General features: G+C 46.1%; 1 protein-coding gene across 1 annotated transcript; it reads left to right on the top strand.

The window, feature by feature from the left end:
• Positions 1–38,575: 38,575 nt before the first annotated feature.
• On the top strand, positions 38,576–122,651 carry LOC309553059 (uncharacterized protein; the record flags this gene model as incomplete). Its single annotated transcript, XM_082253957.1, is given in 9 exon segments — positions 38,576–39,881; positions 58,944–59,635; positions 59,639–60,509; positions 60,512–60,542; positions 61,179–61,272; positions 80,801–82,133; positions 120,996–121,687; positions 121,691–122,554; positions 122,556–122,651. Coding segments are annotated over 9 exon segments (5,979 nt in total).
• Between the last annotated feature and the right edge of the window lie 14,551 nt (positions 122,652–137,202).

Here is a 137,202-nt window from a genome sequence, read left to right as displayed (position 1 = left end):
TCCTTTTCCCTCTTCCTCTCCCCCTCCCCTCCTCTCTACCCCTCTTCTTTCCTCCTCTCCTCCTTGCTTCTCTCCCCCTCTTCTTTCCTCCTCTCCTTCTTCCCTCTCTCCCCTCCCCTTTCCTCCTCCCCTCTCTCCCCCTCTTCTTTCCTCCTCTTCTCCTTCCCTTTCCTCCTCCCCTCCTCCTTTCCTATCTCTTCCCTCCCCTCCTCTCTCTCCCCTCCCCTTTCCTCCTCTCGTCCTTCCCTCTCTCTCCCCTCCCCTTCTCTCCTCCTCCCCCCCTCCCTTCTCCTCCTCTTCTTCTTCCCTCTCTCTCCTCTCCCCTTTCCTCCTCTCCTCTCTCTCCCACTCCCCTCTCCTCCTCTTGTTCTTCCCTCTCTCTCCCCCTCCCCTTCCCTCCTCCTCCCCTCTCTCTCCCCCTCCCTTCTCCTCTCCTTCTTCCTCTCTCTCCCCTCCCCTATCCTCCTCTCCTCCTTCCCTCTTCTTTCCTCCTCTCCTCCTTCCCTCTCTCCCCCTCCCCTTTCCTCCTCTTCTTCTTCCCTCTCTCTCTCCCCTCCCCTATCCTCCTCTCCTCCTTCCCTCTCTCCTCCTCTTCTTTCCTCCTCTCCTCCTTCCCTCTCTCCCCTTTCCTCCTTCCCTCTCTCCCCCTCCCCTTTCCTCCTCCTTCCCTCTCCCCCCCTTTCCTCCCTCCCTCTCCCCAGCCTAGAACAGTATTTTGTCCTATGTGCTTTTAAATGGTAATTAAGGGGTTAAACAGGCAGCGAGGAAACGCAATATCCCCTCCTCACTGCATGTCAAATGCCTCTGAAAAGTGACCTGAGCATGGCTCACTTTTCAGTGCAGTCGTTTCTGACCATCTCGTGTATAATATCCACAGTGTCCGATCACCTCTTCTATCATGTTCGCAGTCTCTGACTGTCTCCTGTATCATGACTGCACATGTCCGCAGTCTCTGACCATCTCCTGTACTATGTCTGCAGTCTCTGACCATCCCCTGTACTATGTCCGCAGTCTCTGACCATCTCCTGTACTATGTCTGCAGTCTCTGGCCATCTCTTGTATCATGTCTGCAGTCTCTGACCATCTCTTGTATCATGTCTGCAGTCTCTGACCATCTCCTGTATCATGCCTGCAGTCTCTGACCATCTCCTCTATCATGTCCACAGTCTCTGACCATCTCCTGCATAATGTCCGCAGTCTCTGACCATCCCCTATATCATGTCTGCAGTCTCCTGACCATCCCCTGTACTATGTCCGCAGTCTCTGACCATCCCCTGTATCATGTCTGCAGTCTCTGACCATCCCCTGTATCATGTCTGCAGTCTCTGACCATCTCCTGTATCATGCCTGCAGTCTCTGACCATCCCCTGTACTATGTCTGCAGTCTCTGACCATTTCCAGTTTCATGTCTGCAGTCTCTGACCATCCCCTGTATCATGTCTGCAGTCTCTGACCATCCCCTGTACTATGTCTGCAGTCTCTGACCATTTCCAGTTTCATGTCTGCAGTCTCTGACCATCCCCTGTATCATGTCTGCAGTCTCTGACCATCCCCTGTACTATGTCTGCAGTCTCTGACCATCCCCTGTACTATGTCCGCAGTCTCTGACCATCTCCTGTGTCATTTCTGCAGTCTTTGAGCATCTTTCAGTTTAAATCTTGGACAATTTATCTTGGGGGAGGCCCTGATGTGTACCCCTGTAAGCATTAAAAGGTGACAAAACCTGAGCAGAAAAATAAGAAGTCATCCAGAGTCGGCCTCTATCTCCCTCAGTGTTCTCATCTCCTCACACACCACTTCCTGGTCACACTGTGATGACATCATCAAGCTCCACCCAGGTTTCATCATCACAGTGTAACCAGGAAGTGCTCCCCACATTCTTCTGTAACTCTCCTCTCCTGAAATACTCTGCACTGCTGGAGGACTCTGCTCCTTCCTCTATAACTCTGCTCTCCTGAAATACTCTGCACTGCTGGATGACTCTGCTCCTTCCTCAACTCTCCTCTCCTGAAACACTCTGCTCTGCTGGAGGACTCTGCTCCTTCCTCTATAACTCTCCTCTCCTGAAATACTCTGCTCTGCTGGAGGACTCTGCTCCTTCCTCTATAACTCTCCTCTCCTGAAATACTCTGCACTGCTGGAGGACTCTGCTCCTTCCTCAAATCTCCTCTCCTGAAACACTCTGCTCTGCTGGAAAACTCTGCTCCCTCCTCTATAACTCTCCTCTCCTGAATTACTCTGCACTGCTGGAGGACTCTGCTCCTTCCTCTATAACTCTCCTCTCCTGAAATACTCTGCACTGCTGGATGACTCTGCTCCTCCCTCTATAACTCTCCTCTCCTGAAATACTCTGCACTGCTGGAGGACTCTGCTCCTTCCTCTATAACTCTCTTCTCCTGAAATACTCTGCACTGCTGGAGGACTCTGCTCCTTCCTCTATAACTCTCCTCTCCTGAAATACTCTGCACTGCAGGATGACTCTGCTCCTTCCTCTAACTCTCATCTCCTGAAATACTCTGCACTGCTAGAGGACTCTGCTCCTTCCTCTATAACTCTCCTCTCCTGAAATACTCTGCACTGCTGGAGGACTCTGCTCCTCCCTCTATAACTCTCCTCTCCTGAAATACTCTGCACTGCTGGAGGACTCTGCTCCTTCCTCTATAACTCTCCTCTCCTGAAATACTCTGCACTGCTGGAGGACTCTGCTCCTCCCTCTATAACTCTCCTCTCCTGAAATACTCTGCACTGCTGGATGACTCTGCTCCTTCCTCTAACTCTCATCTCCTGAAATACTCTGCACTGCTAGAGGACTCTGCTCCTTCCTCTATAACTCTCCTCTCCTGAAATACTCTGCACTGCTGGAGGACTCTGCTCCTTCCTCTATAACTCTCCTCTCCTGAAATACTCTGCACTGCTGGAGGACTCTGCTCCTCCCTCTATAACTCTCCTCTCCTGAAATACTCTGCACTGCTGGAGGACTCTGCTCCTTCCTCTATAACTCTCCTCTCCTGAAATACTCTGCACTGCTGGAGGACTCTGCTCCTTCCTCTATAACTCTCCTCTCCTGAAATACTCTGCACTGCTGGAGGACTCTGCTCCTTCTACTATAACTCTCCTCTCCTGAAATACTCTGCACTGCTGGAGGACTCTGCTCCTTCCTCTATAACTCTCCTCTCCTAAAATACTCTGCGCTGCTGGAAGACTCTGCTCCTTCCTCTATAACTCTCCTCTCCTGAAATACTCTGCACTGCTGGAGGACTCTGCTCCTTCCTCTATAACTCTCCTCTCCTTAAATACTCTGCACTGCTGGAAGACTCTGCTTCTTCCTCTATAACTCTCCTCTCCTGAAATACTCTGCACTCCAGGAGGACTCTGCTCCTTCCTCTATAACTCTCCTCTCCTGAAATACTCTGCACTGCTGGAGGACTCTGCTCCTTCCTCTATAACTCTCCTCTCCTGAAGTACTCTGCACTGCTGGATGACTCTGCTCCATCCTCTATAACTCTCCTCTCCTTAAATACTCTGCACTGCTGGAGGACTCTGCTCCTTCCTCTATAACTCTCCTCTCCTGAAATACTCTGCACTGCTGGAGGACTCTGCTTCTTCCTCTATAACTCTCCTCTCCTGAAGTACTCTGCACTGCTGGATGACTCTGCTCCTTCCTCTATAACTCTCCTCTCCTGAAATACTCTGCTCTGCTGGAGGACTCTGCTCCTTCCTCTATAACTCTCCTCTCCTGAAGTACTCTGCACTGCTGGAGGACTCTGCTCCTTCCTCTATAACTCTCCTCTCCTGAAATACTCTGCTCTGCTGGATGACTCTGCTCCTTCCTCTATAACTCTCCTCTCCTGAAATACTCTGCACTGCTGGAGGACTCTGCTCCTTCCTCTATAACTCTCCTCTCCTGAAATACTCTGCACTGCTGGAGGGCTCTGCTCCTTCCTCTATAACTCTCCTCTCCTGAAATACTCTGCACTGCTGGAGGACTCTGCTCCTTCCTCTATAACTCTCCTCTCCTGAAATACTCTGCACTGCTGGAGGACTCTGCTCCTTCCTCTATAACTCTCCTCTCCTGAAATACTCTGCACTGCTGGAGGACTCTGCTCCTTCCTCTATAACTCTCCTCTCCTGAAATACTCTGCACTGCTGGAGGACTCTGCTCCTTCATCTATAACTCTCCTCTCCTGAAATACTCTGCACTGATTGATGACTCTGTTCCTTCCTCTATAACTCTCTTCTCCTGAAATACTCTGCTCTGCTGGATGACTCCGCTCCTTCCTTAATAACTCTCCTCTCCTGAAATACTCTGCACTGCTGGAGGACTCTGCTCCTTCCTTAATAACTCTCCTCTCCTGAAATACTCTGCACTGCTGGATGACTCTGCTCCTTCCTTAATAACTCTCCTCTCCTGAAATACTCTGCTCTGCTGGATGACTCCGCTCCTTCCTTAATAACTCTCCTCTCCTGAAATACTCTGCACTGCTGGAGGACTCTGCTCCTTCCTTAATAACTCTCCTCTCCTGAAATACTCTGCACTGCTGGAGGACTCTGCTCCTTCCTCTATAACTCTCCTCTCCTTAAATACTCTGCTCTGTTGGAGGACTCTGCTCCTTCCTCTATAAGTCTCCTCTCCTTAAATACTCTGCTCTGCTGGAGGACTCTGCTCCTTCCTCTATAACTCTCCTTTCCTAAAATACTCTGCACTGCTGGAGAACTCTGCTCCTTCCTCTATAACTCTCCTCTCCTTAAATACTCTGCTCTGCTGTAGGACTCTGCTCCTTCCTCTTTGACTCTCCTCTCCTGAAATACTCTGCTCTGCTGGAGGATTCTGCTCCTTCCTCTATAACTCTCCTCTCCTGAAATACTCTGCTCTGCTGGAGGACTCTGCTCCTTCCTCTTTGACTCTCCTCTGCTGAAATACTCTGCTCTGCTGGAGGACTCTGCTCCTTTCTCTATAACTCTCCTCTCCTGAAATACTCTGCTCTGCTGGAGGACTCTGCTCCTTCCTCTATAACTCTCCTCTCCTGAAATACTCTGCACTGCAGGAGGACTCTGCTCCTTCCTCTATAACTCTCCTCTCCTGAAATACTCTGCACTGCAGGAGGACTCTGCTCCTTCCTCTGTAACTCTCCTCTCCTGAAATACTCTGCACTGCAGGAGGACTCTGCTCCTTCCTCTATAACTCTCCTCTCCTGAAATACTCTGCATTGCTGGAGGACTCCAGGGGCAAGTTTCCGCGGTGCATTCTAGGATACTGTATAAAAGCCAAGAGCACATGTGCTGCGGGGTCTTTGGCTGGAGAGCAGAGTCCTGGAGGGAATGTGGCATCTGCCTCCTCCTCTGCAGCAGTGGCACGTGGCATCAGGAGGGTCGTCCTGAGGGCCAGAGGAACGGAGCTCAACCAAGAGGTCCAGGAGAGCTGACTGAGGGGGAAACACTGGAGACCCTGGAAAAACAGTATCGTTAGTACAGGGGCTCATGTCAAGGGGCCTGACCTGAGGGGGGGGGGGCACCTCAAGAGTAGGATAGTCAGTGAATGGGTGTCAGCAGTCAAGAAAGAGGATACTGAGGAGAGTGTCCTAAAGATAACCTTAGTTTATAAAGTCGTCTGAGGAAAGACTCTTAAAGCGGAGTTCCGGGTTTAAAAACAACTTTGGCCGATCCACTTGCTGTAAATCCCCTAAAAAACAAATGGACATTCCCGATTTTTTTTTTTCTTAACTTACCTTGTTTTTGAAGAAAGTATACTCACTTTCCTTCTACTTCCTCCCTCTTCGGCCGCGGCCCACGCCGTCACTTCCTGCTTACATTGACTCCTGGGAGCTGAACGTCATCGCTCCCAGGAGTCAATGCACCTGCACCGCCCCGCTCGTCAGTTCTGGTGCAGGTGCGTCATTCCCTGCTAAACAGCTTCTGTGCAGGGCATTCTGGGACGAAGAGGACACAGATGAGGACGTGCTGGCTTCAGCTGCCCACACCTGAGATGGCAGCGCTGGACAAGACATTTTCAAGGTAAGTATTTCTTCTAAAAGGTAAGTGCAACCCGGGACAGTTCAGAGGCTATCCATTATGGAATGTACTAGCCCTGACTGTCCCGGGGGTATTTATATTGAAAAAACATTTCCGAGGCCGGAACTCTGTTTTAAATTTAAATTCACCTCAGTGGCAAATCGGATCAACAGCCTGGCTGTACCAAGAGATAAAAGTCCTCCAGTATTGTGCATAGATAATTCAGAGTATCCCACTATTCCCTTCTCCCATCCAGTGGTGTATTTAGGTTTTGTGCTGCCCTAGGCCGGACTAAACTTGTGCACCCCCTAATTTACCTACAACCCACCCCTTCCTGTTTCAGACCCGCCCTATCTTCTGTAAACCACACCCCTTCCTATTTAGGCTCCACCTCTTCCTCTCTGTACATTAAAAGTGGGTACAAAGTGCCTACTTGTATGTTTCGTTGTTTTGTATGGGTACGTTGGCTCGTGGGAGCGCTCCTGGGGGGCCCCCACTAGGCAGCAAGGATGCCAATCCATGGGACCAGCGGCCGCAATTGCCGCCGGGCACCTGCGATCGTTCCCTGCTGAGAGAGAACGACGGCCTGGTGTTGTAAATACAGCTGACCGTTGTTCTCCCTGAAATGATCACAGAGCGCCTGTGATGCTTCTATATAGGAACACAGGTCTCTATGGTCATTTCACAAGCCCCTCCCCCATACAGTTAGAAAACACCACCTAGGCTCACACTTAACCCTTTGATCACCCCCGGGTTAACCCCCTTCCCTCCCAGTGTCATTATTACAGTAACAGGGCATATTTTTAGCACTGATTACTGTAGTAATGTCATTGGTCCCCCCAAAAGTGTCAAAAATGTCAGTTCGGGGTCCGATCTGTGCGCCACAATGTCGCAGTCCCACTAAAAATTGCAGATTGACGCTATTACTAGTAAAAAAACAATAAAATAATATAAATTACATAAATCTTTCCCCTAGTTTGTAGACACGATAACTTTTGCACAAACCAATCAATATACACTTATTGGGATTTTTTTGACCAAAAATATGTAGCAGAATACAAATTGGCCTAAAAGGATGACAAAATTAGATTTTTACATTTTTATGGGGTAATGTTATAACGCAGAATGTGAAAAACAATATTTTTTTTTTCCGAATTGTCGCTCTTTTTTGGTTTATAACGCAATAAATAAAAATCACACAGGTGATCAAATACCACCAAAAGAAAGCTCTATTTGTGGGAAAGAAAGGACATTCATTTTTTTAGGGTACAGTTTTGCACGACCGCGCAATTGTCCTTTAAAGTAACGCAGTCCTGAATCGCAAAAATGGCCTGGTCATTAAGGGGGAAAATCTGCCAGGGCTGCGGGCATAGTGCAGGGGCTGCAGACATGGTACAGGAGATGCAGGGGTTGCTGGCATGGTGCAGGGGCTGCGGACATGGTACAGGAGATGCAGGGGTTGCTGGAATTTGCAGGGGCTGCGGACCTGGTACATGAGATGCAGGGGTTGTTGGCATGGTGCAGGGGCTGTGGACATGGTACAGGAGATGCAGGGGTTGCTGGAATTTGCAGGGGCTGCGGACCTGGTACATGAGATGCAGGGGTTGCTGGCATGGTTCAGGGGCTGCGGACATGGTACAGGAGATGCAGTAGTTGCAGGCATATTACAGGGGCTGCAGACATGGAGATGTGGTGCTGCGGGCATGGTACAGGCATGGTACAGGAGATGCAGGGCTGTGGGCACTGGGCAGCATGGTACAGGAGATGCAGGGCTGTGGGCACTGGCAGCATGGTACAGGAGATGCAGGGCTGTGGTCACTGGTCACTGGCAGCATGGTACAGGAGATGCAGGGCTGTGGGCACTGGCAGCATGGTACAGGAGATGCAGCAAGGCTGTGGGCACTGACAGCATGGCACAGGAGATGCAGCAGGGCTGTAGGCACTGGGCACTGGCAGCATGGTACAAGAGATGCAGCAGGGCTGTGGGCACTGTGACTGAGCAACATAATATAAAAGATGCAGGGCTGTGGGCAGCATAGGCAGCATAGTACAGCCGATGCAGGTGCTGCGGGCATGGTACAGGAGAATATCCTGTACCATGCCCGCAGCACCGGCATCTGCTGCGGAGGAGTCCGAGTCACTTACCTTGAAGCGCCTTCCATTTAAAAATGGCGCCGCCCGGCGCCATTGCGTCACCGCGCAGGCGCCGCCTGCCCGGGAATAGCCGAACATCATGTTCGGGTTTTCCCGAGCGGCGGCGGCGGCACATGCGCAGTGCGCATGTCGGGCCGCCGCGGCCATTTTTTTTTCTTTCAGGTTCAGTTGCGGAATCGGGGGGGTTTTCATGCAGGGGGTCGGCTTTTTTGCCGCCCCCCCACAAAGTGCCGCCCTAGGCCTAGGCCTTGTCGGCCTAGGCCTAAATACAGCAGTGCTCCCATCCCTTATTTATAATAAAACCCAAAAACAACTGCATATCCCTGGACTGATTATTGAACGAGCCAAAGAGAAAAAATGTGAGAGACTGTGCATGTCAAGGTTGCTAATGGTAACTCAGGGGGACCTATAAGTGTGAAATCTGGCAGCCCTCTAGGGGGCAGTGCTACATTTGGGGGCTCGTCCGGGATGCACACCTGGGTTACAGCAACAGTTGCTAACGGCAATGGCCGAGCAGTCCCGCTAAGTAATCCTATACTGCCCCAAGTAATGTGCTGTAGTGTCAGTGAAGAAAGGAATGTCTGCTCTACAGTGATCAGAAAGTGAAAGTGTGCTGTCAAGTCACGTTTGGAACGATGGTTGCCATGGGCAACGAACTGACTTTTCCCCCCAAAAAAGTATTTTTCCAAGTAAAATGCAGGAGAGTTGATGGAGAAGAAATTCACTGTATTGTGCAAAGAGACTGTGTCTGCTTTACAGTATTCGGCAAGTGTGGATGAAGAGAGCAGTGACCCGGGACACAGGGATCGGTGTGTCGGGGGTCATGTCTGTACATGTGCTGTGAAGAAAAGTGTTGACCGTGCAAATCATGACAGCGGGACAATTTTCCTAAACAGTATGGGAGGTCAGTTGGCTTGGGAAGAAAGAAGTGCAGCTTAGGCCCAGGTACAGATGGAGAGGGCAGATGTGTGTGTGTCGGTGAACACAATCTGCCACGCAATGACATTTGAGCTGGCCAGGCAGAGTTGTAGCAGCAGAGGTTACTGCACCGTGCGGGAGAAGCGCGCACTTAAGAGATCTGCATTACAGGAGGAGCCACCGCCAGAGAGTCAGCTAGTCTGGAGTCGTGGCCACCCACGGACTGCCAATCTGAGTGGAGGAAGAAAGCCGAGACATCACTTCCACCATCGGGTGTAGCTGGGGAGCAGACACGTGTGTGGAGGAGCAAGATGGCGGGTGCCGGAGTTAGCCCACGTGTTGGGTGGAGTGCCTGGAGAGAAATGCCTCGTACACACGCAACGATTGTTGGCCGTGAATTTTCGGCCAACGTCCGATCGGCCGATTGTCGGCTTGTTAGTATGATGCTTCTGACAACCGACTGCAACTTTTCGGCCGAACAAAATCTGGTGTGCATGCTATAAAATTTTTGTTGGCCGTCAACACAATGGCCAATTGTTCGTCAGTCAGTACAGATTTCGGCAGACAAAAATCAGATGAGCAAGACTGGGCATGCTCAGAGAAGAAAAAACACACGGAAAGTAAACCAGCACATGACATTACCTCTGCAGTTGGTTGTTGTTGCCCGAAAAAATTTGTGTGCAGTCTAGAGCACATTTCAACCAACACCACAACACTGGACAAAAGACAGCCGATCGGTCGGTCGATAATCGTTGCGTGTGTACGAGGCTTTAGCAGAATCCCCAGAGTTGGTCCTGTGGGACACAGGAGTTCGATTGGTGCCCATCGGAAGACTGGCGCTGTGCAGCGGAGGGTTCAAGGAGCATTTCGGGCTGGTATGTAGCCAATGCTTGAACATGTCCATGCGGCTGCGGGCATGAAGTCAGTGTGGGCACTGTGGTGACATGCTTGTGCAGGCGGTGCGGTGTGATTGTCAGCCGAGGAAGCAGAGTGTGAGCTGGGAGACAGGATTCACCCAAGAGTTGCTGGTGCCTATGAGGATCCCTGTGGGCAGAGGAAGAGGAGTGTTAAAAGCACTGCTGGGACAGGGACCAGTGGATCAGACTTACACTACGGTATGCAAGGCAAGGGAGACTTATATTTCTAAGGTACAATGCACACAGATGGTGCAGGCCGAGTCGAGGCCAGAAGAAGGGCCAGCAATTCCTGCACAGGCAGAACCCCTCACTCTCATCAAGGCAGAGGGGAATCAATGGGCTCCTAGGAGAGAGGCCTCTAAAGTGTCTAGTGAAGGGGAGGCTGGAGCTATTGATTTAGGGTAGCCCCGCTTCCAGCATCGATTTGGGTCCTTGAAAGAAGAAATAGATTTGTGGAAGTCAGAAGTGGAGATAGAATGGACTGGGGAACAGAGGAGAGGAGCAGCTCTGCAAGTCCCAGTTCACTTGATGAGGAAACAAAGGAGGCTGTGGTGCACATAGTGTGCCAAAAACTTAGGGTTCTGTGAGGCCTATGCTACAAGGGTCCCAGATTTGTCCCCACCTCGTACCTACACCTGGGCTCGGGATCAGAACGAGGCCTATGCGAAGCTCATCATGAGGGAGGAGACCCTATACACCCCAACTGGGAGAGGGAATAGACAGGCCCTTCCCAGGTTCTCAAGATGCCAGCGTCTAATCCAGAGAAAGGTGGCCCTGGAGTATGGGTACGACTAACCCTACGCCCCTAGGGAGTTAATGCAGGAAGTTGAGGCCAAGAGAGAAGAGTGGTGTGACAAGGCGATTTGGGAGTTTCTATACATCCCCAAACTGTATCGGAACCAGGAAAGGCCTGAGTTGTGGGACACCTTTTCGCTCTGTGAAGGCAAACTGGAATTTGGGGCGGGCCATCCACATAGACAGTGTGGAAGTTCGCCACCCAAATGGAACAGGTCAGGCTTGGTCTGTTCCCATTCAGGGCTCTAAAGGAAAGACTGTCCGGATACCTCATCCCGACTACTACTGTTGAGGATGCAGAGTTCCCACCCCTGTAGAGAAGACGTTATGTTACAAGGCTGGCTAGCCTGGAAGTTGTTACAAAGGGGCTGAGAGCCTGAAGAAAAGTTCAAGTTGCTGTTGTTGGGGCTGAAAGCCCTATTTCCACATTCCCCTATCCCTTCTATCCTTGCAAGAAGAATTGGGAACCAGTAGAACTGCTACCACTGCGTGGTATCACCAAAGAGGGCCGGCCCTCTAACCCACAAAGACTTTCTGTTCAGAGAACTTTAGTAGTCACTTAGTTCTAGGCTTCAGTTGCTACAAGAAGCCATCTTATTGAATGTTTTGTCAAGGTCCTTTGGGCCAACGGGCCAGGATCACAGGATTAAGTTAAAGGACACTTTGCAAAGAAATTAGGGCAACGGGCCAAGAAGGTTTTTGTACAGAAGAAGAGGACCCTTTTATAAAGATACTTTGCTCAAAGGACACTTTGTGAAGATCCTGTTAGGCCAGTGGGCCGGTGGAAAGGATGTTGTGTGAGTTGCTACCTTGGGAGAGGAGGTAGTAACCCATTGTCTCTTCAGAGAAGGGGGATGTCAGAGTGAAGGACCCCTTGAAGAGACTTCCAAAACTCACAAGTAGACAAGTTGCTCAGGCTCCAGCAAAAAAGCTTGTCACAGAAGAAGAGATGTTGCCTCGTTGTTACAGAAGGAGAGGACACTGGGAACACCAGTCGGATGGACTCTGCATTTTTTCCTTCTGAACTTGTGGGTCTGACTAAAATAGGAGAGAGTCAGTGCCCTAGTGTTGGAGAGGGACTGTGCCTATTATTCAGTCTGAATGGACAAAGGGAGCCGTGGCTTGGCTCAGGTGACCCCATAGCAAGGTCAGGCCAGGAGCACCAAAAAGGGACCTGAGAAAAGGAGGATCTGGGCTGCTCTGTGTAAAACCATTACACAGAGCAGGTAAGTATAACATGTTTGTTATTTTTAAAATAAGTATGGGTTTCCTTTTTTTTGCTTAGTCCTATGAGCTGCTAGTATCTATTAATCTTTACTGTCCTCTGAGAAGTGCACCCTTTTTGTAAAAATAGAGGTAATTACCTGTGGGAGTGTCTACAGACTCTGTTGAAGTGTCATACCGACAATGGGAGTCTGGATCCGCCCCCTTCCTTCTCCTCTGTGTGATTGATGTCGGTGTTCTGCCGAAAACTCCAAAATGCCAAAATCTTCAACCACGTCACTTCTGGTGACTCTACACCAGGAATTGAGGATTTCGACCACTTGGGGTCTTCACAGACCACCTGCAGCCTATACACTCCGGCAGTGCTGTATTTTGGCCTAGGCCAACAAGGCCCAGGCCTAGGGCGGCACTTTGCAGGGGGGCAGCAAAGAAGCCGCCCCCCCCCCCTTCCACCTGAGACTCTATTGGTCACTGGTTGCTAGAGCCGCCTCTCTCACCCCCCCTCTCTTTCTCACGCCCTCTTTTTCACCCCCCTCTCTCTCTCGTACACCCCTCCTCACTCTCTCTAACCCCCCCATCTTTCACCCCCCTCGCTCTCTCTCATCCCCTCTCTCTCTCTCTCACCCCCCTCTCTCAACCCTCCCCCTCTCTCTCTCTTAACCCTCCTCTCTCTCACCCCTCTCTCTCTCTCTCTCTCTCGCACCCCCCTCTTTCTTATCCCCTCTCTTATCCCCTTCTCTCTCTCATCCCCTTCTCTATCTCACTCCCCTCTCTCTCTCCCTCACCATCTCTCTCACCCCCTCTCTCTCTCATCCCCCCTCTCTCTCATTTCTCTCACCCCTCTCTCTCACCCCTCTCTCTCTCATCCCTCTCACCTCCCCCTCTCTTTCTCTCTCATCCCCCCTCTCTCTCTCTCTTTCCCCCCTCTCTCTCTCTTTCCCCCTCTCTCTCATCTCCCCTCACCCGCCCCCCTCTCTCTCTCCCTCACCCACCCCCTCTCTCTCTACCTCACCCACCCCCCTCTCGTGAGATCTCAGGGGTTCATGCTGGCACTTGTAGTTCTTCCATTTTGGAGGGAGTCCCATCTGTTAAAAAAGGAGTGGGGCAAATTTGCATAGGAGGGGGGCGCCCAATTTTAGTCTTGCCTAGGGCAGCACAAAACCAAAATACACCACTGCACTGCGGTACACGCGATAATGAGTGCACATTGTTAGTCCGCCCATTAGTTGCCACCTTGGAGGCGGCCATGTTGTTGGTTATTAGTGGCCGGATATATGCGCTGCAGCCTGTTCTGTGAACACACCAAATGGTTGAAAACTCCAATTATTCATGGTGTAGAGTCACTGGAAGTGACGTGGTTGGAGTTCTCGGCAAGTTGGTGTTTTCGGCAGAACACCGGTGTTCTGCTGAAAACTCCAGCTCGTCGGATCTGTGACCGGAAGTGATTTAGTTGGGGTTTTCCGCAAGTTGGAGATTTCGGCAAGACACAAGCTATTGGCTCTCTGCTCGTTCCCGAGAGTTAACACAACACACAGAGCTGCTCTCCTCCCTCCTCCCTGTTGCAGACAATAGGAGCTAAGCACATATTCAGGACAGCAGAAGACTTCAGTGACTGTAGAAGTCACTGGCAATGCTCTGAATGTTATATTCTACTTTCCTGGTAAAAGTATAATGCAAGGAATACATTTGTAACGTAAAATACAATACTGGCTTTTGTCAGCATCAACTACCTTTACTGTAATGTAGCACTGCCCCCTAGAGGGCTGCTGAATTCTTCACCATTTTAGGTCCCTCTGGTTTACTGTTAGCAACTGCATGCACAGGCTTAACACTTTACTTTCCGGCTAAGTCAATGATCATTCGAGGGGTTTTTGTTGTTTTTTTTTTTTAAATAGGGATGGGAGAAGGGAAAGAGTGGGATACTCCAGAATTGAACTATTCACAGTTGATGAGGACTCCTATCTGAAGGTGCAGCCAAGCTGCAGATTCACCTTGCCACTAGATGAATTGAAGGTAAAGTCTATCTTCAGGGTACTCGCCTAGCACCGCCTTTCATTCCACCAGCTGACACCTGTCCTCTGACTACTCTACTCCGGGGTGGCCCCCACACAGGTCAGACCCTCTGACGCAATCCCCTGTACTCACGATACTGTTTTTCCAGGTTCTCCAGTGTTTTAACCCCTCTAGTCAGCTCTCCTGGACCTCTGGGTTCAGCTCCTTCCTTCTGGTTCACCAGGCCATCTGCTTGTGATCACGTGCCATCAATACAGAAGAGGAGACAGCCGACACCCTCCCTCCGGGACTCTGCTTACCAGCCAAAGACCCCAAGCACATGTGCTCCTGGCTTTTATATCACACCCCAGAATGCACAGAGACAACTAGTCTGTGCCAATCACCGAGGCTGTATCAAAGCCTGTGTACCCATTGGCCTGGTTTCCTCCACTGTCCAATATGCCTTTCTATTGGACCAGTGTGGACACTCCCTAGACCAGATGAATCACACACTGAGCACCATGAGCAGACCTAACTCAACACATCCTGCTCTCTGTTAAGCAGAAAGTAATATAAAATTTGCCTTATGCTCCTCTGATAGGCAGACAGAGCCAAAAATGATATTCACTTTCTAGCACCTACGTAGGAGGGTGCTACAGTAATAAAACATAGAGCCCATATTGTGATTTTATAATTTTATTGTTCTATTCAGATTGTTCTATCAGTTTGAGCCTTCTATGCAACTTTCCATGCACATATGCTTAGGCTAGTTTCACTGCTAGGAGTACAGGGGATAGGGATGACATCAGTGGAGGTGGTGATGGAGGGATAGGGATGAGATCAGTGGCAGTGGTGATGGAGGGATAGGGATGAGATCAGTGGCAGTGGTGATGGAGGGATAGGGATGACATCAGTGGCTGTGGTGATGGAGGGATTGGGATGACATCAGTGGCTGTGGTGATGGAGGGATAGGGATGAGATCAGTGGCAGTGGTGATGGAGGGATAGGGATATGATCAGTGGCAGTGGTGATTGAGGGATAGGGGTGACATCAGTGGAGGTAGTGATGGTGGGACAGGGATGACATTAGTGGCAGTGGTGATGGGGGGTAGGGATGAGATCAGTGGCAGTGGTGGTGGTGGGGATAAGGATGATATCAGTGGCGCTAGTGGTGGAGGGATAGAGATGACATCAGTCACAGTGGTGATGGGGGATAAGGATGACATCAGTGGTGGTGGTGATGGAGGGATAGGGATGACATCAATGGCAGTGGTGATGGGAAGACAGGGAAGACATCAGTGGTGGTGGCGGCGGGGATAAAGATTACATCAGTGGAGGTGGGGGGTTAGGAATTACATCAGTAAAGGTGGTGATGGAGGGATAGGGATGCCATCAATGGCGGAGGTGATGGAGGGATAGTGATGACATCAGTGGCAGTGGTGGTGGAGTGATAGGGATGACATCAGGGATGATGGTGATGGAGGGATGGGGATGACATCAGTGGCAGTGGTGATTGGGGGATAGTGATGACATCAGTGATGGTGGTGGGGATAAGGATGATATCTGTGGAGGTGGGGGAAAGGGATGATATCAGTGGAGGTGGTGATGGAGGGATAGGAATAACATCAGTGGAAATGGTGATGGAGGGATAGGGATGACAGCAGTGGAGTTGGTGATGGAGGAATAGGGATGACATCAGTGGCAGTGGTGGTGGAGGGATGGGGATGACATCAGTGGCGGTGGGGATAAGGATGACATCAGTGGAGGTGGGGGGATAGGAATGACATCAGTGGAAGTGGTGATGGGGGGATAGGGATGACATCAGTTGCAGTGGTGGTGGGCGGATAGGAATGACATCAGTGGAGGTGGTGATAGGGATGACATCAGTGGCAGTGGTGATTGGGGAATAGGGATGACATCAGTGGTGATGGGGATAAGGATGACAACAGTGGCATTGGTGGGGTTAAGGATGACATTAGTGGAGGTGTGGGGATAGGGATGACATCAGTGGAGGTGGTTATGAAGGATAGGGATGACATCAGTGGCAGTGGTGATGGGGGTTAGAAATAGCAGATCGCCGCCATTACTCGTTAAAAAAAACACCAAAAACGACAGAAATCTTTCCCTTAGTTAATAAACGCAATAACTTTTGCACAAACCAATCAAAATACGCTTATTGCAATTTTTTTTACCAAAAATATGTAGCAGAAAACAAATTGGCCTAAAATGATAAAAATTTTGATTTTTACATTTTTTTTGGGGGGAATTTCATATAAAAAATGTGAAAAATATTGTTATTTTTTCAAAATTGTCGCTATTTTTTTGTTTATAGCACAAAAAGTAAAAATTGCACAGGTGATCAAATACCACCAAAAGAAAGCTCTGTTTGTGGGGAAAAAAATGACATAAATTTCGTTTGGGTACGGCATTGCATGACCGCGCAATTGTCAGTTAAAATCACACAGTGCCGAATCGCAAAAAGTGGCCCAGACGTAAGACAGCAAAATCCTCCGGTGGTAAAGTGGTTAAAGTAACGCAGTGCCAAATCGCAAAAAATGGCCTGGTCTTTAAGGGGGTAAATCTTTGGGTCCAGAAGTGGTTAGGATTATAACTCAGTGAATGAGATAAACAAACTTCACATTGGTGCCATTTTGGAAGTATGCTTCTGCTCCTTATAGTTATTGTATTGGCATATCGCAGCATATTTGTATCCCGGATTGCAGAAATTGATGATGTGAACCGCTCACACCTGAAGTCTAGAGGAGGTTTTCATAAAACGTTGATGTATCCTGTTGATTAAATACAGGATGGAAACTCCACCTCCCTCACACAAGGTGTGTATCAGGTAAACAGTCCCAAAATGCATAAACGCATACCAAACTTGCATTATGTTAAACTTGAGTATATCTTGCCTATAACGTTTTTCGTGAACATATACAGTTGTGTTCAAAATTATTCAACCCCCAATGCTGTAAAGGGTTTTAGGGAATTTAGTGTACATTTGTAATTGTATTCAGAATGAAATCCTACAAGGACTTCTTAAAGAACCATATGCAACTAAAATGACATCAATTGGTTTTGTAATACAGTAGTAAATGTTTCTTTTGTGAATTCTTCATTGACACAATTATTCAACCCCTTAAAGACTACCACTCTGAAGAACAGAGGTTCATTGAAGTGTTTTCGATCAGGTATTGAAAACACCTGTGGATGTCAGGGAGCAGCAATAAAGCCTAATAAGCACCAATTAGGCAGCTTTAAAATGACTGTGATACTCAGCTCCTTCTAGACATTTACTGGTGTGGTTACAAACATGGTGAAGTCAAGAGAATGGTCCAGGTAGACAAGAGAAGAGGTGATTACTCTTCACAGGAAGGGAAATGGCTATAAGAAGATTGCAAAGATGTTAAACATACCAAGAGACACCATAGGAAGCATCATTCGCAAATTCAAGGCAAAGGGCACTGTTGAAACGCTACCTGGTCGTGGCAGAAAGAAGATGCTGACTTCGACTGCTGTGCGCTACCTGAAGCGTAGAGTGGAGAAAAGTCCCCGTGTGACTGCTGAGGAGCTGAGAAAAGATTTGTCAGATGTGGGTACTGAAGTTTCTGCTCAGACAATACGGCGCACACTGCGTAATGAAGGCCTCCATGCCAGAACTCCCAGGCGCACCCCCTTGCTGTCTCCAAAGAATAAGAAGAGTCGACTGCAGTATGCCAAAAGTCATGTGGACAAACCACAGAAGTTTTCTGTGGACTGATGAAACTAAATTAGAACTGTTTGGGCCCATGGATCAACGCTATGTTTAGAGGAGGAAAAACAAGGCCTATGAAGAAAAGAACACCTTGCCTACTGTGAAGCATGGCCGGGGGTCAATCATGCTTTGGGGCTGTTTTGCTTCTGCAGGTACAGGGAAGCTTCAGCGTGTGCAAGGTACCATGAATTCTCTTCAGTACCAGGAGATATTGGATGACAATGTGATGCAGTCCGTCACAAAGTCCGCCTGAGGCTTGGGAGACGTTGGACCTTTCAACAGGACAATGATCCCAAGCATACCTCCAAGTCCACTAGAGCATGGTTGCAGATTAAAGGCTGGAACATTTTGGAGTGGCCATCACAGTCACCAGACTTAAATCCGATTGAGAACCTCTGGTGGGACTTAAAGAAAGCAGTTGCAGTGCACAAGCCTAAGAATGTGACTGAACTGGAGGCTTTTGCCCATGACGAATGGGCGAAGATACCCGTAGATCGCTGCAAGACACTTGTGTCAAGCTATGCTTCACGTTTAAACGCTGTTATAACTGTAAAAGGATGTTGTACTAAGTACTAAGATTGAATGTCATTTGGGGGTTGAATAAAACTGATAATGATGTGAGCACAGAAAAGACATTTGTGGTTATTTCATTATAAATGTTATGTTATATTTGTCTGACCTACACGTGCCTCTTTGATTTAATTGTAAGCAGGATGACTGAATGATCAAAATCAATGTCAAACTGGCCAAAACAATCAATTTCAGTGGGGGTTGAATAATTTTGAACACAACTGTATGTGTTGTATACTATGCAGTTGCACATGGATCAATGACTAGTTCCGTGGTCATGAGACAAGTCCTCATCATCAATAATATAGACATACACACACACATACATGCACACACACACATATACATACATACAGTACATAATGAAAGGTCTGTAAAAAGTTGATCAAAAGGACCAAAGGAAATTGTCTACAGTAATGTGTTGATTTCTAGCTCCTCGTTGATGCCCCCGGGTGAGAAGACGTCGAGGGCATTAATCCAGTAGAAGCGGAGCTCCGGGTGTCCATACCTAAGCACTGTGGCCCAGAAGATTCCGGATGGCTCTTGGACGATCATGCCTTATGTTGCTCATGTCCCATCCAGCCCTATGTGAGTGTTTTTATACCTTTCTTTAATAAATGCTTTTAGTTACTGCACTTAAGCCTCGCACACAGGCACCGATTGTTGGCCGTCAATTTTCGTCCAACGTCCGATCGGCCGATTGTCGGCTTGTTAGTATGATGCTTCCGACAACCGACTTTTTCGGCCGAACAAAATCTGGTGTGCATGCTATAAAATTTTTGTTGGCCGTCAACAGAACGGCCGATTGTTCCTCAGTCAGTACAGATTTCGGCAGACAAAAATCAGATGAGCAAGACTGGGCATGCTCAGAGAAGAAAAAACACACGGAAAGTTAACCATCACATGACATCACTTCTGAAGTTGGTTGTTGTTGGCCGATAAAATTTGTGTGCAGTCTAGAGCACATTTCAACCAACACTACAACACTGGACAAAAGACGGCCGATCGGTCGGCCAACAATCGTTGCGTGTGTACGAGGCTTTAGAGGCGCCTTGCTTTTTTTGTCTTGATTATCTCCAGAGCAGCTTCTCCTCTCAAGTGCTGCCCAGGTGCAGCTACCTACACACTCCCTGACAAGATCCACGGAAACGCCCATACAAACACACTCATCAATAATATGCTTTACTGTGGCATTTATCAGGTTGCAGTCCCTGTGCCAATACTAGTGCATCAGGATCACTCAATAGTAATTCCATAGCAACAATTCAGGAAAGTACTTATCATGGCATGTATCAGGTTACAGTCATTATGCCAATACTGGTGCATCAGGGGGTACTCAATAGTAATTCCACTTCAACAATCCAAAAAAGTACTTACCATTGGGAGTCTTCCCTTATAGCCATTCTTGTACTGTAGATGGACCTCCATTCTTCCATATGTAACCCTCTGATTCATCGCAGATATAGTGCAGATATAGTGCCATGAAGGGGAGTCAGTAGTGGAATAAAGATGCACAGGGGCTTGATTGGTTTCGCCGGGCATCCCTACTGCTTCAGAGGCTGATGCGTGTCCCGTGTATTTTTTTCTGGATCTCCCGCAATGCCAGGACAATGTCACGTAATAAAAAAAATTTGTTGGAAGTGTAGCAGGAGGGAGAATGGCGGAGAGGCCATAAGGATGGACCAATGCAACCTCCCAACACAGAGTTTTTATACATTGAGGATTGCGATAACCAGTCCAATGCATATCTAAGGAGGCATGCTGAATTATAAGCTCTGATATCAGGGAAGCCAACACCACTGTCGTTTTTCAGGAGATACAGTACAGTTTGGCCAAATGCCAAGCATCTGCCATATTAACTGCGGTAATCATATGGAAAAGAGGGGGTGGGGGGCAGGATTCGCAGGGGACAAAGGAGATGGCTATCTATTCGATTTATGATCCTCGCTCACTTTCGTCACCGAATTAAAGCCCCCCCAACTATATGAAATGAACAAGGGCTCTTCAAAATCCAAGCAGTAGTAAATGAGCAGCCTCCCATGTAAGACTCAGGTCGGTAAATCAGTAGACACTTCCTGACTAGGATGCTCCATAGCGCACTTTCTTAGAGGCCTCTTTCTGAGGGCTGCATTGCGGTTTGCAAGAGATGGTAGCCTTCTGGGTAGGCGAGTCATCCACCAGCATCAAAATTTGAGCGGACTGGAGAAATTGCTCATCTTGCGCAGGTGAATGGAAAGTATGGTAGGTCCCTTCCGGAGTGGTCAAGTAAAGAACAGCTGGATATGCAAGCCTAAATTTAAAACACTCAGAGCACTCAGAGCATTTTTGCAATTTGTGACCATCAATGTGCAAAGCAGGTTAGCGATGTTATCGATATAATATCGCTTGTTTATCAGCATAATTTAGATATCTGACAATGATCGGGACTTTCTGGTGTTGCCCAGTTGACCCAGCCTGTGTGCTCTCTCAACCGTGCAGTGCCTCTCTATGCCCAGCTTCTGGTAATAGAACAGAGCTCGATTTATAGGATTAGGGCAGCCCCACAGTACACAGGTTGTTCAAGCATTTCCGGCTTCCAAGGTCATTTCATTGTTCCAGGATGGATCTCTGTGACTAGTCGTCAGTGGTGGCTGGTGCTTCATCGGTCGGGAGGGGGCTGACGGGGCGGGCGGCAGACGGACCAGACCCCCCATCACTCCAGCCCGCACCACCATATCCCCCCCGGTGCCAGTTTACTTACTGTCATGGTCTTACCTTCTTGCTGTTCTCCTTCGTTTGACATGTGCTGGCGGCCATCTTGGTTTCTGGGTTTCTTGTAGCCTCCCACTCTGCGGCTCCTCCTTCCCACTGGGAGGAGCTGGATGCCTAGCTCATATATATAGGAGGTCTGTGGCTTCAGTTCCTTGCTTGGTCCTCCTGTGTTCACATGCTTCTAAGACTGCTGCTGCTTCTGGTTCCTGATCCTGGCTTCGTCTGATTACTCTGCTGGTTCCTGATCCTGGCTTCGTCTGACTACCCTGCTGGTTCCTGATCCTGGCTTCGTCTGACTACCCTGCTGGCTCCTGACCTCTGGCTCCGCAAAGACTCTGCTTCGGATTTGCCATCCGTTTGGACTTTTGCTTTACAGCTTGATTTTCAATAAAGCCTTCTTATTTTCACTTATCTGTTGTTGTACGTCTGGTTCATGGTTCTGTGACATTAGGACCAAGCCATGAATTCTGACGGTACAGGGCCATCCTCGCTACCCACGCTGGTTGCCAGACTTGATCAGCAGGATCACCTGTTGGGTCAGTTCGCCGTGGCGTTGCAAATCCTGCTTGAACGCACGGCTTATTTCGCTCCCGTTGCCGATGGGTCAGTTGTCGCTCCTGGGCCCGCTCCTACTGCCGCTTCGGTTGTTGCGCCAGAGTCTACCCCGACACCTGTTGTTGCGCCTGCGGTGTTTCGGGGTATGACCGGTTCTGCCCCCCTTCCACAGCGCTTTGGGGGAGAGCCAACTCAGTGCCGAGGTTTCCTTAACCAGGTGGGCATTTATTTCGAGTTGCTGCCACATGCCTTTCCTACTGAGAGATCAAAGGTGGGCTTCTTAATTTCGCTGCTCTCGGACAAGGCCTTGGCCTGGGCCAGCCCTTTATGGGAGAACAACAATCCGGTGGTTGCCGAGTTTTCCGGTTTTGTTGCTTCTCTTCGGAGGGTATTCGATGTGCCGGCTCGTGCTGCCTCTGCTGAGAAGCTCCTTATGTCCATCAGACAGGGTTCACGATCCGTAGCTGAATACGCCATTGAGTTTCGTACCCTGGCAGCAGAGGTGGGCTGGAATAATGAGGCTCTGGTCGCTGCTTTCTCTCATGGTCTCTCGGATGCCTTGAAGGATGAGGTTGCAGCTAAGGACCTACCAGTGGAGCTCGAGTCTCTTATTTCTTTCCTGATTTTGATTGACACCAGACTCAGGGAGAGACCTTCCTTTAAGGAGAGTCTGCGGAGGCCTCCTAACAGATTGGCGCCTACCTTTGCTGTCCCACCCGTGCCTCCCTCTCCTCCCACGCCTCCTGGGGATGACTTGGCTGGGGATGAACCCATGCAGCTGGGCTTTGCTCGCCTGTTCGAGGGGGAGAGGGTACTCCGGAGACGCAAGGGCCGATGCATGTACTGTGGTCTCGGTGGGCATTTTCGGTTGGCATGTCCGAACCGTCCGGGAAACGCTCGCACCTGAGATCCTGTCGGGGGCAGATCTTGGGTGGAGTCTCCTCGTCCCCGGTTTCCCGTGTTGACAAACCACTGATCACTGTTGTCCTCTCCTGGGTCGGGGGCTCAGTGACGACCCAGGCGTTGGTGGACTCTGGTGCTGGTGGTTTGTTCATTGATAGTGTGTTCGCTGCCGCCAATTCCATTCCTCTGCAGGCCCGAGGTTCTCCACTGGCTCTTGAGGCGATAGACGGCAGACCCCTTCTGCCACCACACGTGACTCATGAGACCCTTCCAGTGGGGATAGCCATTGGTGCCGTTCACAGAGAGTCGGTCTGCTTCCAGGTTATTTCGTCTCCACACTACTCGGTGGTCTTGGGGTACCCCTGGCTCCAGAAGCATAATCCGACTTTCGATTGGAGATCGGCCGAGATCCTCTCGTGGTCACCACAGTGTGGGGCTAGTTGCATCCATGGGCCTGTCAAGTTGCTGTGTACTTCCTCGGACTCTCTGTTGCCTCCTGAATACGAGGAGTACCGGGATGTATTCGATAAGGTGCGCGCGGTTGCCCTACCTCCGCACCGCCCATACGATTGTGCCATCGAGTTACAACCTGGTGCCGTTCCTCCTCGTGGCAAGGTCTATCCACTGTCGGTAGCGGAGAATGAGGCCATGGAGGAGTACGTTAAGGAGGCGCTTTCACGCGGACACATTCGCAAATCCTTGTCCCCGGCAGGGGCTGGATTTTTCTTTGTGAAAAAGAAGGGCGGTGAGTTGAGGCCTTGCATCGATTACAGGGGTCTCAATCGCATCACGATCAAGAACGCTTACCCGATACCCTTGATTTCCGAGCTGTTCGATCGCCTTAAAGGGGCCACGGTCTTTACCAAACTCGACCTGAGGGCGGCATATAACCTCGTAAGGATCAAGGTGGGCGATGAGTGGAAGACCGCGTTTAACACCAGGACCGGTCACTATGAATCCTTGGTTATGCCCTTTGGGTTGTGCAATGCGCCCGCAGTCTTTCAGGAATTCATCAACGATGTTTTCCGTGACCTGTTGCAGCAGTGTGTGGTGGTCTATTTGGATGACATCTTGGTATATTCTGAATCCATGGAGACCCACATTCTGGATGTCAGACGAGTGTTGCAACGGTTACGAGAGAACAAGCTGTTCGGTAAGCTTGAGAAATGCGAATTTCACCGATCCCAGGTAACCTTCTTAGGTTACATCATTTCCGCTGAGGGGTTCTCCATGGATCCTGAGAAGGTTTCGGCTGTCTTAAAGTGGCCCCAGCCCAGTGGTCTTCGCTCCCTGCAGCGCTTTTTGGGCTTCGCCAATTATTATCGGAAGTTCATCAGGGACTTTTCCATGCTAGCCAAGCCTCTCACGGATCTGACCAGGAAGGGCAGTAATTCCCAGGTCTGGCCGCTCGAGGCCATCCGAGCTTTTGAGGCTCTAAAGTCCGCCTTTGTGTCGGCTCCGATTCTGTCGCATCCCAACCCTGGGTTGCCCTTTGTCCTCGAGGTGGACGCGTCTGAGACGGGAGTAGGCGCCCTTCTGTCTCAGCGTAGAACACCAGAGGGTCCTCTGCTTCCTTGTGGGTTTTACTCCCGGAAACTGTCTTCCGCGGAGTGCAACTATCAGATTGGTGACAGGGAGTTATTGGCCATCGTGCAGGCCCTTAAAGAATGGAGGCACTTGCTCGAGGGTTCGGTGGTTCCGGTCCTCATCCTGACGGACCACAAGAATCTGACTTACCTTTCTGAGGCCAAGAGATTGACACCACGTCAGGCCAGATGGGCTCTGTTCTTGTCACGTTTTAATTACGTGGTCTCCTACCTACCCGGTTCCAAGAACATCAGGGCGGATGCCTTATCACGGCAGTACTCCGACCTGTCCAGGGAGGAGTCGATTCCGACTTCGGTCATACCTCCGAATCAGATCCTGGCCGCCATTCGCACCAGCCTGACCTCTCCCTGGGTGAGCAGATTTTGGCGGCTCAATCTGGTGCTCCCTCTGGGAGACCCAATGGCAGATGTTTTGTGCCTGAGGAGTTGCGCACTCGGTTGTTGCGAACCTACCATAACTCCAAGACCGTGGGGCATCCTGGAAAGAATCAGCTGTCCTGGGCTGTTTCACATCTGTTCTGGTGGCCTTCCCTACGTTCCGACATCGCCGCATATGTAGCGGCATGCTCCGTTTGTGCCCAGAGTAAGTCCCCTCGGCACCTTCCGTTGGGCCTTCTGCAACCCATAGCCACCGGGGAGCGCCCATGGTCACACCTGGGGATGGATTTCATTGTGGACCTCCCTGCATCCCGAGGCCATACGGTCATTCTCATGATTGTGGATCGGTTTTCCAAAATGTGCCACTGTGTTCCTCTCAAGAAGTTACCCTCTGCACAGGAGTTGGCCACGATTTTTGCCAGGGAGGTTTTCCGGTTGCACGGTTTGCCCAAGGAGATTGTGTCGGATCGGGGGAGTCAGTTTGTGTCCAGGTTCTGGCGCGCCTTTTGCTCCCAGTTGGGGATTCATCTCTCCTTCTCCTCGGCCTACCACCCTCAGTCCAATGGGGCCGCAGAACGATCCAATCAGGCCTTGGAGCAATTCCTTTGTTGCTATGTCTCCGATCACCAAGACAATTGGGTTGACCTCCTGCCTTGGGCTGAGTTTGCCAGGAACACGGCGGTGAACTCTTCCTCTGGGACGTCTCCCTTCATGGCCAATTATGGGTTCCAACCTGCCGTGTTACCGGAGGTATTCTCTCCCCAGGATATTCCGGCTGTGGAGGATCACCTTTCCGTCCTACGTGCTTCTTGGGTACAGATCCAGAAGTCCCTTGAGGTCTCTGCGCAGCGCCAGAGACTCCAGGCTGATCGCAGACGAGCGCCTGCTCCTTCCTACCAGGCCGGAGACCGTGTATGGTTGTCCACCCGCAACCTCAACCTTCGAGTGCCCACTCCCAAGCTGGCGCCTCGCTTTGTTGGTCCCTTCCGAGTGCTTCGCAGGGTAAACCCGGTAGCCTATGCCCTTGCGCTTCCTCCTGGCATGCGGATCTCCAACGTGTTTCATGTCTCCCTGTTGAAGCCACTGGTGTGTAATCGTTTCACTTCCTCGGTTCCTCGGCCTCGTCCGGTCCAAGTGGGCAATCGTGAGGAGTATGAGGTGAGCAATATCCTGGACTCACGCCTGGTCCGCGGTCGGGTGCAGTTTTTGGTTCATTGGCGTGGTTATGGTCCAGAGGAGCGTTCCTGGGTACCCTTGTTATGGCGATTTTTTACCTACCACACTTATTCCTTTGATCCTTTCTGCGATTATAAATATAATAAGTGATCTACACCTTTTTATATGTCAATATCAACCTTATTATATCTCTTGCAGTAAAAGAATATTAATAATGAATAACCACTGTGCTTAAATAAGAGAAAACATTTATTACAGAAGACAAACTTGTCACTAATAACATTAAATAGAATGAACCGCAAAGTAAGTGAATACAATAACAAAAATGATGTTACAATGGAAATACAAATGCTATCAATATTATAGGACAAATTGCAAGATGGAAAGAGTTACAGGAGAGAGAAACAAATAAGAATAAAAGTGATACATTACATAGACCTCCCGATGGAGGTCTGTGCTCAGAGACTTCAGCCCATAGTAAGAGGATTTTTCTTGGGCTCTGGCTGTATATTTATGTACCTCACCAACCAACCCCCTTTCAGTGTTAACATGTTGATCAGGTTTTTAAATCAAGTTTTTTGAGTCCTTATCACAGCCCACACACACAGGTGATTCCCTCCCAGCATCGTTTATAGGTACCATAAGCAAGTTTTTTCCAGATAGCCAGTTCTGGCTGAAAAGACCTTCTCAGATAATGCCTCTAGCTACAATACAAACAATAGTAAAAAAAACTAGCTTTCCCGGTCTAGATACAACACAGCTTGTTTTATGATGTTAGCTGTGAACAATTGTCAGGTACACAGATGGGAGTCAAACAAAGTTCAATATATGATGTTCATTTCATATAAAAATATTAGAATTCAATATTTCCATTACATTTCCCCCTGAAGTTCATTCTTTGAACTTAAAAAATTTTTGTACCCACCCACAATAGCCCAGAAGGTCCAACCCCCCCACCACCACTGCGGCCTCCACTTCTTTTCTTGAACACGACGAAACTCTTATCTGTTCTTATGAACACATCAACATAGACTTGAGACTGAGAAGCCATAGAAATCCTGGTGTCTCTGAGAACTCACATCCAAACCATGAGTGCATGTACAGCGATGTTTACTCACTCCTCTGCCTTGGAAGAGTGGAACTCCAACATCGTCGATGGCGGGATCCTGGCATCTTTTAGCCCCATAACAGGGGAATGCTGTGTGATGTTTGCAAAGATTGGATCGGACCGCGAGATGGCACTTTTCAACATGGTTAAGGAAAGTCCAGTCTTGCACCTTTCTCTCAAGCTATGGCATGGTGGTCGTTGTTGCTTCTTCAGGTGGTAGTAGGGAAGGCCCCCGGACAGTTGTGCATGAATGCAAAAAGAAAAGGGAGAATTTCTAAGTACAGTTATTGGGGGGGGGGGGTCAAGATTGTTGCAGTTGTGTGGCCGTTAAGGATTATTTCTTATAAGGGTTATAATGTTAACAGGTAAAGTTCAGGTTAAAGCAGTAGGCAGGTTGAGGGATGTAAAATATAATAACATAAGACCTGGATTTACAGGGATACCCTGGTTTCAATGGTTGTTAAATATTATTCTGTGGGTTCCCACCTGACTCTTGAAGCTGAGTCGGGAAGAATGTTATAATTCACAACAAATAATTATATGGCTGTTGCCTTAGTTACATTATCTAAGAAAATAGAAGATAGAAATCAAAAGAACTACTTTGAATATTAAACAAGGAAAGGGAATTAAGATAGGTAAGTAATGAAAATGAACAAGAAGGATAATACGAATGAAAAAAAATTAAAAAATATAAAAAATTAAAAAATATAAAAACTACAGATTTAATGCTGCTCCAACTAAGATTTTTATTTAACACATTCAACTTTGGATAGTTACAGAGCATTAAATTGGTATAAAAAAGAAATTCACTAATACATAGTTGCCCTGAAGTCTATTGTTGACTGCACTGAAAAAGGAGAAAAAAAAAAAACAAAAAAAACAAAAAGCATTGCAGCAACCACTTTACAAAAAGGGCAACTCCTCTCCCGCGCTAGTGATCAGCGGTACAAATTTGCAGGTCAGGTACACAGTTATTAAGGAGAGAGTAAAAAAGTTGATAAAAATAAATAAATACTTTTTTAGAATTTAGATAAACCTGACTGCACTTTATTACTCCAATTTAGAGGCTTCTCCCAAAAACAGAAACAAAAAATACAGTATGTTGTTCTAGGGTCCTCTCTTAATTCTGTAAATTCTTTGTACTTGTCTGGATTGGATCAGGCTTTTTCAGAGATTAGTTTCTGAGTTAGTGGCCTCTTTGTTCCTCAAGAGGAGATACTTTGTTGAGGTAAACATTCTTATAGCTTTGGTGTTTGTTTTCCTGATAGTAATGCACATTATTAATTGTATCAGGAAAAGCAACAGGGATACACAAATCAGGACAATAACAGGGTGGAGTTCACTAAAGCTGTGGCCCTAGGACTGTATACAGTATGCCCATTAAAAAAAAAAAAACTTAACCTGAGATATTTGGATTAATCTATTTTGATCTCAAGATATCACCCAAATCATCCACTCCGCTCCTTCTAAGGCATCCTGATCTCCAGCTCCCATGTTACCTCCTCCCGGGTTCACTATCAGGACTTCTCCAGAATCTATAGAAGTCCATACTCTAGTATGCTCAGCCAGCTCCTACCCCTGTCCATCACTAGGTGATCCCTGAAAACTCATTTATTCACGGAAGCCTACTCTACTTCCACCAAGAACTTTACCTTAGCCAACTCCATCAGATCATTTCCCCCTGCAGCTATTATCTTTTTGTACAACCGCCTGCCCTTGGATTATTAACCCCTTAAGTAGGGCCCTTCTATTAACGCATGGCAGAAACTGCGGGCGCTATTCAAATCCTGTTGCCCAAGGTCTAACTACCAAACTTTTAACTCTGACCCAAATCCCAAAGGAAGTTTCTGTAGATGTAAAGGGGTGTCATGTTTGATATGAAGTATTTTCTCTGGGGTAATGGGGTACGTCCCGGTGTTCCTGCTATATCCATGCCAAGGACAAGAGAAGATGTGCAATAGATCCCCGGGTTAGTGTATCCTGCTGAGTACAATTTACCCTGATGCTGAACACAGCGCATCACTAGACATTTGATTGCAGCACCAGTGCCCTGGTCTCAAATAATTTTAACTTTGTTTAGGATAGGTTGGGACAATACCTCGGCATCTATGATACATGACCCCTTCCTGTGCCAGAATTGCTCACTCATGATTCTGTCTTATTTCCTTTGACACAACACAACACTTTCCTTTCTCCAGCACCCGTCAATATCAATCATTTGAGGTTTTCCAGACTCATAAACCATCAGAACATAATGGACTCTGGGGTGTAACACTGTAGAGTCAGATAGGATAGTACCCAAATTGACCAAGGTATACGCACTATGTTCAGTCCCTGCAATCAGGGATGAGAACAGTGCAAATCTGGTTTTGACAGCCATGGAACGGAGTCATCCACCAATCCATATGACTCATAGTAAACTTGGATACTACCCCCACCTGCCTGTCTTTGCAAAATGGAAATTGTCCCACTGAGGAAGAGGCAAACACTTTTCCTGGGTCCTGGAACACCTCTCATTGTACCTGGGTGCTGGACAGAGTAAGTGAGATTTTCTAACCCCTTCACCAACATGTAGTTCCAGACTCCCCAATGTGTTCCTGAGTACCTTCCGGTCGATAGTGTTTAAAGCACCCAGTGCCATGCCCCCAGCTCCTGCAGTCTCCAATAAACCTCTCTTTAACCGAACTATGGGAATAGTCTGAATACCCGGATTGAAATTAACCTTTCAACATGTACACCTGATTCTTTACAAAGGCTGCACACCTTGTGACCCCTTTGTCAATCCGGTAATCAGACAATGTTATCCTTCACCCATACAACATAAACTGCCTACACTATTCCGATAGGACTCACATGGAATGCAGGAGCATAGTACAGCACTGGGGCACTGGTCTTACTGGCATGCAGGACACAGAATACTAGTTAAGGTACACAAGGAGTCTAGGAGAGGAAGGACACCTATGGGCACCAACTAGGGAGAATACAGCATGCCCACACATAACAAAGGTGAAGGCCCTTTGAACAGCCAAGGCACAAAGTCCGAAGATGGCAACACACCATACAATTTGCATACAATTTTCCCATACAATGCTTCTTCAGAGTCATCAAAACCATACAATATGAGGTCAGACCTAAACACTCTCAAATTGTATGCATCCAGGCAGGCCCTTGTACCACCTATCCAAAGGTAAATCTAAAGGAAACTGAACAACAAAAAAAAGTGCATAATGTGTATCCATCTCAAGGAACTTCTGCTACTGGGCACAAACGACCAATATCGAAAAGCCACATAAAAACAAACAGAAAACTTTAAGAGCAGATAGTTGCATGGTGTCACTGGGCAGGAAATAAGGATTAAATTACACTTGGGGACACACAGAGAGACTGCTAGGAACAAAGTCACATTAGCCCAACGCCCTGAGGCAATGAGCGAAGTTTGAAAAGACCGGACTGGCTGGGTGTGTGGCTAATTGACTTAACAGCAGGGTGTTGTTGTCTTAAATACAAGTATATCAGGTATAACAGCAGACCCTTACAAGTTAGATCCATGGAGCTACAAGTATCAGCATAGCTACTGATCTTTGGGCATAGAGGAAACATATCTGTGACAGATCTAGTGCAGTTCCAAATCAAACTCTGGACAATTCAAAAATACCCAGGCCAATAAATGCAGTAACACTGACAGAGATTCATAACACCTCTTCAACCTAATATAGGTATTTAGAGTGACAATTATCCACTGCAGTCCTAATCAAATTCTCATCTATAGAACCTAAGCAATACTGAAGATGACCAATCATATTGTCAGAGGAAATATGGCATAGCAGACTTTAATTAGTTGGTTTTGCTTATCAGTTTAGGAAAGAAACGCATTAATACCAGGGCTCTACATATGTCGGATCCGAACATACACTACACAAGGTCTAGAACCAAGAACAGCCAAATGGACTGACATCAGAAGCCCCATCCAAATAAACCTAAAAAAGAAAAATTAATTTTATATAAAGTTGTCTCTGAAGGCTGTGATCTCCTTTTGGTTCTGAAAGCCATGAAACCCAATTATCGAATCTGAAGGATAAAACACCAATAAATTTAGAACTACAAATAAATATTACATTTTTTTTCTTCCTCCTAAAAATAAACCGATGGTTAAGTACATGTAACAAAAAATTAGCATATGAAACACACAATTATACAATACATTACATTCCATAAAGAAAGACTTAAACATTTTTCCTAAGTTGTTTTGTAACAGTGCACTTTTTCAAATACCAAAAATTGTTGAGCTCAAACTTATTACCACGTGGATTTTGTTTTATGGTATACCATTAATTCCCCCCAAAAAATTTTAACCATGGTCAAAAATGAGCAGCTCGTAAAAAAAAATATTTAGGTGGTACCATTCATTCACAAATCACAATACCTCTCCACAATGACACTTCTCAGACATGTTTCTCTGGAAAACAAAACACATGTTAGTGAATACACATCTCAATTCACTATTACAGAGATTTCACCTTTCACTTTAATGAATTACCAGGCAATTTACATGACAATACACTCACAGATCTGACTAGAAGGGAGGGGGGTCAGTGGGCTGTCAGCAACTGTGATAACAAACTTCAGAGCACACAACATATATAGTTCATTTATTTCACAAACCAAACTTACTCTCACAATTAGCTAGGTTAAAGACAACCTCTAGACACCACAAATACCGGCATGTTTTCTATAATAACCTGTACGTCTACCTTTCAATTCCTTAAAATCTGTTTTGTAAGTTTGAAATTCTTTCAAGGACCCATCCCAAGTCTTTTCCTCATTCTCATCCTGTATGGACGCATTCTCTAATTTAGGATTTTGGAATGGGACCCATGATCTAGGCTGTTCATACTTATTACACCTAGGCCATGTTGCAAAGCGCGCGGAGTACACTTCAAAATCACGTCTCGTTGTCCTGTATGGATTTTGTTTCACTACGTTTTCAATGGGACGTGATAGACAGAATCGAGCTATGTGGCCAAATAGTCCACATGCATAACATTTTATCTTATCTAGAGTTGTACTGCGTCTCTTAACATTAGGCTTCGTTTTAGATGACTGAGAATGTTCGATGGCTACGACTGGAAAGGTTCCAACTGGATTAGACGCTTTTTCAAATACTTTACAAGATATAGGGGCAATTTTTTGAGAACTCCTACCTTCCATGGATTTATCCCTATTGGTACAAACATTAGGTGTGGGTGTCCCAATGAATTCGGACATAACCAAATCAGTTGCTTTGTTATCCACCCTTTTTGAAGACTGAGCAAGCTGCTCCTGGCAGCTGACAGATAATGATTTTACTTCATTTTCTGCATCCTTCAGTCTTTTTACCAGCTGATGAACTTCTTCCTGTAATCTCTGGTTTTCTATTACTAGGTGACGGTAGCTAGCATCAGAATTTGACTTAAAAACTTCTAAAGTACTGATATCACTTTTGGCTGTTTCTAGCGCATCTTTTAGGGATGTGTTTTGCCGTTTCAAATGTTCATGTTGTACAATGCAGATCCTTTGGTGTTTCTGTGACTCCCAATCAGCTATATTCCTTTCAATAGCAGTTGCAAGTGACAACAAAGAAGAGAGGGGCTTATCTCTCCAGTCTGGATTTGCGGTCATCAATTTTTCCCTAATTTTTCCTCTCAACCCAGTAATGAAGCTGTGTATCAAAACAGGTGATAGGGCACTGTTAGTGATGTCCCCACCAGCCGATTCCACGGCTTGTTTAAAGTGATTGTAGTAAGTCATACAATCTTGCTTTGGTCCTTGGGTCACTCCTGACACCTTGGTCCAAGACTGGGGAGGATAGACTGTTTTAATCAGTTGTGCCAATTGCTTAGTGAGTATACACCCTTGATGACTGGAGTCAACATATAGGGTCTTTGGAATATTAGTTTTACTAAGGATTTCATCAAAGTCCCCGTCTCCACAAACCCTCTTCATTATTTGAAGCATATCACCCCAATTTGCATTGTAGCTCGCCTGGATGTCTAGCAGCTCTTTCGCAAATTTAATGGGATCAGTCCTTGGATGGGGGATAACACTCAGAAATCCCTTCATCTCAGAGGGAGTCCACGGTACGTGATGTGTCATCTTTCCAGTGGATCTCCCATTATAATCATAAACGACCTGCTCTCTTACAGGATAGACAGATATGTCATCTGAAAAAGATATTACCTGTTGATTCCAATAGGACTGAGAAAGATTGTTGCTGCCAGGTGGTGGCACTTTATCTAACTGAAAAGCGTCTTGAAGGGTGGCATTAACAGTTCCAGGGTATACAGGTGTGCCCACATTGGGTGTTACTATTTCCCTGTTAGAGTGACACCACACAGGTCCTTGCTGTGGAGTACTAGTAGTCACTCGGGGGCATAAAGGTACATAGGCAGTGTACCCAGTACCAGAACTGCCAGTGTTGCTTTCAGCAGCAGCACTGCTCTTTACCTGCTGTCTAGGGGAAAATGCTGGCTTGCAGTCAGTAAATGGAGGATTACTGTATTTGGGAGGTTCTTCCTTCAGAGGGGAAGAAAGTACCCCTTCTGACGGTAAATGATCTTTGGTACTGGGGAGACTTTTCTCCCTTAATGTCAGCCTTCCGTTCCCCTGTCTTGCTGCGCTGTCCCTCTCCTTTTGTTTCAGTGCTTCACAGAAAGAGTCTCTCTGTGATTCATCCAGGGTTTTAACTGGGGTGTCAAATTTAGCAGCAAGTTGTGGCTTTCCCTTCTTACCATCTGCTGAAAGATGACAATTCATATCATTTTTTGAGTATTTTTCTAACAAGGACCGGGCGATTGCATAAGGCCCTAATCCTGACAAATCCTCATCTTCCCCCTGTTCATCACTGTCACTACTCTGGGGTTGTGACTGGTGTGCCATTTTCTGCTTGTCCCTACATTGAAGTGTTGCTTGGAAAGATTTCTCCTTAAATCCCAAAGCAAAAACATTCCCTCCCTCTGCCCTGTTCAATGATTCTAGCATCCATATACTCCAAGCATCTCTTTCATTTGGGCGTGTCATCTTTTTGTGATGAGCATAACACAGCTCCTCCCATGCTTTAACCTTAAATGTACCTCTTTTATAATACTTCTTCCCAGTCCAGCGATTCCAATCACTAATATATTCTACCACCCAAGGTCCATATTTATCGATCATCTCTTCCCTTGGGGTCAGTTGGTAGGGTTTACCACACTTAGACTCCCTCGTTGAGTTGATACTGTTTCCCATAATTACGGATACTGGACCCTTAACTGATTTCCCAACCTTAAGCGGTTGTCCCCCAGAGGTAGTTAATCTCTGGCCAATGATTGGGTTGACAGGTTCCGCCCCTGTCACCGTTGCTGCATTTTCACTACTTGTCAGGATTTTTTTCCTATCTTGACTATAGTCCTTCAAAGTTAGCCTGGAGATTCCCTGAACTTCCTGCGAGTTCGATTCCCCCCGTGGACTTTTCCGAAGTATTCTAGAAAAAAAACAATGCTTAAAGTACGACTATTCTGTTATCTCAAGAAAGATTAGCACAAACTTGGATAATCAGAACCCTTTGAGTGCTTGGAGTACAGAAGGCAGTTAATAAGGGCACAATTATTTGCAAAACTATTTGTAGCAGTTACAATATAGCCAGCGTTCACAGGTCTATTTACAAAGCTTACAACCTCCAGTTAGTAGATTACAAAGAAAGATAGACCCATTACACATCAAGATCATTCAGTGTGACTTAGGCCCACAGTTGCGTTTTAATCACGAGGATTGGGAAGCGTCTTGACCAAATCTCATTCAAGGCTCAACTGAAACTGCTTTTTGGCAGAAAAACACTGATTGTATAGCCACTGCCTTCAAGCGTCCAATCAGAGCCCTTATCATTCACACTTGCACCCTCCTGCAATGAGGCGCAACTGAGCAGTTAGGATGTTTTCTCATTCACTCTCAGTACAATTTTATTTTAATTATACTGTTCATATCAGTCTCATCAAAGTATTAGCACAGACAAATGGTAAAATAAAAAGAATGAGTACTAAGAAGTTTGCTAGTCTGGGAAGACAGAGGTAAAGACAAACAAAGACATAAGTAACGGTTACCGTTTTTTGGAGTTGTAATTGTCTGTTTCAGCTCTGACTTACACATAGGAAGTTACACCCAAACGTTGAAAACTCCTCACACGGGGCACCATCTGTTATGGCGATTTTTTACCTACCACACTTATTCCTTTGATCCTTTCTGCGATTATAAATATAATAAGTGATCTACACCTTTTTATATGTCAATATCAACCTTATTATATCTCTTGCAGTAAAAGAATATTAATAATGAATAACCACTGTGCTTAAATAAGAGAAAACATTTATTACAGAAGACAAACTTGTCACTAATAACATTAAATAAAATGAACCGCAAAGTAAGTGAATACAATAACAAAAATGATGTTACAATGGAAATACAAATGCTATCAATATTATAGGACAAATTGCAAGATGGAAAGAGTTACAGGAGAGAGAAACAAATAAGAATAAAAGTGATACATTACATAGACCTCCCGATGGAGGTCTGTGCTCAGAGACTTCAGCCCATAGTAAGAGGATTTTTCTTGGGCTCTGGCTGTATATTTATGTACCTCACCAACCAACCCCCTTTCAGTGTTAACATGTTGATCAGGTTTTTAAATCAAGTTTTTTGAGTCCTTATCACAGCCCACACACACAGGTGATTCCCTCCCAGCATCGTTTATAGGTACCATAAGCAAGTTTTTCCAGATAGCCAGTTCTGGCTGAAAAGACCTTCTCAGATAATGCCTCTAGCTACAATACAAACAATAGTAAAAAAAACTAGCTTTCCCGGTCTAGATACAACACAGCTTGTTTTATGATGTTAGCTGTGAACAATTGTCAGGTACACAGATGGGAGTCAAACAAAGTTCAATATATGATGTTCATTTCATATAAAAATATTAGAATTCAATATTTCCATTACACCCTCCGCAGATGTCCATGCTCCTGCCTTGCTCCGTGCCTTCCACGCACGCTTCCCTCAGAAACCGTTCTTTACTCCGCGGAGGAGGGGCCCTTGAGGGGGAGGTACTGTCATGGTCTTACCTTCTTGCTGTTCTCCTTCGTTTGACATGTGCTGGCGGCCATCTTGGTTTCTGGGTTTCTTGTAGCCTCCCACTCTGCGGCTCCTCCTTCCCACTGGGAGGAGCTGGATGCCTAGCTCATATATATAGGAGGTCTGTGGCTTCAGTTCCTTGCTTGGTCCTCCTGTGTTCACATGCTTCTAAGACTGCTGCTGCTTCTGGTTCCTGATCCTGGCTTCGTCTGATTACTCTGCTGGTTCCTGATCCTGGCTTCGTCTGACTACCCTGCTGGTTCCTGATCCTGGCTTCGTCTGACTACCCTCCTGGCTCCTGACCTCTGGCTCCGCAAAGACTCTGCTTCGGTTTTGCCATCCGTTTGGACTTTTGCTTTACAGCTTGATTTTCAATAAAGCCTTCTTATTTTCACTTATCTGTTGTTGTACGTCTGGTTCATGGTTCCGTGACACTTACCTTGCTCTGCGGGACTGACAGGCAGTGGCGGCTTCTCCTTAGTCTCCATGTTCCCTCTTGGGACAGGCAGTGGCCATCTTCTCCCTACTTCGTGACTAATAGGATGCCTTCTCCTTTCGGCCAATCGGGAAACAGGTCTCAGGACCCACTTCCTGATTGGCGAGGAGGAGAATCAGTGTGGCAACTGGGTGGGCTCAGGGCGCAGTGCTCTGCGCCCCAAGCCCGCCCTTTTTTGAAACCTATTAGAGCCTCTGGCTCTAATCACGTGCTTAAAAAAGAAAAATCCCCCATTGGAATCCATGCATCCGGCACCCTGCATGTAGATTAGGTGGCTGGACGCATGGATAGGTGAGACAGCTGAAGATTTTTAGTGGCACGGTTAGGTTCATCCTCCAAAGATGATATCCTCTGCTCAGATTTGGCAAGTCTTTGTGCCCGCTCCCCCAGTTCTCTGTGCAGCTGTGCAATTCCCATAGACACTGCCTTATCTACTACAGTAAAGGTGGCCGTGAGGAGGGCAGGCACAACTTCAGCTATACGGGCATGAGATGACTCCAGATAAGCTGGGGAAGAAGCAGCAGGAGGGGGAGAGAGTGTGCCACCAGGCTGTGCAGCTACAGTGCTGCCCGCCATGCCTGTGTCCATGTGCTGCTCTGTGTTACAAGGCTGGTATGGCTGAGAGGTGGAGCGGGATCGTGAGTGATCCATGCACCTGCATCGACCTGTCAGCTGTCAGATCGCCGGCAGGGGAGGCTACTGTGCAGTTTTAAAAAGCTGGTTTCTGTTGGGCTCAATGGGAGCTCCCCTAGCCTACTGCCATTGCATGCAGCACTTGAACTGGAAGCAATAAGCTATTTTGAGAGAAGTTGATCATTAAATCCAATGGATGGGAATGACCATAAATAGATCAAAATGTGACTAATTCCTGCTGAATTTACCAAATTTTGATCCATCTATGGCCAGCTTTAAGGCTCCATGCACACTGGAAGCTTTTAAAAATGACAGAAAAACGCTGGTATAAAAATGCTAATATTTAGCGTTTTTGTACTGGCGTTTAGTAGCGACTAGCAGGTTGTTAAGGAGCGGGCGGCTGCTTCCTTCCTTAACAACCAATGACTCATCAGCTGTCAGTGGGATTCCCCACTGACAGCTACATTTAAACAAAAGAGTGCCGGCATAAAAAAAAGAGGAGGAGGAACAAAGAGATTTGGTTGGTATTTTGAGACCAGATTAGTGATGTAGCTGGGCACCAAGTTATGGATGCCAATGGAGGGATGGGCAAAGAAGGGTAGCAGACACAGAGCGGTTTGCAAGGTGGATGAACCTGGCAGCAGCATTCATTATGGACTGAAGGGGGGATAGTCTTTTTAAAAGGTAAGCCAATGAGAAGGGAGTTGCAGTAGTCAAGACGAGAGATGACCAGGGAGTGGATTAGAAGCTTTGTGGTATCATTGGTTAGGAAGGGACGTATCTTGGAGATGTTACGAAGGTTGAGGCGGCAAGCTTTGGACAGTGACTGGATGTGTGGCCGAAAGGAGAGTTCAGAGTCCAGGATTATACCTAGGACCTTGGGATGGGTGGGCGGTTTGATAGTTGTGCCGTTGATGTTGACAGAGAAATCAGGGGAAGAGCAACGTGGGGGAGCAAATATGAGCTCGGTTTTGGATAGGTTGAGTTTGAGGAAGTGATGTGACATCCAGGCTGATAGTAAGCTGGTGATGAGTGAGGAGACTGATGGAGTGATCTGAGTCTTTGGTGACATTCTTTGATATGCAGATGGTCATTCACATGGCTTGTCACTTCTAAGACTCGTTGGCTGAACAGGTCTTCAAAGATCGAGATAGTAATCTGTACAACTGGAGGTGTGAATGACTTTTGAACAGCTGTTATACAATATGACTTCTAACATATACATCCAATATATCTGCTTAATCATAAATACATGTTTGATAAATAAAATGGCTGTTCCCTTTTCCCCCTCAATCTACAAAATAAGCTTTTTTCCAGAACCGGGACATTGTTCTAAATGAGGCCCTCTTATTATCTGTGTCCCTCCATATAACGAATCCTATGAATAAAGTAGAAGTCACAGCCCAGCCTCACCCTGTGTAGGAGGAGGTCACCCCTCCCAACTGCATTCTTCCCCGGTGTCAGAGACATTTAGTTTCATTTCTCTCTTCTGCTGTCAGCGATGGCGTCTGCTGATCTGAGAGCGGAGCTGGAATGTTCCGTCTGTCTGAACATTTATACAGATCCTGTAATGCTGAGATGTGGACACAACTTCTGTCGGGTCTGTATTGATCGTGTGCTGGATACACAGGAGGGGTCTGGAGGATATTCCTGTCCTGAATGCAGAGAGAAGTTTCCAGATCGGCCTCCACTGCACAGGAACATAACACTGCGTAACATAGTAGAGAATTTCCTGTCTGCTCAGCCTGATCAGGAGGAGTCCGGGGTCTTCTGTACTTACTGTGTGGACTCTCCTGTACCTGCTGTTGGATCCTGTCTACGCTGTGAGGTTTCTCTGTGTGATAAACACCTGAGAGTCCACAAAAAGTCCCCAGAACACATCTTATGTGACCCCACCTTGTCCATGGAGAGCAGGAAATGCTCCGTCCATAAGAAGATCCTGGAGTATTACTGCACTGAGGATGATACCTGTATCTGTATGTTATGTGTGATTGGAGAACATAAAGGGCATAAGTTGGAGTTGCTGGATGAGGCTTCTGAAAAGAAAAAGGAGACGCTGAGGAAAGTTCTGCAGAAACGTCTGACAAAGAGAGAGGAGACGGAGGAAAGAGTCCAGAGTCTGCAGGAACACAGGAGGAAAGTAGAAGAAAAAGCAGCTGGTGACACCGAGAGAGTCACTGCCCTGTTTAGAGATCTCAGGAGACGTCTGGAAGACCTGGAGAAGAGAGTCCTGAGGGAGATCTCCGGGCGGGCAGAGCGGATCTCCATCTCCATCCGGGATCTGGAAATAAAGAAGGAGGAGCTGTCCAGGAAGATGCGTCACATTGAGGAGCTGTGTAACGTGACGGATCCACTGACTGTCTTACAGGAATCAGACACAGGTGACTTGTGTGATACTGAGGATGGAGATAATGAGGACAGAGAGAGACATGAGAAGCTCCTCCATGATGGAGGGGGTCTGGATGTGGCTGGGATATCACACACATTACACACATTATCTGATATAATAACAGAGGTAAATGTAGACTTCTATATACAGGGAGCTGCAGACATATTACTGGATGTAAACACAGCCCATAATTCTCTACATATATCAGATGACAGGAAAACTGTATCCAGGTCAGATAGAAAGCAGAATCATCCAGAAACACCAGAGAGATTTCATTATTATACTCAGGTGTTGAGCAGTCGGAGTTTCTCCTCAGGGAGACATTACTGGGAAGTGGATGTCGGGGGATCAGATGGGTGGATAGTCAGGATGTGTTACCCCAGTATAGACAGGAGAGGAGTGCAGTCAGGGATTGGATTTAATAACAAGTCCTGGGGATTGCACAGGAAAGTTAATCAGTATGTGTTGATACATGACAGTAAAGGGATCCGCTTACCCCCCAATATCCCCAGTAGAGTCAGGATATATCTGGATTATGAGGCCGGGCGGATCTCCTTTTATGATCTGTGTGACCCGATCCGACATCTCCACACCTTCACCACCACCTTCACTGAGCCCCTCCATGCTGGGATAGGTGTAGGGAGAGGTTGTATAAAGATGTGTGTTGTAATCGGGAGATGTGAGAACTCTGTCCAAAGGCTGGTGATGTCACAGGGAGGGGGGATGGAATAGTGGAACGATAATTTATTGGGGACACTTAGGTGATATTTCTTCTTACCTCACAGATCACTGGGATTGGATGGAATACCTAACCAAGATATCTATCTATCTATCTATCTATCTATCTATCTATCTATCTATCTATCTATCTATCTATCTATCTATCTATCTATCTATCTATCTATCTATCTATCTATCTATCTATCTATCTATCTGTCTATCTGTCTGTCTGTCTGTCTGTCTGTCTGTCTGTCTGTCTGTCTGTCTGTCTGTCTGTCTGTCTATCTATCATCAGTTTTCCTCTAATTTTCCAAACAGGAAGTTATCACAGTGAGTGACACTGGAAACCTTTCCTCTTCCCCTCCTCCACCCTGTGTCCCTCCCCACATGTGGTCTCTCAGTGTTGGGTGGCAGCAATAATCAGATTCGGAGGATGCAGTGTGGTCACTGTGATGGGATAGGATGTGGTCACCTCTTCTCTCTTTCCTCCTCTTATTCCATGTACACTAAGGAGTGGTGTCAGTGTTGGTGTCAGTGTTGGCAGCACTGAGATGGAGGTTGCAGTGCAGCATGTCCTCCGGTCTGTGTTCTACATAATATGTGAGGAGTTTCTGTAGAATATCACACTCACCGATCGGTGGGGAAGCCGAGGAGGGAGACTGAAGAACACGCTGTACATTTACGCTGTACATACATTTCAGTGCTGCTAACAGTGACACCGACACCACTCCTCAGTGTACATGGAATAGGAGGAGGAAAGAGAGGAGAGGTGACCACATCCTATCCCATCACTCTGACCACACTGCATCCTATGTACATCTAGGAGAGGTCACATGACCCCATGTAGGGGGAGGGGGGGGGACTGGGAAGGACAGAAGTGAGGTCTGGTAGATGGTGGTGGGTCATGAGCTCCGTCTGTACTGGGAGGACTCATTGATATTGGCTCCATCACACAACAAGAGGAGGAGGGGAGAGGGTCAGCGTCCTTTTCTGCAGAGGGGTGAAGGGTGACCATAGAGCAGGTTGGGGGTCAGAGGAAGAGGAGCGGTATAACCCGGTGTGTGTGTGTACAGAGCAGCATAGAGCTCTCACCTTCCCCAGGATGTACAGGACATAAAAAGGAGACACATACTGCTAATATATCATCACACACTAACCTGTCTGCACCCTACACAATTGTATTATAGGGGACATGTAGTGAGGAAGTATAGTAGCAAAACTTGGGAAATACTTCTTCCAAAAATACTAGTTCCCTGGCTGTCATGCTGATCCAATGGCTTCCATACTCTCTAGGTAATTGTCCCAGAATAAGTATTCAGTTTGGTCGTTTTAAAAGAACTTTGATTTCTTCATCTGCACGATTATTCTAGATCGGTGTCTCAAAGTACTGAGACAATACCAGAGACAGCCAGGCAAACAGCATTTTCAGAAGGGGTCAAGCATTGTCTTCTCCATAGTCCCCTCAGTACAAGTTTCCTTTAAAGTCTCAGCACGGGAGTCTCTTGTTGCATTTTTTTAATTTGTAAATTTCCAGAAATGCAAAATGCTTAAAAAGTACAATAATGTGTTTAGATCAACTTTATTTACTTTAACTTTTTTTTTTTGTGTTTGTGTTTTACATTTTTCTTTTTTTTCTCTTTTTTTCCTTTTATATTTCGTTTTATATATAATGGTTTAGAATATTAAACAAAGCTTAAATGTTAATGTCCTTATGAGTTAGATATGAGCTAGAAATGGTATCTAGTTTAGAAAAGCGATTCATGCATATGATTTCCCATATTCACACCCCTGACGAAGGATATTTCCCGTAACGTGTAGGGTGTCCACTGGAAACCAATGCCTCATCATCATATTTGCGTGATCATGACATGTTTTTATACGTCTTTTTTGTATTGATTTTCTCATTATGGTTTTTCTCTCAATATATATATATATATATATATATATATATATATATCATTGTGACTTTAAACTTTCTACATTAAATATATATTTTTTACATTATTTGTGGTGTTTCTTTTGACCTTAAAAGTCCCGTTCCCCTGGGGGGTTATCTTTTTTTTTCTCGCAATTGGAGATGTTGGCCAACTGACACTTCATTCTACCTAGATAAGTGTCCTCCAGATTTAGTATCTAGTTTTGGATGTCAATATGTTTAAACGCGGCCATTTTCGAGTTTTTTTTTGCTATAGGTAAATTTTCCGCCATCAATTGTTGGTGGATGGTTAAAAGCTACGAGATGTTTGTCGAAAATTGTTTGTATAATGATTATAAAAATAATAAAAATTGAAATGTTCAAAAAAAAAAAACTTTATAAAAAAGATTTTGAGAATATTTATTCATTTATAAATAATCTTTTTGTGTCACTTTTTTTCTATAACTTGTATGTATACTGGAAAAAATATTTCCATTGACCACAGGGCACTTCCATGACATGGTGTCACTATCAGACAGACCAGCAGCAGCTGCTGACTTTTTGGGTTGTTTCTCTCTCATTGATCCTCCACACAAATCTGTATGAACTAGAGGCAGGGAGGTGGGCGTGTCCTTCCTCTGACTCATCCAGCTGTGTGTGGCCTGAATAGCAGGAGATCAAATTAGAGACTTCACAGCACATAAGTCAGTAACTGGAGGAGTGCTGGAGAACTGACCCAATAGCACCACCTGCTGCCTGCACTTGGCAAATGTGAAATATTCTTTTACAATATTTTATACTTCCCTGGTATAAAAAATGGTTTACATTTTCTAATTAGACCTGAATTAGACCTAAACATAATCATTATACAATAAGAAGATTCATTACAGAATACATTCACCAACTCCAAGGAAGGAGCAACCAAACCTTTGGTCTCTGCAATTAAGTTTCATTGGGAGCTCAGCAAACGCATCAGAGGGAGGAGTTTGTGCAGATGGCGTTGTACCAATAAAGTTGTATGTCAGACTGGAAATCTGAGTATGGCTACTACTTTTGTGGAATTAGTGCATATTCGGCTTGGATGTGCCTAAAGGTCCCCCCACCAAATCCCGAGTCCTGATTTCACGATTTAAAGGAAAGTATAATGGTTTATGGTTCTATATTAAAACATTTTTCAATTATTTTTAAATTTGATGTATTTGTTTTCATTTATATAATAAATCCTAAATTTTAAAATTGTAAAGGGTGCATCCATGATACTCAGTTTATAAGGCATGCTGGTTTTTTGTTTGTGTGTTTAGAACGGACAAGTAGTCCGACTAGGCATAGTTTCTCATCCAAATGCTGTCATGCCCATCCTCCGATGTCGCATCCAGAGATTGATGGTACAAATGAATTAGGGTCGGAGAAGTTTAAACCTTCAGTCACCTCCCCCTATTACCAATGAATAGATTGCCCCCTCTGCCAACCCCTACAGCCCTGATCACAGACTGTTCTACAACCTGCTGCCACCATTGTGTCATCCTGATACCATATATACTATACTGTATACATTATATATACTCCAGTAGCTATCACTGCATACATAATTGAGATAAAATGGTCCCGGGTGCTCAGCAAACAATGAAGCTCATATAATCCAAAAGATAAGGCGGCACTCACGGGTCTTGAAAGGTGAACACTCAGTGATGAGGTTTTATTTTGATGTTTCAATGAGACAGAAGCTCGTCTTCCTCAGTACAACAGTGAAATGACACAAAACAACATATAAACCCTCCCATCATCACCACCCACATGTGATGACATCATCAAGTGCAAAGGATAAAATTCCCACAAAAAAAAATGGCAGCAAATGTCCAAATTAAAAGCACAGAAAAACATCACCAAAGTAGTCCATACAAAATGGTCATAAATGAAGGATAGAGCCAAACCCAGACACTAATGGCAAGTGCCAGAGACAAGAAAAAGACATGACTGAGCATCATGTGACCTAAGTAAGATTGCCGCCGAAGCCGGATCAGGGCCGGGATAGGAGAAAATGGTGGATAGTTCAACGTACAGGAACAAGTACAAGGAAGGCTCTGAGAGGAACCTGCAACACCAGTGTAAGAAGAGGTTTGCTGTTCAGAGTTGTGTTTCTGTTCAATCCGGGTCTTGGCGAAATGCGCATGCGCGAACGCACGCAAGCACGCAACGTGACAGATGCTGGCGCCAAATGGGCTATTTAAACCCAGCCCTTGCTCAGCTCTAGTGCTGCTTTGTCTTCAGCCTTGTTGACCTGAACCTGCTAACCTGTATCCTGTTTACCAGTACCAGACCCGGCTTGTCCTGACTATCCTCTGCTCTCCGCCTGCACCGACCTCGGCTTGTCCCTTGACCTCCGCTCCAGTCTGCTCCTTCTGGCTCCTGTATGACCGTTTGGCTTCTGACCCGGCTTGTCTCACTACGCTCCTGCCACCAGCATTAGTTGCCTGCATACCTGCTCTGGACCTACCCAGCTATCCCTGTCTGTGGACATCAGCCTGCTTCCAGCTACATCAGGCACTCGTGCTACTCTATACTCGGCGCCTCCTGTCTGCACTATCAGGGGTCCCGAGTCAGAGGCGTAAGAGAGGCCTTCCTCACCGTTCAGGCTCACCTCCAGGTATGTGATAACCAGAGATAGAGATGAAGAGACAAGTCCAGACACAGACATGAGGGGATAGGGACAATGGACTTTATTGGCACTGACAACCAGACAATTATGTCATAAAAATCTAAATATTTTATTGAAAAATCATTAAAAGACATATATACATATAAATACCACCACAGGTGCAAAACAAGAAAAATCAAAAAACATACACATACAAATTCAAAAAACACACATTAAAAGGCATATATAACCTTAATAGCCATAGCCTCTAAAAGCCCTCTACATAAGCCAAGTATACCGTGATGGAGCTGTACAAACTGAAAGCTGTGGAAAAGCCCTAGGGCTGTTTCTGGTATGGTCATATGAAGCTAGTAGGCAAATTCATCGACAGTAGAGGTAGAGAGGCTTGGTATTGGGTAATGGATTCGGTCAGAAACAAACTCTACATGTTTCGCGCATTTAGCGCTTCTTCAGGAGTTTAAATATTAGCTGAACAATTCAATATAACAAATGTTGATAACACAGTGCACAAGAGGCACTATTCCCAATTAAAAAAGGGGTTCGAATGCCTGAGCCTGCAAAGCAGACAGAGAGGAGCAGCCGTCCGAAAATTTTGCCTCAAGCCACGCCCCAAACACAACGGAGAGGGGTGTGTATGAAGGAGGTGGGGGGATATTTAGGAACACGGTCCTTAATCCATTTAAATAGGTAATGTGGGTGAGGTCACGAAATATACAGCTGGATGCTGTTTCGCCTAAATGTAGTCAACAAGCAGATTCCAGAAAGGGTAATTCAAAATTCCCTCAAAATATATAGTACAACGTAACCACCCCGGATGTCTAGGTAGATTATTATTCTGTGGCAGCTCTTCTGAGGTCACGGCCGTTCCAGCCGGCGCTCCCCCCGGATGCAGGTTAAGCTTTACCAATGTAATCACAGGAGTTGGTGCCCCACTTACTATTAAAGGGACTCTCCGGCACACAGAATAATAATCTACCTAGACATCCGAGGTGGTTACGTTGTACTATATATTTTGAGGGAATTTTGAATTACCCTTTCTGGAATCTGCTTGTTGACTACATTTAGGCGAAACAGCATCCAGCTGTATATTTCGTGACCTCACACACATTACCTATTTAAATGGATTAAGGACCGTGTTCCTAAATATCACCCCACCTCCTTTATACACACCCCTCTCCGTTGTGTTTGGGGCGTGGCTTGAGGCAAAATTTTCGGATGGCTGCTCCTCTCTGTCTGCTTTGCAGGCTCAGGCATTTGAACCCCTTTTTTAATTGGGAATAGTGCCTCTTGTGCACTGTGTTATCAACATTTGTTATATTGAATTGTTCAGCTAATATTTAAACTCCTGAAGAAGCGCTAAATGCGCGAAACATGTAGAGTTTGTTTCTGACCGAATCCATTACCCAATACCAAGCCTCTCTACCTCTACTGTCGATGAATCTGCCTACTAGCTTCATATGACCATACCAGAAACAGCCATAGGGCTTTTCCACAGCTTTCAGTTTGTACAGCTCCATCACGGTATACTTGGCTTATGTAGAGGGCTTTTAGAGGCTATGGCTATTAAGGTTATATATGCCTTTTAATGTGTGTTTTTTGAATTTGTATGTGTATGTTTTTTGATTTTTCTTGTTTTGCACCTGTGGTGGTATTTATATGTATATATGTCTTTTAATGATTTTTCAATAAAATATTTTGATTGTTATGACATAATTGTCTGGTTGTCAGTGCCAATAAAGTCCATTGTCCCTATCCCCTCCATAAACATTTTGAATAGGACGTGGCACATATTAATTTAAGTGTCCACAGTGTCATCCTGTGTTGACACTTCTTCTCCTTTGACAGACACAGACATGAACCCGGGATAAATAGCCAAATAAATGTGCTGAGAGTGAAAATAAACAGAACTGGGAGACAATAAACTCAGGCGGAGCACAGAAGGTTCCGGAACCCAGAGCAGAGCGCTCCCACAGGCAGCAGAAGGATCCATGGAAATGATGAGGAGAGAAATCTCCACAGATGCGTGATAGGGATCTCCATAGGGAAGATGACTAGAGAGGGAAGAGGCGGGACCAAGAAATGGAGGGAAGGCTCTGGAGTGGACAATAAACAGCAGTGGGTGGGGACAAAGTGTGAGAGGCGGAGTGAGGGAGACAGAGCAGAGAATGTCAGCAGATAAAGTCTACTGATCACATGGTAAAGGGACATGAACATTATAGACACCGTCACTGAACAGGAAATACAATCTCCACACAGAAACTGGGGCCAGAGATCAATATCTCCATAACAAGACCACAATAACAATGAATACATAGGATCAAGGTCAGGCAGATTGTACTGTGTGTGGGGTAATGGAGCAATCAGCACCTGAAAGAAGGACCACACACAGGACAATGGCTGCCACCAATCATCTCCATGAGGGATTATAAAAATGCTACAGCAACATCAACAGACTTTATAATAGTCGATAGGGAGCTTTTCTCCTCCACCCATAATAAAAAAAAACTCCAAATAAAAATAAAAACTGATGTTCTTCTGTGAAGCCGACCCATCCCCAAATTTGTATGAATTATCACCGGAGTCCATCGCTGGTCTGCTCTGCATACAGGAATGAAATAAACAGATTTGTACCCCTGTAAGCATTAATGGGGACATGCTGGTCAGGTCACTGTGCATTGATGGGGACATGCTGGTCAGGTCACTGTGAATTGATGGGGGACATGCTGGTCAGGTCACTGTGCATTAATGGGGACATGCTGGTCAGGTCACTGTGCATTGATGGGGACATGCTGGTCAGGTCACTGTGCATTAATGGGGACGTGCTGGTCAGGTCACTGTGCATTGATGGGGGACATGCCGGTCAGGTCACTGTGCATTAATGGGGACGTGCTGGTCAGGTCACTGTGCATTGATGGGGGACATGCCGGTCAGGTCACTGTGCATTAATGGGGACGTGCTGGTCAGGTCACTGTGCATTGATGGGGACATGCCGGTCAGGTCACTGTGCATTAATGGGGACATGCTGGTCAGGTCACTGTGCATTGATGGGGACATGCTGGTCAGGTCACTGTGCATTAATGGGGACATGCTGGTCAGGTCACTGTGCATTGATGGGGGACATGCTGGTCAATGTGCATTGAATGGGGACATGCTGGTCAGGTCAATGTGCATTGAATGGGGACATGCTGGTCAGGTCAATGTGCATTAATGGGGACATGCTGGTCAGGTCACTGTGCATTGATGGGGGACATGCTGGTCAATGTGCATTGAATGGGGACACGCTGGTCAATCTTGAACCAACTAATGATTGTTTGTTAACCTCCTCCCATCCGCGCTACAGCCGAAGGACGGCTGCAGCGCGGACTCACATTTTCGGGAGGCCGTTTTTAAATGGCCTCCCAGAAACAGTCTCCCCGCGCGCTCCCGCACGCACGCATCGGGGAAAATCTGTGTCGGCCGTGTCCCTTGGACACAGCCGATCACAGATCGTGGTGAATGGCCAATCACAGCGGCCTTTCACCACGTGATCGGACCGTCCAATGAGAGATGATCTCATATGTAAACATATGAGATCATCTCTCATCGCCAGCGCTCCTTCCTCACACGGAGCCTGCAGTGTGAGGAAGGAGGGAGAGCTGCCCAGCGCCAGGGACACAGAAAAAAGTAATCAGGGCACTGATCACCAGTGCCCTGATTACACAAGGTACACCAAACACACCATCAATGCCCACAGTGCCCGCCATCAGTGCCCCCCATCAGTGCACACAATCAGTGACCATAGTGCTGCCAGTCAGTGCCCATCAGTGCCTGCTCATCTAGGCACTGACTGGCAGCACTATGGGCACTGAGTGTGGGCACTGATGGTGCTGCCCATCAGTGCTCATCAGTGCCACCCATCAGTGTCAATCAGTGCCACCCGCCAGTGCCCATCAGTGCCGCCCGCCAGTGCCCATCAGTGCCGCCCGTCAGTGGCACCTCTCAGTGCCCGTCAGTGCCACCTCTCAGTGCCCAGCAGTGCCACCTCTCAGTGCCCAGCAGTGCCGCCTATCAGTGCTCATCAGTGCCACCTATCAGTGCTCATGAGTGCGGCATATTAGTACCTCCTCATCAGTGCCACCTCATCAGTGCCCATAAGTGCCACCTCATCAGTGCCCATCAGTGCAGCCTATCAGTGCCACCTCATCAGTGCACATCAGTGAAGGAGAAAAATGTATTTATTTTTAAAATTTTCTCGCAGAAAATAAGAAAAACTTTTTTTTTTTCAAAATTTTCTGTATTTTTTCTTTTTTTTTGTAAAAAATAAAAAACCCAGAGATGATTAAATACCACCAAAAGAAAGCTCTATTTGTGTGAAGAAAATGCTAAAAATTTCATATGGGTACAGTGTAGCATGACCGCGCAATTGTCATTCAAAGTGTGAGAGCGCTGAAAGCTAAAAATTGGTCTGGATGGGAAGGGGGTTTAAGTGCACAGAAGGCAAGTAGTTAAGTCACGCAATTTTTTTACCGCATCTTTTGCCGCAAAGCAATACCTATTACATTTTTTTTTTTTGCGCCCCCCCCAAAAATTTTGAGCACCAGCCGTCACTGGGTTTCAGTAACGTTTTGACTGTTGAAGCCAGATTGAAAAATATATTTATTTTACAAACATGTAGGAAGAAAGACTTATTTGGAGAGCAATTCAGTCACATTACATTCAGGGCCGGCGTTAGGGGGGGGGGGGCAACCTGGGAAACTGCCCAGGGCCCCTGAATGTCCAGGGGCCCCGGGCCCCGTGTCACTGTGTGTCAGCACGCAGCGGGCTCAGGGCCGATCCTAAGCAGAGCAGCCAGGCGCTTTAGTGTGTCAAAAAGGGGGGGGGGCGCCCGGCGCCGCCGGCCGGCCGAAGCTGCCAGAAACCCAGAGTTATTACTGTAATGTGTAAATTAGTAGGCCCGCTCCTCCCCTCTAACCTGCTTCCAATCCCAAGCAGCCTCTCTTCTTTCTCCTCCACTCCACCGTCCACGAATCCGATCCATCCAGACAGTCCCGACTCCCGGCCCCGGGCGGCCCTGCTCACTGGTTGCTATGCTAGGACCGCTTAGCGTCTAGCAACCAGTGACATCATATGCCCGGGCCGGCCCGCCGCCCCAGAATTCAGAGAGCGGAGGAGGAACCTATTCCTCCGCGTCCGCCGCCGCAAGTAAACTGTGGGGGCAGGCTGGCGCTCCACCCCCACCCCCTCCAGCAGCGTGCTATGCGTTGGAGGAGCCCCTGAGAAGACCGTATGACGTGCCTCCTCGGTGGTGCCTGGCCGGCCTGAAGAGAAGAGGAGAACAAGAAGTACTGTGCCCTGCTGCCCCTGAAGAAACTGGCATCTAGTGTGGTCTGCTGCTTCACTGCTTCAGGTAAGTAGGTACACTGACAAAGAAAATGACAATAACAATTTTATTGAAGCTCACTCACTGCCTCAGCCGCCCTCAGGCCTCAGCGACACCTGACAGATCCCACAGTGCCCTCTCCCCAGTCCGGCCCTCTGCCCACCACAGCACCTGCCCGCCTGGCGCCTGCCACCACAGGGCCTGCCCGCCTGCCACCACAGGGCTTGCCTAGTGGTGGCAGGTGGGCAGGCGCTGTGGTGGCAGGTGCTGTGGTGGCAGGTGGGCAGGCGCAGCCTGTGTTGGCAGGCGGGCAGGTCCTGTGGTGGCAGGCGCTGTGGTGGCAGGTGGGCAGGCGCTGTAGTGGCAGGCGGGCAGGTCCTGTGGTGGCAGGCGCTGTGGTGGCAGGCGGGCAGGCGCTGTAGTGGCAGGCGGGCAGGTCCTGTGGTGGCAGGCGCTGTGGTGGCAGGCGCTGTGGTGGCAGACAGTCAGGCGCTGTGGTGGCAGGCGCTGTGGTGGCAGGAGCTGTGGTAGCAGGCGCTGCCACCACAGGGCCTGCCCGCCTGCCACCACAGCGCCTGCCACCACAGCGCCTGCCCGCCTGCCACCACAGCGCCTGCCCACCTGCCACCACAAGGCCTGCCTGCCTGCCCTGCATGTAGATTAGGGGGCCGGACGCATTGATGGGGGGGCGGGGCAGCTCCCCTGCACCCCCAACACACCAGCCGCCACCGCCTGCCACTACAGCACTGCCAACACAGGGCCTGCCCGCCTGCCACCACAGCGCCTGCCCGCCTGCCACCACAGGGCCTGCCCGCCTGCCACCACAGTGCCTGCCCCTGCCTGCCACCCAGCTGCACACAGGCCCAGCACATTACAGGAGAGGAGCAGCCAGTGGTGGCTGGTGTGTTGGGGGTGCAGGGGAGCTGCCCCCCCATCCATGCATCCGGCCCCCTAATCTACATGCGGGGCGCCGGACACATGGGGTTCAATGGGTTTTTTTTTCTGAAGCACCTGATTAGAGCCAGAGGCTCTAATAGGCTTTAGAAAAGGGTGGGTCCGGGGCGCAGAGCACTGCGCCCTAGCCCACCCATTTGTGTGACAATTGTGTGAATATTCGCCATTGTCACACGGATCCTCCTCCTGGCCAATCAGGAAGCGGGTCCGAGACCTGTTTCCTGATTGGCCAAAAGGCAAACCCATGCCACACTGATCACTCTGCATTTATTGGGGCTGGGCCAGTACCACATTAAAAAAAAAATGTATTTATGCCTAGCTACCTATGATATGACCAAATACATATGGCTACCTTAGACTCAGCTAGAAGCACACAATGTGCTGTGCAGCTGTGGCAGGCAAGCAGGGCACTGTGTTGGCGCTGAGGGTGACTGAGCTTGAACTGGAATTTTTTCAAAATTGACGCTGTTTTTTCATTATTATTTTTTTAATATGGCACTGGCCCCCCTACTTTTAGTTTATCTGTGTAGCGCTCTAGTTAATATTATATAGCAAAAAGTGAGAAATACTACTGTTTTTTTTTTTTTCAAAATTGATGCTCTTTTTTCGTTTATTGCACATAATCGAAAAATCGCATCGGTTTTTCCTGAAGGGAGAAAGTGGCACCTCGGTCTCAAGTTCAAGGTCAGCCGCCCTCAGCGACAACACAGTGCCCTGCCTGCCTGCCACAGCTGCACAGCACATTGTTTGCTTCAAGGTGAGTCTAAGGTAGCCAGATGTATTTGGTCATAGGTAGCTAGGCATACATACATTTTTTTTATTTTTTATGTGGTACTGGTAAAATGGTTCCTGCCTTTTCAGTGAATAGAAATCTCTCCCGGTTACAGTTCATCTCCCCCTCTCTCCCTCTCTCTCTCCCTCTCTCTCTCCCTCTCTCTCTCCTTTCTCTCTCCTTTCTCTCTCTCTCTCTCCTTTCTCTCTCTCGCTCTCCTTTCTCTCTCTCGCTCTCCTTTCTCTCTCTCTCTCTCTCTCCCTCTCTCTCGCTCTCCTTTCTCTCTCTCTCTCTCCTTTCTCTCTCTCTCTCCTTTCTCTCTCTCTCTCCTTTCTCTCTCCTCTCTCTCTCTCTCTCTCTCGCTCCTTTCTCTCTCCTCTCTCTCTCTCTCTCTCTCTCTCTCCTTTCTCTCTCCTCTCTCTCTCTCTCTCTCGCTCCTTTCTCTCTCCTTTCTCTCTCTCTCTCCTTTCTCTCTCTCGCTCTCCTTTCTCTCTCTCGCTCTCCTTTCTCTCTCTCCTTTCTCTCTCCTTTCTCTCTCTCTCTCTCCTTTCTCTCTCTCGCTCTCCTTTCTCTCTCTCGCTCTCCTTTCTCTCTCTCTCTCTCTCCCTCTCTCTCGCTCTCCTTTCTCTCTCTCTCTCTCTCCTTTCTCTCTCTCTCTCCTTTCTCTCTCTCTCTCTCCTTTCTCTCTCCTCTCTCTCTCTCTCTCTCTCGCTCCTTTCTCTCTCCTCTCTCTCTCTCTCTCCTTTCTCTCTCCTCTCTCTCTCTCTCTCTCTCGCTCCTTTCTCTCTCCTTTCTCTCTCTCTCTCCTTTCTCTCTCTCGCTCTCCTTTCTCTCTCTCGCTCTCCTTTCTCTCTCTCGCTCTCCTTTCTCTCTCTCTCTCCCTCTCTCTCGCTCTCCTTTATCTCTCTCTCCTTTCTCTCTCTCTCTCCTTTCTCTCTCTCTCTCTCTCTCCTTTCTCTCTCCTCTCTCTCTCTCGCTCCTTTCTCTCTCCTTTCTCTCTCTCTATCCTTTCTCTCTCTCTCTCTCCTTTCTCTCTCTCCTCTCCTTTCTCTCTCTCACTCTCCTTTCTCTCTCTCTCTCCCTCTCTCTCTCTCTCCTTTCTCTCTCTCTCTCTCTCTCTCTCTCTCTCCTCTCTCTCTCTCTCCTTTCTCTCTCTCTCTCTCTCTCCTCTCTCTCTCTCTCCTTTCTCTCTCTCTCTCTCCTTTCTCTCTCTCTCTCTCTCGCTCTCCTTTCTCTCTCTCGCTCTCCTTTCTCTCTCTCTCTCCTTTCTCTCTCTCTCTCCTTTCTCTCTCTCTCTCTCCTCTCTCTCCTCTCTCTCTCTCCTCTCTCTCTCTCCTCTCTCTCCCCTCTCTTTCTCTCTCTCTCTCTCTCCTTTCTCTCTCTCTCTCTCTCTCCTCTCTCTCTCTCTCCTTTCTCTCTCTCTCTCTCTCCTTTCTCTCTCTCTCTCGCTCTCCTTTCTCCTCTCTCTCTCTCTCTCTCCTTTCCTTTCTCTCTCTCTCTCTCCTTTCTCTCTCTCTCTCTCCTTTCTCTCTCTCGCTCTCCTTTCTCTCTCTCTCTCCTCTCTCTCTCCTTTCTCTCTCTCCTTTCTCTCTCTCTCTCCTTTCTCTCTCTCGCTCTCCTTGGAATTGCATAGGTCTGATGTTGATGCAAGGATTTTATGCCTGATGGATCACTGTGGGCCTGTGCCCCGGATGTTTTAGGTCCCTAGCAACGCCCCTGAGTAAAGCACTACAATACATACACTAATACATACACATGACACACAGATAACCAAGGTGCGTCCCTGCAGCTGTTTGCAAAACTACAATTACCAGCATGCAGCCCAAACTGTCTTTGGCTGTCCGGGCATGCTGGGAGTTGTAGTTTTGCAATAGCTGTAGGACTACAGACTGGTCACCTTGGATGCATAAGGGTGCATTCACATGCTAGTAGCTAGCAGCGAGTTTCCCGCTATGGGAAATCTGCTGCAAGTTACGCTACCATTCATTTTAACGGGTCTGCCAGCAGTCTGCAAATCTGCCACTATTGGGGAATGTCCGCAGACCCGTTGAAATGAAAGGTAGTGTACGGGTGCATTCACACCATGTTTTTGCCGGTACGGGACCGCATATTGCTGGGGAGAGAGGGGAGGGGCAACCACACGCTGCCGTATTCGGTCCCATGTCTAATGTATTTCAATGAACCGACCGGAGTGAAACGCAGCCTCCTGTCGGCTCATTTTTGTCCCGTATGCGGTTTTACTGTTTAAGGTCCGGTCGGGAAACCGCATACAGGCTAAAATGAGCCGACCGGAGGCAGCATTTCACTCTGATTACCTTTTTGTATGATTAACCTCTACTGTGCTCATTCATACTAGCCTGTTAGACCAGTGGGTGTATTTTTTGACCCTGCATTGAATGCTACTTGTATAAAAACTACCGGTCATGGCAAATACAGAATTAAATTTGTTCCTCTCCATTCCACAAATGAAACATTTCTTATTTTTATTTTTACAACACAAAATATGAAGACTGCCGTTAAAAAGTACAAGTTGTCCTGCAATAAATAAAGCCTTATATGGCTCGATGGAAAAAATACAATCTTTATGGTAATATTTATCACCTATCCACAGGTTCAAAACTGAAGACAAATTCCCTCCAGGCTTACACACACACACACACCCATAACATTTAAACTGTCTTTATTTTATTATAATCAAGGGAAAGGAACTGAATTTGGCAATATGAAGCGTTCTTATCCCAGTGGTTCTCAAAAAAGAAAAAAAGCTGATGAAAAAAGCAAGATGTTGGATTTGTATCCGAAGCTAACAACATTCTTTAGAGCACAGGAAGAAACCAGTCAAGGTGAAAGTTCAACATCTAATGATGTCACTGAACTACCATCCTCATCTGTTTCTGAGGAAACAACCCATCCTTTACAAACAGACAAAGAGACACAGCAAATGGAATCAGCCACCTCTGAAGAAGCTGGGGAAACCACAGAATCTGATGCTTTGCTGAGCATCGATTTACCTATGGAAACTGTGAATGTTACTGAAGGTTTACCAGATGACCCAGCATTATGGCCTGTTACCATTTCTAGTGCCCATAGATGTGAGCTAGTGAAGAGAGGACCAAAGCAAATAATGGATTTCGCATTTCCACAGGATAAGTCAAAAATAGCAAGGCGTTTCACAGCTGAAAATTATTTTATTCAAGTGGGAAACTGAGACAAAATTCTACGCACTTGGTTGGTATATTCACAACAGGCAGATAAAATATTTTGTTTCTGCTGTACTCTTTTTGGAAAACGGGACATTGCGATCTCCAAAGATGGCTTCAACAAGTGGAAGCCTATCCATAGCCATTTGAAGGAGCATGAACACTCAGCTTCACATGAGAAGTGCATGCAGGACTGGCATTACTTGAAAAGGGGCATCTGTGAGGAAAAAACGATCGACAGTGCTAACATGCAGCAGATTGAAATAGAAAGAGCATACTGGAGATCAATCCTCAGCAGAGTCATACATATTATCTGTTATTTAGCTGAGCGCCACTTAGCTTTACGAGGAAGCACAGATCAATTGTATCATCCTAATAATGGCAACTTTCTTGGTCAAGTTGAATTTCTTGCACGATATGATTCGACAATGAACGAGCATGTGAGGAAAATACAAAAGAAAAAAATCAAAGATCACTACTTGAGTAAGGACATCCAGAATGAACTTATTAAACAGATGGGCAAAACCATACTTCAAGTGGTTGCACAAAAAACTTGCAGCGCAAAATACTATGGCGTCATCATGGACTGTACACCAGACACAAGTCATGTTGAACAATTGTCAGTCACACTTCGCATTGTCAAATGTGAACTGTCAGTAGGTGCATCAGTGTCTGAATACTTTGCAGGTTTTCTTGCTGTGGCAGAAACTACTGGAGAGGCATTGTGCAATGTATTCTTACAGCACCTTCAGGACCTACAGATCAGCATAGACGACTGCAGAGGCCAGAGTTACGATAACGGCAGTAACATGAAAGGTAAAAAACAAGGTGTGCAATCTAGAATTTTGTCCATTAACAAAAGAGCATTGTACATGCCCTGCAGTAGTCACTCACTAAATCTAGTCATTGTTGATGCTGCGAAATCATCTGTCCTCTCTGTTACGTTCTTTGGAGTGTTGCAACAACTGTATGTGCTCTTCAGTTCTTCAACACAGCGCTGGGCAATTTTGAAGAATAACGTGCCCAACTTGACACTTAAACCACTCTCTGATACACGCTGGGAATGCCGTATTGACAGCGTAAAGGTTGTTCGCTACAACCTAGGGGACGTTTGCTCTGCTCTTGAAGACCTCGTCATTTATGCTGCATCAAAAAAAGATGATGTGAAAGCTGCAGAGGCCAGGAGCCTATACAGGGAAATCTCCTCTGGTCAGTTCATAATTTGTATCGTTGTTTGGCACGATATATTGTACCACATTAACCGCACAAGCAAACTATTTCAGAATCCTAAAGTTGGTATGGACATACTTAAAAAAGAAATTGATTCCGTGATGCATTTTCTGAAAGACTACAGGGAAGGTGGATTTGAATCGGCCTATTCCACCGCAAAGGATATAGCTGATGAAACAGATGTTGAATTTTCCTTGCCCATCAGAAGAAGGCAAACAAAGAGAAGAATGTTCGATTATGAACATGTGGATGAAGAGCACAGCAATCCAGAGGAATTTGTGAAAAGGGTCTTTTTCTTGCCACTGATAGACACTGCAATTGTAGGCATAAATGAAAGGTTTTCACAGATAAATGACTTTTACCACCTTTTTGGTTTTCTTTTTAGCAAAAAGGAAATGAAATCTGCTAAAAATGAAGGAAGACTTGAAGATTGCTGCAGACACTTTGTTGAAACAATGGGCGATATTGATCCCAATGACCTCACATTGGAAATTTGTTCTGCAATAAGGAGCATGCCGGATGATGTATCGGATTCGCCAATTAATATTCTTAATCACATCTATCTTCAAAACCTACTAGATTTATACCCAAATCTGAGCGTAGCTTTGCGAATCCTCTTGACTGTTCCTGTGACCGTGGCTTCAGGAGAAAGAAGTTTCTCACGGCTAAAATTAATAAAAAATTATTTGAGGTCATCAATGTCGCAAGATCGCTTAAATGGTCTTGCAGAGATTGCAATCGAACGTGACATTTGCAGAAGCCTGGATTTTTCAAAAGTGATCGAAGACTTTGCCGCAGCAAAAGCCAGGAAGGTTCGCTTCTAGTATAGCATTCTTATTGTTTAGTTTAATAATAATTGTTATATTGTTCTTTAAAGCCTTGTCTACGCTGTCTACACTGGATTTTTTCTTGATGAAAAATTCATAGTTGCATTGATTTTGTTATATTTTATTCTATTTAATGTTATTTAATTAAAACATATTTTCATGTAGTTGTATGTTTTATTTGGCTAAATTGATTAAATGCGCCTATATTTTTGGTAGAATATAAAAAAATTTGGGGCCCCACTTTTAGGTTTGCCCAGGGCCACACTTTGTCTAAAACCGGCCCTGATTACATTGTGTTGGTTTAAAAACAATTGCTCTATCTGGCTAAGGACTTGTATCACAATTTATATTTTTACAAACGGTGGGACCTATCAATCTAAATTCTTGTGAAGTCCCATTTATTATTATTATATAGGATTTATATAGCGCCGACAGTTTACGCAGGGCTTTACAACTTAAGGGTATACAGTACAAATACAATACACTTTAATACAGTAGGAATCAGAGGGCCCTGCTCATTAGAGCTCACAATCTAAGAGGGAGGGTCAAGTGATACAAGAGGTAATAACTGTGGGGGATGGGCTGAAGGAGAAAATAAGAGCACAGTTGTTAGGTGGATGCCAGATAGGTTTCTCTGAAGAGATGTGTTATCAGGGATCGTCTGAAAGTAGACAAAGTAGAAGATAGTCGGACAGATTAGGGTAGAGCATTCCAGAGGATGGGAGAAGTCCTGGAGGCGAGCATGGGAAGTGGTTACAATGGAGCTAGAGAGCAGGAGGTCCTGGGAGGAACGAAGAGATTTGGTTGGTATTTTGAGACCAGATTAGTGATGTAGCTGGGCGCCAAGTTATGGATGGCTTTGTAAGTTATGGTTAGTAACTTGAATTTAATTCGTTGGTTGAGTGGCAGCCAATGGAGGGATTGGCAAAGAAGGGTAGCAGACACAGAGCGGTTTGCAAGGTGGATGAGCCTGGCAGCAGTATTCATGATGGTCTGAAGGGGGGAGGAGCCTTTTTAAAGGTAAGCCAATGAGAAGGGAGTTGCAGTAGTCGAGATGAGAGATGACCAGGAAGTGGATTAGAAGCTTTGTGGCTTTGTGGTATCATTGGTTAGGAAGGGACATATCTTGGAGTTATTGCAGAGTTTGAGGCGGGAGTCTTCGGACAGTGACTGGATGTGTGGCCGAAAGGATAGTTTAGAGTCCAGGATTATACCTAGGACCTTGGGATGGGTGGACGGGTTGATAGTTGTGCCGTTGATGTTGACAGAGAAATCAGGGGAAGAGGAACGTGGGGGAGGAAATATCATGAGCTCAGTTTTGGATAGGTTGAGTTCGAGGAAGTGATGTGACATCCAGGCTGATAGTAAGCTGGTGATGAGTGAGGAGACTGATGGAGTGAGCTGAGTCTTTGGTGACATTCTTTGATATGCAGATGGTCATTCACATAGGCTTGTCACTTCTAAGACTCGTTGGCTGAACAGGTCTTCAAAGATCGAGATAGTAATCTGTACAGCTGGAGGTGTAAATGACTTTTGAACAGCTGTTATACAATATGACTTCTAACATATACATCCAATATATCTGCTTAATCATAAATACATGTTTGATAAATAAAATGGCTGTTCCCTTTTCCCCCTCAATCTACAAGATAAGCTTTTTTACAGAACAGGGACATTGTTCTAAATGAGGCCCTCTTATTATCTCTGTCCCTCCATATAACGAATCCTATGAATAAAGTAGAAGTCACAGCCCAGCCTCACCCTGTGTAGGAGGAGGTCACCCCTCCCAACTGCATTCTTCCCCGGAGTCAGAGACATTTAGTTTCATTTCTCTCTTCTGCTGTCAGCGATGGCGTCTGCTAATCTGAGAGCGGAGCTAGAATGTTCCATCTGTCTGAACATTTATACAGATCCTGTAATGCTGAGATGTGGACACAACTTCTGCCGGGTCTGTATTGATCGTGTGCTGGATACACAGGAGGGGTCTGGAGGATATTCCTGTCCTGAATGCAGAGAGAAGTTTCCTGATCGGCCTGCACTGCAGAGGAACATAAAACTACGTAACATAGTGGAGAATTTCCTGTCTGCTCAGCCTGATCAGGAGGAGTCCGGGGTCTTCTGTACTTACTGTGTGGACTATTCTGTACCTGCTGTTAGATCCTGTCTACACTGTGAGGTTTCTCTGTGTGATAAACACCTGAGAGTCCACAAAAAGTCCCCAGAACACATCTTATGTGACCCCACCTTGTCCATGGAGAGCAGGAAATGCTCCGTCCATAAGAAGATCCTGGAGTATTACTGCACTGAGGATGAGACCTGTATCTGTGTGTCCTGCACTTTGGCTGGAGAACATCGAGGGCACCAGGTGGAGATGCTGGATGAGGCTTCTGAGAAGAAGAAGAAGACACTGAGGAATGTTCTGCAGAAACTTCTGACAAAGAGAGAGGAGACGGAGGAAAGAGTCCAGAGTCTGCAGGAACACAGGAGGAAAGTAGAAGAAAAAGCCGCTGGTGACACCGAGAGAGTCACTGCCCTGTTTTGAGATCTCAGGAGACGTCTGGAAGACCTGGAGAAGAGAGTCCTGAGGAAGATCTCCAGGCAGGCAGAGCGGATCTCCATCTCCATCCGGGATCTGGAAATAAAGAAGGAGGAACTGTCCAGGAAGATGCGTCACATTGAGGAGCTGTGTAACATGACGGATCCACTGACTGTCTTACAGGAATCAGACACAGGTGACTTGTGTGATACTGAGGATGGAGATAATGAGGACAGAGAGAGACATGAGAAGCTCCTCCATGATGGAGGGGGTCTGGATGTGGCTGGGATATCACACACATTACACACATTATCTGATATAATAACAGAGGTAAATGTAGACTTCTATATACAGGGAGCTGCAGACATATTACTGGATGTAAACACAGCCCATAATAATTTACATATATCAGATGACAGGAAAACTGTATCCAGGTCAGATAGAAACCAGAATCATCCAGAAACACCAGAGAGATTCCAGAATTGTCCTCAGGTGTTGAGCAGTCGGAGTTTCTCCTCAGGGAGACATTACTGGGAAGTGGATGTCGGGGGATCAGATGGGTGGGTAGTCGGGATGTGTTACCCCAGTATAGACAGGAGAGGACTGCAGTCACTGATTGGATGTAATAACAAGTCCTGGTGTTTGTACAGGAATGGTAATCAGTATGATGTGAGACATGACAGTAAAGGGCTCCGCTTATCCACCAATATCTCCAGTAACAGAGTCAGGATATATCTGGATTATGAGGCCGGGCGGATCTCCTTTTATGATCTGTGTGACCCGATCCGACCCCTCCACACCTTCACCACCACCTTCACTGAGCCCCTCCATGCTGGGATATGTGTATATAAAGGTTGTATAAAGATATGTGGGGGGAATCGGGAGATGTGAGAACTCGGTGCAGAGAACAGTGACATCACAGGGAGAGGGGGATGGGTTGGAAAGATACATTATTGGGGACACCTAAAGTGGTATTAACCTCACAAGCAAACAATTATTATATTGCAGTTTACCAATTCCTAAATGTGATAGCTACAATCATTTTCTTTTTTAGGCTTTCTTACTTCTAATTTCATCTAGTGATCTGGCCAGTAAGTCTGCTGTTTTTCAAATGAACAAGGTCCTCTGTATCAGTTTACAGGGATGAAACATTTGCCACTGACAGGGGTGTTTACAATGATCAGCTTTTATTTATTTATGGTAAAGTTTCATCCTAAAAGAAAAAAATAAAAAAATGTTGCTAAGGCCCCATTCACACTAGTGCGACTTGTCCGCGATTTTGGACCGCAAAATCGCATGACAAGTCGTTTCCCATTATTTTCAATGAGCCCCATTCATATTAGTGCGTTTTGAAGTCGCACCGACTTCAAAGTAGTTCCTGCACTACTTTGCTATGATTTTAATGCGTTTTGAGGCATATAGACTTGCCATTGCTCTCAAAATCGCGGCAAAAATCGCGGTAAAATTGCGTCGCATTAGTGTGAAAGGGGCCTAAAGTGTGAGCTGGAATTTGGCCTTAATTTGTTAGTGTACCTCAATCTCATAGTACATCTCATCTCCCCCTCACACTGATAATGCTGCTGTCCAAAAGGTGTTTCCATTGCTACTTCATCCAGAGTGGCGACTCCCTAATACAGGAGGTGTGTTACTGGCCAGATCACCAGGTGAAAAGAGGGAAAATAGCCTAAACAAACTAACATCTAATGATCGGTGAGCTGCAGAATATTTCATTTTTATTTTTGTGTTTAATTCCATTTTAACCACTTTAAGATCGGAAGGATTTCCCCCCTTAATGACCAGGCCCTATTTTGCGATTCGGCACTGCGTTACTTTAAGGGACAATTGCGCGGTCGTGCGACACTGTACCCAAACGAAATTGACGTCCTTTTTATCCCACAAACAGAGCTTTCTTTTGGTGGTATTTGATCACCTGTGCGATTTTTTGATCATGCGCTATAAACAAAAAAAGAGCGACAATTTTGCAAAAATAATATTTTTCAAATTTTTTTATATGAAATTCCCCCCCAAAAAAAATGTAAAAATCTAAATTTTTTAACATTTTCGGCCAATTTGTTTTATGCTACATATGTTTGGTAAAAAAAATCGCAAAAAGCGTATTTTGATTTGGTTTGCGCAAAAGTTATCGCATCTACAAACTACGGGAAAGATTTGTGTAATTTTTATTGTTTTTTTTTTTTTTTTTACTAGTAATGGCGGCGACCTGTGATTTTTTGCGGGACTGCAACATTGTGGCGGACAGATCTGACCCCTAACTGACATTTTTGACACTTTTGGGGGGGACCAGTGACATTACTACAGTAATCAGTGCTAAAAAGTATGCACTGTCACTGTAATAATGTCACTGGCAGGGAAGAGGTTAACATTGGTGATCAGTGGGTTAAATGTGTCCCTAGGGGCGTGATTCTAACTGTCAGGGGGCGTGGCTTGTGAAGTAATCACAGAGACATGTGATTCTATATAGCAGGATCACATAGCTTCTGTGATTACTTGAGGGAGAAGGACAGACAGCTGTGTTTACGTCAGCCATCTGTCCTTCTCTCTCAGCTGCGGGAGATCGCGAGCGGCCGGCGGCCATCGGAGCCGCCGGTCACACGCGCTGGCTCCCCAGGTAAAGAGTGGGGGTGGGAGCGCGCCACCGGCGGCGTGCGCTTGCCCCCTAGAGTCTCCTGAGCGAGCGACGTAACATAACGTTGCTTTGCCCAGAAACGGCTGCCTGCCGCAGTAAAACTGCGGCGGGCGGTCGTTATGTGGTTACGTGAGATTTCTCCCTCCCTCACAGATCACTGTGATTGGCTGGAATGACTAACCAACTACAGGGGTCACTGCTATTGGACAGTCACTTGTGATTCTATCTCCTCTAATTTTCCAAACAGGAAGTTATCACAGTGAGTGACAATGGGAACCTTTCCTCCTTTTTTCCCACTCCCCAGTGTACATGGAATAGGAGGAGGAAAGAGAGGAGAGGTGACCACATCCTATCCCATCACTGTGACCACACTGCATCCTATGTACATCTAGGAGAGGTCACATGACCCCATCTGGTGGGAGGGGACTGGGAAGGACAGAATTGAGGTCTGGTAGATGGTGGGGGGTGATGAGCTCCGTCTGTACTGGGAGGACTCATGGAGATCGGGGGAGGGGAGAGGGTCTGCAGAGGGGTGAAGGGTTACAATAGAGCAGGTTGGCGGGCAGAGGAAGAGGAGCGGTATAACCCGGTGTGTGTCTGTACAGAGCAGCATAGAGCTCTCTCCTTCCCCAGGATGTACAGGACATAAAAAGGAGACACATACTGCTAATATATCATCACACACTAACCTGTCTGCACCCTACACAATTGTATTATAGGGGACATGTAGTGAGGAAGTATAGCAGCAACCCTTGGGAACTACTTCTTCTAAAAATACTAGTTCCCTGGCTGTCATGCTGATCCAATTGCTTCCATATACTCTTGGTCAGTGATGGCGAACCTTGGCACACCAGATGTTTTTGAACTACATTTCCCATGATGCTCAACTACACTGCAGAGTGCATGAGCATCATGGGAAATGTAGTTCCAAAACATCTGGGTTGCCAAGTTTCGCCATCACTGCTCTAGGTAATTGACCCAGAACAAGTATCCAGATTGGTAGTTTTGAATGAACTTGAATTTCTTCATCTGCATGATTGTTCCAGGTCAGTGTCTTAAAGTACTGAGACAAAAACCAGAGACAGTCAGGCAAACAGCATTTTCAGAAGGTCCAGCATTGTCTTCTCCATAGTCCCCTCAGGATAGGTTTCCTTTAAAGTCTCAGCATGGAAGTCTTTTGTTGCATTTTTTCTTTTTCAATTTTCATTTTACTGAAACACAAAATGCCTAAAAAGAACAATAATGTATTTAGATCAACTTTATGATTAAAAGGTTTTGGGAATATTTCCTCATTTATAAATAATATTTGGTGTCACTATTTTTCTATAACTTGTATATATACTGGTTGTATCAAATGTGAGAATAACAAAATTTATAATGAAGGTATACTGGACAGCCCCTGAAATATCTAGTAAATAGGTAAAATGAACAGACACACCAAGAGCAGTTTTGATAAAAAGCATAAAACAAAACTTTACTGGACATCAAAATACATAAAGCTTCTTACACATAAAAGTTACCATAGACATTAATAAGACTCAAACATTCCCTCCTATTCCCAATATCCCAAAGAAAGGTCAAATAATACTTAACTCTGGCAACAGCTTGCAATCGATATCTTCAACAGGATAGCTCCATGCTTTCCTTCCACAGCTCGAAAAAACGAACCTCTCTCCCCCATTCTAGTGACTAGGCTTACTGACGCCGGAATCCCTGATTGGTGCGGTGAAGATGATGCGTTTCACCAGCCAATAAACGCTGGTTTCATCAGATCTTGATGAAACCAGCGTTTATTGGCTGGTGAAACGCGTCATCTTCACCGCACCAACTAGGGATTCTGGCGTCAGTAAGCCTATCTGCTTGGGTAGGAGAAACGTCAAGGAAGTCACGCTGAAGTGATGGCTTGCCGCTCGGCCCTCCTGCACATGCTCAGTAGAAGCACAGGAGGTAGCTGGAAGTCTCCAAGCGAGGCAAGGACGCCGCAGCTCTGCAGACCTACGCTGAACACCCGAATCCCATGATCACAGGTCAAGGAGGACGTAACAGACCGGTTTATTCTTAGGAGGTACGGTGCTTTATACATGGATTACACAGAGAACTCTGTTACTACACTTAACAGCCGCACAATTTAACCTCCATTCTACCGGTCTATGCTAATTACTCCACTACCGCTGGACTGTGTTTTTCAGGCCTTCAGTTCATATTGCCTATTTCTACTGTAGCGCTATTTTAATCACTCTTGGCGGCTACTGGGGTATGATGACGCCACCTGTGTAGTATTTAGGAGCAGAGTATATAATCTGTGTGATCAGGACAGGATTTATAGTAAGCGCCAGTGCCTCCACTCAATCAGGGCTTGTGATTAGCAAGTGAAATCCCAATTGAGAAAACATATCCATATAGACAATAATCCACACAGCAGAGTGTTTAAATGTCCATGTATTGAAGAAATAACATTCAGTGAACCATACAACATAAGATATTTTCCTCTCAGGAACATGAAATCATTAGCAGTGTCTCTGTGTGTCTCAGTGAGGGGATGTTACAGCACTTACAGTCTGTTCTCCAGCAGGAAAATGTCTGTGTGTCCTCATGTCTCTCTTTTTCCCAGTCTTACCCAGAAAACCTTTCTCTGCCCTATTTGATGACCTCATCCTTCTTGCAGAGAGAGAAAGAGAGCACAGCAGCCATATTGACAAAGGGCAAAACAAACACTGAATAACAGGAATACACACTTGAAAGATGGGCAAAGAAATTATCACATCACTACATTCTCCTCCTGCTGAAAATCCTTCCGACCCGGCAAGGATATACACATAAAATAACAACAAAAATTAACATCGTTGACGCCTTCTGCAGACCACTTCTCCAGAAGCAATCTATTACAGAGCTAGCTGCAAAGAAAGTATGGTTAGTAACAAATAGGCATCATGCTAACCAGTCTAGAATGAGCTGCAATCATGTCCGTCAGAACATGAGGTTGTACATAGTTCTGTACAGCATAGCAGGGTCTTCCCAAAGTGTCATAAGTAAACATCGGTGGAGGACGTCGAACACGATCTCCTCTCCTCAACCCCTCAGGCATAAATCCAGAGAACTCTTGGACAGCATTAGTGGGGAAACTTGGTGCTCCAACCATGCCTGGAACTGTAGGCACAACATTTTGGACTGTTGGTTCAAAAGCAGGAGTGGCTGGGTTCAAACCTCCCCTCTGAGGGAGGCCCCCATCAGTACTAGGTGAAGGAACCTGTACAGGAGACTCTGGTGGAGGCCCCCATCAGTACTAGGTGAAGGAACCTGTACAGGAGACTCTGGTGGAGGAGTAAACCAGTCACTGTCATCACTCTGGTCTCCACTGTTGCCACAAGGCACATCATTAGAATCTGTAGCAATGTCAGATTGTGGCTCCTCATCAACAGTAGCAACTTGTGGTACCGGAAGCAAATGATTCCTATGCTGCTACTAAAGGTCTTCTGCCGCCCATACATGGATTGGATTTTTGGACAAAAATATTTGCATCTATATTTATACAAAAATGATTTGTATATTTGTTGAATGGACGAGTGTTGTTTGAAAATTCCACTTGCTTTTAACATTTAATTTTAAAATGAATATAACTTCTGAGCAAAAACCACATACACTATTTAAAGATTCGTTTGATCGAGAAGTTTTCTATTCTGCTCCTTCGAATTTTCCTGTCACCGTGGTTAACAACGAACACCAAACGGACCCCACTAATGGTTGTAAAATCAGATGAATGTTTTTGAAAAATGTTCTAAAAAAATGTAGTTTGTGTATGGCCAGCATAAGTGACAGCAGGCGCAGGGAGCTTGTATCAAGCTACCTGCCTATTAATAAGAGAGTCTATCATGAATGTTCTATACCAATCCGGCCTGAAAATTAGCAAAACAGTGGTTTTAGGTCTTTTCAAATTTTAAAAATTTTGGTCTCTGAGTCTGATATGTACCACATTTAAACCTCCAATAATACATATATCTGTCTCAGAGTGGATTAGATAACCAACTATATAGCTGGATATTTATATTTACCACTGCATATAGATATTTAAGAATATTAACTAAAGTATACACCAACCTTTTTTTTGTTGACGTTTCTATCCGATTAGTCGATTAATCGAAACAATAATCGGCCAACTAATCGATTATGAAAATAATCGTTAGTTGCAGCCCTAGAGGTCACATAACTCCATCTGGGGGGAGGGGACTGGGAACGATAGAAGTGAGATCTGATAGATGGTGGTGGGTGATGAGCTCCATCTATATTTGGAGGACTCATGGAGATCGGGGGAGGGGAGAGGATCTGCAGAGGGGTGAAGGGTGACAATAGAGCAGGTTGGGGGGCAGAGGAAGAGGAGCGGTATAACCCGGTGTGTGTCCGTACAGAGCAGCATAGAGCTCTCACCTTCCCCACGATGTACAGGGGATAAAAAGGAGACACATACTGCTAATATATCATCACACACTAACCTGTCTGCACCCTACACAATTGTATTATAGGGGACATGTAGTGAGGAAGTATAGCAGCAAACCTTGGGAACTACTTCTTCTAAAAATACTAGTTCCCTGGCTGTCATGCTGATCCATTGGCTTCCATACACTCTTGGTCAGTGATGGCGAACCTTGGCACCCCAGATGTTTTTGAACTACATTTCCCATGATGCTCAACTACACTGCAGAGTGCATGAGCATCATGGGAAATGTAGTTCCAAAACATCTGGGTTGCCAAGTTTCGCCATCACTGCTCTAGGTAATTGACCCAGAACAAGTATTCAGATTGGTAGTTTTGAATGAACTTTGGATTTCTTCATCTGCATGATTGTTCCAGGTCAGTGTCTTAAAGTACTGAGACAAAAACCAGAGACAGTCAGGCAAACAGAATTTTCAGAAGGGGCCCAGCATTGTCTTCTCCATAGTCCCCTCAGTATAGGTTTCCTTTAAAGTCTCAGCATGGAAGTCTTTTGTTGCATTTTTTCTTTTTCAATTTTCATTTTACTGAAACACAAAATGCCTAAAAAGAACAATAATGTATTTAGATCAACTTTATGATTAAAAGGTTTTGGGAATATTTCCTCATTTATAAATAATATTTGGTGTGACTATTTTTCTATAACTTGTATATATACTGGTTGTATCAAATGTGAGAATAACAAAATTTATAATGAAGGTATACTGGACAGCCCCTGAAATATCTAGTAAATAGGTAAAATGAACAGACACACCAAGAGCAGTTTTGATAAAAAGCATAAAACAAAACTTTACTGGACATCAAAATACATAAAGCTTCTTACACATAAAAGTTACCATAGACATTAATAAGACTCAAACATTCCCTCCTATTCCCAATATCCCAAAGAAAGGTCAAATAATACTTAACTCTGGCAACAGCTTGCAATCGATATCTTCAACAGGATAGCTCCATGCTTTCCTTCCACAGCTCGAAAAAACGAACCTCTCTCCCCCATTCTAGTGACTAGGCTTACTGACGCCGGAATCCCTGATTGGTGCGGTGAAGATGATGCGTTTCACCAGCCAATAAACGCTGGTTTCATCAGATCTTGATGAAACCAGCGTTTATTGGCTGGTGAAACGCGTCATCTTCACCGCACCAACTAGGGATTCTGGCGTCAGTAAGCCTATCTGCTTGGGTAGGAGAAACGTCAAGGAAGTCACGCTGAAGTGATGGCTTGCCGCTCGGCCTCCTGCACATGCTCAGTAGAAGCACAGGAGGTAGCTGGAAGTCTCCAAGCGAGGCAAGGACGCCGCAGCTCTGCAGACCTATGCCGAACACCCGGATCCCATGATCACAGGTCAAGGAGGACGTAACAGACCGGTTTATTCTTAGGAGGTACGGTGCTTTATACATGGATTACACAGAGAACTCTGTTACTACACTTAACAGCCGCACAATTTAACCTCCATTCTACCGGTCTATGCTAATTACTCCACTACCGCTGGACTGTGTTTTTCAGGCCTTCAGTTCATATTGCCTATTTCTACTGTAGCGCTATTTTAATCACTCTTGGCGGCTACTGGGGTATGATGACGCCACCTGTGTAGTATTTAGGAGCAGAGTCTATATAATCTGTGTGATCAGGACAGGATTTATAGTAAGCGCCAGTGCCTCCACTCAATCAGGGCTTGTAATTAGCAAGTGAAATCCCAATTGAGAAAACATATTCATATAGACAATAATCCACACAGCAGAGTGTTTAAATGTCCATGTATTGAAGAAATAACATTCAGTGAACCATACAACATAAGATATTTTCCTCTCAGGAACATGAAATCATTAGCAGTGTCTCTGTGTGTCTCAGTTACAGTCTTTTCTCCAGCAGGAAAATGTCTGTGTCTCCTCATGTCTCTCTTTTTCCCAGTCTTACCCAGAAAACCTTGCTCTGCCCTTTTTGATGACCTCATCCTTCTTGCAGAGAGAGAAAGAGAGCACAGCAGCCATATTGACAAAGGGCAAAAACAAACACTGCATAACAGGAATAAACACTTGAAAGATGGGCAAAGAAATTATCACATCACTACATTCTCCTCCTGCTGAAAATCCTTCCGACCCGGCAAGGATATACACATAAAATAACAACAAAAATTAACATCGTTGACGCCTTCTGCAGACAACTTCTCCAGAAGCAATCTATTACAGAGCTAGCTGCAAAGAAAGTATGGTTAGTAACAAATAGGCATCATGCTAACCAGTCTAGAATGAGCTGCAATCATGTCTGTCAGAACATGAGGTTGTACATAGTTCTGTACAGCATAGCAGGGTCTTCCCAAAGTGTCATAAGTAAACACCGGTGGAGGACGTCGAACACGATCTCCTCTCCTCAACCCCTCAGGCATAAATCCAGAGAACTCTGGGACAGCATTAGTGGGAAAACTTGGTGCTCCAACCATGCCTGAACTGTAGGCACAACATTTTGGACTGTTGGTTCAAAAGCAGGAGTAGCTGGGTTCAAACCTCCCCTCTGAGGGAGGCCCCCATCAGTACTAGGTGAAGGAACCTGTACAGGAGACTCTGGTGGAGGTGTAAACCAGTCACTGTCATCACTCTGGTCTCCTCTGTTGCCACAAGGCACATCATTAGAATCTGTAGCAATGTCAGATTGTGGCTCCTCATCAACAGTAGCAACTTGTGGTACCGGAAGCAAATGATTCCTATGCCAGGCTTTGATCCGGTCCTCGAATCCTGTATACTGGAATCCTAGGCAGTTTTTCTACAACTTCAAACAACTCATTTCTCCAGCGATCAGCTAACTTATGTTTGGCTGAGGGTCCCAAATTGCGGAGAAACACTTTATCACCAGGTTGTAAGTCTTTGTAATGAACTTTGGCATCAAAACGCCTTTTGTTGGCAGCATTTAATTTCGCAGCATTTTCCTGATAGGCCTCTTTTAAACTCTGAGTCGTGCCACATACTGATAGTGATTCTTCTGTTCCACTCCATCAGTAGACACTCCCAACTGAATGTCAATAGGGAGACGGGCTTCTCTCCCAAACATGAGAAAATAAGGAGAAAAGCCAGTGGATTCATGTCTGGTGCAATTGTAGGCATGTACCATAGCTCCCACATGTCGGCTCCAGGTCTGCTTAGCACCATTAGGGAGGGTACCCAACATGTTCAACAAGAGCATCACCCTCTGGATGATAAGGGGTGGTGCGGCTGTTGTTGATGTTAAGCAATGTTAACAGTTCTTTAATTAGGCGACTTTCAAAGTCCCGCCCCTGGTCAGAGTGAAGTCGATTTGGCAATCCATAGTGAACAAAAAACTTCTCCCACAGCACTTTGGCTACAGTTACTGCTTTCTGATCTTTGGTGGGATAGGCTTGAGCATAGCGAGTATAGTGATCAGTCACAATCAAAATATTTCCCACACCACTGTTGTCATTGTCAATGCACAAAAAGTCCATGCACACTAAATCCATGGGACCAGAACTTTTCAAGTGTTCCATAGGAGCAGCTCGAGTAGGCAGAGTTTTCCATTGCAGACATCTCACACAACGGCGGCAATAGTTCACAACAGCTTCCCTCATTCGTGGCCAAAAGAATCGGTCTTGGATTAATCCATAGGTTTTTTCAACTCCTAGATGCTCATGTTGATCATGCAAACTTCTGAAAACAGAGTTTCTATAGAATTGAGGGAGCACTAGCTGTCTCCTTCCAGGATGATCATGAAACAAATGTACCCTGTATAAAAGTCCATCAATTATTTTGAGCTTATCCCATTCCTTAAGATAGTAGGTACTCTGCTCAGGTAGGTGTTTTCTCATGTAGTTAGGATCTTTGCGGAAAACAGACTCTCTGACATGTCTGATTATTTGATCTCTTTTTTGTAGAAGGATCATATCTTTCTTTTGCAGCTGGATGTTTTCTGGCACCCCTAAAGCAGTGGGGCAGCAATACATGTTTGGAATGCACTCTTCACCAGCTCCCAGGGAATCAATAGCTCGTAGGTAAGAGAAAACAATATTGTCTCCTTGTACAGCAGCTGTAGCACAATAGGCAGCCACAATAGGCCCAGGTACTTCCTCCCAGTCACTTTCTTCCAAGTTCATGGGTAATCCAGGGCGCCTAGAAAGAGCATCAGCCCCAATATTCTTGGGACCCAGCTTGTACTTGAGAGTGAACTGATAATTAGACAAGGCAGCAAGCCACCTATGACCAGTGGCATCTAGCTTAGCTGTAGTCAAAACATAAGTCAAGGGGTTGTTGTCGGTTCTCACCTCAAACTGAGTTCCATACAAGTAATCATGCAGCTTTTCAATAATAGCCCACTTCAGGGCAAGAAATTCCAGTTTATGAACAGGATAATTATTTTCTGCTGGGCTTAGACTGCGACTGATATAAGCAATAGGCCTTAGTCCTCCTGGGTACTCTTGATGTAAGACTCCTCCCAATCCATCATAACTGGCATCCACATGCAGAATGTATGGCTTTTGTGGGTCTGCATAAGCCAACACTGGTGCTTCTGTAAGACTTTTCTTAAGCTGTAGAAAAGCTTCCTCACAAGCAGAAGTCCATCTCTCACTGAAATGAGTTTTGCGGTTTGTGTCCATGCCAGGGGTTTCTTTGAGCAAGTCATTAAGAGGCAGTGCAGTCTTGGAATAGCCTCTAATGAATCGACGATAATAGCCACAAAATCCCAAGAAGGACCTCAGTTCTGTCAGATTTGTGGGACGGGGCCAGGTAACCACAGCCTCCACCTTAGCCGGATCAGTTGCTACCCCTTCTGCAGATACGATGTGACCCACAAAGTTTACTGAAGAACGAGCAAACTTATATTTGTCCAGTGAAAGTTTCAGACCTTCCTTCCTCAAACGATCTAGCACTTTAAACAGTCTCTGGTCATGCTCCTCCAGAGTGGAGCCAAAGACAATTATGTCATCAAGGTAGTCGATACATTGAGTGGGACAAAGGTCTCCCAGGGTCCGATCCATTAGACGCTGAAAGGTTGCAGGTGCACCACTTATGCCCTGAGGCATGTGAACAAACTGGAAAAACCCCCGGGGGCAAATAAAAGCCGTCTTTTCTTGATCTTCCTCACTCACTGGGACCTGGTAATAACCAGATCTTAAGTCCATTACTGTGAACCATTTACTGCCTTGCAGGGCATCAAGAGCTTCCTCAATGCGAGGTAGCGTGTATTGATCTGGGACTGTTCGCCAATTTAGAGTCCTGTAGTCAACACGTATTCGCACTCCACCATTTTTCTTTCTGACTACCACTATTGGGGATGCATACGGGCTTTTAGACTCAGCAATGATGTTTTCATCTTTCATTTTGTGCAAGCACTCTCGAACATCATCCAGATCTTTAAGAGGTATGCGCCTGGATCTTTCTCTAAATGGGGTGCTATCTGTTAGGCGAATACTGTGCTGAATACTTTTTGCACACCCAACATCCATGTCATCGGTAGAGAAAACATCATTGTATTCCATTAGCTGCTCTCCTAGTGCTTGTTGGTGCTCTGCAGGACTATCAGCATCATTCAAGTGAAAGTCTAATTTGGTTTCTCTTTCCTTGACTTTGGCAGTGTAGGAGCTAATGGTTTCCACTGGGTAACAATAGGCTACCTCTTTCCAAGCTGGTATTATAACTGGGCGTGTGGTAATGTTCCAGACAGTAACAACATCTATTCTTGGACATTTTACACGATAGTCTTTCCTTTCTGGTACTATCTCCCAGCCATTTTTTGCAGCCTCTTTTGTATCAGTCTCTAGCAAAAATAAACTACCATTTGCACTTGGTGAAATTTCCACATAAACCCGCAACACTCTTACTCCCCCTGCTGGAAGCTCTATGGGACGCCATGGATTTCCCACACACCCTCCAGGAAGATCAGGAGCAAAAGTTTGGCAGATATTTTGAAGTTCTGGAGCAACAGGCAGTGAAGGTAGGGGAGTTCCCCGTTGGGGTTGAAGAAACCGTATGAAAGCAGCCTCAACAGCTTCAACATTGGAACCCACAATCATAGGAGCATACTCATTACCCCCAGGTGGAGGGCTCACATAAGCAATAACTTTAAGTGGGGGATCCTCCTCAGCTATCACGCCAGGAATGCGAAGCTCAACTTCTAGGCAACCATCCATAAAAACAGGATTTTCTCCCACACCATAAACACGCAAAGTGTCCACAGTTTGCAAGGGAGGTGGTTTAAGTGTTGCTGATAGAAGGGCCTGTATATGGTCGTCAGCTGAGAACCAGTATCAAACAGAGCAGTAGTGGGTATATCATTAACAAACAAATTGAAAGTACATCTGCAGCCTACCCCAGGTAGCTTGGTAAACTTTTGTTTTCTTGATCTTCCCTGTTTTCTTTGGTACATATGTCCAGCTTTACTGTGAATTTCAGAACTGTCAGCAAGCAGTGGACACTGATGAACTGTGTGGCCTGCTTGTCCACAGCGGAAACATTTAATGTGGAAGAGAGGCTTATCACTGGAGGTTTTATCAGCAGATAGAGCTCTAGGCTGTGGGAGTCTACCCACTTCTTTGTTCTTAGCAACAGTCTCATTTGTGGGCTCCACCCCAGAATTCTGTTTAACTTTGCTCTTGGAAGGGGTACTAAAAAGAATATCAGACTCCTGTCTCTTTACTTCAGTCATAGTTTCAGTGAAAGTAAAGTTCCTCTCTCTCAAAACAACTCTTAGAACTGGTGATATTGGGTGATGTGGCAGGAGCCCCTTTATTATTTGAGCAGTCCTTAATCTGTCAACATCTGTAGGAGAGATGACCTTGTCATTGAGCAATCTCCCCAGTAGTACTTCTAGCCTCCTCACAAACACAGAAACATCCTCTCCCTCTTTATGCTTTGTCTGTTTAAAATCAGCAAGCATCTGATCAGCGTCACGGTGCCGTCCATAAGCATCTGTCAAAATATCAATATATTCTTGAGCACTGGTACTCACATGAGTCTCCTTGTAAGCTCTGATGATAATGGATGCTGGTGGTCTTAAACTTTCCATGATGCGCTGTTTTTTCTTTTCCTCTGAGCAGGTCCATTCCTCTATCACTTGCTGTGCAAAATCTCTCCACACCTCAAAGCTTTCTTCACCAGTGGGGACAGGTAGCACTCCTGAAAAAACCTTTAATTTGCGATAAGAATCAGCATGTAAATTCTGGGCAATGACTTCAGTGACTTTTAGCAGCAGATGCTCAATATCTGCTTCCTGCTTAACAGCCGCAGCAGACAACATTCCAGTTTCTCCTGATGAAGCAGTTGTATTCAATGGTTCACACTTATCAGGCAGGGCTGGTAACTTCCGCCTTACTGGAGGTGAACTTACTGGAAATACTACAGCACAACCAATTTCTTCAGCCCTTTTCGGATATATACAAAAGGGCCCTTTAACTGGATTTAAATCCACCTCACTGAGACAGAGATAATGGGTATACAGTTCATAACTCTCATCCTCCTCTCTTTTATCCACAGGAGCGGCATACCGCAAGGTTTCATTTGCTTTTAGCGCCTCCTGCAGTTTGTGGACGCTCACACGGATAGGTACATATGAAATAGCAAATGTCCTTTTAGGTGGCACTCCCTCTTCCTGGGCCCATTGCCTCACAGCTTCTGTAGATAACAATGACATGGTCATTCCTTAATGTCCTGATCCAAGATTTCTATCTCAGCAGTGCCTCCAAATGTAGCGCTATTTTGGTCACTCTTGGCGGCTACTGGGGTATGATGACGGCCCCTGTGTAGTATTTAGAAGCAGAGTATATAATCTGTGTGATCAGGACAGGATTTATAGTAAGCGCCAGTGCCTCCACTCAATCAGGGCTTGTGACAATTGAGAAAACATATCCATATAGACAATAATCCACACAGCAGAGTGTTTAAATGTCCATGTATTGAAGAAATAACATTCAGTGAACCATACAACATAAGATATTTTCCTTAGGAACATGAAATCATTAGCAGTGTCTCTGTGTGTCTCAGTGAGGGGATGTTACAGCACTTACAGTTCTGTTCTCCAGCAGGAAAATGTCTGTGTGTCCTCATGTCTCTCTTTTCCCCAGTCTTACCCAGAAATCCTTGCTCTGCCCTTTTTGATGACCTCATCCTTCTTGCAGAGAGAGAAAGAGAGCACAGCAGCCATATTGACAAAGGGCAAAAACAAACACTGCATAACAGGAATACACACTTGAAAGATGGGCAAAGAAATTATCACATCACTACAGTGGTAAAACTGTAAAACAAACATATGAAAGACAGGTATAAGTATGGCTATTCAAACATCATACATTATACATAGTTATACAGAAGATAGGGACTAACTAACATGTGCTTACTACATACTGGAACACATATTATCTATACAAATGTCTAACATCCCTCTATAAAGGCTGAACTGGCAAATCCTTTACTTACAGGCTTTTGGTGTTCATCAGGTTTGCAATAGATTAGTTTGAGAAGTCCTGAGGGTCTGGAACCTACGGTGGCTAAAGCTGGAATGCATAGACAAGTTCAGACTTGCCCAAAGCAGTAGAGAGAAGACCCGCCCCTAGGCTACAAGAAAAGGGAGGGTCTTAAAGGGACAGACACTGCTGAGTGCCAAGCATATGAAATACAGTGCGAAGGCAGCACACTGCCATTGCATGCAGCACTTGAACCGGAAGCAATAAGCTATTTTGAGAGAAGCTGATCATTAAATCCAAATCTCTGGAATGGGAATGACCATAAATAGATCAAAATGTGACTAATTCCTGCTGAATTTACCAACTTTTGATCCATCTATGGCCATCTTTAAGGCTCCATGCACACTAGGAGCTTTTAAAAATGACAGAAAAACGCTGGTATAAAAATGCTAATATTTAGCATTTTTGTACTGGCGTTTAGTAGCGACTAGCAGGTTGTTAAAAAGTGGGCGGCTGCTTCGTTCCTTAACAACCAATGACTCATCAGCTGTCTGTGGGTTTCCCCACTGACAGCTAAGACCCCGTTCACACTGGGGCGACCTGTCAGGCGACCTGGTCGCCTGACAGGTCGCCGTAGGTCACCTGCCATAGAGAAGCTGTGGACCCGTTCTAATAGGAGCGACACAAGTCACTCCGACTTAGAAAAAGGGTCCGGAGCTTCTTTGGGGCGACCTGGAGCGACCTGCATTGACTTCAATGTTATGAAGTCCAGGCCGGATGCTCCGAGGTTGCGGTGCGAGCTGCACGCCGCGACCTGTGAGGTCGTCCCGGCAAGTCGGATCGCCCAAGTGTGAACGGGGTCTTAATGTAAACAGAAGAGTGTCGGCATAAAATAAATAAATAAATAAAACATATGTTGGGTCCCTCCAAAATCCCCACCAGACCCTTATCCAATCATGCAGCCCAGCAGGCTGAGAAACGGGGGCGGACAAGCGAGTGCCCCCCCTCCTTCTAAACTATACCAGGCCCCATGCCCTCAACATGGGGGGGGGCTCTTTGGGGTAGGTGGGCTCCCCCCCCAAAGCATCTTGTTCCTATGATGATAAGGACAAGGGCTTCTTCCCCACAACCTTGGCCAATGGTTGTGGGGGTCTAGGGTCAGGGGGATTTAACAAGGGGGCCCCCTGATCCCAGCCCCACCCATGTGAATGAGTATGGGGTACATAGTAACCCTTCTCATTCACACACACACACACACACACACACACACACACACACACACACACACACACACAAAGAGTAGCATAAATATTAACAGGAGCCAGTTTTGACAAGTCCTTTATTAAAAAAAAAGTAAAAATCGTCCTGGAATATCACTTCCAAAAACGAAAACCAGAGAGTTTGTTTTTTTTTCTGCTCTTAACAGCTGAGCTTAAAAAAACGCCTCTAGCCTCCAAAGTGTGCATGGACACATAGGATAACATTATTTGCTTCTAGAGGCATACAAACACTGCTGGCAGGAGCATTGCTTTAAGCCAGTGTGCATGGAGACTAGTAGACAGAGTAATAAGGGAAGAGAGAGGTAGAGGGAGAGCAGGGTGTAGAGAGTGAGAGAGAACAATTGGAAGAGAGAGGGAGGGAGGGAAGAAAAAAGAGAGTTGGGGTGAGAGGAAGGAGAGAGAGGGGAGAAAGAGAGAGACAGAAAAAGAGAGAGGAGGAGAGGGAGTAAAAAAAAATTAGGGAGTTTAGAGTACAGAATGTGTTTACAGCTCACTCACCCGAGGGCTCAGGCTCACTCACCAAGCTTGGTCTCCCTCATGGTACGACAAGGTGCAAGAAGACAGCATCTGAGCTGACAACTGCAGGCTGTATTTATTTAAACAGCCACTGGTGCCCAGTGCCCACACAACCCCTCCAGAGTCCAGCAGCAAACAACCATTTAAACTACGCGGCAGGCAGCCCCTCCTGCACGAACCGACGTAGCTCTACGTTGGTCGCGCGCCTGCAGCTAGGGGGGCGAGTGCGCGCCGCCGACTGCGCGCTCCCGCCCCCATTCGGCAGCGGGGGACTCCGATGCACAAGGCAGGCGGCTCCAATTGCCGCCTGACACCCGCGATCGTTCCCCGCTGACAGAGAAGAACGGTCAGATGTTGTAAACACAGCTGATCGTTCTTCTCTCTGCAATGATCACAGAGCTCATGTGATCCTTCTATATAGGATTACAGGTCTCTATGATCATTTCACAAGCCCATCCCCCATACAGTTAGAAACACTCTAGGTACACATTTAACCCTTTGATCACCCACAGTGTTAACCCCATCCACTGCCAGTGTCATTATTACAGTGACAGTGCATATTTTTAGCACTGATTACTGTAGTAATGTCACCGGTCCCCCCAAAAGTGTCAAAAATGACAGTTAGGGGTCCGATCTGTCCACCGCAATGTCGCAGTCCCTCTAGAAATCACAGATCGGCGCCATTACTAGTAAGAAAAAAAAACAATAAAAATGACATCAATTTTTCCCATAGTTTGTAGACGCGATAACTTTTGCGCAAGCCAATCAAAATATGCTTATTGCAATTTTTTTTTTTACCAAAAATATGTAGCAGAAAACAAATTGGCCTAAAAGGATTAAAAATTTAGATTTGAATTTTTTTTTTGGAAATGTTATATAGCAGAATGTAAAAAAATATTGTTTTATTTTTTTTTTCAGAATTGTCGCTATTTTTTTGTTTATAGCGCAAGAAATAAAAATTGCACAGGCGATCAAATACCACCAAAAAAAAGTTCTATTTGTGGGAAAAAAAGGAAATCAATTTTATTTGGGTACAGGGTCGCACAAACGTGCAATTGTCCGTTAAAGTAACGCAGTGCCGAATTGCAAAAAAATGGCCTGGTCATTAAGGGGGGCACATTCTTCCGGTCCAGAACTGGTTAAATCTGTCACACTCACAACTCCATCACACAGGCTCAGTGTGCAGCAATGCTTGATATCACTACATTCCCGAGGGGGGCTGGAGTGTGGGTGGACAATCAGCTACTAGCTCCTGTCTCCACCTGACGCCTGTCAGACCTGCAGCACAAAGCTGAGGAGGAATTTCAGAGCACTTCAGTTGGCTCTGTAAAGTAGGTCTGACAGGTGGTACAATAGAGGAAATGGTATGTGGTCAGGGCAGTTCTGGGACTCTGGGCAATGAGCACTAGATATGGGGCATGTTTCTGGTAGAGATCGACCGATTATCGGCAAAGCCGATATATTGAGGGCCGATATTCACTTTCCCCGATATATCGGAATCGGCCTTTTGATTTACCAATATTGCAGATATTTCGGGAACGTGCTTGTACCGGGGTGATGCTTGCAGCTAGAGGAATCACCCCGGTACCGGTGTCCATAGCCGACAGTTGGCTGTCTTGTTATGACAACTGATGCAGCTGAGAAGCCGCTCGGCTGTCATTCCAAGGAGCGGGAGGGGACGTCTCTCCCCCCTCCCGCCGCCTTCCAGGGCTCGCCTGGGACTCCTGCCCCACCGGGAAACCCGGGCATCCTACCTTCACTGCCGCCGTCTGACCGGGTCTCCATCTCTTTTAATTCGGCGCCGCCGAGTACCCGGAAGTGATGTCATGACATCACTTCCGGGTACTGGCGACGCCAAATTCAAAAACGTACAGCATTCAAAACAGCCAAACTTGACGTTTTGAATGCTTTTAAGTGCAAAGGAGGGGTTTGGGGTCTTTTAGACCCCCAGATCCCTCCACCACAGTACCTGTAGATATATAAAAAAATAAATAAATTTTAATGTCTGAAAATATTGGCCAATAACGGCTGTTACCGATATCCGATGACCAAAAAATCAGTATCGGTATTGGCGGTAAAAAAACAATATCGGTCGATCACTAGTTTCTGGTGTGCCTGCCACTAGTTATGCCCCTGGCTATGAACACAGTGAGTATGCTATTGTAGGGGAAACCCCAAAACTTATGGGTTTCAGTAACATTTTGACTGTTGAAGCCAGATTGAAAAATATATTTAGTTTACAAACATGTAGGTAGAAAGACATATTTGGAGAGCAATTCAGTCACATTACATTGTGTTGGTTTAAAAACAATTGCTCTATCTGGCTAAGGACTTGTATTACAATTTTATATTTTTACAAAGGGTGGGACCGATCGATCTAAATTCTTTTGAAGTCCCATTTATTATTATTATCATATAGGATTAATATAACGCCGACAGTTTACGCAGGGCTTTACAACTTGAGGGTAGTCAGTACAAATACAATACACCCTAATACAGTTGGAATCAGAGGGCCCTGCTCGTTAGAGGTTACAATCTAAGAGGGAGGGTCAAGTGATACAAGAGGTAATAACTGTGGGGGATGGGCTGATGGAGAAAATAAGAGTACAGTTGTTAGGTGGATGCCAGATAGGTTTCTCTGAAGAGATGTGTTTTCAGAGATCGTCTGAAAGTAGACAAAGTAGAAGATAGTCGGACAGATTGGGGTAGAGCATTCCAGAGGATGGGAGAAGCTCGGGAGAAGTCCTGGAGGCGAGCATGGGAAGTGATTACAAGGGAGCTAGAGAGCAGGAGGTCCTGGAAGGAACGAAGAGAACGAGTTAGTTAGTATTTTGAGACCAGATTAGCGATGTAGCTAGGCGCCAAGTTAGGGATGACTTTGTAAGTTATGGTTAGTAACTTGAATTTAATTTGTTGGTTGAGTGGCAGCCAATGGAGGGATGGGCAAAGAACGGTAGCTGACACAGAGCGGTTTGCAAGGTGGATAAACCTGGCAGCAGCATTCATGATGGACTGAAGGGGGAGGAGCCTTTTTAAAGGTAAGCCAATGAGAATGGAGTTGCAGTAGTCAAGACGAGAGATGACCAGGGAGTGGATTAGAAGCTTTGTGGTATCATTGGTTAGGAAGGGACGTATCTTGGAGTTGTTGCGGAGGTTGAGGCGGCAAGCTTTGGATAGTGACTGGATGTGTCGCCAAAAGGATAGTTCAGAGTCCAGGATTATACCTAGGACCTTGGCATGGGTGGACGGGGTTGATAGTTGTGCCGTTGATGTTGACAGAGAAATCAGGAGAAGAGGAATGTGGGGGAGGAAATACCATGAGCTGGGTTTTGGATAAGTTGAGTTTGAGGAATTGATGTGACGTCCAGGCTGATATGTCTGTTAGTAAGCTGGTGATGAGTGAGGAGACTGATGGAGTGAGCTGAGTCTTTGGTGACATTCTTTGATATGCAGATGGTCATTCACATGGCTTGTCACTTCTAAGACTCGTTGGCTGAACAGGTCTTCAAAGATCGAGATAGCAATCTGTACAGCTAGAGGTGTAAATGACTTTTGAACAGCTGTTATACAATATGACTTCTAACATATACATCCAATATATCTGCTTAATCATAAATACATGTTTGATAAATAAAATGGCTGTTCCTTTTTCCCCCTCAATCTACAAGATAAGCTTTTTTCCAGAACTGGGACATTGTTCTAAATGAGGCCCTCTTATTATCTCTGTCCCTCCATATAATGAATCCTATGAATAAAGTAGAAGTCACAGCCCAGCCTCACCCTGTGTAGGAGGAGGTCACCCCTCCCAACTGCATTCTTCCCCGGTGTCAGAGACTTTTAGTTTCATTTCTCTCTTCTGCTGTCAGCGATGGCGTCTGCTAATCTGAGAGCTGAGCTAGAATGTTCCGTCTGTCTGAACATTTATACAGATCCTGTAAACCTGAGATGTGGACACAACTTCTGCCGGGTCTGTATTGATCGTGTGCTGGATACACAGGGGGGGTCTGGAGGATATTCCTGTCCTGAATGCAGAGAGAAGTTTCCGGATCGGCCTACACTGCAGAGGAACATAACACTGTGTAACATAGTGGAGAACTTCCTGTCTGCTCAGCCTGATCAGGAGGACTCCGGGGTCTTCTGTACTCACTGTGTGGACTCTCCTGTGCCTGCTGTTAGATCCTGTCTGCTCTGTGAGGTTTCTCTGTGTGATAAACACCTGAGAGTCCACAAAAAGTCCCCAGAACACATCTTATGTGACCCCACCTTGTCCATGGAGAGCAGAAAATGCTCCGTCCATAAGAAGATCCTGGAGTATTACTGCACTGAGGATGATACCTGTATCTGTGTGTCCTGCACTTTGGCTGGAGAACATCGAGGACACCAGGTGGAGATGCTGGATGAGGCTTCTAAGAAGAAGAAGGAGACACTGAGAAATGTTCTGCAGAAACTTCTGACAAAGAGAGAGGAGACGGAGGAAAGAGTCCAGAGTCTGCAGGAACACAGGAGGAAAGTAGAAGAAAAAGCAGCTGGTGACACCGAGAGAGTCACTGCCCTGTTTAGAGATCTCAGGAGACGTCTGGAAGACCTGGAGAAGAGAATCCTGAGGGAGATCTCCGGGCGGGCAGAGCGGATCTCCATCTCCATCCGGGATCTGGAAATAAAGGAGGAGGAGCTGTCCAGGAAGATGCGTCACATTGAGGAGCTGTGTAACATGACGGATCCACTGACTGTCTTACAGGAATCAGACACAGGTGACTTGTGTGATACTGAGGATGGAGATAATGAGGACAGAGAGAGACATGAGAAGCTCCTCCATGATGGAGGGGGTCTGGATGTGGCTGGGATATCACACACATTACACACATTATCTGATATAATAACAGAGGTAAATGTAGACTTCTATATACAGGGAGCTGCAGACATATTGCTGGATGTAAAAACAGCCAATAATAATCTACATATATCAGATGACAGGAAAACTGTTTCCAGGTCAGATAGAAACCAGAATCGTCCAGAAACACCAGAGAGATTTCAGGATCCTCAGGTGTTGAGCAGTCTGAGTTTCTCCTCAGGTAGGCATTACTGGGAAGTGGATGTCGGGGGATCAGATAAATGGATAGTCGGGATGTGTTACCCCAGTATAGACAGGAGAGGAGGGCAGTCATGGATTGGAAATAATAACAAGTCCTGGGGATTGTACAGGAATGGTGATCAGTATAAGATGATACATGACAGTATAGTAATCCCCTTACCCACCAATATCTCCAGTAACAGAGTCAGGATAGATCTGGATTATGAGGCCGGGCGGATCTCGTTTTATGATCTGTGTGACCCGATCCGACATCTCCACACCTTCACCACCACCACCTTCACTGAGCCCCTCCATGCTGGGATATGTGTACTAGGGAGAGGCTGCATAAAGGGCCTGTGGGGGGAATCGGGAGATGTGAGAACTCGGTGCAGAGAATGGTGACATCACAGGGAGAGAGGGATGGGTTGGAAAGATACATTATTGGGGGACACCTAAAGTGGTATTAACCTCATAAGCAAACAATTATTGCATTGCAGTTCACCAATTCCTAAATGTGATAGCTAGAATCATTTTCTTTTTTAGGCTTTCTTACTTCTATTTTCATCTAGTGATCTGGCCAGTAGGGATGATCGAACTTTTGAAAAGTTTGGTTCGGCCAGAACATCCGAACTTCCCGAAAGTTCGGCCCGGATTTCAGAACCCCATTGAAATCAATGGGACCCGAACTTGGGTAATCAAAAAACACAATTTTTAAGCCCTAAAACCCAATAAATGCCCCTAAAAAGTGCCTAGGGTTCTGGGTCATGCCCTATTAACTATTAATCACACAAAAAAAAGTTCTTAAAAATTGTCATTTTTGATAAAAAAAGCCAATTATTGAAAAAAAAAAAAAGAGAATGATTTTTTGATTTTGACTTTGGATTTAGTATCTGGGGGGTCTAAAATGTGTACCTGTGAAGTTTCAGCTCTGTAGCATGTCCAGAACCATAAAGAAAAAGATAGTTTGTATTAGTGCAATTATAGATCTTCTGGAGTATGGCTTCTTGCTTTTCACAGCACCTTGCCGGTTTAATAACAGGCATTTTTTTGGGTTCCTTGGAGTCAGAAAAAACATCTGATCTTATGTATAGTGGTACTGTGCACAAGTTCAGATGTTTTGCCTGCCTCCAAAAACCCCCAAAAAATGCCTGCTCAACACACCTGGGCATTTTTTTTTTTTTTTTTTGGCTCTAGCGTTTTTTTGGGCATTTTTTGGGGTTCTTTTGAGGCAGGCAAAACATCTGAACTTGTGTATAGTGGTGTATATACACACATACTTATATGTATATACACACCTAGCCATATATAGGTGTGATAGTAGCAGAAATATATTAGTGTAAATGATTTCATTAGTGCAAGCATATATTTCTGCTACTATCACACCTATATATGTCTAGGTGTATATATACAGACATGGTTGTGCATATATACCCCCTATACACATGTTCAGATGTCATGTCTGACATCAAACATGTCCTCAAAAAAAGCACTGGCAGTGGCAACCCCTGCAGCATAAAAAATGCTGGCTGGTGAGAAGCCATATTCCAGTTCCGAAGCAACTCAGAGAAATGATCATTTCTCTATAGCGGTCACCCTGCTTTGGAAGGGTTTTGTCACCCTGCCATAGCAGTCACTGTCAGTTAACCCTACACTACACTACTGTCTCCTTACACTTAACACTTTCCCTACAGAATCTGAATAAATTAAAGCTAACTAAAGTGTAAAAGAGCACTCTAACTACACTAGATATCCCTTTCCTCACACTAATAAATTTCAAATGACACTTTGTAACACTTTGTAACAGAAGTAAAAGAACAGCATTCCACTCTCTTCCATGTCCCGTATAAGAATGCTAGGAATTTGGCGGGGGCTATCTTATATACTGGGGGGCGTATTCACTAATGATTGGACTATGGACCCCCTAGTCACTCCAATCACATTTCTAGCATTCTCCTGTCCCCTCAATTGGCTTTTGCTAATGGTTCTGGTCCAATCACGGGCTTTTAAAGCCCATTTCCTGTCCCATTGCATTTTGGTCGGTTCTGGTTGCCGAATTCCGAACTTTTTGGGCAAAAAGTTCTAAATTCGGCCGAACCTCAAACACCCAATGTTCGGGCCGAACCGATGGTCGACCCGAACCGTTCGATCATCCCTACTGGCCAGTAAGTCTGCTGTTTTTCAAAAGAACAAGGTCCTCTGTATCAGTTTACAGGGATGAAACATTTGCCACTGACAGGGGTGTTTACAATGATCAGCTTTTATTTATGGTAAAGTTTCATCCTAAAAGTAAAAAAAAAAAAAAAATTTGCTAAAGTGTGAGCTGGAATTTGGCCTTAATTTGTTAGTGTACCTCAATCTCATAGTACATCTCATCTCCCCCTCACACTGATAATGCTGCTGTCCAAAAGGTGTTTCCATGCTATTTCATCCAGAGTGGCGACTCCCTAATACAGGAGGTGTGTTACTGGCCAGATCACCAGGTGAAAAGAGGGAAAATAGCCTAAACAAACTAAAGCAGCCACCACATCTAATGATCGGTGAGCTGCAGAATATTTCATTTTTAGTTTTGTGTTTAATTCCATTTAAACCACTTTAAGACCGGAAGCATTTCCCCCTTAATGACCGGGCCCTATTTTGCAATTCGGCACTTACTTTAACGGACATTTACACGGACGCTGTACCCAAACTAAATTTACATCCTTTTTCCCCCACAAATAGAGCTTTCTTTTGGTGGTATTTGATCACCTGTGCGATTTTTAGTTTTTGCGCTATAAACAAAAAAAGAGCGACAATTTTGGAAAAAAAAACAATATTTTTCACATTCTGCTATAACATTCCCCAAAAAAAGTAAAAATCATAATTTTTTAACATTTTAGGCCAATTTGTTTTCTGCTACATATTTTTGGTAAATAAAATCGCAAAAAGCGTATTTTGATTGGTTTGAGCAAAAGTTATCGCGTCTACAAACTACGGGAAAGATTTATGTCATTTTTACTGTTTATTTTTTACTAGTAATGGCAGCGATCTGCGATTTTTTGCGAGACTGCGACATTGCGGCGGACAGATCGGACCTCTAACTGACATTTTTGACACTTTTGGGGTTACCAGTGACATTACTACAGTAATCAGTGCTAAAAATTTGCACTGTTACTGTAATAATCACACTGGCAGGGAAGAGGTTAACATTACTAGTGATCAGTGGGTTAAATGTGTCCCTAGGGGCGTGATTCTAACTGTCAGGGGGCATGGCTTGTGAAGTAATCACAGAGACATGCGATCCTATATAGCAGGATCGCGTAGCCTCTGTGATCACTTCAGGGAGAAGGACAGACAGCTGTATTTACGTCAGCCGTCCGTCCTTCATTCTCAGCTGCGGGAGATCGCGAGCGGCCGGCGGCCATCGGAGCCGCCGGTCACACGCGCTGGCTCCCCAGGTAACGAGCGGGGGTGGGAGCGCGCCACCGGCGGTGCGTGCTCGTCCCCTAGAGTCTCCTGAGCGAGCGACGTAACATAACGTTGCTTTGCTCAGAAGCGGCTGCCTGTCGCAGTAAAACTGCGGCGGGCGGTCGTTATGTGGTTAAGTGAGATTTCTCCCTCCCTCACAGATCACTGTGATTGGCTGGAATGACTAACCAACTACAGGGGTCACTGCTATTGGACAGTCACTTGTGATTCTATCTCCTCTAATTTTCCAAACAGGAAGTTATCACAGTGAGTGACAATGGGAACCTTTCCTCCTTTTTTCCCCACTCCTCGGTGTACATGGAATAGGAGGAGGAAAGAGAGGAGAGGTGACTACATCCTATCCCATCACTGTGACCACACTGCATCCTCTGTACATCTAGGAGAGGTCACATGACCCCATCTGGTGGGAGGGGACTGGGAAGGACTCATGGAGATCGGGGGAGGGTCTGCAGAGGGGGGGAAGGGTGAAAATAGAGCAGGTTGGGGGCAGAGGAAGAGGAGCGGTATAACCCGGTGTGTGTCTGTACAGAGCAGCATAGAGCTCTCACCTTCCCCAGGATGTACAGGACATAAAAAGGAGACACATACTGCTAATATATCATCACACACTAACCTGTCTGCACCCTACACAATTGTATTATAGGGGACATGTAGGGAGGAAGTATAGCAGCAAACCTTGGGAACTACTTCTTCTAAAAATACTAGTTCCCTGGCTGTCATGCTGATCCAATGGCTTCCATACACTCTTGGTCAGTGATGACGAACCTTGGCACCCCAGATTTTTTTGAACTACATTTCCCATGATGCTCAACTACACTGCAGAGTGCATGAGCATCATGGGAAATGTAGTTCCAAAACATCTGGGGTGCCAAAGTTCCCCATCACTGCTCTAGGTAATTGACCCAAAACAAGTATCCAGATTGGTGGTTTTGAATGAACTTGGATTTCTTCATCTGCATGATTGTTCCAGGTCAGTGTCTAAAAGTACTGAGACAAAAATCAGAGACAGTCAGGCAAACAGCATTTTCAGAAGGGGTCCGGCATTGTCTTCTCCATAGTCCCCTCAGTATAGGTTACCTTTAAAGTCTCAGCATGGAAGTCTTTTGTTGCATTTTTTCTTTTTCAATTTTCATTTTACTGAAATACAAAATGTCTAAAAAGAACAATAATGTATTTAGGTCAACTTTATGATTAAAAGGTTTTGGGAATATTTCCTCATTTATAAATATTTGGTGTCACTATTTTTCTATAACTTGTATATATACTGGTTGTATCAAATGTGAGAACAACAAAATTTATAATGAAGGTATACTGGACAGCCACTGAAATATCTAGTGAATAGGTAAAATGAACAGACACACCAAGAGCAGTTTTGATGAAAAGCAAAAAAACAAAACTTTACTGGACATCAAAATACATAAAGCTTCTTACACATAAAAGTTACCATAGACATTAATAAGACTCAAACATACACTCCTATTCCCAATATCCCCAAGAAAGGTCAAATGATACTTAACTCTGGCAACAACTTGCACTCGATATCTGCAACAGGACACTGAGGAGGTTTTTTGCTCCATGCTTTCCTTCCACAGCTCGAAAAAAGTAACCTCTCTCCAACCATCCTAGTGACTAGGCTTACTGACGCCGGAATCCCTGGTTGGTGTGCGGTGAAGATGATGCGTTTCACCAGCCAATAAACCCTGGTTTCATCAGACCTTGATGAAACCAGCGTTTATTGGTTGGTGAAATGCGTCATCTTTACCGCACCAACCAGGGATTCCGGCGTCAATAAGCCTATCTGCTTGGGTAGGAGAATCATCAAGGAAGTCACGCTGAAGTGACGGCTTGCCGCTCGGCCCTCCTGCACATGCTCAGTAGAAGCACAGGAGGTAGCTGGAAGTCTCCAAGCGAGGCAAGGACGCCGCAGCTCTGCAGACCTACGCCGAACACCCGGATCCCATGATCACAGGTTCAGGAGGATGTAACAGACTGGTTTATTCTTAGGAGGTACGGTGCTTTATACATGGATTACACAGAGAACTCTGTTACTACACTTAACAGCCGCACAATTTAACCTCCATTCTACCGGTCTATGCTAATTACTCCACTACCGCTGGACTGTGTTTTTCAGGCCTTCGGTTCACATTGCCTATTTCTACTGAAGCGCTATTTTAATCACTCTTGGCGGCTACTGGGGTATGATGACGCCACCTGTGTAGTATTTAGGAGCAGAGTATATAATCTGTGTGATCAGGACAGGATCTATAGTAAGCGCCAGTGCCTCCACTCAATCAGGGCTTGTGATTAGCAAGTGAAATCCCAATTGAGAAAACATATCCATATAGACAATAATCCACACAGCAGAGTGTTTAAATGTCCATGTATTGAAGAAATAACATTCAGTGAACCATACAACATAAGATATTTTCCTCTCAGGAACATGAAATCATTAGCAGTGTCTCTGTGTGTCTCAGTGAGGGGATGTTACAGCACTTACAGTCTGTTCTTCAGCAGGAAAATGTCTGTGTGTCCTCATGTCTCTCTTTTTCCCAGTCTTACCCAGAAAACCTTTCTCTGCCCTATTTGATGACCTCATCCTTCTTGCAGAGAGAGAAAGAGAGCACAGCAGCCATATTGACAAAGGGCAAAACAAACACTGAATAACAGGAATACACACTTGAAAGATGGGCAAAGAAATTATCACATCACTACATTCTCCTCCTGCTGAAAATCCCTCCGACCCGGCAAGGATATACACATAAAATAACAACAAAAATTAACATCGTTGACGCCTTCTGCAGACCACTTCTCCAGATGCAATCTATTACAGAGCTAGCTGCAAAGAAAGTATGGTTAGTAACAAATAGGCATCATGCTAACCAGTCTAGAATGAGCTGCAATCATGTCCGTCAGAACATGAGGTTGTACATAGTTCTGTACAGCATAGCAGGGTCTTCCCAAAGTGTCATAAGTAAACATCGGTGGAGGACGTCGAACACGATCTCCTCTCCTCAACCCCTCAGGCATAAATCCAGAGAACTCTTGGACAGCATTAGTGGGGAAACTTGGTGCTCCAACCATGCCTGGAACTGTAGGCACAACATTTTGGACTGTTGGTTCAAAAGCAGGAGTGGCTGGGTTCAAACCTCCCCTCTGAGGGAGGCCCCCATCAGTACTAGGTGAAGGAACCTGTACAGGAGACTCTGGTGGAGGCCCCCATCAGTACTAGGTGAAGGAACCTGTACAGGAGACTCTGGTGGAGGAGTAAACCAGTCACTGTCATCACTCTGGTCTCCACTGTTGCCACAAGGCACATCATTAGAATCTGTAGCAATGTCAGATTGTGGCTCCTCATCAACAGTAGCAACTTGTGGTACCGGAAGCAAATGATTCCTATGCTGCTACTAAAGGTCTTCTGCCGCCCATACATGGATTGGATTTTTGGACAAAAATATTTGCATCTATATTTATACAAAAATGATTTGTATATTTGTTGAATGGACGAGTGTTGTTTGAAAATTCCACTTGCTTTTAACATTTAATTTTAAAATGAATATAACTTCTGAGCAAAAACCACATACACTATTTAAAGATTTGTTTGATCGAGAAGTTTTCTATTCTGCTCCTTCGAATTTTCCTGTCACCGTGGTTAACAACGAACACCAAACGGACCCCACTAATGGTTGTAAAATCAGATGAATGTTTTTGAAAAATGTTCTAAAAAAATGTAGTTTGTGTATGGCCAGCATAAGTGACAGCAGGCGCAGGGAGCTTGTATCAAGCTACCTGCCTATTAATAAGAGAGTCTATCATGAATGTTCTATACCAATCCGGCCTGAAAATTAGCAAAACAGTGGTTTTAGGTGTAGCGGGGTCTTCCATTATACAAGTTCTAAAAGACTGCTGCTTGACATTTGAGAGGAACTCGGCTCCATCTAGTGGCCAAAAGGACACATTGCAGCGGCTATGGAATGTCTTTTGATGTTATTTTCCTTTCAGGAAGTTGAGCAGTCTTCATCGCCCATAGTGCTTTGAGAATACCAGGGTGCACTGCTGCACCGCACAGCCTTCTGGGGGAAGCTTTATAAAGGAAGGGAGGAGCCAGGCTCACTCTCTTGGGAAAGACACAGTGAGACAAGCAGGATGCCAGCGCTGTGGGCTGATGCTGTATGCTAGGCCGAAACTCCTGGGCCTTAAGTGACTAAGATGCAGTGTTTCATCTCCAGTAGAGGATCCCTCCTGGAGGTCCCATCGATGTTCTACAGAGACCAGACTCATCCACCCCAAATACCTAGCGCGGCTGGTGACAGAGGCCGGAGACTGAGACAGCAGCGGAGGCTCCCTGGGAGACAGTCCTGTTGGTGAGAGGGCACCTGCCCAAAAACTGACTCTATCTATCAAAGAAGTAACTTTAGTCAGGATTAGCCTTAGAGTAGTAGAAGGCAATATACCAGGTGGCCCAGTACATCTCTCACAGAAGTTTTACCGGCAATCCTGCACAGACACCCCGCGGTGATTACTAACTGTTTGCTGCCATTCTCTCTATTGATCACCCATCCTCAATGTGGATTACAAATTGCGAGTGCACCAACGTTGCTAGCGAAGATATAGAGAAGAAACAGCGGACTCAGATAGGTCTGACATTCTGATACTGTGTCTAACTGAATGCTGAGCCTTATCTCCAAAAGCATAATAGTGATTAAGATGGTGGTCCTATAGGCTCTGAGACATTTCCTGAAACAATTAATGTGCCCTTGAGGAGTGATATCACAGTATTTATCTTATCTTTGATTAATTAATTAGTATATCCTTTTACAAAGTCATATTTTACTGTATCGAAACTGTTTATTTGATTCACAGTAAATAACTTTCCTGTTTAAAAGCAAGCTTGTGTGTGGTCACCTTGTATTACCCAGAAGGACTGCAGCTGGAGAGAGGTAACAGGTCATTATTATTTATTGAAGTGTTATATTCCCATCTGTGTAGCCATTTGGTATTCCAGTCCTATTCTGGGTCAGTTGTGCCTAGGGAGGGTTCGAGCCAATTCTGTGGGTTGTTAGGCAGGACGTAGACCCAATAATCTAATCAGCAGCTCCTGCGGGGGTGGTGCTACACGTGGGGGCTCGTCCGGGATCATCTACAGTCCTGCAACACAACCCTCTCAGCCACAGAATCCCCCTCAACGCAGAAATGGATCCTACCGCTGCAGCCGAGTGGTGCAGGGAAGAGAATGTCGTAGTGGAAAATGGCCTGGTGGTTGAAATCAAGGGAGAGGTCTGGACTGAGGAAAAACTCCTCCCAGTTTTAAGGGCACTGTCCACAGACAGGAAATTCTGGGTGACTGACATAAAGACAGACACCACCGTTCCACACACGTATGCATTGTGTGAGTGGAGGAAGGGGGTCCCTGATTACTTTAAGGGAACCAGTGTAAAGACTACTGACCAAACAGAACTTTTCTTAATACATCCAGAAGTCCTTACTGAAGGTCCCTCATCCACCACTCCTGGGGGATCCAGCAAAGAAAAAGGTGTCCAAGAAGGGAGTCCAGAGTCACCACCTTTGTCTACCTTTAGCTCAGAACTGTGTGCTGTTCTCGGGGAAATCGTAGCAAAATGTAGTAAGGACTCCCCAAACTATCTGATGACTGAATATAGGAAGCTCAGGACATTCTCTGGGAAACAGCCTGTGCCTTCGACAGAAGATGGGTTTGAAGAGTGGTTAGATACCGCCACTCAGGCTTTGGAAGAGTGGGAGGTACCAGAACAGCACAAGAAACAGAGAATCACAGAAAGTTTAAAGGGACCTGCACTAGAGGCCGTACGTAATCTCAAGCTAAGCAAAAAGAACTGTACTGCACAGGATTATCTAGACATTCTACAAGATGTATTTGGTCGGACGGAGAACGTGGCTGAACTTCTTTACCAGTTAGACCACTGTTACCAAGAAGAGGAAGAGAAGTTGTCCGAATTTATTAGACGCCTAGATAAGATCATCCACCAGATCTTGATAAAGAAAGGGATAGACCCCCGGAAGGTAGATGAGACTCGTGCACGGCAGGTGCTGAGAGGGGCTCAACCCTTAGATCCCATTGCCATACTGTTGCGAACTCGCCAAGATGGTGGCATTCTGGAATACCCTGACCTGATCCGAATGGTCAGAGAAGAAGAGGTCATGTTAGACAACAAAAGGAAGAGTCGGCAGTTTGACTCAACTGCTCGTGTCAGAGTGATAAGTGCAAAAGAAAGTGACTCGCAAGTTGAACTCCTAAAGACCCAGGTGTCCCAGTTGATAGAAATGGTGTCCATCCTGACTAGTCAGGCATCTACTCTACCTGATGGGAACGTGTCAGAGAAGCCGGATAAACCTTCTAACCTTAGAGTAGACCCGGAACCGAGACCTAGGAGATCGCTAACTTGTTTCAACTGTGGGGGAGTAGGACATGTTAGAGGAGTATGTCCCAGCCCAGGAAATGTCGCCTCAGAACCTCGCAAGCCAGCGGAAAAACTTCAGAGGGCACCCGTGAAGGAGTCGACCGGGTGCCCGCCAGTTTCAAGGGAATCCAAGAGACTCAATGATTCAGGGAATCTGAGTCAGGGAGTCAGATCCAGGTACAACGCCCCTAGTTCTATACTCCAGGCTACTGAGAGAAGGAAAATCAATGCACACCGGGCCCAGAGGGGACTGAAGTCCAGAAGAAAAAAAAAGAAAAGAGCCTGGGTGCAGAGAACTGAATCAGACAACAAGGCCACTTCAAGAGAATTCCCAACTAACTTGGTCGGGCCTTCCCCTGTAGTCTCTGTCCAGGTAGAAGGAATTTACACAAGAGCCCTCCTTGACACTGGGGCCCAAGTGACTCTTCTGTATAGAGACTTCTATGATAAACACCTTACCCATCTACCTCTGCAGAAGTTGGAAGATCTGGAGATATGGGGTATCGGGACTCAAAGTTTTCCCTATGACGGGTATCTGCCAATCAAGTTGACCTTTGACCCATCAGTGGCTGGTGAAGCTGAAACCTTCGACACCCTAGCGGTGGTCTGTCCTCGTCCGCCAGGGGCCAACAAAAGCTCTCTCATCGTAGGGACCAACACTGACCTAGTAAGGCGCCTCCTGACACAACTGGTCCAGGGACAGGATGCTCCAGCGCCAAGGATTCACCCCATGCTACGGCAGGCCTATCAACGATTAGTATTGGAGCAAGAGACTCCTGCAGAAGGAGTTGGAAGACTCTGGAAGTTGGACAGAACGGAAAAGGTTTTGCAGCCAGGAGAGGTGGCTTGTCTGAAAGCTTCCGTTAAACTCACATGGAAACAGCCGGGCCCTTTTATCATCTTTGAATCAGGTCCACAGGAAGAGGAGAGAGGGATAGAAGTAATCCCTGAAGTGATCCCTTTGAAGGTGTTACAGAAAAACCATGGAAGGGTTTTAGTGAGTGTCAGAAACACCTCTACTACACCGGTGAAGGTACCGGCCAGAGTGCTGTTGGGCCAAGTTAACCCGGCTACCCCAGTTGTCCCATCTGATCTTAAAGAGGAGGGAAGGGGTGAAGATGTTATAGAAGAGCTCTGCTCTGGAAACGCTGCCCTCCCACCAGAATGGGTGAAGAGGGCCAAGGCACAACTTGCTGGATGGCGAGGAATATTTTCTAGGGCTGAGTTCGACGTGGGATGCGCCAGGAGTGCCACTCATAAGATCCGCCTGAGTGAGGACAAACCTTTCCGAGAAAGAGTCCGGCGAGTTCCCTTAGGTGACTTAGAAGATCTACGTCAGCAGCTGGCGGAACTCAAGAAGACTGGGGTTATTCGAGAATCCAGGAGCCCATATGCTTCTCCGATAGTGGTAGTCCGGAAGAAAAACGGATCTCTGAGGCTTTGTATCGACTACCGAACACTGAACAGAAGAACCATCCCAGACCAGTATACCACTCCTCGAATCGAAGACGCCCTACAGAGCCTGTCAGGGGCGAAGTGGTTCAGTGTGATGGACTTAAAGAGTGGGTATTATCAGATCCCCATGCACCCTGAAGATCGGGAGAAGACAGCCTTCATCACCCCTGTGGGGTTCTTTGAGTTCAATCGCATGCCTCAGGGATTGTCAGGGGCCCCTGCTACCTTCCAAAGGCTGATGGAAAGGACCGTTGGAGATATGAATTTGATAGAGGTACTGGTATACTTGGATGATGTTATCGTGTTTGGCAGAACTTTGGAAGAACACGAGGAGAGGTTGGAAAAGGTCCTGAAGAGGCTACATGAAGAAGGCCTGAAACTTTCTCCTGAGAAGTGCCAATTCTATCAGTCCTCGGTCCATTACCTGGGCCACATCGTGTCTGAAGAAGGGGTGGCCACCGACCCGGACAAGCTGGATGCTGTCGCCTCCTGGCCGAGACCTACAAATGTGACCGAACTTCGGTCGTTCCTGGGTTTTTGCTCCTATTACAGGAGGTTTGTAGAGGGGTTCGCCAAGATTGCCCGACCCCTCAATGAGTTACTAAAGAACGAAGAAGATGACGTTCCTGAACTGGTCAAGCCAATGAAGTCCACCATGGGACCCCGGAAGGCCAAGGAGTCCATCCAGGATCAGTGGACCCCAGAATGTGAAGTGGCTTTCATTCAGTTGAAAAAGAATCTAACCACTGCCCCTGTGTTGGCCTACGCAGAACCCACGAAACCATATGAACTACATGTCGATGCCAGCCGAGATGGGCTGGGTGGGGTACTCTACCAGGAACATGGGGGCCACCTGCGACCCGTAGCCTACGTGAGCAGGAGTCTACTACCTGCTGAAAGGAATTATCCTACCCACAAACTTGAATTCCTGGCCTTAAAGTGGGCAGTGGTCGACAAACTGAAAGATTACCTGTACGGAGCTGAATTCATTGTCAAGACGGATAATAATCCCCTTACCTATCTGTTGACTACAGCTAAGCTGGATGCAACAGGACACAGATGGTTGGCTGCCCTCTCTAGCTTCAACTTCAGCCTGAAGTATCGGCCAGGAATCGGGAACAGGGATGCAGATGCCCTATCCAGAAGGTTGCATGCACCACACGAACCTGATGAAGAATGGACCCATTTGGCTCCAGAAGGGGTGCGTGCCCTATATCAGGGAACTGAACTTCGATCCAGAGGAGGATCAAGAGCCGAAGAGATTGGGGTTTCGGCTGTCGGAGTACCCAAATACTATTGCAGGGTGACCCAGGTTGAAGGGGAAGATTTACCCCGGCTGTCCAAAAGGGACTTGAGGAAGGAGCAGCTGGAAGACCCTCTGGGAAAACTTCTTTTGGAAGCCTTGGAGATCCAGCGCCCTGAGTTGCTTCTCACCGACTCTCCTCAGGGGGCCCGTCTGTTGCATAGAGAGTGGACCCGGTTACAGATCCGAGAAGGGGTGGCCTACCGAAGAGGCCCATCTGAAGACCTGGAGGAGAAGTGGCAACTGTTCTTACCAGCTAAATACAGGGAGAGAGTTCTGGCTGCTCTTCATGATAATCATGGCCATCTGGGACCTGAAAGAACTTTTCAGCTTGTCAGAGACAGGTTCTACTGGCCCTGTATGAGGGCCGAAGTTGAAGGATACTGTCATTCTTGTGTCCGATGTATACAAAGGAAGACTCTGCCACGTCAAGCAGCCCCAATGGGCCATCTGCAAAGCCAGGGACCCATGGAACTGGTGTGCATTGATTTCCTTTGCCTAGAGCCTGATCTGAGTGGCCAAGGGAATGTCCTTGTGGTAACAGACCATTTTACCAGATACGCCCAAGCATTCCCAACAAGGGATCAGAAGGCCTCTACAGTAGCCAAAGTTCTTGTAGAAAAGTTCTTTGTACACTATGGGTTACCACAACGCCTCCATTCAGATCAGGGAAGAGACTTTGAAAGCAGACTGATCAAGAGACTGTTAGATCTGTTAGGCATCCAAAAGACTAGAACTACTCCCTACCATCCACAAGGGGATGCCCAGCCGGAAAGATTTAACAGGACTCTTTTGGACATGTTGGGGACTTTAAGCTCAGAGAAGAAACAGCATTGGGGCAAACATGTAGCTGCCATTGTGCATGCCTACAACAGTACTGTCAGTGATGCTACTGGATATTCCCCTTATCGTCTAATGTTTGGACGAGAGGCTCGATTGCCAGTGGATTTGGCCTTTGGCATCTCGCCCGATCACACCTCTTCAGCATCGCACAAGGGATATGTGGACCGACTGCGGAAGAGTCTGAAATCGGCCTATGATAAAGCTCAGGCCACATCTGATCAACGTGGACTGAGGAATAAAAGGAATTTCGACTTAAAAGTTCGGATCCAAGACTTGCAACCAGGGGACAGGGTATTGTTGAGGAACTTGGGTGTCCCGGGAAAACACAAGTTGGCAGACCGCTGGAAGTCCCAACCTTATGTTATCTGCAAGCAACTACCAAACCTCCCTGTGTATCAAATTCGGCCTGAAGGAAGTGTGGGTCCATTGAAGACTTGGCATAGGAACCATTTACTGCCTCTCTCTGAAGCAGTTCGCATGCCTCCTGTCGTAGATTCGCCAGAGACCCCTTCGACCTCTCGCCTGTCCAGACCAGTCACCAGATCTCAGTCGACACTCCCAGATGTGAGGGAGGGAAATTCTCCATCTGAAGATCTGGAAGATGAAGAGGAGGTACCTGACTGGATGTGGTCGTCTCAGTTATCAGAACCCACACCTGCCTCCCTGTCTTCATCCGAATTGGCTGACAGAGGAACCCTTCGGGCGGAAGCCCCCGAATTCATACCTTTCCACATGCTTCCAGAAGAAGTAGTTGATGATGAAGATCCTGAGGAGGAGGTTGCACCTTCCTCTGAAGAAGAACTGACCGCTCTTGAAGCATCAGATTCCTGTGTGTTGGAACATGAGGAGGAGGACATTGAAGAATCCCCAGAAGTGGCTGGTCCTAGTACCTCTGAGATCGTGCATCCCAAAGAACAGAGGGAAAGAAGAGTCATTCACCCGCCCAAAAGACTGACCTATGACCAATTGGGTGAATGCTCAGAAGAGGCTATCTTTACTTCCAAACGAACTCTTGATCAGCCTAGTTCTTCCACCGCAGATTTGGTGGAGGACAACCCTAGCTCACCCCCAGGCACATCTGTACAAGCCACTCAAGTGTCAGGGGTCTGTGAACAGAATTACCTTCCCTCCCCTGACAATTGGTGGGAGGTTCCTATGTCGAACCTGTGTTGTAATATGCAGTTGTTAAGTTTGAACTCTGCTTATGAAAAGGAAGATGATTCCCTGTTATGCATATGTTAATGTTTTTTTTTGTGTACTGCCAACATATGCACTGGAGTACATGCTGTTGTCCTCTTTGGGGACCAAAGTTTCTCAAGTGGGGGGAGTGTGTAGCGGGGTCTTCCATTATACAAGTTCTAAAAGACTGCTGCTTGACATTTGAGAGGAACTCGGCTCCATCTAGTGGCCAAAAGGACACATTGCAGCGGCTATGGAATGTCTTTTGATGTTATTTTCCTTTCAGGAAGTTGAGCAGTCTTCATCGCCCATAGTGCTTTGAGAATACCAGGGTGCACTGCTGCACCGCACAGCCTTCTGGGGGAAGCTTTATAAAGGAAGGGAGGAGCCAGGCTCACTCTCTTGGGAAAGACACAGTGAGACAAGCAGGATGCCAGCGCTGTGGGCTGATGCTGTATGCTAGGCCGAAACTCCTGGGCCTTAAGTGACTAAGATGCAGTGTTTCATCTCCAGTAGAGGATCCCTCCTGGAGGTCCCATCGATGTTCTACAGAGACCAGACTCATCCACCCCAAATACCTAGCGCGGCTGGTGACAGAGGCCGGAGACTGAGACAGCAGCGGAGGCTCCCTGGGAGACAGTCCTGTTGGTGAGAGGGCACCTGCCCAAAAACTGACTCTATCTATCAAAGAAGTAACTTTAGTCAGGATTAGCCTTAGAGTAGTAGAAGGCAATATACCAGGTGGCCCAGTACATCTCTCACAGAAGTTTTACCGGCAATCCTGCACAGACACCCCGCGGTGATTACTAACTGTTTGCTGCCATTCTCTCTATTGATCACCCATCCTCAATGTGGATTACAAATTGCGAGTGCACCAACGTTGCTAGCGAAGATATAGAGAAGAAACAGCGGACTCAGATAGGTCTGACATTCTGATACTGTGTCTAACTGAATGCTGAGCCTTATCTCCAAAAGCATAATAGTGATTAAGATGGTGGTCCTATAGGCTCTGAGACATTTCCTGAAACAATTAATGTGCCCTTGAGGAGTGATATCACAGTATTTATCTTATCTTTGATTAATTAATTAGTATATCCTTTTACAAAGTCATATTTTACTGTATCGAAACTGTTTATTTGATTCACAGTAAATAACTTTCCTGTTTAAAAGCAAGCTTGTGTGTGGTCACCTTGTATTACCCAGAAGGACTGCAGCTGGAGAGAGGTAACAGGTCATTATTATTTATTGAAGTGTTATATTCCCATCTGTGTAGCCATTTGGTATTCCAGTCCTATTCTGGGTCAGTTGTGCCTAGGGAGGGTTCGAGCCAATTCTGTGGGTTGTTAGGCAGGACGTAGACCCAATAATCTAATCAGCAGCTCCTGCGGGGGTGGTGCTACATAGGTCTTTTCAAATTTTAAAAATTTTGGTCTCTGAGTCTGATATGTACCACATTTAAACCTCCAATAATACATATATCTGTCTCAGAGTGGATTAGATAACCAACTATATAGCTGGATATTTATATTTACCACTGCATATAGATATTTAAGAATATTAACTAAAGTATACACCAACCTTTTTTTTGTTGACGTTTCTATCCGATTAGTCGATTAATCGAAACAATAATCGGCCAACTAATCGATTATGAAAATAATCGTTAGTTGCAGCCCTAGAGGTCACATAACTCCATCTGGGGGGAGGGGACTGGGAACGATAGAAGTGAGATCTGATAGATGGTGGTGGGTGATGAGCTCCATCTATATTTGGAGGACTCATGGAGATCGGGGGAGGGGAGAGGATCTGCAGAGGGGTGAAGGGTGACAATAGAGCAGGTTGGGGGGCAGAGGAAGAGGAGCGGTATAACCCGGTGTGTGTCTGTACAGAGCAGCATAGAGCTCTCACCTTCCCCAGGATGTACAGGACATAAAAAGGAGACACATACTGCTAATATATCATCACACACTAACCTGTCTGCACCCTACACAATTGTATTATAGGGGACATGTAGTGAGGAAGTATAGCAGCAAACCTTGGGAACTACTTCTTCTAAAAATACTAGTTCCCTGGCTGTCATGCTGATCCATTGGCTTCCATACACTCTTGGTCAGTGATGGCGAACCTTGGCACCCCAGATGTTTTTGAACTACATTTCCCATGATGCTCAACTACACTGCAGAGTGCATGAGCATCATGGGAAATGTAGTTCCAAAACATCTGGGTTGCCAAGTTTCGCCATCACTGCTCTAGGTAATTGACCCAGAACAAGTATTCAGATTGGTAGTTTTGAATGAACTTTGGATTTCTTCATCTGCATGATTGTTCCAGGTCAGTGTCTTAAAGTACTGAGACAAAAACCAGAGACAGTCAGGCAAACAGAATTTTCAGAAGGGGCCCAGCATTGTCTTCTCCATAGTCCCCTCAGTATAGGTTTCCTTTAAAGTCTCAGCATGGAAGTCTTTTGTTGTATTTTTTCTTTTTCAATTTTCATTTTACTGAAATACAAAATGCCTAAAAAGAACAATAATGTATTTAGTTCAACTTTATGATTAAAAGGTTTTGGGAATATTTCCTCATTTATAAATAATATTTGGTGTGACTATTTTTCTATAACTTGTATATATACTGGTTGTATCAAATGTGAGAACAACAAAATTTATAATGAAGGTATACTGGACAGCCACTGAAATATCTAGTAAATAGGTAAAATGAACAGACACACCAAGAGCAGTTTTGATAAAAAGCATAAAACAAAACTTTACTGGACATCAAAATACATAAAGCTTCTTACACATAAAAGTTACCATAGACATTAATAAGACTCAAACATTCCCTCCTATTCCCAATATCCCAAAGAAAGGTCAAATAATACTTAACTCTGGCAACAGCTTGCAATCGATATCTTCAACAGGATAGCTCCATGCTTTCCTTCCACAGCTCGAAAAAACGAACCTCTCTCCCCCATTCTAGTGACTAGGCTTACTGACGCCGGAATCCCTGATTGGTGCGGTGAAGATGATGCGTTTCACCAGCCAATAAACGCTGGTTTCATCAGATCTTGATGAAACCAGCGTTTATTGGCTGGTGAAACGCGTCATCTTCACCGCACCAACTAGGGATTCTGGCGTCAGTAAGCCTATCTGCTTGGGTAGGAGAAACGTCAAGGAAGTCACGCTGAAGTGATGGCTTGCCGCTCGGCCCTCCTGCACATGCTCAGTAGAAGCACAGGAGGTAGCTGGAAGTCTCCAAGCGAGGCAAGGACGCCGCAGCTCTGCAGACCTATGCCGAACACCCGGATCCCATGATCACAGGTCAAGGAGGACGTAACAGACCGGTTTATTCTTAGGAGGTACGGTGCTTTATACATGGATTACACAGAGAACTCTGTTACTACACTTAACAGCCGCACAATTTAACCTCCATTCTACCGGTCTATGCTAATTACTCCACTACCGCTGGACTGTGTTTTTCAGGCCTTCAGTTCATATTGCCTATTTCTACTGTAGCGCTATTTTAATCACTCTTGGCGGCTACTGGGGTATGATGACGCCACCTGTGTAGTATTTAGGAGCAGAGTCTATATAATCTGTGTGATCAGGACAGGATTTATAGTAAGCGCCAGTGCCTCCACTCAATCAGGGCTTGTAATTAGCAAGTGAAATCCCAATTGAGAAAACATATTCATATAGACAATAATCCACACAGCAGAGTGTTTAAATGTCCATGTATTGAAGAAATAACATTCAGTGAACCATACAACATAAGATATTTTCCTCTCAGGAACATGAAATCATTAGCAGTGTCTCTGTGTGTCTCAGTTACAGTCTTTTCTCCAGCAGGAAAATGTCTGTGTCTCCTCATGTCTCTCTTTTTCCCAGTCTTACCCAGAAAACCTTGCTCTGCCCTTTTTGATGACCTCATCCTTCTTGCAGAGAGAGAAAGAGAGCACAGCAGCCATATTGACAAAGGGCAAAAACAAACACTGCATAACAGGAATAAACACTTGAAAGATGGGCAAAGAAATTATCACATCACTACATTCTCCTCCTGCTGAAAATCCTTCCGACCCGGCAAGGATATACACATAAAATAACAACAAAAATTAACATCGTTGACGCCTTCTGCAGACAACTTCTCCAGAAGCAATCTATTACAGAGCTAGCTGCAAAGAAAGTATGGTTAGTAACAAATAGGCATCATGCTAACCAGTCTAGAATGAGCTGCAATCATGTCTGTCAGAACATGAGGTTGTACATAGTTCTGTACAGCATAGCAGGGTCTTCCCAAAGTGTCATAAGTAAACACCGGTGGAGGACGTCGAACACGATCTCCTCTCCTCAACCCCTCAGGCATAAATCCAGAGAACTCTGGGACAGCATTAGTGGGAAAACTTGGTGCTCCAACCATGCCTGAACTGTAGGCACAACATTTTGGACTGTTGGTTCAAAAGCAGGAGTAGCTGGGTTCAAACCTCCCCTCTGAGGGAGGCCCCCATCAGTACTAGGTGAAGGAACCTGTACAGGAGACTCTGGTGGAGGTGTAAACCAGTCACTGTCATCACTCTGGTCTCCTCTGTTGCCACAAGGCACATCATTAGAATCTGTAGCAATGTCAGATTGTGGCTCCTCATCAACAGTAGCAACTTGTGGTACCGGAAGCAAATGATTCCTATGCCAGGCTTTGATCCGGTCCTCGAATCCTGTATACTGGAATCCTAGGCAGTTTTTCTACAACTTCAAACAACTCATTTCTCCAGCGATCAGCTAACTTATGTTTGGCTGAGGGTCCCAAATTGCGGAGAAACACTTTATCACCAGGTTGTAAGTCTTTGTAATGAACTTTGGCATCAAAACGCCTTTTGTTGGCAGCATTTAATTTCGCAGCATTTTCCTGATAGGCCTCTTTTAAACTCTGAGTCGTGCCACATACTGATAGTGATTCCTCTGTTCCACTCCATCAGTAGACACTCCCAACTGAATGTCAATAGGGAGACGGGCTTCTCTCCCAAACATGAGAAAATAAGGAGAAAAGCCAGTGGATTCATGTCTGGTGCAATTGTAGGCATGTACCATAGCTCCCACATGTCGGCTCCAGGTCTGCTTAGCACCATTAGGGAGGGTACCCAACATGTTCAACAAGAGCATCACCCTCTGGATGATAAGGGGTGGTGCGGCTGTTGTTGATGTTAAGCAATGTTAACAGTTCTTTAATTAGGCGACTTTCAAAGTCCCGCCCCTGGTCAGAGTGAAGTCGATTTGGCAATCCATAGTGAACAAAAAACTTCTCCCACAGCACTTTGGCTACAGTTACTGCTTTCTGATCTTTGGTGGGATAGGCTTGAGCATAGCGAGTATAGTGATCAGTCACAATCAAAATATTTCCCACACCACTGTTGTCATTGTCAATGCACAAAAAGTCCATGCACACTAAATCCATGGGACCAGAACTTTTCAAGTGTTCCATAGGAGCAGCTCGAGTAGGCAGAGTTTTCCATTGCAGACATCTCACACAACGGCGGCAATAGTTCACAACAGCTTCCCTCATTCGTGGCCAAAAGAATCGGTCTTGGATTAATCCATAGGTTTTTTCAACTCCTAGATGCTCATGTTGATCATGCAAACTTCTGAAAACAGAGTTTCTATAGAATTGAGGGAGCACTAGCTGTCTCCTTCCAGGATGATCATGAAACAAATGTACCCTGTATAAAAGTCCATCAATTATTTTGAGCTTATCCCATTCCTTAAGATAGTAGGTACTCTGCTCAGGTAGGTGTTTTCTCATGTAGTTAGGATCTTTGCGGAAAACAGACTCTCTGACATGTCTGATTATTTGATCTCTTTTTTGTAGAAGGATCATATCTTTCTTTTGCAGCTGGATGTTTTCTGGCACCCCTAAAGCAGTGGGGCAGCAATACATGTTTGGAATGCACTCTTCACCAGCTCCCAGGGAATCAATAGCTCGTAGGTAAGAGAAAACAATATTGTCTCCTTGTACAGCAGCTGTAGCACAATAGGCAGCCACAATAGGCCCAGGTACTTCCTCCCAGTCACTTTCTTCCAAGTTCATGGGTAATCCAGGGCGCCTAGAAAGAGCATCAGCCCCAATATTCTTGGGACCCAGCTTGTACTTGAGAGTGAACTGATAATTAGACAAGGCAGCAAGCCACCTATGACCAGTGGCATCTAGCTTAGCTGTAGTCAAAACATAAGTCAAGGGGTTGTTGTCGGTTCTCACCTCAAACTGAGTTCCATACAAGTAATCATGCAGCTTTTCAATAATAGCCCACTTCAGGGCAAGAAATTCCAGTTTATGAACAGGATAATTATTTTCTGCTGGGCTTAGACTGCGACTGATATAAGCAATAGGCCTTAGTCCTCCTGGGTACTCTTGATGTAAGACTCCTCCCAATCCATCATAACTGGCATCCACATGCAGAATGTATGGCTTTTGTGGGTCTGCATAAGCCAACACTGGTGCTTCTGTAAGACTTTTCTTAAGCTGTAGAAAAGCTTCCTCACAAGCAGAAGTCCATCTCTCACTGAAATGAGTTTTGCGGTTTGTGTCCATGCCAGGGGTTTCTTTGAGCAAGTCATTAAGAGGCAGTGCAGTCTTGGAATAGCCTCTAATGAATCGACGATAATAGCCACAAAATCCCAAGAAGGACCTCAGTTCTGTCAGATTTGTGGGACGGGGCCAGGTAACCACAGCCTCCACCTTAGCCGGATCAGTTGCTACCCCTTCTGCAGATACGATGTGACCCACAAAGTTTACTGAAGAACGAGCAAACTTATATTTGTCCAGTGAAAGTTTCAGACCTTCCTTCCTCAAACGATCTAGCACTTTAAACAGTCTCTGGTCATGCTCCTCCAGAGTGGAGCCAAAGACAATTATGTCATCAAGGTAGACGATACATTGAGTGGGACAAAGGTCTCCCAGGGTCCGATCCATTAGACGCTGAAAGGTTGCAGGTGCACCACTTATGCCCTGAGGCATGTGAACAAACTGGAAAAACCCCCGGGGGCAAATAAAAGCCGTCTTTTCTTGATCTTCCTCACTCACTGGGACCTGGTAATAACCAGATCTTAAGTCCATTACTGTGAACCATTTACTGCCTTGCAGGGCATCAAGAGCTTCCTCAATGCGAGGTAGCGTGTATTGATCTGGGACTCTTCGCTAATTTAGAGTCCTGTAGTCAACACGTATTCGCACTCCACCATTTTTCTTTCTGACTACCACTATTGGGGATGCATACGGGCTTTTAGACTCAGCAATGATGTTTTCATCTTTCATTTTGTGCAAGCACTCTCGAACATCATCCAGATCTTTAAGAGGTATGCGCCTGGATCTTTCTCTAAATGGGGTGCTATCTGTTAGGCGAATACTGTGCTGAATACTTTTTGCACACCCAACATCCATGTCATCGGTAGAGAAAACATCATTGTATTCCATTAGCTGCTCTCCTAGTGCTTGTTGGTGCTCTGCAGGACTATCAGCATCATTCAAGTGAAAGTCTAATTTGGTTTCTCTTTCCTTGACTTTGGCAGTGTAGGAGCTAATGGTTTCCACTGGGTAACAATAGGCTACCTCTTTCCAAGCTGGTATTATAACTGGGCGTGTGGTAATGTTCCAGACAGTAACAACATCTATTCTTGGACATTTTACACGATAGTCTTTCCTTTCTGGTACTATCTCCCAGCCATTTTTTGCAGCCTCTTTTGTATCAGTCTCTAGCAAAAATAAACTACCATTTGCACTTGGTGAAATTTCCACATAAACCCGCAACACTCTTACTCCCCCTGCTGGAAGCTCTATGGGACGCCATGGATTTCCCACACACCCTCCAGGAAGATCAGGAGCAAAAGTTTGGCAGATATTTTGAAGTTCTGGAGCAACAGGCAGTGAAGGTAGGGGAGTTCCCCGTTGGGGTTGAAGAAACCGTATGAAAGCAGCCTCAACAGCTTCAACATTGGAACCCACAATCATAGGAGCATACTCATTACCCCCAGGTGGAGGGCTCACATAAGCAATAACTTTAAGTGGGGGATCCTCCTCAGCTATCACGCCAGGAATGCGAAGCTCAACTTCTAGGCAACCATCCATAAAAACAGGATTTTCTCCCACACCATAAACACGCAAAGTGTCCACAGTTTGCAAGGGAGGTGGTTTAAGTGTTGCTGATAGAAGGGCCTGTATATGGTCGTCAGCTGAGAACCAGTATCAAACAGAGCAGTAGTGGGTATATCATTAACAAACAAATTGAAAGTACATCTGCGGCCTACCCCAGGTAGCTTGGTAAACTTTTGTTTTCTTGATCTTCCCTGTTTTCTTTGGTACATATGTCCAGCTTTACTGTGAATTTCAGAACTGTCAGCAAGCAGTGGACACTGATGAACTGTGTGGCCTGCTTGTCCACAGCGGAAACATTTAATGTGGAAGAGAGGCTTATCACTGGAGGTTTTATCAGCAGATAGAGCTCTAGGCTGTGGGAGTCTACCCACTTCTTTGTTCTTAGCAACAGTCTCATTTGTGGGCTCCACCCCAGAATTCTGTTTAACTTTGCTCTTGCAAGGGGTACTAAAAAGAATATCAGACTCCTGTCTCTTTACTTCAGTCATAGTTTCAGTGAAAGTAAAGTTCCTCTCTCTCAAAACAACTCTTAGAACTGGTGATATTGGGTGATGTGGCAGTAGCCCCTTTATTATTTGAGCAGTCCTTAATCTGTCAACATCTGTAGGAGAGATGACCTTGTCATTGAGCAATCTCCCCAGGAGTACTTCTAGCCTCCTCACAAACACAGAAACATCCTCTCCCTCTTTATGCTTTGTCTGTTTAAAATCAGCAAGCATCTGATCAGGGTCATGGTGCCGTCCATAAGCATCTGTCAAAATATCAATATATTCTTGAGCACTGGTACTCACATGAGTCTCCTTGTAAGCTCTGATGATAATGGATGCTGGTGGTCTTAAACTTTCCATGATGCGCTGTTTTTTCTTTTCCTCTGAGCAGGTCCATTCCTCTATCACTTGCTGTGCAAAATCTCTCCACACCTCAAAGCTTTCTTCACCAGTGGGGACAGGTAGCACTCCTAAAAAAGCCTGTAATTTGCGATAAGAATCAGCATGTAAATTCTGGGCAATGACTTCAGTGACTTTTAGCAGCAGATGCTCAATATCTGTTTCCTGCTTAACAGCCGCAGCAGACAACATTACAGTTTCTCCTGATGAAGCAGTTGTATTCAATGGTTCACACTTATCAGGCAGGGCTGGTAACTTCTGCATTACTGGAGGTGAACTTACTGGAAATACTACAGTACAACCAATTTCTTCAGCCCCTTTCGGATATATACAAAAGGGCCCTTTAACTGGATTTAAATCCACCTCACTGAGACAGAGATAATGGGTATACAGTTCATAACTCTCATCCTCCTCTCTTTTATCCACAGGAGCGGCATACCGCAAGGTTTCATTTGCTTTTAGCGCCTCCTGCAGTTTGTGGATGCTCACACGGATAGGTACATATGAAATAGCAAATGTCCTTTTAGGTGGCACTCCCTCTTCCTGGGCCCATTGCCTCACAGCTTCTGTAGATAACAATGACATGGTCATTCCTTAATGTCCTGATCCAAGATTTCTATCTCAGCAGTGCCTCCAAATGTAGCTCTATTTTGGTCACTCTTGGCGGCTACTGGGGTATGATGACGGCACCTGTGTAGTATTTAGAAGCAGAGTATATAATCTGTGTGATCAGGACAGGATTTATAGTAAGCGCCAGTGCCTCCACTCAATCAGGGCTTGTGATTAGCAAGTGAAATCCCAATTGAGAAAACATATCCATATAGACAATAATCCACACAGCAGAGTGTTTAAATGTCCATGTATTGAAGAAATAACATTCAGTAAGCCATACAACATAAGATATTTTCCTCAGGAACATGAAATCATTAGCAGTGTCTCTGTGTGTCTCAGTGAGGGGATGTTACAGCACTTACAGTCTGTTCTCCAGCAGGAAAATGTCTGTGTGTCCTCCTGTCTCTCTTTTCCCCAGTCTTACCCAGAAATCCTTGCTCTGCCCTTTTTGATGACCTCATCCTTCTTGCAGAGAGAGAAAGAGAGCACAGCAGCCATATTGACAAAGGGCAAAAACAAACACTGCATAACAGGAATACACACTTGAAAGATGGGCAAAGAAATTATCACATCACTACAGTGGTAAAACTGTAAAACAAACATATGAAAGACAGGTATAAGTATGGCTATTCAAACATCATTAGGGTTGAGCGAACACCTAGATGTCCGTGTTCGACGGGTTCGGCCGAACTTTAAAAAAAAGTCCGGGTCCGTGTCCCGGACTTTTACCGAACTTTTCCCGGACACCGAACCCCATTGAAGTCAATGGGGACCCGAACTTTAAGGCACTAAAATGGCTCTAAAACACCAAAGGAAAGGGCTAGAGTGCTGCAAATGGCAGCAAAACGTAATTAAGAGCATGGCAAGTGCTCTGCAAACAAATGTGGATAGGGAAATAACCTAAAACAACAAAAAAAAACAGAAAAATAAAACAATGTTCTTCTTCATCTCTGAAGGACGAGGCCCATATGGAGTAGGAGGGAGGTTAAGGTGGTGGTGGATGTGGCGGTGACATAGCCGTGCGCACAGGGTGTGCTGGGTGTGCCTGGGCACACCCTAATCACCTAGGGCACATAGCATTGCCAGTGAGGAGATGGGAAAGATCTCCCTGGGACCTGCTCTGCTCTATTTCTCCTTGCCTACAGGTACATGGCCCCGATACATTACTCTCCCTGCTGGCAAACACATGCATGTGTATTTCAACTTTGGGGTGCACACCTTAATGCAATAGGCTGCGCACACCTATGGGCGGTGTAGGTGGAAGCGGCGGTGGAGGAGGACCAGGGCCGGATTAACAGCATCATGGGCTTGGTGCTGAGGATTTTGAAGGGCCTTAGGGCCGTGCCTTGCCATGCACCCAGAGGAGGAAGGGTGCAGCCATGCATGCCTAATTCAACATGGGATGCTGTCTCTGAAGCCCATAAACACATCCATGCATCGCCAACTGTCCCTCCTTGTCCGGCCTTCACGCTGTGTGGGGAGGTTCTGAGGGTGCTGCCTGGGGAAGCGAGCATAGAAGCCAGACTTCTGTGTTTACAAGTGACAGAAGAGCGGTAACAGTGAATATGGCCAACCCGGGGCCTATATAAAAGGTAGGGGCCTGGAGCTGCAGCTCCAATAGCCCCTACATTAATCTGGCCCTGAGGAGGAGGACGAGGTAGCCAACACTGCTTCTTTTCACAAATTTTAAATGAGGGTACACCCCAAAAGAGTGAGAAAGAGCAAAAATGGAACAATGGGTGGGTAAGGTCGGTATCCATTGCTATTCTGCATAAGGTACGGAAAAGTCCCGTGGGATCCATGCCTGGTTCATTTTAATGAACGTGAGCTTGTCCACATTGTCTCTGGACAGGCGGCTGCGCTTGTCTGTTATAACGCCCCCAGCCGTGCTAAATACCCGTTCAGATAATACACTGGCTGCAGGGCACGCCAGCACCTCCAAGGCGTAAAGGGCAAGCTCAGGCCATGTGCCCAATTTGGAGACCCAGAAGTTGAAGGGGGCAGACCCGTCATTCACTACATGTAGGCGTGTGCACACATACTGCTCCACCATGTTGGTAAAATGCTGCCTCCTGCTAAGACGTTCCATCTGAGCTGCTGGTGCTGCTGTTTGTTGTGGCGTGCTGACAAAGCTTTTCCACATTTCGGCCATGCTAACCCTGCCTTCTGAGGTGCTGGCGGTGCCCTGGTTGCGTTGGCGACCTCCTCCTCCTCCTCCTCTGCCTTGTGCTTCCACTGTGGCCCCGCTGTCAGATGGGAATGCCAGCAGCATGGCGTCTACCAGCGTGCGCTTGTACTCGCGCATCTTGCGATCGCGCTCCAGTGAGTGAATTAAGGACGGTACGTTGTCCTTGTAACGGGGATCCAGCAGCGTGGCCACCCAGTAATCAGCACAAGTTAGAATGTGGGCAACTCGGCGGTCGTTGTGGAGACACTGCAGCATGTAATCGCTCATGTGTGCCAGGCTGCCCAGAGGCAACGAAAGGCTGTCCTCTGTGGGAGGTGTATGGTCCGTGTCCTCTGTATCCCCCCAGCCACGCACCAGTGATGGCCATGAGCTGGCCTGGGTGCCACCCTGCTGTGAACATGGTTCCATCTCCTCCTCCAGCTCCTCCTCCTCCTCATCCTCCTCATCCTCCAGAACTGTGCCCCTGCTGGACAATTGCGTCCCTGGCGTTTGCGTGTGCAGGAACCCACCCTCGGAGCCCCTTGCGAATGACTGCCCTGAAAGCCTTGGAAATGTTACCTCTTCATCCTCCTCCTCCTCCTCATCCTGTGCCACATCCTCTTCCATCATCGCCCGAATTGTTTTTTCAAGGAGGCATAGAAGTGGGATAGTTAAGCTGAGAACGGCGTCATTGCCACTGGCCATGTTGGTGGAGTACTCAAAACAGCGCAACAAGGCACACAGGTCTCGCATGGAGGCCCAGTTAAATTAAATAGCGGAATAGAAAATATGATCCAAAAAAAGTGTATGTATATCACACGTACACAACCACACTAGGCCCCAATTACTATTGTTTGTACCCCTAAAAGGCTAGATGAGGAGTAGGGGGAGTATGGAACAGGCAGCACCCTCAAACCTTCAGAAGTATGAGATGAACCCCAACAACTTGGAAAGGTGGATCTCTCTCACACGTACCGACACAGACTATCCCGCAATTCAATTGATCCTCAAAGGTTTTTATTGAATAGCGGAATAGGAAATATGATCAAAAAAAGTGTATGTATCTCGCACGTACACAACCACACTAGGCCCCAATTACTATTGTTTGTACCCCTAAAAGGCTAGATGAGGAGTAGGGGGGGTATGGAACAGGCAGCACCCTCAAACCTTCAGAAGTATGAGATGAACCCCAACAACTTGGAAAGGTGGATCTCTCTCACACGTACCGACACAGACTATCCCGCAATTCAATTGATCCTCAAAGGTTTTTATTGAATAGCGGAATAGGAAATATGATCAAAAAAAGTGTATGTATCTCGCACGTACACAACCACACTAGGCCCCAATTACTATTGTTTGTACCCCTAAAAGGCTAGATGAGGAGTAGGGGGGGTATGGAACAGGCAGCACCCTCAAACCTTCAGAAGTATGAGATGAACCCCAACAACTTGGAAAGGTGGATCTCTCTCACACGTACCGACACAGACTATCCCGCAATTCAATTGATCCTCAAAGGTTTTTATTGAATAGCGGAATAGGAAATATGATCAAAAAAAGTGTATGTATCTCGCACGTACACAACCACACTAGGCCCCAATTACTATTGTTTGTACCCCTAAAAGGCTAGATGAGGAGTAGGGGGGGTATGGAACAGGCAGCACCCTCAAACCTTCAGAAGTATGAGATGAACCCCAACAACTTGGAAAGGTGGATCTCTCTCACACGTACCGACACAGACTATCCCGCAATTCAATTGATCCTCAAAGGTTTTTATTGAATAGCGGAATAGGAAATATGATCAAAAAAAGTGTATGTATCTCGCACGTACACAACCACACTAGGCCCCAATTACTATTGTTTGTACCCCTAAAAGGCTAGATGAGGAGTAGGGGGGGTATGGAACAGGCAGCACCCTCAAACCTTCAGAAGTATGAGATGAACCCCAACAACTTGGAAAGGTGGATCTCTCTCACACGTACCGACACAGACTATCCCGCAATTCAATTGATCCTCAAAGGTTTTTATTGAATAGCGGAATAGGAAATATGATCAAAAAAAGTGTATGTATCTCGCACGTACACAACCACACTAGGCCCCAATTACTATTGTTTGTACCCCTAAAAGGCTAGATGAGGAGTAGGGGGGGTATGGAACAGGCAGCACCCTCAAACCTTCAGAAGTATGAGATGAACCCCAACAACTTGGAAAGGTGGATCTCTCTCACACGTACCAACACAGACTATCCCCCAATTTAACTGATCCCCAGAGGTTTTTGATTAAATAGCGGAATAGAAAATATGATCCCAAAAAAGTGTATGTATATCACACGTACACAACCACACTAGGCCCCAATTACTATTGTTTGTACCCCTAAAAGGCTAGGAGTAGGGGGAGTATGGAACAGGCAGCACCCTCAAACCTTCAGAAGTATGAGATGAACCCCAACAACTTGGAAAGGTGGATCTCTCTCACACGTACCAACACAGACTATCCCCCAATTTAACTGATCCCCAGAGGTTTTTGATTAAATAGCGGAATAGAAAATATGATCCCAAAAAAGTGTATGTATATCACACGTACACAACCACACTAGGCCCCAATTACTATTGTTTGTACCCCTAAAAGGCTAGGAGTAGGGGGAGTATGGAACAGGCAGCACCCTCAAACCTTCAGAAGTATGAGATGAACCCCAACAACTTGGAAAGGTGGATCTCTCTCACACGTACCAACACAGACTATCCCCCAATTTAACTGATCCCCAAAGGTTTTTGATTAAATAGCGGAATAGAAAATATGATCCCAAAAAAGTGTATGTATATCACACGTACACAACCACACTAGGCCCCAATTACTATTGTTTGTACCCCTAAAAGGCTAGGAGTAGGGGGAGTATGGAACAGGCAGCACCCTCAAACCTTCAGAAGTATGAGATGAACCCCAACAACTTGGAAAGGTGGATCTCTCTCACACGTACCAACACAGACTATCCCCCAATTTAACTGATCCCCAAAGGTTTTTGATTAAATAGCGGAATAGAAAATATGATCCCAAAAAAGTGTATGTATATCACACGTACACAACCACACTAGGCCCCAATTACTATTGTTTGTACCCCTAAAAGGCTAGGAGTAGGGGGAGTATGGAACAGGCAGCACCCTCAAACCTTCAGAAGTATGAGATGAACCCCAACAACTTGGAAAGGTGGATCTCTCTCACACGTACCAACACAGACTATCCCCCAATTTAACTGATCCCCAAAGGTTTTTGATTAAATAGCGGAATAGAAAATATGATCCCAAAAAAGTGTATGTATATCACACGTACACAACCACACTAGGCCCCAATTACTATTGTTTGTACCCCTAAAAGGCTAGGAGTAGGGGGAGTATGGAACAGGCAGCACCCTCAAACCTTCAGAAGTATGAGATGAACCTCAACAACTTGGAAAGGTGGATCTCTCTCACACGTACCAACACAGACTATCCCCCAATTTAACTGATCCCCAAAGGTTTTTGATTAAATAGCGGAATAGAAAATATGATCCCAAAAAAGTGTATGTATATCACACGTACACAACCACACTAGGCCCCAATTACTATTGTTTGTACCCCTAAAAGGCTAGGAGTAGGGGGAGTATGGAACAGGCAGCACCCTCAAACCTTCAGAAGTATGAGATGAACCCCAACAACTTGGAAAGGTGGATCTCTCTCACACGTACCAACACAGACTATCCCCCAATTTAACTGATCCCCAAAGGTTTTTGATTAAATAGCGGAATAGAAAATATGATCCCAAAAAAGTGTATGTATATCACACGTACACAACCACACTAGGCCCCAATTACTATTGTTTGTACCCCTAAAAGGCTAGGAGTAGGGGGAGTATGGAACAGGCAGCACCCTCAAACCTTCAGAAGTATGAGATGAACCCCAACAACTTGGAAAGGTGGATCTCTCTCACACGTACCAACACAGACTATCCCCCAATTTAACTGATCCCCAAAGGTTTTTGATTAAATAGCGGAATAGAAAATATGATCCCAAAAAAGTGTATGTATATCACACGTACACAACCACACTAGGCCCCAATTACTATTGTTTGTACCCCTAAAAGGCTAGGAGTAGGGGGAGTATGGAACAGGCAGCACCCTCAAACCTTCAGAAGTATGAGATGAACCTCAACAACTTGGAAAGGTGGATCTCTCTCACACGTACCAACACAGACTATCCCCCAATTTAACTGATCCCCAAAGGTTTTTGATTAAATAGCGGAATAGAAAATATGATCCCAAAAAAGTGTATGTATATCACACGTACACAACCACACTAGGCCCCAATTACTATTGTTTGTACCCCTAAAAGGCTAGGAGTAGGGGGAGTATGTAACAGGCAGCACCCTCAAACCTTCAGAAGTATGAGATGAACCCCAACAACTTGGAAAGGTGGATCTCTCTCACACGTACCAACACAGACTATCCCCCAATTTAACTGATCCCCAAAGGTTTTTGATTAAATAGCGGAATAGAAAATATGATCCCAAAAAAGTGTATGTATATCACACGTACACAACCACACTAGGCCCCAATTACTATTGTTTGTACCCCTAAAAGGCTAGGAGTAGGGGGAGTATGGAACAGGCAGCACCCTCAAACCTTCAGAAGTATGAGATGAACCTCAACAACTTGGAAAGGTGGATCTCTCTCACACGTACCAACACAGACTATCCCCCAATTTAACTGATCCCCAAAGGTTTTTGATTAAATAGCGGAATAGAAAATATGATCCCAAAAAAGTGTATGTATATCACACGTACACAACCACACTAGGCCCCAATTACTATTGTTTGTACCCCTAAAAGGCTAGGAGTAGGGGGAGTATGGAACAGGCAGCACCCTCAAACCTTCAGAAGTATGAGATGAACCCCAACAACTTGGAAAGGTGGATCTCTCTCACACGTACCAACACAGACTATCCCCCAATTTAACTGATCCCCAGAGGTTTTTGATTAAATAGCGGAATAGAAAATATGATCCCAAAAAAGTGTATGTATATCACACGTACACAACCACACTAGGCCCCAATTACTATTGTTTGTACCCCTAAAAGGCTAGGAGTAGGGGGAGTATGGAACAGGCAGCACCCTCAAACCTTCAGAAGTATGAGATGAACCCCAACAACTTGGAAAGGTGGATCTCTCTCACACGTACCAACACAGACTATCCCCCAATTTAACTGATCCCCAGAGGTTTTTGATTAAATAGCGGAATAGAAAATATGATCCCAAAAAAGTGTATGTATATCACACGTACACAACCACACTAGGCCCCAATTACTATTGTTTGTACCCCTAAAAGGCTAGGAGTAGGGGGAGTATGGAACAGGCAGCACCCTCAAACCTTCAGAAGTATGAGATGAACCCCAACAACTTGGAAAGGTGGATCTCTCTCACACGTACCAACACAGACTATCCCCCAATTTAACTGATCCCCAAAGGTTTTTGATTAAATAGCGGAATAGAAAATATGATCCCAAAAAAGTGTATGTATATCACACGTACACAACCACACTAGGCCCCAATTACTATTGTTTGTACCCCTAAAAGGCTAGATGAGGAGTAGGGGGAGTATGGAACAGGCAGCACCCTCAAACCTTCAGTATGAGATTGTGTTCACTGTACCCCACAAAGATTGAGTTCACTGCACCCCACAATGATTGTGTTCACTGCACCCCACAAAGATTGTGTTCACTGCACCTCACAAAGATTGTGTTCACTGTACCCCCCAAAGATTGTGTTCACTGCACCCCACAAAGATTCTGTTCACTGTACCCCACAAAGATTGTGTTCACTGCACCCCAAAAAGATTGTGTTCACTGCACCCCAAAAAGGATGTTGTTCACTGCACCCCAAAAAGGATGTTGTTCACTCCACCCCAAAAAGATTGTGTTCACTGCACCCCACAAAGATTGTGTTCACTGCACCCCAAAAAGATTGTGTTCACTGCACCCCAAAAATGATTTTGTTCACTGCACCCCAAAAAGGATTTTGTTCACTGCACCCCAAAAAGGATGTTGTTCACTCCACCCCAAAAAGATTGTGTTCACTGCACCCCAAAAAGATTGTGTTCACTGCACCCCACAAAGGATTTTGTTCACTGCACCCCAAAAAGATTGTGTTCACTGCACCCCAAAAAGGATGTTGTTCACTGCACCCCAAAAAGGATTTTGTTCACTGCACCCCAAAAAGATTGTGTTCACTGCACCCCACAAAGGATTTTGTTCACTGCACCCCACAAAGATTGTGTTCACTGCACACCAAAAAGGATTGTGTTCACTGCACCCGATTTTGTTCACTGCACCCCAAAAAGATTGTGTTCACTGCAGCCCAAAAAGATTGTGTTCACTGCAGCCCAAAAAGATTGTGTTCACTGCAGCCCAAAAAGATTGTGTTCACTGCAGCCCAAAAAGATTGTGTTCACTGCAGCTCACACACAGAAAAATGGATGTGGATCACTGACACCTGCCTATCTCCAATCCCACACCACACAGCAATATCGATTGTAGTTTGTAGAACACAGTTTCCCTAAAATTCAGCAGACTCTGTCCCTAACAGGATTGAGAAGAGATCGTAGATCAGGATTGAGTGCAGACCCCACCCCCCACACAGCAATATCGATTGTAGTTTGTAGAAGACACTGACCCTATATAATTCAGCAGACTCTATCCCTAAAATGCCTACAACTCGCCCTGCCTAAACACTCCGACCTGTCCCTCAATTCTATCCGGACACAAATGGTTTTTTCCTGCCTATCTTTCCCTAATCAGCAGCCAGCACGTTGATGTGTGCTCTGTCCCTGAATCTAAGCAGCATAATGACGCCGCTGCGGCTGCCTCGAACTTATAAAGACTTGGTCACATGCTTCAGACGGCCAATCACAGCTACTGAGACATTTGCAGGCATGGCTGGGATGGCTTAAGGCACACCAGTTAAACGATTGTTGATTGGCTGTTGAAAGCCCGCCATGAAAAGAGCGCCAAAGCATGCAAAACCCGGAAATAAAACGACCGAACACGGATTTTTACCCGAACATACAGTAAAGTGTCCGTGTCCGTGTTCGGGTACAAAAAATCCAATTATTCGGTACGAACACGAATAATACAGTCCGTGTTCGCTCAACACTAAACATCATACATTATACATAGTTATACAGAAGATAGGGACTAACTAACATGTGCTTACTACATACTGGAACACATATTATCTATACAAATGTCTAACATCCCTCTATAAAGGCTGAACTGGCAAATCCTTTACTTACAGGCTTTTGGTGTTCATCAGGTTTGCAATAGATTAGTTTCAGGATTCCTGAGGGTCTGGACCCTACGGTGGCTAAAGCTGGAATGCATAGACAAGTTCAGACTTGCCCAAAGCAATAGAGAAGAGACCCGCCCCTAGGCTACAAGAAAATGGAGGGTCTTAAAGGGACAGACACTGCTGAGTGCCAAGCATATGAAATACAGTGCGAAGGCAGCACACTGCCATTGCATGCAGCACTTGAACCGGAAGCAATAAGCTATTTTGAGAGAAGCTGATCATTAAATCCAAATCTCTGGAATGGGAATGACCATAAATAGATCAAAATGTGACTAATTCCTGCTGAATTTACCAACTTTTGATCCATCTATGGCCATCTTTAAGGCTCCATGCACACTAGGAGCTTTTAAAAATGACAGAAAAACGCTGGTATAAAAATGCTAATATTTAGCATTTTTGTACTGGCGTTTAGTAGCGACTAGCAGGTTGTTAAAAAGTGGGCGGCTGCTTCGTTCCTTAACAACCAATGACTCATCAGCTGTCTGTGGGTTTCCCCACTGACAGCTAAGACCCCGTTCACACTGGGTCGCCGTAGGTCATCTGCCATAGAGAAGCTGTGGACCCGTTCTAATAGGAGCGACAAAAGTCGCTCCGACTTAGAAAAAGGGTCCGGAGCTTCTTTGGGGCGACCTGGAGCAACCTGCATTGACTTCAATGTTATGAAGTCCAGGCCGGCTGCTCCGAGGTTGCGGTGCGAGCTGCACACCGCGACCTGTGAGGTCGTCCCGGCAAGTCGGATCGCCCAAGTGTGAACGGGGTCTTAATGTAAACAGAAGAGTGTCGGCATAAAATAAATAAATAAATAAAACATATGTTGGGTCCCTCCAAAATCCCCACCAGACCCTTATCCAATCATGCAGCCCAGCAGGCTGAGAAACGGGGGCGGACAAGCGAGTGCCCCCCCTCCTTCTAAACTATACCAGGCCCCATGCCCTCAACATGGGGGGGGGCTCTTTGGGGTAGGTGGGCTCCCCCCCCAAAGCATCTTGTTCCTATGATGATAAGGACAAGGGCTTCTTCCCCACAACCTTGGCCGATGGTTGTGGGGGTCTAGGGGCAGGGGGATTTAACAAGGGGGCCCCCTGATCCCAGCCCCACCCATGTGAATGAGTATGGGGTACATAGTAACCCTTCTCATTCACACACACACACACACACACACACACACACAAAGAGTAGCATAAATATTAACAGGAGCCAGTTTTGACAAGTCCTTTATTAAAAAAAAAGTAAAAATCGTCCTGGAATATCACTTCCAAAAACGAAAACCAGAGAGTTTGTTTTTTTTTCTGCTCTTAACAGCTGAGCTTAAAAAAACGCCTCTAGCCTCCAAAGTGTGCATGGACACATAGGATAACATTATTTGCTTCTAGAGGCATACAAACACTGCTGGCAGGAGCATTGTTTTAAGCCAGTGTGCATGGAGACTAGTAGACAGAGTAATAAGGGAAGAGAGAGGTAGAGGAAGAGCAGGGTGTAGAGAGTGAGAGAGAACAATTGGAAGAGAGAGGGAGGGAAGAAAAAAGAGAGATGGGGTGAGAGGAAGGAGAGAGAGGGGAGAAAGAGAGAGACAGAAAAAGAGAGAGGAGGAGAGGGAGTGAAAAAATAATTAGGGAGTTTAGAGTACAGAATGTGTTTACAGCTCACTCACCCGAGGGCTCAGGCTCACTCACCAAGCTTGGTCTCCCTCATGGTACGACAAGGTGCAAGAAGACAGCATCTGAGCTGACAACTGCAGGCTGTATTTATTTAAACAGCCACTAGTACCCAGTGCCCACACAACCCCTCCAGAGTCCAGCAGCAAACAACCATTTAAACTACGCGGCAGGCAGCCCCTCCTGCACGAACCGACGTAGCTCTACAATGGTCGCGCGCCTGCAGCTAGGTGGGCGAGTGCGCGCCGCCGACTGCGCGCTCCCGCCCCCATTCGGCAGCGGGGGACTCCGATGCACAAGGCAGGCGGCTCCAATTGTCGCCTGACACCCGCGATCGTTCCCCGCTGACAGAGAAGAACGGTCAGATGTTGTAAACACAGCTGATCGTTCTTCTCTCTGCAATGATCACAGAGCTCATGTGATCCTTCTATATAGGATTACAGGTCTCTATGATCATTTCACAAGCCCATCCCCCATACAGTTAGAAACACTCTAGGTACACATTTAACCCTTTGATCACCCACAGTGTTAACCCCATCCACTGCCAGTGTCATTATTACAGTGACAGTGCATATTTTTAGCACTGATTACTGTAGTAATGTCACCGGTCCCCCCAAAAGTGTCAAAAATGACAGTTAGGGGTCCGATCTGTCCACCGCAATGTCGCAGTCCCTCTAGAAATCACAGATCGCCGCCATTACTAGTCAAAAAAAAAAAAACAATAAAAATGACATAAATTTTTCCCGTAGTTTGTAGACACGATAACTTTTGCGCAAGCCAATCAAAATACGCTTATAGCAATTTTTTTTTTTTTTACCAAAAATATGTAGCAGAAAACAAATTGGCCTAAAAGGATTAAAAATTTAGATTTTAAATTTTTTTTTTTGGAAATGTTATATAGCAGAATGTAAAAAAATATTGTTTTTTTTTTTTCAGAATTGTCGCTCTTTTTTTGTTTATAGCGCAAGAAATAAAAATCGCACAGGTGATCAAATACCACCAAAAGAAAGTTCTATTTGTGGGGAATAAAAGGAAATCAATTTTATTTGGGTATAGTGCAATTGTCCATTAAAATAACGCAGTGCCGAAGCGCAAAAAAAATGGCCTGGTCATTAAGGGGGCAAATCCTTCCGGTCCAGAAGTGGTTAAATCTGTCACCCTCACAACCCCATGGGGGGGGGGGGGGGCTGGAGTGTGTGTGGACAATCAGCTGCCAGCTCCTGTCTCCACCTGACGCGGTGTCCATAGCCGACGGTTGGCTGTCTTGTAATGACAACCGATGTGGCTGAGAAGCCGCTCAGCTGTCATTCCAAGGAGCGGGAGGGGACGTCCCCCCCTCCCGCGGCTAGCCCGGGTCCCTGCCCTCACCGGGAGACCCGGCCATCCTACCTTCACTGCCGCTGTCTTTATTTCTTTTAATTCAACGCTGCCGAGTACCCGGAAGTGATGTCATGACATGATATCATTTCCGGGTACTGGCGGCGCCAAATTCAAAAACTTACAGCATTTAAAGCTTGGCGTTTTGAATACTTTTAAGTGCAGAAGAGGGGTTTGGGGTCCTTTAGACCCCCAGATCCCTCCACCACAGTACCTGTAGACATTAAAAAAAAAATTTCTTAATGTCCGAAAATATCAGCCAATATCGGCCGATACCGATATCCGATGACCAAAAAATCGGTATCGGCAGTAAAAAAACGATATCGGTCGATCACTAGTTTCTGGTGCGCCTGACTCTAGTTATGCCCCTGGCTATGAACACAGTGGGTATGCTATTGTAGGGGAAACCCCAAAACTTATGGGTTTCAGTAACATTTTGACTGTTGAAGCCAGATTGAAAAATATATTTAGTTTACAAACATGTAGGTAGAAAGACATATTTGGAGAGCAATACAGTCACATTACATTGTGTTGGTTTAAAAACAATTGCTCTATCTGGCTAAGGACTTGTATTACAATTTATATTTTTACAAAGTGTGGGACCTATCGATCTAAATTCTTTTGAAGTCCCATTTATTATTATTATATAGGATTTATATAGCGCCGACAGTTTACGCAGGGCTTTACAACTTGAGGGTATACAGTACAAATACAATACACTTTAATACAGTAGAAATCAGAGGGCCCTGCTCGTTAGAGCTTACAATCTAAGAGGGAGGGTCAAGTGATACAAGAGGTAATAACTGGGCTGATGGAGAAAATAAGAGTACAGTTGTTAGGTGGATGCCAGATAGGTTTCTCTGAAGAGATGTGTTATCAGGGATCGTCTGAAAGTAGACAAAGTAGGAGATAGTCAAATCAGATTGGGGTAGAGCATTCCAGAGGATGGGAGAAGCTCGGGAGAAGTTCTGGAGGCGAGCATGGGAAGTGGTTACAAGGGAGCTAGAGAGCAGGAGGTCCTGGAAGGAACAAAGAGAACAAGTTAGTTAGTATTTTAAGACCAGATTAGTGATGTAGCTGGGCGCCAAGTTATGGATGACATTGTAAGGTATGGTTAGTAACTTGAATTTAATTTGTTGGTTGAGTGGCAGCCAATGGAGGGATTGGCAAAGAGGGGTAGAAGACACAGAGCGGTTTGCAAGGTGGATGAACCTGGCAGCAGCATTCATGATGGACTGAAGGGGGGAGGAGCCTTTTTAAAGGTAAGCCAATGAGAAGGGAGTTGCAGTAGTCGAGACGAGAGATGACCAGGGAGTGGATTAGAAGCTTTGTGGTATCATTGGTTAGGAAGGGACGTATCTTGGAGTTGTTGCAGAGTTTGAGGCAGCAAGCTTTGGACAGTGACTGGATGTGTGGACGAAAGGATAGTCCAGAGTCCAGGATTATACCTAGGAACCTCGGCATGGGTGGACGGGTTGATAGTTGTGCCGTTGATGTTGACAGAGAAATCAGGGGAAGAGGAACGTGGGGGAGGAAATATCATGAGCTCGGTTTTGGATAAGTTGAGTTTGAGGAAGTGATGTGACGTCCAGGCTGATATGTCTGTCAGTAAGCTGGTGATGCGTGAGGAGACTGATGGAGTGAGCTGAGTCTTTGGTGACATTCTTTGATATGCAGATGGTCATTCACATGGCTTGTCACTTCTAAGACTCGTTGGCTGAACAGGTCTTCAAAGATCGAGATAGTAATCTGTACAGCTGGAGGTGTAAATATTTTTTGAACAGCTGTTATACAATATGACTTCTAACATATACATCCAATATATCTGCTTAATCATAAATACATGTTTGATAAATAAAATGGCTGTTCCCTTTTCCCCCTCAATCTACAAGATAAGCTTTTTTACAGAACCGGGACATTGCTCTAAATGAGGCCCTCTTATTATCTCTGTCCCTCCATATAACGAATCCTATGAATAAAGTAGAAGTCACAGCCCAGCCTCACCCTGTGTAGGAGGAGGTCACCCCTCCCAACTGTATTCTTCCCCGGTGTCAGAGACATTTAGTTTTATTTCTCTCTTCTGCTGTCAGCGATGGCATCTGCAGATCTGAGAGCTGAGCTAGAATGTTCTGTCTGTCTGAACATTTATACAGATCCTGTAATGCTGAGATGTGGACACAACTTCTGCCGGGTCTGTATTGATCGTCTGCTGGATACACAGGAGGGGTCTGGAGGATATTCCTGTCCTGAATGCAGAGAGAAGTTTCCGGATCGGCCTGTACTGCACAGGAACATAACACTGCGTAACATAGTGGAGAATTTCCTGTCTGCTCAGCCTGATCAGGAGGAGTCCGGGGTCTTCTGTACTCACTGTGTGGACTCTCCTGTACCTGCTGTTAGATCCTGTCTACACTGTGAGGTTTCTCTGTGTGATAAACACCTGAGAGTCCACAAAAAGTCCCCAGAACACATCTTATGTGACCCCACCTTGTCCATGGAGAGCAGGAAATGCTCCGTCCATAAAAAGATCCTGGAGTATTACTGCACTGAGGATGATACCTGTATCTGTGTGTCCTGCACTTTGGCTGGAGAACATCGAGGACACCAGGTGGAGATACTGGATGAGGCTTCTGAGAAGAAGAAGGAGACACTTGTGAATGTTCTGCAGAAACTTCTGACAAAGAGAGAGGAGACGGAGGAAAGAGTCCAGAGTCTGCAGGAACACAGGAGGAAAGTAGAAGAAAAAGCAGCTGGTGACACCGAGAGAGTCACTGCCCTGTTTTGAGATCTCAGGAGACGTCTGGAAGACCTGGAGAAGAGAGTCCTGAGGAAGATCTCCAGGCAGGCAGAGCGGATCTCCATCTCCATCCGGGATCTGGAAATAAAGAAGGAGGAGCTGTCCAGGAAGATGCGTCACATTGAGGAGCTGTGTAACATGACGGATCCACTGACTGTCTTACAGGAATCAGACACAGGTGACTTGTGTGATACTGAGGATGGAGATAATGAGGACAGAGAGAGACATGAGAAGCTCCTCCATGATGGAGGGGGTCTGGATGTGGCTGGGATATCACACACATTACACACATTATCTGATATAATAACAGAGGTAAATGTAGACTTCTATATACAGGGAGCTGCAGACATATTACTGGATGTAAACACAGCCCATAATAATTTACATATATCAGATGACAGGAAAACTGTATCCAGGTCAGATAGAAACCAGAATCATCCAGAAACACCAGAGAGATTCCAGAATTGTCCTCAGGTGTTGAGCAGTCGGAGTTTCTCCTCAGGGAGACATTACTGGGAAGTGGATGTCGGGGGATCAGATGGGTGGGTAGTCGGGATGTGTTACCCCAGTATAGACAGGAGAGGACTGCAGTCACTGATTGGATGTAATAACAAGTCCTGGTGTTTGTACAGGAATGGTAATCAGTATGATGTGAGACATGACAGTAAAGGGCTCCGCTTATCCACCAATATCTCCAGTAACAGAGTCAGGATATATCTGGATTATGAGGCCGGGCGGATCTCCTTTTATGATCTGTGTGACCCGATCCGACCCCTCCACACCTTCACCACCACCTTCACTGAGCCCCTCCATGCTGGGATATGTGTATATAAAGGTTGTATAAAGATATGTGGGGGGAATCGGGAGATGTGAGAACTCGGTGCAGAGAACAGTGACATCACAGGGAGAGGGGGATGGGTTGGAAAGATACATTATTGGGGACACCTAAAGTGGTATTAACCTCACAAGCAAACAATTATTATATTGCAGTTTACCAATTCCTAAATGTGATAGCTACAATCATTTTCTTTTTTAGGCTTTCTTACTTCTAATTTCATCTAGTGATCTGGCCAGTAAGTCTGCTGTTTTTCAAATGAACAAGGTCCTCTGTATCAGTTTACAGGGATGAAACATTTGCCACTGACAGGGGTGTTTACAATGATCAGCTTTTATTTATTTATGGTAAAGTTTCATCCTAAAAGAAAAAAATAAAAAAATGTTGCTAAGGCCCCATTCACACTAGTGCGACTTGTCCGCGATTTTGGACCGCAAAATCGCATGACAAGTCGTTTCCCATTATTTTCAATGAGCCCCATTCATATTAGTGCGTTTTGAAGTCGCACCGACTTCAAAGTAGTTCCTGCACTACTTTGCTATGATTTTAATGCGTTTTGAGGCATATAGACTTGCCATTGCTCTCAAAATCGCGGCAAAAATCGCGGTAAAATTGCGTCGCATTAGTGTGAAAGGGGCCTAAAGTGTGAGCTGGAATTTGGCCTTAATTTGTTAGTGTACCTCAATCTCATAGTACATCTCATCTCCCCCTCACACTGATAATGCTGCTGTCCAAAAGGTGTTTCCATTGCTACTTCATCCAGAGTGGCGACTCCCTAATACAGGAGGTGTGTTACTGGCCAGATCACCAGGTGAAAAGAGGGAAAATAGCCTAAACAAACTAACATCTAATGATCGGTGAGCTGCAGAATATTTCATTTTTATTTTTGTGTTTAATTCCATTTTAACCACTTTAAGATCGGAAGGATTTCCCCCCTTAATGACCAGGCCCTATTTTGCGATTCGGCACTGCGTTACTTTAAGGGACAATTGCGCGGTCGTGCGACACTGTACCCAAACGAAATTGACGTCCTTTTTATCCCACAAACAGAGCTTTCTTTTGGTGGTATTTGATCACCTGTGCGATTTTTTGATCATGCGCTATAAACAAAAAAAGAGCGACAATTTTGCAAAAATAATATTTTTCAAATTTTTTTATATGAAATTCCCCCCCAAAAAAAATGTAAAAATCTAAATTTTTTAACATTTTCGGCCAATTTGTTTTATGCTACATATGTTTGGTAAAAAAAATCGCAAAAAGCGTATTTTGATTTGGTTTGCGCAAAAGTTATCGCATCTACAAACTACGGGAAAGATTTGTGTAATTTTTATTGTTTTTTTTTTTTTTTTTTACTAGTAATGGCGGCGACCTGTGATTTTTTGCGGGACTGCAACATTGTGGCGGACAGATCTGACCCCTAACTGACATTTTTGACACTTTTGGGGGGGACCAGTGACATTACTACAGTAATCAGTGCTAAAAAGTATGCACTGTCACTGTAATAATGTCACTGGCAGGGAAGAGGTTAACATTGGTGATCAGTGGGTTAAATGTGTCCCTAGGGGCGTGATTCTAACTGTCAGGGGGCGTGGCTTGTGAAGTAATCACAGAGACATGTGATTCTATATAGCAGGATCACATAGCTTCTGTGATTACTTGAGGGAGAAGGACAGACAGCTGTGTTTACGTCAGCCATCTGTCCTTCTCTCTCAGCTGCGGGAGATCGCGAGCGGCCGGCGGCCATCGGAGCCGCCGGTCACACGCGCTGGCTCCCCAGGTAAAGAGTGGGGGTGGGAGCGCGCCACCGGCGGCGTGCGCTTGCCCCCTAGAGTCTCCTGAGCGAGCGACGTAACATAACGTTGCTTTGCCCAGAAACGGCTGCCTGCCGCAGTAAAACTGCGGCGGGCGGTCGTTATGTGGTTACGTGAGATTTCTCCCTCCCTCACAGATCACTGTGATTGGCTGGAATGACTAACCAACTACAGGGGTCACTGCTATTGGACAGTCACTTGTGATTCTATCTCCTCTAATTTTCCAAACAGGAAGTTATCACAGTGAGTGACAATGGGAACCTTTCCTCCTTTTTTCCCACTCCCCAGTGTACATGGAATAGGAGGAGGAAAGAGAGGAGAGGTGACCACATCCTATCCCATCACTGTGACCACACTGCATCCTATGTACATCTAGGAGAGGTCACATGACCCCATCTGGTGGGAGGGGACTGGGAAGGACAGAATTGAGGTCTGGTAGATGGTGGGGGGTGATGAGCTCCGTCTGTACTGGGAGGACTCATGGAGATCGGGGGAGGGGAGAGGGTCTGCAGAGGGGTGAAGGGTTACAATAGAGCAGGTTGGCGGGCAGAGGAAGAGGAGCGGTATAACCCGGTGTGTGTCTGTACAGAGCAGCATAGAGCTCTCTCCTTCCCCAGGATGTACAGGACATAAAAAGGAGACACATACTGCTAATATATCATCACACACTAACCTGTCTGCACCCTACACAATTGTATTATAGGGGACATGTAGTGAGGAAGTATAGCAGCAACCCTTGGGAACTACTTCTTCTAAAAATACTAGTTCCCTGGCTGTCATGCTGATCCAATTGCTTCCATATACTCTTGGTCAGTGATGGCGAACCTTGGCACACCAGATGTTTTTGAACTACATTTCCCATGATGCTCAACTACACTGCAGAGTGCATGAGCATCATGGGAAATGTAGTTCCAAAACATCTGGGTTGCCAAGTTTCGCCATCACTGCTCTAGGTAATTGACCCAGAACAAGTATCCAGATTGGTAGTTTTGAATGAACTTGAATTTCTTCATCTGCATGATTGTTCCAGGTCAGTGTCTTAAAGTACTGAGACAAAAACCAGAGACAGTCAGGCAAACAGCATTTTCAGAAGGTCCAGCATTGTCTTCTCCATAGTCCCCTCAGGATAGGTTTCCTTTAAAGTCTCAGCATGGAAGTCTTTTGTTGCATTTTTTCTTTTTCAATTTTCATTTTACTGAAACACAAAATGCCTAAAAAGAACAATAATGTATTTAGATCAACTTTATGATTAAAAGGTTTTGGGAATATTTCCTCATTTATAAATAATATTTGGTGTCACTATTTTTCTATAACTTGTATATATACTGGTTGTATCAAATGTGAGAATAACAAAATTTATAATGAAGGTATACTGGACAGCCCCTGAAATATCTAGTAAATAGGTAAAATGAACAGACACACCAAGAGCAGTTTTGATAAAAAGCATAAAACAAAACTTTACTGGACATCAAAATACATAAAGCTTCTTACACATAAAAGTTACCATAGACATTAATAAGACTCAAACATACACTCCTATTCCCAATATCCCAAAGAAAGGTCAAATAATACTTAACTCTGGCAACAGCTTGTACTCGATATCTGCAACAGGACAGCTCCATGCTTTCCTTCCACAGCTCGAAAAAACTAACCTCTCTCCCCCATCCTAGTGACTAGGCTTACTGAAGCCAGAATCCCTGATTGGTGCGGTGAAGATGATGCGTTTCACCAGCCAATAAACGCTGGTTTCATGAGATCTTGATGAAACCAGCGTTTATTGGCTGGTGAAACGCGTCATCTTCACCGCACCAACCAGGGATTCTGGCGTCGGTAAGCCTATCTGCTTGGGTAGGAGAATCGTCAAGGAAGTCACGCTGAAGTGACGGCTTGCCGCTCGGCCTCCTGCACATGCTCAGTAGAAGCACAGGAGGTAGCTGGAAGTCTCCAAGCGAGGCAAGGACGCCGCAGCTCTGCAGACCTACACCGAACACCCGGATCCCATGATCACAGGTCCAGGAGGACGTAACAGACCGGTTTATTCTTAGGAGGTACGGTGCTTTATACATGGATTACACAGAGAACTCTGTTACTACACTTAACAGCCACACAATTTAACCTCCATTCTACCGGTCTATGCTAATTACTCCACTACCGCTGGACTGTGTTTTTCAGGCCTTCGGTTCATATTGCCTATTTCTACTGTAGCGCTATTTTAATCACTCTTGGCGGCTACTGGGGTATGATGACGCCACCTGTGTAGTATTTAGGAGCAGAGTATATAATCTGTGTGATCAGGACAGGATTTATAGTAAGCGCCAGTGCCTCCACTCAATCAGGGCTTGTGATTAGCAAGTGAAATCCCAATTGAGAAAACATATCCATATAGACAATAATCCACACAGCAGAGTGTTTAAATGTCCATGTATTGAAGAAATAACATTCAGTGAACCATACAACATAAGATATTTTCCTCTCAGGAACATGAAATCATTAGCAGTGTCTCTGTGTGTCTCAGTGAGGGGATGTTACAGCACTTACAGTCTGTTCTTCAGCAGGAAAATGTCTGTGTCTCCTCATGTCTCTCTTTTTCCCCGACTTACCCAGAAAACCTTGCTCTGCCCTTGTTGATGACCTCATCCTTCTTGCAGAGAGAGAAAGAGAGCACAGCAGCCATATTGACAAAGGGCAAAACAAACACTGCATAACAGGAATAAACACTTGAAAGATGGGCAAAGAAATTATCACATCACTACATTCTCCTCCTGCTGAAAATCCTTCCGACCCGGCAAGGATATACACATAAAATAACAACAAAAATTAACATTGTTGTAGCCTTCTGCAGACCATTTCTCCAGAAGCAATCTATTACAGAGCTAGCTGCAAATAAAGTATGGTTAGTAACAAATAGGCATCATGCTAACCAGTCTAGAATGAGCTGCAATCATGTCTGTCAGAACATGAGGTTGTACATAGTTCTGTACAGCATAGCAGGGTCTTCCCAAAGTGTCATAAGTAAACACCGGTGGAGGACGTCGAACACGATCTCCTCTCCTCAACCCCTCAGGCATAAATCCAGAGAACTTTGGGACAGCATTAGTGGAGAAACTTGGTGCTCCAACCATGCCTGGAACTGTAGGCACAAAATTTTGGACTGTTGGTTCAAAAGCAGGAGTAGCTGGGTTCAAACCTCCCCTCTGAGGGAGGCCCCCATCAGTACTAGGTGAAGGAACCTGTACAGGAGACTCTGGTGGCGGTGTAAACAGTGGCGTAGCGTGGGTTGTCAGCGCCCGGGGCAAGGTAAGTAATTTGCGCCCCCTACACAAATCTACTAGACCACTACACTGACACCTACAGAGACCTACCTTATACCTACACTGACCTACCTGTCCATTACAGAGCCCTACCTTTTACCTACACTGACACCTTCACTGACACCTACAATGACCCCCCCCCCCCACACTGACACCTTCACTGACAACTACACTGACCCCCCCATACACTGACACCTACACTGACCCATCTACACTGACCCCCCTTACACTGACAACTTCACTGACCACTCCTACATTCCCACATACACTGAGGCCTACACTGACAACTACACTGACACCTACACTGACCCCCCCCCCTAACACTGACACCACACACTGACTCCCCTACACTGACCCCCCTACACCAAGACCTACACTAACACCCCCTACACTGACCCCCGCATACACTGACACCCACCCATACACTGACACCTACACTGACCCCCCCATACACTGACACCTACACTGACCCCCCATACACTGACACCCCCTACACTGACCCACACACTGAACTCCCCATACACTGACACCCCCTACACTGACCCCCCCATACACTGACCCCCCAATACACTGACACCCCCTACACTGACCCCCCCATACACTGACACCCCCTACACTGACACCTACACTGACCCCCCATACACTGACACCCCCTACACTGACCCACACACTGAACCCCCCCATACACTGACACCCCCACTGACCCCTCATACACTGACACCCCCTACACTGACACCACACACTGACTCCCCTACACTGACCCCCCTACACCAAGACCTACACTGACCCCCATACACTGACACCCCCTACACTGACACCCCCATACACTGACCCCTACATACACTAACCCCCCATACACTGCCCCCCATACACTGACCCCCCTTACACTGACAACTTCACTAACCCCCCTACACTGACCCCCCTTACACCGACAACTACACTGACAACTACACTAACCCCCCTTCACTGACCACCCCTACATTCCCACATACACTGAGACCTACACTGACAACTACACTGACCCCCCCTTTCACTGACACCACACACCAACTCCCCTACACTGACCCCCCTACACTAAGACCTACACTGACCCCCCTTACACTGACACCACACCCCGACTCCCCTACACTGACCCCCCTACACTAAGACCTACACTGACCCCCCTTACACTGACACCACACACCGACTCCCCTACACTGACCCCCCTACACTAAGACCTACACTGACCCCCCTTACACTGACACCACACACCGACTCCCCTACACTGACCCCCCTACACTAAGAACTACACTGACCCCCCTTACTCTGACACCACACACCGACTCCCCTACACTGACCCCCCTACACTAGACCTACACTGACCCCCCTTAAACTGACAACTACACTGACCCCCTTCACTGACCCCCACCCATACACTGACCCCTACACTGACCCCCCCTATACACTGACACCCCCATACACTGACCCTTGCACTAACCCCCCCCCCATACACTGACACCTCATACACTGACACCTACATGGACCCCTACACTGACCCCCCCTATACACTGACACCTACAATTACCCCCCCCCATACACTGACACCTACACTGACCCCCCCATACACTGACACCTACACTGACCCATCTACACTGACCCCCCTTACACTGACAACTTCACTGACCACTCCTACATTCCCACATACACTGAGGCCTACACTGACAACTACACTGACACCTACACTGACCCCCCCCCCTAACACTGACACCACACACTGACTCCCCTACACTGACCCCCCTACACCAAGACCTACACTAACACCCCCTACACTGACCCCCGCATACACTGACACCCACCCATACACTGACACCTACACTGACCCCCCCATACACTGACACCTACACTGACCCCCCATACACTGACACCCCCTACACTGACCCACACACTGAACTCCCCATACACTGACACCCCCTACACTGACCCCCCCATACACTGACACCCCCTACACTGACACCTACACTGACCCCCCATACACTGACACCCCCTACACTGACCCACACACTGAACCCCCCCATACACTGACACCCCCACTGACCCCTCATACACTGACACCCCCTACACTGACACCACACACTGACTCCCCTACACTGACCCCCCTACACCAAGACCTACACTGACCCCCATACACTGACACCCCCTACACTGACACCCCCATACACTGACCCCTACATACACTAACCCCCCATACACTGCCCCCATACACTGACCCCCCTTACACTGACAACTTCACTAACCCCCCTACACTGACCCCCCTTACACCGACAACTACACTGACAACTACACTAACCCCCCTTCACTGACCACCCCTACATTCCCACATACACTGAGACCTACACTGACAACTACACTGACCCCCCCTTTCACTGACACCACACACCAACTCCCCTACACTGACCCCCCTACACTAAGACCTACACTGACCCCCCTTACACTGACACCACACCCCGACTCCCCTACACTGACCCCCCTACACTAAGACCTACACTGACCCCCCTTACACTGACACCACACACCGACTCCCCTACACTGACCCCCCTACACTAAGAACTACACTGACCCCCCTTACTCTGACACCACACACCGACTCCCCTACACTGACCCCCCTACACTAGACCTACACTGACCCCCCTTAAACTGACAACTACACTGACCCCCTTCACTGACCCCCACCCATACACTGACCCCTACACTGACCCCCCCTATACACTGACACCCCCATACACTGACCCTTGCACTAACCCCCCCCCATACACTGACACCTCATACACTGACACCTACATGGACCCCTACACTGACCCCCCCTATACACTGACACCTACAATTACCCCCCCCCATACACTGACACCTACACTGACCCCCCCATACACTGACACCCCCTACACACTGGCCCCTCCCCATACACTGACACCCCCTACACACTGCCCCCCCCATACACTGACACCTACACTGACCCCCCCATACACTGACACCCCCCTACACTGACACCTACACTGACCCCCCCCCCCATACACTGACACTTCCCTACACTAACACCCCCCTACACTGACCTATCTCCCCCCTCCCATGTCCACTTCCCTGGGCTCCCGGAGCAGCACATCACTCACCTCTTTCTGTGTCCACACACTGGGGACTTGAGGAGGCGATCTGGAGCAGAGGAGAGACACAGCGTGTCAGCAGCAGCAGCCAGCGTGGAGGCAGCTGGTCCAGACAGCAGGGAGAGACTCCAAGAGCGGCGCTGCACATGCACAGAGCCACCGGTGTTGGCTGCCATCTTCACCCACGACCAGCCCCGCCCCCTGGCCGCACATGACACCTTCAGCGTCCGCCACTCGTCCTGCACAAACAGGCAGTAAAGGAGCCAAGTGCAGGAAAGAGCGGGCGGGCGCCGGACGAGCACTGTCACAATAAAGGGATGGGGACATCTTGCGGATGACGGGCGTGGAATGCGCCCCCCTAAATGTTGCGCCCGGTGCGAGTGGCCCCCTCTGCACCCCCCACGCTACGCCACTGGGTGTAAACCAGTCACTGTCATCACTCTGGTCTCCACTGTTGCCACAAGGCACATCATTAGAATCTGTAGCAATGTCAGATTGTGGCTCCTCATCTCCTGATTGCATTCTAATTGTAATTTTATTGTAAATTTTTCCTTATTTATCCCAATTTATTTTTGGCAACACTAATGGCATGAATTGACACCCTCTTTCATATCACGATCTGTATTACACACTATCGCTTCCTCCCACCCTGCTTCTGGCATCAGAATGGGAGTTAGAAGCAAGGGTAGGCAGAGACCCCCCTAGTTAAAGCGGTAGTATACCGCTTTTTTCCACTTTTAACTACAGGTAAGCCTATAATAAGGTTTACCTGTAGGTACAATTAATATCTCCTAAACCGGCACGGTTTAGGAGATATTTGCAGTGCATGCAGCCGTTCACGTGAGCGGCGCATGCTCTTTGAAGGTCCGGCGGACCTTCAGCTTCCCTTTCCGGGAGCTTGCTGGAAAATGACTCCGGCGCGCATGCGTGGGAATGACGTCATCGCGGCTCCGGACCAATCACAGCGCTAGAGCCGCCGAACCCGGAAGAGACGCAGAGGGATCATGTCAGCTCCCACAGCGGTGTCCGGGGTCCGTGTCAGGGCTTCGTTCTAAGGTAAGTAATTCAAAATGAGCTAGTATGCGATACATACTAGCTCATTATGCCTTTGTCATGCAGGGTTTTTTTTTTTTTTAGGTTTACAACCGCTTTAACATTCTCAGTAATTTCTATCAGAAACACATATATGAGCAGCAGGCGGGCTCTGGTATGCTCGCATCCCACACTTGTACAAGCAGGCTGTGGCCATGCCCCTCCCGGGCGGGCAGATTGTAGCACACTGAACAGTCACTCCTCTGGCCGGAAGAGCCGCTGGAATGCAGGACTCTGCGGATGAGGAGATGCGTTCCACACACAGCCAGCAAACTCCGGCCCCGCCTATGTGGGCGGGCCCGGGAATGAATACACTGGCCACTATGGGGTAGAGGTGGAACGCACGCCTGCTTCCGAGGTGGATAGCGTGTGTTCCACCCGTTAGCAACCTACAGCACGCTGACATCCTGATCATGCACCCCTCCGCATCCACCCTTAACCACTTAAGCCTCGGAAGATTTTACCCCCTTCCTGACCAGGGCCTATTTTGCGATTTGGCACTGCGTGAGTTTAACGGACAATTGCGCGGTTGTGCGACGCTGTACCTAAACAAATTTGACGTCCTTTTTTTCCCACAAACAGAGCTTTCTTTTTGTGGTATTTGATCACTTGTGCGATTTTTTGATCATGCGCTATAAACGAAAAAAGAGCGTAAATTTTGCAAAAATAACAATATTTTTCACATTTTTTTTATATGAAATTCCCCAAAAAAAAAAAGTAAAAATCAAAGTTTTTTAACATTTTAGGCCAATTTGTTTTATGCTACATATGTTTGGTAAAAAAAAAATCACAAAAAGTGTATTTTGATTGGTTTGCGCAAAAGTTATTGCGTTTACTAACTAAGGAAAGATTTTTGTAAATTTTGTTGGTTTTTTTTTAACGAGTAATGGCGGCGATCTGTGATTTTTTTTTTTTGCGGTACTGCGACATTGCGGCGGACAGATCGGACCCTTGACTGACATTTTTGACACTTTTGGGGTTACCACTGACATTACTACAGTAATCAGTGCTATACATATGCACTGTTACTGTAAAAATGACACTGGCAGTGAAGGGGTTAACTTTTTTTTGAGAGGGAGGGGTTAAGTGTGTCCCTAGGGGTGTTTTTCTAACTGTGATTGGATGTGGCTTGAGGTGTAAGAACAGAGATCAACGGTCCTACATAGCAGAACCGTATGATCTCAATTCTTACACAGGGGAGAATGACAGGCGGCTTTGTTTACATTAGCCGCCTGCCTTTCTCCCGCTGTAACGGACAATCGCGCGGGGGACCTCTGGCGGCGCGCGCGTGCTCCCTAGAGACTCACAGGCACGTCACTTTGCCTGTGAGGGGCTGACTGCCGACGTAAATCGTCGTTAGGCAGTCAGCAAATGGTTAAATGTGGCCCCTTCTCTGAGACCTGCAACTGCCTGGGACAAGAGACAAGGTACTGGACATACTGTTTGAACAAACACTGGGAGGTGGTCTCCCCACCCCGTTATGCTCTGAGACAAGGATCTACAGGTGGGACTGCTGTGTTATACTCGCTGTCCTTTTTCACCATCCAAGCAGCAAGTACACTGTACACTGGTCAGTTACTCAGGTTTACTGTTCAAGTTTGGCAACTCTGATTTATTGACCTAGACCCCCCCCTGCAAGGCACACTTCTCTCATTTGTTTTGTGACAGAGAAACCTTCTGTTCATATATCCACATGTGCTGTTCTCATAGTTATTTTGTACATTGCATTATCATCCTACTTTCCCAATGTTTTTTCTATGCATTGTTGTACTGCTGCCATCTGCTGGCCAGAATTTGCATGCCGCATGCCTTTGTTCTTGTTAGGAAAGTTTTTTGACATCATGGGCGTGGTTTTTCAGACTGTGTGTCTTGTCACATCAGCAGCCATCTTCAGTTCCTTGTGACTGTGTGACTGAAAACTTCACATTTTTGGACTTGTGAAAAGGCATCAGTTTTGACCAGCAGTTAGCCTCAGCATAGACACCAACAGGACAGTATTGATACCACTACTACAGGACAGTATTGTATCACGGTTTATTGCTGTATCTGGATTGAATAAACCCCACGTTTGATTTCATCTCCATGCCTAAGTCTGGATTCATCTAACCTGAGCATCTGACGGTCCGGTCTGCCCCACTGCTTGGATACGAAGGTAGGAAGTCACACAGCTATTATCAGTTATACCTTCAATCGCCTTCATGTGGGGACAGAACACCAGATGTATATCCTAGATTATACATCACCATCCCTGATCACAAATCTCCATAGCTACACATTTTTCATGACTGCATTTATTTGCATCTAAAATTTAAGATCGTTAATCTCCATGGCTACACATATTCCATGACTGCATCTATCTACATCTCCCAATGAAACTAGTAGTACCCTCTGCATCCTCTTCCATTTTTAATTGTTATATTACCACTTTAAACATCACTATACTGTTTTATTGTTTTGTACCCTCTGACCAAAATATTTTTAGGGGGAGGCACCCTCCACAATGCATATGACTTCAACATTGCCCATTGATGATGTGGGCGGGCGCCTCTTGCACACGCCCCACTGGAGGAGGGCCTGACCCCAATCTGTGTCTTGTTTCAAATGTCATTGTATAGTATTTAAGTAAGGGCCTAGACATGCATTTTTAGGCTCTGAGGAAGAGGCTAAGCCTCGAAACGCATTAGCCTTTACGCAATCAAGGGACAACTCACCCTCAGATCCCTTTACTGAGGACTGCGTTCCTTATGTGATATGCTTTTAACAAGAACTCGTTTGTGAGTATTTTTAATCCTTACTTTTACATAAACCATCCAAATGATAATGCACTAGGCCTGTGCGCCCCTGTGTTTGTTTGTTGTTTACAGTGTTTCCAGACTTCCCTGGTAATGTAAGGGGCAGCAAGGCCGTAGCATTCTTCCTGGGTTGTCGTGTCCACAGCTCCAGAAACAGTTGAAAGACCCTAATAAGGTGGACTAGAGACTACACCACTCTGAGCGCAGGCAACTGGTGCTTTGCACCAAAAACTTTATGTATTGTTGCAGATGAGACTCACCTGATCACACAGCTCCCAAAGCATGCCGAACGAAAGCGGACGGCACCCGTTCAACCTGCGAGAACCCCTCCTGTAACCCTTTAAGGCCTGCCGAACTACAAAGTCTTTAGTAACATCCTGGAAACCGGTCAATTTGAACAAGAATGCCAACCCCACCAACTTACGATTGAGGGCGGAGACCCTGTTCAAAATTCAAGCAAACGAAGCAAAGCACCAGAGAACAAAAATCCATACACACCATATCGACTGGCCAATCTGCTAAAAATTCCCCCCACTCCCGCCATACCTTTCAATATGCGGACCAAGTGGATGTACTCAAGGAGTTCCTCAACCAACCAGCGGCAACCCCAAAGCAATTCGCCACAGGTCCGGCGGACAAGGCTCCCCACATTGCTCCGCAGCCGGTGCCAACTCTCGGAACATGTCCAGCTGAAACCAAGACAAAGAATCGACCAATTAGTTACCCCGGGCACATGTACAGCATATAAAAATACATTCAACTGCAGGCAACGTAATACCAGATAACGCAACAACCTAGTAACCGGGGGTGAAGCAGCAGAAAGTCGATTAACTACCTGAACTACCCCCATATTGTCACAGTGTAAACAAATCTTCCTATTACAGAAGGAATCCCCCCCACAGCTCGACCGCCACGAGCACCAGAAAGAGTTCCAAAAGAACTTGGTTCCGCAAGAACCCAGTCTCCCGCCACTCCACCGGCCATCTCTCCGCACTCCACCTCCCTCCAAGCATCGCACCATAACTGCCGGAACCCGCAGCATCCGTGTAGAGGTCAATATCAAAGTTACTGACAGGGCCCTGTTGCCAAAGAGAGCGCCCGTTAAATGTATCCAAATAAATGTACCAAATCCTCAGGTCTTCCCTGAGTTCCCTATCCAAGGTGACCATATGACGTGGCGAGGAAACTCCTGACGTGGCAGCCGACAGGCGGCGACTAAAAATCGCCCCATTGGCAGAATGAGTAATTTTCCTTTTACTGACTGCAAAACTAATTTGTCCTCAGGCAAGCAACATTCCATTGCCAGAGTATCAATGACAATCCCCAAAAATCTGATGGTCTCCTTGGGTCCCTCCGTCTTGTCTGCCGCCAACGGAATACCAAAACGCTCCGAAATGTGTTGCATCTTGGCCAGGAGAATGCCACATAAATTGGACTAAGGGGGGCCCACGTACAAAAAATCATCCACATAATGAATGACAGAATTGACCCCGGACACCTCCCTGACCACCCATTCAACAAAAGAGCTGAAAGTTTTGAAAAGAGCACATGAGATAGAACATGCCATGGGTAAACAGCGGTCAACGTAAAACGCGTCCAACCACCTGCAACCCAAAAGGTGAAAACTCTGAGGGTGCACTGGCAGCAGCCGAAAGGCTGCCTCAATGTTCGTCTTGGCCAAGAGAGCACCCCGCCCATAATGCCGAACCCAAAATATGGCGTGTCGAACGATGTGTAGGACACCGCACAAGCCTCCGGATCAATCGCATCATTGACCGAACCACCCTTCGGGAAGGACAGATGATGGATAAGACGGAACTTGAAAGGCTCCTTCTTGGGGACCAATCCCAAAGGGGAGACCACGAGATCAGCCAAGGGGGGCAGCATAAAGGGGCCCGTCATGCGCCCCAAAGCCACCTTCTTGGCAAGTTTGTCAGAAACGACCTGCAGATTCAACCTGGTGGAACGCAAATTATCAGCCAGCGGGGTCAGTGAACACGGAATCATAAAACCGTCAGAAAACCCAGAATCCAACAACCGGGCAGCTGCCCGATCCGGATACCTATTTAGGAAAGGCCGCATCCTTTCCACTCTCACTGGTGTCCTCCCTCTTACTCGCAGGATCTCCGGAACGGCCCCTATTCGGCTTAAAGCAACGGGAGAGGGGGTGGTTACCCCCACATCCGGAACACTTGTGCTTGTACCGAAATGCGGAACCAAAGCGGCACGTGACCTCATTGAGTTGCCAGCAGAACCCCTTGCGCTTTGTGGCCGACTGTCCAGGGGCATTTGGACTACCAGCCCCGCTCGGAAAAAAGGAGGAAGCAGAAGCCTGTGCTGAGGTCATAAGACGCATCCATAGGCCGATGTCCTTATGATCCCAATGCAAGGCCGGGCGGATAGCTTTCCATTGACGGAACTGCTCGTCATAACGGAGCCATGTGACTCCCCCGTACACCCTATGGGCCTCACTGATGGCATCCAAATAGCAAAAAAGCGCTGAACAATTTTCTGGGCGTTTCCCC

Source organism: Pelophylax lessonae (genome assembly GCF_965119305.1).
Source record: "Pelophylax lessonae genome assembly, chromosome: 4".
In the NCBI taxonomy this organism is placed as follows: domain Eukaryota; kingdom Metazoa; phylum Chordata; class Amphibia; order Anura; family Ranidae; genus Pelophylax; species Pelophylax lessonae.
The sequence above is the reverse complement of the archived record's forward strand: the minus strand, read 5'-3'. Positions and strand labels throughout refer to the sequence as shown.